General features: G+C 36.3%; 1 protein-coding gene across 1 annotated transcript; it reads left to right on the forward strand.

The window, feature by feature from the left end:
- The first annotated feature begins 1,334 nt into the window (after window positions 1–1,334).
- WDR72 (WD repeat domain 72) lies at window positions 1,335–93,988 on the forward strand. Its single transcript, XM_056500044.1, has 19 exons — window positions 1,335–1,487; window positions 2,500–2,606; window positions 5,547–5,625; window positions 8,380–8,551; window positions 9,043–9,119; window positions 10,466–10,585; window positions 11,658–11,803; window positions 12,168–12,264; window positions 14,580–14,736; window positions 15,035–15,280; window positions 15,804–16,024; window positions 17,316–17,511; window positions 28,103–28,305; window positions 44,096–44,913; window positions 47,704–47,795; window positions 49,182–49,261; window positions 53,834–53,945; window positions 87,954–88,052; window positions 93,875–93,988. The coding sequence occupies exons 1-19, from the start codon at window positions 1,335–1,337 to the stop codon at window positions 93,928–93,930; spliced, it is 3,231 nt and encodes a 1,076-aa protein (XP_056356019.1). The 3' UTR covers window positions 93,931–93,988.
- The last annotated feature ends 50,191 nt before the right edge of the window (window positions 93,989–144,179 follow it).

The raw sequence follows: 144,179 nt of genomic DNA on the forward strand, positions 1-144,179 counted from the left end.
TCACTTAAGGCTTTGCAGTTTCTTTAAGCATAACTTAAAAGGCTGGTCCTGTGCTCCATTTCTGTCCTGTGGTCTTTCCTGAATTGTCACAGGAGCTGCTCTTCATGTCACTTATCATCCCTGCATTACTTCCTTTAGACTCACTGTTGCTGGCTGTTACACATTTTGTTCTGCCCACTTCCTGTCTCCTCACAAAAGTTCAGCTTTACTGTCACGTTTTTTGCCTGAGTTCTCCCAGCTGCACTACTGTAGCGTCTTGTTTCATTTTGAATGTCTTTCCCAAGGGTGTGCAATGGGCTTTGGTGTCTCTTTTTTTTCCAGGACAAATTGGAGCACACCTTCCCTGAAAGGTGCATTTTGCTTAGTGATTGCCAAGTGGTTGTTCTGAAGTATGTCTTTAATTGTATTATTGCTGTCTGGATTAAAAGAAAGGTGACATACAATACTTTTGAAAAGATAAATAATTTTTTTTTATTTAAGTGGCCTTAGACAATGGTGAATCTGAAACATCTTAAAATGTGTTTCTTCTTTTTTACTGACACTCGAGAATAACATGTTTAAACATTTTTTACATTGTTCAATCTGTCAGCGTTGTCAATCTGTCTGTCTGTTGCCCGGCTGGTGGGAGTCAAATCTGCCCTCAGCCAGATGAACAGCTCCATTAAATCAGTTTTTTGCAGTAGGGAAAAATCTATTAGATGGTAAATTTTTTTGGACAAGGGACTCATGTCTTGAGCAGTGGATAGAGTCTGTTCATTCTCTGCTTCTCAGCTTGCAACTCTGCTGCCACCTTTATTTTGGTTCTTGTCTCTAGGAGATGCCACAGAAGAGTTGGGTATATGATGCTTTGCCATCTTGGGTCTCATTTTTCTCTTCTTCCCTGACCCACCACCAATACTCTCCTTTGGCCATGTTATCTTTCTCTTGCCTTACCCTCCTAGAAATCAGTCTTTACTGACACCCTGCTCCTGTGTCACCTCTGCTCCAGCAGTGAGCAGAACTGCTGGTCGGAGGGGACAGGGGAAGCATTGCCTTCCACCAGCCATATTTAGGGAGAACAACAAGATCCCATCAGAACTAAGCTGGGTGTGTGGGGCAGCACACAACTCTTGTTGCTGCTGTTTCAGTATTCTGATAGTACTGGTCCCTGGAATTGTTAGTGTGATGTTGGCAACAGCAGGAAAATGTTTCAATGCCGCATCAGCTTCTTACAGCAATATTTTATAGCTCCCCTTTCCAGGGAATATGTTGATTAAATTTTCCCCTCTTTAAGGTTATTTTTTTCTTATGTTTAATCATACTTAATCATCATGACTTGTTTTCAGGTGTTGACCATGAGGACATTGGTACCGGCTGTGGCCGTGTGGGGGAGAACAGCTCCCTCTCACAGCATCACTGCTGTTATGATCACAGATGACCAGCAGACCATAGTTACAGGAAGCCAAGAAGGACAGATTTGTCTCTGGGATCTTTCACCAGACTTACAGGTTTGTGTCCACTGTGCTAGAGTTTGCCAAATAGATGGACTGAAGTTTTATCTTTATTATTGGCAATAGGATTATCCAGACTTGCACTTATTCAGGTGAATGTTTAAAGATACTGTGATATTTGTTATAGGAAACACGTGAAGCAGAAAGTGAAATGTCTATATGAGCAACCTGTTATTTGCAGACTTTGGAGAATTTTTCATAGATTAGCATGACCTGTGGTTTGTGAGAGAGACTGTGTGCTCTGAGAAATGACAGCCATTAAATAATACAATTATCATTATTCCTATCCTGTGAAGTTATTTTTTTTTGTAAATCAATTGCTGAGGGTGACCTGTCATTTAAAGAAAAAGCATTGACTTAGAAAACCATATCTATATACCAAGATGGAAGTAGCAAGAGGAAACTTCTATTTTTGATGTAATAAAGATGCAAATTATTGCTTTGATTATTTCGTATTTATTTTCCTGAGAATGGAGCAGAGCAAAAGCAGTTCCTGGTTTTTTGTGTTCTGTGTTTCTAGAACTAAGGTTCTATCTTTTTTTTTTATATTTATTTGTCCCCTTTGTATTCAAACACAGCCTGAAACTTTGCACCTTTATAAGGCTACCTTTTCCAGTTAAAACGTTTGCATACAGTGATGATAATCAGAGAAGTTATTTAAACACTTGGTATGAAACACATGTTTAAGAGCTTTGGTTCATCAGTGTCTACTTCACTGTGCATGCTGTAGGGTAAAAGCCAGAGATTCTCTGCACATAGCCTGTTTTATAACATTTGATGTTCCACACATTCTTCAGAAGATTAATTCAATGAATACAAAATCTTAGCTTTATGCAAACTGCATAAAAATTCATCCACATCTTTCTGCATTCCAGAAATGTGACTGAAGAACCTAAGAATATAAAGCAGATTGACAATTATATGTATCTACAAGTAATATTCTCTGGTTTTAGATATCCTTAATTTATACAGAAATTGTTTAAGATAAATCATTATATTTTCCCCCTAGATTTCATCTAAAGAAATTCTCTTTGGCCATACTGCTTCTGTAACTTGTTTGGCAAAAGCAAGAGAGTTTGAGAAACAGCCATATGTAGTAAGTGCTACTGAAAATGGGTAGGTAACTGAATATTCAGTTTTTCGTTTCTTAAATCATGAAATGTCTGTTGAATGTAGGTCAGATTATGCATTTGGAGAAATGTTTCAATCTGCTTCCATGATATTAAAATGATAGCAGCTAGTTAGGATAGTGACTATGATATTAATATACAATAGTCCAAGTAAGAGCTTGTCCCATGAACAACAGAAAGGTTTGGCAGATTCACATATCCATTTAGTGGACAAAAAAAAAGGAATTATTCAGAGGGGTTGGCTAGATCCTATTCAAAGGGAAATTAATGGGTTATTGGAGAGCATCAGCAAGTTAAACAGCATTTGAATATCTGTGTCTTCCTGAATTCAGTATTAAGAACTGAATCAGTAAAAGAGGCTAATGTACTCTGAATTGGTTTATGGTTCTTCAGTCAGTATATATGGAAACACAGAATGGCCATGAGTTAAAGGCATATGTGCTCCTTTCCTGTCTTTAAATCCAATGTGCTGTTTTGGAGAATATCCTTTCAGAGGGCCCTGATCTTACAGCTTTTTGTTATGACATAGCCTGTCACTTGAGTCAGACTACTTCCTGCATTTCTGCTAGGTTACACTTCATATTTGATAACCTTTTCAGCTGTGGTCTGAAGACCTTCTGTTCAGGATATCATCTGTTGAAAATAGTTAGGGCTAGCAGCTTACTTTCTTAAGGGCTTTCTTAAGCAATTTTGTCTGGCTGCTTAATTGTATTCCCCTCTCTTTTTTGGGGTTCATCTTTTCTGATTAACTGGACAGCTCTGTTAAAATGGCTTTCCGTGGAGACTACTTGTCAATTGCCCTTCAAGCTGAATCTTCCAGCACCTTAAGGCTACTGGTTTCTCACTGAGTAGCTTATTTATCCTTTCCAGCCACTAGGATCCCTGTCTGATTCTCTCATTCAATCAGGAGTATGCAAGAAAGGAATAGTCTGCAAAAAAAAGAGTTCCAGGCTTCTTAATTTTGAAAGATTAGACTGCCTCACTGGACAGGTAGTGGTAAACATACTGTTTATGTGCAGAGAGAGTGAGAAATCTACACAATCAGTTTTGCATTGCCCTTCTACAGTTCTACTCAAGGATTCTGGGATAAGGCTGCTTTTCCTCCCAAGTCTGAAGATCTGTTAGTGCAACACTGCTTCCAGATAATACTGGGAGGAAAGATACTGTGTTTCCAAAAAAACTGGGGTGGAAAGTGTTAAGGAACAAATGAGTCTATTGCTATAGATATACCCTACAGAGATGTTTGCATTCTAAAGATTTTATTTCTGAAGGGATCATTAGAGTTGTTTGTAATGTATGTAGGTGGGATTGAATTGTCTTCTGTCCCATTTAAGTGTTCACTTTTACCAAATTACTGCTGACTTCTCATCTGTATTACATAAGGGCAAAGCATCCATCACTGATCCCTGAAAGGTTGCAACATGAAGTTGAGATAATTACAAATAGGAAGCCTTGTCTTCAGGAGATGGAGGGTTTGCCAAACTGTATTTTCTGGCTTGTGAATAATTCACTTTTGCCATTTTCAAGCTTCCATCTCCTTGTAGTGTGGATGGAAGAAATTGTATGGAAGATGATTCTATGATAATCTTCCCTGTTCTACTCCAGATTATTTTCAGAGTTTCTATAAATGACTAATACCAAAAGAATGAGCATTGAATTTTATTTTTTATACTTCTAATATGGAAGTATATAAATGAATCTAATGATTCTTAAGTTCTCACTGATGTCCTATAAGTGACAAACCTATCCTACAGCATATGCTGTATAGAATGTATGATATTGCTCACTCCTTATTAGTACACACAGTAAATTGAATTCATCATCTAGAAGGTGAAGTTACATTCTGACATTCTGGTCTCATTTGTGCATGCTTGTAGATATTATGTGTCACAATGTAGCTAAAACAGTAGAGTTCTGATATAAACAAGGAGAAAATCATACCTCTGAAATGTTTAACAACCAGTGTAAAGCTTTCACTTAAGTTGTGACTTTGGGTCTACTAACTTTGATGCTGATATTGCTCAACTGAAAAATATTAAGAAATCATACTTTGAGTTTAGCATAAAGGAAAGTAGGTAGGTTAAAATATGAATCACTAAGTAGTATCTCTTATATAATAAAATACTCTCCCCGGTGTATTAAGTCTTGATACAGAAAATTTCTTCCCATGTAATGTCAGAAATAATGAAATTAATGTTTCAGTTCTGGAAGGTTTTTTTTAATAAAATCTAAAAGCACCAAAGTTTAACATTCTGTTGCTGAACTATGATAATGTATTTCATACAGCCTTCTTAAATTTACATTTAATTTGATTGTCTCTTGTAATCCAGTCCCACTGCATGTTGTATAATGTGTAGATAAGGAAGATGTGCTGAAGTATCTTTCTCAAGCAACCTTAAATGTGCTCAGCTAGGGTTACACAGTTGCTCAGGTAGTTGAGTGTATTGACAGCAGATTTCGGGAACAGCCTCATGATGGCACTGTTTCTTCTTAACAAAAGTCGTTCCTCTCAGGAACCGAAGTCTGATGTGGGAGAAGATGCATAATGCTTTTCAAAACGTGTAGTTTGAGTTCAGTGAAATGAATCATTTTCAGGAGGATGTAGTTCCAGTGACAGATAGTTACAGTGACATGTTGATGAGCTGTAATGGCAGTATACCTACAATTTGTTGTAGACCAGAGTTGGTCTTAAAGTCAGGTTGGTTGCAAGGCAACAGGGTGTAATTACCAAAACAAAAAGAAACAGATACTATATGTCATCCCCTGCTAATGACTACATTTTCTTACCCAGCAATCTGTAACAAAAAGCTTTATAAATGACCAGACTGCACTTAAATACAGCACTAAAGAAAAACTTGGTGGCACAAAATTATTCAAGCCAATTGAGTGGAAATGACAGAGAATAATATGAAGTTATCTTTGGCAGGGAGATGTGTGTTTGGAATGTCACTAGTGGACAGTGCATTGAGAACACAAAGCTTCCTTATAGGCACACAGCAATCCATGTAAGTATAGCAACTTTTCATGGGGTCTCTGCTCATGACAAGAGTTTTGCTTTATTAACATGATATTTTTCAGAAACAGTTGAAAATATATAGCTTGTAACATAGGAGAAAAGACTCTGTCACAATATAAGTAGTTTTTATCTATTTTTCAGTTTTTTTTCTTCTAAGAAAAGAATTGAGATTTTTATGTTCCTCTGAATTCCTTAATCAAATCAGACTGATTACTTTTAAGCTGCAAATATTTGAAATGCACTGTTGATTAACTTACTCTTTGTGCCTCAGGTAGCTAAGTGAAATGGTCTTAATCTTTGCTCTTGTCTTGTTAAAATTGCATGGAAGCTTCAAGTTTGATGTTGGCTTTTTCATGACATTTTAAAATACAAGCACAAACATTGTGAGACAATCTGCTGAAAGACTTATTTTTAAACTTTTGAATGGTTTTGGTGCTGAGCTCCTGACCTCCAAATGGAGTGAAGTCTCCAAGAAGCTTTGCCCCATTTTCAAAAATGCACTTTCGTTCATTGCAGAACTTTAGGACAAAACCCTTATTTTCAGAGACTTTCAATATTGCTTCAGATAGTTTCATGTGTCTGGCTGAAGCTGTATCCAGGTAAAATAAGTATCTCGATTTTGGTGTGTGGGAGTGTTTGAAATACACCTGTGAGTAAGATTGAGGTGCCCAACATCTATGGGTTTGATTCTGGGATGTGGCTTATTTCTGAATATGTTAGTAGAGGAGAAGCTTAGGTATCTTGTATTGATTAAAATGCTGGTTTTCTTCAGTGAGGAAATCTAGGGAGGAACTAAGACTCCAAATAATGAATATCTAAGCCTTCATGTAACTCCAAAGCACAGCCAATTTAGAATCCAAAGTTTTTAAAGCTACCAGAAGAAAATGTTTTTCCTGACACTGCTTTGGTTGATGTGAGGAATTCAAACAGAGTTGTTAATTGTAAAGGGTAGAGGAAAAAGCTTGGATATATTGCCAACAAAAATTATGGAAGATTAACTTCTTAATTATTTTTTACTTATATGTATAAAACCATAAATTAAGACTTTTATTTGTGCATTTGCTTAAAGCGTATATATTCCTTAAATGGATGTGTATACACAAACAATACTTAGATTATAATTTGAGGTGCCATTTGACCTGCTATGTTCTAGTGCTTAATTAGATTTTAATAGATGAAGTTACAGACAAGTTCTACAGGGAGGTAGGCAAATCTGGTCTAGCTGATTAGCTGACAATCTGTGCGTTTTTTAATGAAGATCAGAGGCAGAATATTCATTCTTACCCTTGAAATAGGTGTAAATACTCATAGAAAATAGGTACTTCCTCTCTATTAGAAATGAGCTAAACCTAATTGGAGCTAATAACTATTTTTGTTTAATTACTTGGGCAAGATATCTAAAAGAAAATAGGAACATCTAAAAACTTTCTTAGGAAAAAGTAGGTGTTGCTAGGAGGGGAAACTATTCTTAAAATGCAGCCTTCACATGGTTATAATAAATTGTGTTTTTCTTTGTGTGTTTTGTTGTAGATTTTTTCTTGTTATTCCATGGGGATTGGTTGCTTGTGCTGTAGTTAATGTTTGGTTTTAATTGAACTACTAACCTATCTGCTCTAGTAGGTTCCTTTTGTTCAATGTAGATGATTTAGCTGTGAATGGCAGATGTCAAGTAGTGCAAACTGAATATTTGCCATTTGAAATTAAATTTAACACCAGGGTCAACACTTAAGCATTTGTGGATCTTAAACAGTGTGGAATTTTCTCAGAGGAATTACTGACTATAAAAATCCTCTATTTCAATGGTAATAGTAATTGTAAATTCTAAGCATTTCTGCCTGTTTATTCATAATAACTGTAATGCTATTTATCCTATTTCCCATTATTTATACTACTTTTATTTTTGCACTGAAAAACAGTTTATTTTAGTTGACCGAAAAACAAGAATTATTATAAAACCAAAACAGTAGAGAAAATTCAAAAATGAGGTGCAGTTGTTTTGGATTGTCTGATATTTTTATCTGACTACTTGATTGTTCCCTTTATTTTAAGGTCAGAATTAAATGCAATTCCACTTTCAGAGTGCTGCTTATGCATTTATAGAAATTGTTTACAATTACAGCTAGAGATGCAGTGAGGGTGTCCTTGCACATATAAAACACCTAGCAAAAAAAGAAATCCTCTTAGTCACTCGGTATTCCATCTCTGTTCCTTTGCTTTGTGTCTGTTTTTTTTTTCCCCTTTATGTGATTGCTGAAAGAGTCTGAACACTAGGACGTTTAATGTCAGAATGAAGAATATCCTATGGAGTAAAGATCCTTCCTGGAAAGTAATCATAAATTAATTATGATAAAATTTAATATGAATATTCTGAATCTTCACATGACTTTTCCTTTTCATACAATTCTTGATGATAGGAGCTTTATTAAATGTTTCGAGAGAGGCCTCTCAGAGAAACAAGTCTCAAACTCCTTAGCAATTTATAGAGGAAATTAACATCTGGCTTTCTTACTAAAATTACGGAAATCTTAGTATTTAGGAAGGAGAGATGCTGCTTTCAGTCTGAAGCACCTTTTACTAAGCTGTGTACCTTGCTAGTGTAACTAGCAGTATTGTGTACAGTTTCACATATGCCTTAGATATTTTAGTGGTGCTACAAGTGTTGATTTTGACATGTTCAATGTGAAAAATCTGCATGCCATTTGTGTATCTCTGTGTGCTGACTCTCTCCTTTCCACTTGGACAGTATTACCATTGCTCATTCCGAATGACAGGTGAAGGCTGGCTTCTTTGTTGTGGAGAATATCAAGATGTTCTTATTATTGATGCTAAAACTTTGGATGTTCTTCACACTTTATCATCTCAGTCTTCTGATTGGATAAATTGTATGTGTATTGTACACTCTGCAAGAATTCAAGGTATATGTTTTTCACATATTTACGTAGACAAGTTAAATTTTGATAAAATATTTCTGTATAGATGGCATGATCCTACTTGATTTAATACCAAATAGTTTCACAGAGCTGTTATGTAGATGATGCTAATATTTCATTGATAACACAGGAGTTGTTTTTAAGATTCCTAATATTGGTCCTCTTTTATTTAATATGGTTTTTTTAAGAGAAAACACCTTCCATACTGGCTGTAAGCAGCTCATTTCTTGGATTTCAGTATAAATAAATTTTGTATTATCAGAATTTAAAGGCACAACACTGTGATTCTGTGCCTTCTGTTAATACATTTTCCCCTGTTTGCTTACATGTTTTGTATTTCTGTATATAATTTTTTTTTTTTTGTATAAACTAGTATTTCATCTAAGCAGCATCCTCCAGAATCTTTTAGTGCTGAATAGGTAGGTGCTGTTTCAACTTGGCTGCAAGTTGACTATCTCACTGTTAACTCTTCACAGAAGACTCTTTGGTTGCAGTGTCTGTAGCTGGAGTTGTCAAAGTGTGGGACCTGTCTTCATCTCTGAATAGCATTCAGGTCAGTGTTAACATGAATGTTCTCAAGTAAAGGCTGCATTGAAGCAGAATATGAAGAAATTTAAATCTTCTAGATGTGTATTAAATAGATATTATTACTTTTGTTACAAAATTCTGAAAACAAATCTTCATAGCATTTATTAAAATGGGGGCATTTGCCTTGACAACTGTACTGCCTTTTGGCCAGGCTTCTTTTCTTTTCATATTCCAGGATGCTTAAGTTGCAATGCTTTCCTGCTATCCTGATAATGTCCTTGAACTCCTTTACTCTGTCCTTTAAACTCAAAGCTTTTCAATATTGGCCTTTGTACTCTCTCTTCACCCTTGTTACTCTTCAAAATGGTCCTTTAGATTTTGTTTTCCTCAGTCTGCTTTTCACAATGCTGTCTTCACTTGGAAAAGACTATTGCTGTGTCAAGTGTCCTATTTTTCTATCTTCAATCTCACTTACTCTTTTTTGTGTTGATATTCTCAGCAGCTGTCACCTTCCATGAACAAGTGGTAGAATTGGGATGCAATTTTTGTGTTTTAATTGTAGTCTAAAAGCAAGATTCACAAAGGGACTTTGACAGTGAGACAGAAATGGCAAAATATCCACTCTGAGCATTGGTGACTCATCACTGCCTGCCTTGACAAACTGCAGGGTGTGGGCAAGGCTCCTTGTACATGGGTAGAATCTGGCCCCTGAGGAGAGTCTGTCAAGTTTGGTACCATCTTGTTGTCTTTGATTTATCTGTGTGTTTTGAAGTGGGTGCATCTTTTCAACATTCCTTGAGCAGACCCCACTGCTGTGTTGTAAAAATTCTGAGGACTCTAACAACTGATTACAGATGTCAGAGGAACATATGGTGTGGTGCAGTCTTTTTACTGTCTGGGGCCACCTTTTGTGGAGGGACTGCTACAGAGTTCCTAACAATCTGGCTAAATTCTAAAGAGCAGTATTTTAATAAATATTGTTGGATTTACTTGGAATTAACTGAAGCTGCAAGATTTTGTAAGAAAATGGCTTTCAGTTTTATAGCCATGATTCCAAGCATGTGTATCCCTTCTCTGAGAGGTTTTGAGACTGTTAGTATCTTAAACAGAGAGCATCAATTCAAAGTGATTTAATCATTAATTAATAAATATAATTCCAATAGAATAAAAATGTGATGACAAAGTGTGAAAATACATACATTATTTTTGCTAGTACATTTAGCACTACAAAGCTAAGGAAATTAATTACTTAATTAATTAAGTATATGTTGCTTTGAATTTTGAAAGTCTCTTAACAAAGTTATTTTCAGTGGGTTATTTCTATCCTATGAAATAAATTTTATAGCTTTTTTTCCCCTCTGTGCTGTAAAGGAGAAGCAAAGTGTGCACGAGAAGGAATCAAAATCTCTGGACTGTATAAATTGTCAAGCAGTGCGATTTTGTACTTACACGGAAAGACTCCTTCTAGTTGTGTCCTCCATGTGCTGGCAGGTACATCATTGAGCATTACAGTTTGTTTTTAATGTTGTTAATTTTGGAAAGCTAATATGATTTTTACATGCAGATACTTGTTTTTCTCCTTAGGTTAAGGAAGGTGTTCACAAATTGTCAGATATAATTATGCCTGCAACACTTCTTGGCTTAACTGTGTGAAAGAGATGAAGCTTTTCTTTTTTATGAATGTAATGCTGCTTTAAAAGTTTAGCACCAAATTGGCTGGTTAGAAGGGGGATTTAAGAATTACACAGTTTTAGAGCCCTGAGTGCATTATAGTCCCCTCCACAGTGCATTTGAAAGGGAGACAAAGATTAAAAAACCCTGTTTAAGTATGACAGAAGTACTCACAGTTGGCATGTCCTCAGTAGCCAGGGACCTTTGTTTGTTGATAGAAGCAGCAAAACTAAAGACCCCAGGCTATATTGCTTTTTCTTGTAGCTATAATAAAGAAACTATATATATATTTTTTAAAGATAACAGTTTTAGAGAAAACATAGCGTATTTAAACTGAAACTTACTGTAAAAATTCTGTATTTTTCTTTTCTAGTGCTACAAAATTTCTCTTATACTGATCACTCAGGATTGTTTTAACTTGTATACCTGATTCCAACATTTCTGTGGGGACAGGAAGGGGTCAAAAAGTTTCACATACACCTGAGTCAACTTTGAGTAATGTAGTTGTACACTATCCTCGAGATGTCTCTTGGGCTACTTAAATTTTGTACAGAAGCATTCATAGAGAAAGTTCATGTGTAGAATGGACAGACTGTTCATGGAAAAATATCTGTAGCAGGCATTGTTTTCTATTAATTTCTATGAGACTCTAAGACCCTACTTTTTGGTTGTTTTTATTTTTTCACTGTCAGTTTCTTTAACTTTTAACTGTATGGTTTGACTCTGACTTTGCAGTAGTTTTTTATCAAAACATTAGGCTTTAAAAATAGTTGTTCAACTATGAAGAGTTGAACTTATGTTCTACTTACTGATCCACTGCCTGAACCCAGTTTAGGTCAAAATGAATTTGCCAATACTATTTGTTTAAATTTTGTTGTTTTTCTGAACTTAGGTCTATGACTATTGTGATTTCTCCTTGCTTTGTACTGAGTTCTGTAAGAGTGGTCAGTGCTTTGCTGGTGGGGAAGTGCTGGCAGCTTACAGACTTATCATCTGGACAGAAGATGGCCACAGTTACATCTACCAGCTGCTAAACAGGTGGGCTCAGATGGGAAATTCACACAAAAAGTTCAGGTACAAGATGAACTTTGGGAGGGTTACTATGGAAAATCTCTGCATGTTGCAAATGATCAAAAACCAGAACAAAACCACTTTGGCACTCAAAGATTTACTCTGAGTTTGACAGCCCTCAGTCTTTGTTTGACACAGCAGGGAACATAGGAATAAGATTAGCCATGTAGAACTTGGGCAGCTGGTGCTATGATTTCAAAAAGTCTCCTGTAATTACTTATTTGGTTACCTTTAATTGAACTTCTGAATCTTGGATGTTACTGTTCTGCTTTCTTAAACAAAATTACTTCCTAAAGCTTGTATGTTTAAAATTTATTTTTTAATTATGCAGTGGCCTTTCTAAAAGCATGTACCCTGCTGATGGGAAGGCACTGAAGGAAACAGTTTATCCTCATTTACTCAGCTTTACTGGTATGAAGGAAAATAAGGTAAATTCATAAGGGTTTGAAAGTTTATTTATTGTCTGTTTGCAATTACCTGAATAATCCCAAAAGAATTGATAAATTAATCAACATATTTAATTTTTCTATAAAAACAATGATTAATATTTATATCTTCATTTTAAAATTGTTACTTAGAAACTTAAAGATGCTCATAACATTTTGTCTTTGACTTTGGCTGTATTTAATTTTTTCTCACAATGGAAATAAAGCCTTTATCTTCAACTATAGATAGATAGATAGGTTGTTGTTTCTTTTCTCTGATTTTGGCAAAAAGAAAAATGTTTTTCTAACAAAGGTGTGGTCTAAAATATTTTTTAGAATCTTCTACTTTCTAATCTAGAAAATTTAATTATAATAAATCATAAAAACTCCCAACAAATAAAACCATGCCATAAAACAAAAATCAAAAAAGGCAACCCATGGGCAAAATGTGAACAAGTTACTTAGTTCTTTTGTTAAAGGAATGTGTGCATGTTTCAATGTAACTACATAAATAGGTTGTGTATTCACCTGAAATTGAAGGGGTCTGAGTCTGTGGCATTTTAACCAGAATTCTGCTGGCTTCAGCCTTCAGAGGCATAATCTCATGCAGAGCTTTCTTGTACTGGGAGCAGACTGATGTACCCAGAGTGCATAAAGTTAAACGTGTGACTCTCTTCAGAACTGTATTCTTGGCTTGAAGAAGCCTCTAATGTTAAGAAAAGAGAAAGCTGGAAAAGTGATCTCTATACTTTTGTTTGAGAATTCATATTTAGTAGAGCATGTCACACCAATTTAAAATTTGAAGCTACTGTGTAGACAGGTATCTCGAAAGGACCCAGGTGTGTTGGGAAACCTACATCTTCACTCACTTTTATGTTGTGCTTCATGTGACCACAAAGAAATAAATCAGGAAACCCAGTTCATTTGAAAATTAGAAAATTCATTATAGTAAGGAAGCTGGGGAATGGGGCAGGAAAGATATGTGGCATGCCTTCTACCTTGGGGAAAAAATGAAGGAGATTATTCTCTGTAGCTTAGGTTCTGACTTTTTTGTTAAGTCTGGGTTGCTTATGCTGTTAATGAAGATGTAATTGTTGGAAGATGTGGGTTTAATTCCTGCCTGAAGTTGTATTAGTTTGAGTGTTTGTGTGGCAGCTCAAGCAGGTTGTTAAGCAGTTTCTGAAGATTTGCAACAGAAACATATTTTTATTTGTAGCTGACTAGAAACACTGTTAAATGTATACCTGTGTGAGGTTTTCTAGTCTTCTTTCTTTCTCTTGACAAATATAGGCCCTTAGGAAGCATGTTTGTTGCATAATCCTGTGAAGCCTGACAGATTTAATTTTCGGTTGAAGGGAAATAGCATAAGCCATTCAGCTTTTCCCCAAATGCTGTGATCTAAAAATCAGATAGAATAACTGCTGAAGGATGACAAAAGGTCAGGAAAGGTGAGGGAAAAGAAATAGCCAGAACACATGGCTTAGCAAATAATAGGGTTACAGTGGTGGCAAAAAGTTCACATATGCTTCCCCCAAAATATATGCTTTTTAAAAAATAATGACCTGGTCCTTTTAAATATTTCTGCTTTAATATTTGCCTTACTGCCTAAACAGATTTTCTAGCAGATTTGTGAGAACTAAATCACCTGTGTGATGATCTGTTTTGAATTCCATTTTGAATGAATGAACCATTTTGCAGGACACTTCAATGTTGTAAAAATGTATATCCAACATATGAGGTATTTGTAGAGTGATAAGCTTTCTCCTGAGCCTCCTTTTTTTTTTTTTTTTTTTTTTTTCTTTTGAGTAAACAACTTCAACTCCAGCTTCTCTTCAGAATTGTGCTCCATACCCTTCAGCAGCTTCATTGCTCTTTGGAAAAGCTTCACCACCTCATGACTGAATGATGGTGTTATAGGCTATGACCAGTGTAAAAGCATAATTCTTACCTTTCATTATTTTGGTCATGCAAGCTGAGTTGACTGAATTTTTGATGCGAAGATGATCAGTATTTCACTGCATTGTTTTTTCAGCCTGATGTTGGTCCTTAATGCTGGTAAAACTATAAGCCTGGGGAGACCTCCCAGTCTGGTTTTCCATTTAGGATGTAGGTTTAGCCAAAGATACTTGCAAAGCAGAGGTGATCCTTAAGAGGTTTGTACCTGGCAGAGTACACTTGGTCTGAGCGGGATTTAGTGACAGATAAGGAATCAGCTGCGGTTTGTTTTGTATTTTTACAGCTTTTGATTAAAAAAACCTTTGACACTTACAATTAATTAATACATTATTTAATCAGTTTTCTTTCACTTAATTAATTAGTGTCCTTTTTCACAGAATCTTCCTATTGTCATGGGCTTCATGAATGAAAGAAAGGAGCCTTTCTACAAGGTTCTTTTTTCTGGTGAAGCTTCAGGACGGATCACTTTGTGGCACATTCCTGATGTTCCTGTGTCAACATTTGATGGTTCTCCAAAAGGTTTGACACTTTCAGCACCTTGCTGCCATTTTTTTCATTGTGTCTTGGGGTCAATTTTGATGAAAATCAAAATTCTCATAAAAATCTTTTTACACTAGAAAGTGTTGCTCCTTTATTCATTTTGTGGTGATTGCCTGTAGTTAGGAGTAGTAGCAACTGCTGACTTTCCAACCCTAGACTGCAGAAAGGATAATTTGAGGGATGTGATCAAGAGATGAAAAGATGTATTTTGTCTAGTTTGACTTTTTATATTCTGTTTTGCATAAACAAAAAAATCCTCTCTTGTCCCACCCTCTAGAGATCCCAATTATAACCATATGGACTCTTCAGGATAATTTTGATAAAAACCATTCCATGTCAGAAGGCATTATTGATCAACTTTGTGGATCTGAAGATGGATTTAGAAGTGCAGTTGTCAGTTCCTCTATGTACATACCTGGTCTTGATAAGCTTGTATGTGGATGTGAAAATGGGAAAATTTTTGTAACATTAGGTTTAAAAACTGCAAGAGCAAGACTATTAGAAAACATATCTTTTCTTAAAGGTAAGTTTTAACAATTTGTTCAGATTTATCTCAGTCAAGCACAAAAGACTCTATATTTCTGGCATCCCTTCCAGTGATCCCTGTAAAAATTCTCTGAAAAGTAGAGCTGGTGGTCAGGAATGGAATGAGGAAAATGGAAGATTGTGATGATTTTTCTCCTTCCATAGCTGATCTATTAGATCACAGCTTAGTACTACCAAGGTGCTTTCTAGTACTAGGAATCTGGAAATGGCTGTGGGGTTGGATATCCTCTAGAACTGAGATATGTGGCCTGTCACTATATTGGCAGTTTGGTTTTTTTATTTGCTCTCTAAAAGATTGTTCCACTGGAGGGAACATAAAGGGTACATCTTAGTAGTGAAGCTCAGAGTGCAGACCTTTGTTCTCCCTTTTAGGAACAAGCCCAAAAGTCTTTGATCCCGTGTGAAGGTTGGTTATACTTACCCTTTCAGGAAATGTGTTGTTAAATATGGAACTCCTATTCTTAAAGAGCAAAAATAATTTATGTACTATCTTGTTTCAGATAAACTACCTTATAAGGTTCTGAATGGTCACAGTAGCAGAGTCACTTGCTTACTTTATCCACATGAGAAATCAGTAAGATTTGATCCAAGCTGGCTGTTATCAGGGGGCCAGGACTCTGTTGTGATCTGCTGGGATATATTTACTGGAGGCATCCTACACCAGTTTAATCTGCAGTCTGGTGCAGTGACAGAGCTCTTGCAATCCCCAGAACACTACAGAGTAAGTAAAAGTGTAACAAATGATGTCTCAAAAAAAACCCCAAAAAATATCTCTATATAACCATCTCTGTGTGTGTGTATGCATTTATATACAAAAGACAATAAAAAGAAAACACTATCTGGCACTACTTTAGCCCACACCACTTTATGCTTAACTTAATTATTGTCTTTGAAAGTTGCTTTTAATTGCAGGGAGTTGAGTTCTTGAGTTTGTGACATATTAAATTGAAGCTCTTAACATTCAATTCACCATTTTTAATATCGTGATTATCAACTTAATGCGTCAATCTGATTAAAGTCTCCTCTTGAAATTTAAAAAACATACTCAGTAAGGCTAGGAGCTTGAACATAACTTTTTAATCTTCTCATGTAGTCCAAAATATATATAATTTTGGTTCCTGATATGTCTTTTTTAGTCCTTTGTGTGTATGTCTTTGAATTTTGATATTTAGAACAATTTAAAATTGTATTATAATTAACTGAGTTTTGAAGTTAAATTTAGGTGAAAATTTACTGTACTGAATGTTCTGTGTAACTTTTGAATATTTTATTCCATGAGGCTGGGATTTCCATTTTTCCTCTTAGGAACCTGCAAAGACATTTGATACTTTTGAATGACTCAGAGTTTGCTTATGTGCCATAATTAAGTAGTCAAAAAATGGTTTGAAACAACAAAGTTTTTAGTATTTGTAAGGCTCCTTTTTATCTTTATTCTGAAAACTGGGTAGGATTTAATGCCTGCCTGGCTGATGTTTCAGCCTTGTTTAAAGAGCTGAAGTGTTCTGTAGGGGAATTCCTCTGCGTATCACCAAAAATAACTTGCAGGAAGGGAAGGCTTTGCAGTATCAGATCCATACATTATGAAATAAATTTATAACTTAGTTTTTTGTTAGAAATACATTACCCTTGGCTTTTGTTTTTAGACCTGACATAATTTTATATCACATGAATGCCAGTTTGGTTTAATTTTTTTACTGCTTTCTCTCCTAGGCCAACTGCTACTGTATAGTTGGTTGTATAATGACTGCTTTGATATTCTAAGTATTGTGAATAAATGGAATTTAAATTATTTTATTTAAGATACTGAAAAACCACAGGTGAAGGTGTTTTCCTGTCAGGAAATGAGTTGTACAGCCAGCATGCTGAAAACAAGTTGAAGTTGTTGGCTGAAATAAAACATAATTTTCTAAAATGAGTATGTTCTGGGATAGAGATCACTGGAATACTTTGACTAGGCCTGTTAAAAGATGTGCTCATGAATGTGGTTGAAACTGGAGTTTTCTGTTTTGCAGTTAAAAGATGAGAGTATAGTGTGCTGTGTGTGCAGTGACCACTCAGTAGCAATTCTACACCTTCAGAAGAGACAATGTCTCTTACATGCCAGAAAGCATCTGTTTCCAGTGAAGAAGATAAAATTTGACCCTCTTGAGAATGTGCTAATTGTTGGATGTGAAGACAATTCAGTTTATATTTGGGAAATTGAAACAGGTAATAATACAAAGGGGTCATCCTATTTTTTTTGATGTTTTGTTCATTTTCTGAAGATTTGTCTGTCACATGGTGTTATAGGAGCATAATTTATGGAAGGCAAAAACATTAGTAAAAATACTAACACATTGTGAATTGGAGAGTTTGTGTTTATATAAACAATAAAAAAAGAAAATTTTTTTACTATTCAAGGTATGCCACTAGTAAAATAGAACAGCTTAAGTCCGATCCTGAGAATCAGAAGTTTAGCAGACATGGCAGTGAATTGAGTAGAATACTCCTGGGAGCTATAAATAAAAATCAAACAGACTGTTTTCAGTCTAAACTGTCCCAAGTTGGAGCACGAAGATAGGCTTTCTTCCAAAAAGTCATAATCTGAGATATTTTTTTTTTAATTGATCATCAGTTAATAGTGGAAGATAATTGCAAAGCTTACAACTCTGTAGTCAGCAAAACTAAAGCTACGTGTTTTCAGGTTAAGTTGTTGATTCCCAGGTGATGTGAGAATGTAATACTGATTCATATGGATTGTAAATGTAGTTATTTGAGCTTGGACAGAGAGAACTATTAGCAGTTGTAATGGTATTAGACACCACAGCATGAGTGTCCAGACAATTCAGGGCTGTGTGTCTTAAGAGGAGGAAGATGCATTGAGTCCAGAGCCACTGAAATGCAGAGCAGGTTAAAACTGTATCAAAACCCAGTTTTACTAACTGAGCACTGAGATCACAATTTATTTTGCAGGTTATTACAAAACACTATCTGCACTGTTTGCTTTAGACAAAAACAGGAAAAAATCAGAGTATATTTGAACACTTCCTCCTTTACTCAAAAAAACCATTATCTATTTCAAGATTAAAGAGGAAGTAAAATTGATGCCACTGCTCATGCATATTACATATTCAGACAGGGTGCAGATGGCTAAAAGTGTGTCCTTTGTTATAAGTATCATGGAAGAATGAGTGCCACAATCACCACCTCTTTAAGAGTAGCTGGTACACAGAAAAAGAATCTGTTATTTGCCATACAGTAGCAATTAACAAACCATTTGTTGTTATTGTTGTTCCTGTTATGCATTGCTGACAAAAAGGTACCATCTAGGGTCAACACCTGAGAAAGCCTAGTAGGTTATACTGTAGTTGCTTTAATGTTGAATTACATCTGTATTGCAGCAGAACACAAGAGGTCATGGCGTTGATCCTTGAAATTGGCCTGACCTAGATCAAGAGCTGTGTAGATACTTCAGTGGGACTCAGGCAGACAAAGTGTTTGTCCAACGTGAGACTGAGATATGCACTGATTCACTGAGGCACCTCTGCAGGAGCACAGCACCTTTCATTAGGGTTTCATCTGTTGGCAAATGAATGGGCAGCCACACATAATACCACTTGCCTACACAGTTACCTCTGGACATGCTCCCTAACTCAGTTAAATAGGATAAAATCTGAATGGTAGCCTTGTGCTTGAGTTCCATTATGGAAAGGGGCACAGGATAGCTTTTATTGCTTCTACAGTCAAAAAGTTTATATTTCTTCTGGCTATGCAGTTAGTTTTGTAATTTAGGCTTTGCCCTTAAGTAAGTCAGTGGAGTATTGTGTCAGACTCATATATCACTGTTTGAAGTTAAAAAGCTGAATCTGAACAATGTTCCTGTGCAAAAGGTAATGGATGGCTGGGAAAACAGCCAGTCTGTTTATAATTTCAGGCTGTGGATTAAGAAATTTCTATGAATATTTCAGTATTTACACTGTTGTAGAGTCAGCAATAATTCTGTTGAATTTGGATGCTGACTTTAGAAAAGTTTTGAGACCTAATACCACTTTGACTCTAGAATGGTTCTTCCATCAAGTAATTAATAGGGTGATCCCTAAAGCAGATGGAAGATTTCACTGTGCATAGCAGTTCATTGACCAGTTTCCTCTGACAGAGGTTGACACACGTGTACAGAAAGCATTCCAAAGGATATAAAAATGTTTGTCTCAACAGGATTTCATAATCATCACCTTACGGGGCAGAAGAAACTTTGTGTCCTAGGTTAAACTCTAAACCAGTGCTCCTTCATGTACAACTTGTACTCTTTTCATGAAATTTACAAAGATAAGGTTATTTTACATGATCACTGGGAAGTTTTCTGAGTACAATGGTCTGCATATTTTCTAAATAAATAGAATTTAATCATTGTTTATGAACTGTTACGAAATGTTGAATACCAGGAGTATAGTTGACTTCAGGTGTAATTTAAGTCTGTATTTCTTCCCCACTGACTGCAAGACAAGTCTAAAAAAAGTGAGGGGGTGGGAAAAGATAATTACTGTTGCTCTTGCAGGTCTACAATAAGATAAATTTAATGATATTCTTTTATTCACTTGATTTACAGAGCAAAGTAAAATTGTTCTAAGTTTAAATGTTGATATTTCATGTGGGTAGTGATATAAAAACAGTATAGAGGCTATGAAATAATATCTATGTAGTTAAATGTATTTTACCTAAATTTTCATATATGGATACAGCAACTTTCCATTACAGTGGAATATCTTTCCATGACAATGAATATTGATCTAATAATACATTTGGAATATTAATATAGTATGTGTACAGGATAGGCTCCAAACTTGTGTGCTAGAAGACAAATATGAAAATCAATAACAAATTTTATTCTAATTAAAGTGCAGAATATTTCTTCCAATAGCTACCACTTGAAATCCCCTTCAATAAGGAAATTAGCTGTTATCTGTATTGCTTTTACATTTTCCTAACCAGTTGGTATCTTTGCTGTTTTAGAAAAGTAAATATTACAATAAGATACAGTAATAAAAAGGATCAAAGGATTCTTGCTTGCTGTGTACAGCATATGGCAACATGTCTACAGAGCCACCTTTAGATCCTATGTATAATAAGAGTAAGAAATTAATGGGTGGACTTTAAATAGCAATCTTCTTTGCTCAGAGTTAATAATCTTCATTTATCAGTGATAAATTGTTTTTCAATTAGTATGAGTTTAAAATGAATTTATTCTTTGAAGTTCATAATACTTGCAGAATGAATCACTTGCTGATTTCCTGTTACTTTCTTTTGTGTTGCAAGCCTTGCTCTGTTTTATTGTTTTATTGCTAAATGATATATTTAGTTTGGGTTTAAAGATAGAATAACATCACTTAATAAAACTTCAATTTATTGTTATTTAGCTTTATATTAGCTATGTTATTGTTTTTTCATACTCCCTCAGGAAGTGCAAATTTTCAGAACTGTCTTACATGCTGCTAGGTCCAACATGGAAAAAAAAAATTGAAATATATTCCTGAAAAGTATTTTTATGAGGTCAGATCTCCTGAATAGTCAAAACTAACTCTGCTTACAATCCTTACTAGGAAAGGTCAAAGGTAATAAGTAAATAATAGATAACTAAATATGCAGTATTTTGTTTCATCTGCACTGTTTGTGTATTGCTTTCCCTATTTATGCTTTACCCTGAATCCTTTCCTGAATAAATACTTTTTCTTGTTTTTTGACATGTTTATTATCACAGTATCTGAGTGCTTAGTAACAATAGTTCTGCCATTTTCTTTAGAAGTGCAGAAGCATTATAGTTGTCTTGGCTTCTAGCATCTGCATCTAATCAAATCAGAAATCCTATGAATGACAGTGTTTTATATAGAATTATTCTGAGAACACTCTAGGTGGTATGTAATTATAAACCCCCCATGTTTTGATGTATGGAGTATACCAGAGATATACATCAGAGTACCTGCTACCTCAGTTCAGAGGTTTTCTTTGCTATTTCTACCTGTTTTTGCAGACATCAGTATCAGGGTGATACTGATGAGTTTTTCATGGGGCTTTCAGTAAAGGTAAATGAACGACTATCACTTCATTCACTGTAATGAGCCTGGCTCTGTTTGCCACCATTTGAAATGGTCTGCATGGACCTCTCTTGCTTGAGGAAGCGGGAAAAGCAACAGTTCTTCAAGCAAGGCTGCCACTGTGGTGGGAACAAGGCATCAACTTGGAGGTTCATTTCACAGAAGGTGAATGCTGAGCTTTGAGTTCATACTTTAAGGCATTAAGTTTTTCTGAAACACTTGTGTTTCATGACTTTAACAAGAGTGATAAATGGCTTGAAACACTTCTGCTGCGAAAGAAAAAAAAAAATCATACCACCTTAAGATAGCTGTCAAGCACAGAAAATTTTACATCAAGTATTTAAAATCTCCACAGCCTATTAATGAGTTTGTCAACCCTAATAAAATATGCAGTGTCTAACTGCCCTAATAAAATATGCAGTGCATTAGTCAAATCCATCTGTATGATCATAAAAATCTTTATGAAAAATAGAGAAGAGTTCAGAGTTCTCTGAAAGTAGTTCTTGTTGTGTTAACACCACATCGATAAATTTAAATGTTGCATAAAACCTCTGCTGTTTCAGAAGCACACCTGCCATGGAGAAAATGAAACTACTCTGCAGAGAATGATGTTATGGATCAAGCCTTTGATCATATTGATGGTCAAACATGCTGGAAGGTTTTCAAACACTGCTTAAAGATAATTTTTTATAGTTATGTATGCTCTAGTATTTTTAGAATTGGTGCCAATAATGAGACTTTGAAATGTCTAATAAACAGCAAGTATCACATGAGTTGAAGAATGTAAGGAGTGGGCTTTGGGTTGTTTGGTTGGCTTTTTTTTATGTTTGACAACTTTTCTCATCCCATGGAGAAATTAGGGATTAAACTGCTTAGAATGTTAAGGCTTAGATTTTATCAGGTGGCTGTGAGAAAATAAGTTGTATAGTTTTAATGGAACTTAGAACTCTATCAAAGTAAATTTGGTCATTACTTTACTAAGATTTATGCCTAGGTAATTGTAGAACCAAGAATACTTCCACTTTTGTGACCTTTTTGTCCTTGTAAAATTTAGTGATTTACAGTCTTTTTGATATCTTTTTCATTTTCCCTGTCTCTCCATTGTTCTCTTTTTCTCTTCAGGTCATTGGTCAGAATTAGATCTGAGTGGGTGAATGTGGCCTAACTGATAAATCCTGTGGTTGTGTTTGACCTGTTGGGGCCATGGTGTAGGGTCAAAGTCATAGCAGTCACTACCTTCTTGTTTCTTTTTAATGAGTTTTGCATAGCTTAAAGATCTGCAAATCTCCAAATAAGATTTAAAAATTAATACATATGCCTTGTGGAATGGGTTTGGGGCTTTTTTCTTTTTAATTTGTCAGCCTTAAGGTAAGACTTAACTAATGTTTTGCCCCTTTTTTTATTGCATCTTATATTTTATATGTATAAGCCTCAGGTCAGTCTGTAGCTTGTACTTGAATATTTCATAGCTCTCTAAATTTGAATCATTGTTCAGTAAATACTTATTGACATAGAATAATAAAAGGTAGTGGAGCTTGGGAAAGTCTGTCTCAGGGTAAAAAAAAAAAGGCAGTGTCATCTTTTGCCCAGTTTGCAGAAGCTGTGGATCCCTGACTAGTCAGTGTACAAAGTGTGTGTCTTTATATTCATATGTATGCATGCACACATGTACATTTATGTACTTTATGTATACTTGGTGGAACATGTATGGAATTTAGCTGATAATTGTTCTTATTAATAAGACTTTATACATGTGTGTGTATATATATAGATGTATAGGAAGTGTAACTGAAAACTGCTATGATCCAGTGCAGTCAAAGGAGTGCATGCCAGTGAGGGGTTTCATTCCAGATGCTAAGGAACAGATTCTCATTCCATCTTTCAGTTTGTGATAAAGGAGTAGATGGAATATCTTGCATATCTTCTAAGTTCAGAGCCAGTAAGTTCTTCCATTTAGCCCAGTTCAGCACAAATATTGGGTTTTAACAATTCATTCAAAGGATTATTGTCCTTTACTGTTTGGAATAGCTTAGATGGAGTCAGGGAGAGAACAGGGAAGTGTCCTTTCTTTTGAGGTCTTTTGCCTGCATCAAAAATCCTGAGGTAAGGACTGGCTGTGTTGGGGAATTGCTCTTTTTACCCACATATATAAATCACCATTATAAATTAGATTTCAGTAGGTTTTTTTGTTGCTCTTCATTGCTTTTTTTTCAACTGAAGGATATTGACAGTAGTTTGCTAATGCTCTTCTCAAAGTGTGTATTCTGAAGAATGTCAATAGCACACAGAGTTGGACATGACAGAAATCATCCAAATGCTAAAAATAAGTAAGGAGGGTCTGCAAAAGACACATCACAGGGCATCTCAAGTTTTAATCTCTTCCTATTAGTAAAATACCTTTTGAAATATTAGATTATTTTAGTAGACTGGATTTTGTGTTTGACATTTCTGTTTTCTAGATGGCATTTACTTTTGTCTTGGGATTGGTTGGAATATATATTCTTAATGTATTATTTGTTCCATCTCTTTTGGGCCAATTGATATTGCAGTGGTAGCACTAGCAATGAGGTGAAATTTTTCAAGCAAGTTGCTTGTCAACTATCTTGGAGCAAGATTGAAGAATTGTAGAATTCAAGGATTTTTGTGGCAAGGAACATAAAATTTCTGTATTCCGTACCCTACCATCATAGAACAAAGCTTGTGGGAGGCTTTTTTCAGGTGAAATAGGTATTTATAGAAAAGTGATCTTAACAGAAAATAAACCAGTTAACGTTACAGATGGTCCTTGTTCTGAAAGGTGAGTTTTCTGTTTTGACTACTAGTAAAGAAAAGGATTTTTGACCACATGCTGTTTTTAAATAAAATCAATTCTGAATAATTTCTCATTCACAGAGCACTGTTATGCTGTAAGTGTCATGAGTTACTAGGTCACAACAGCACTGCAATACTGAGGATTTTCGGTACTTTAGCTGTGACAGCAAACAGAAAGCACTGGAGCCTGATGATATGACAGGTCATGTGATGACAGTGAATCATCTTGAGGCAGGAAGATATGCGTGACCTCTCCAGTAAAAATGCATCTTTCAGCATGCAGAACCCAGAGAACTGTCTGGACAGCACTAACACCAAGAGACACAATTTGTAGTACTTGGTCCACAGAAAGAATAAGATGTTGTAGCAGTCTCTAGCCAGTCTCATCTGGTGGTCCAGAGCTGCCCAGGAGAGTGAAATACTCCACTCTTGTCTGTTCCTGAGACTTGGTTGCCATGGTCACAGCTTTAGAGAGATAAAGACTTTCTTTCCCTGTATTTTGTATGTATAGTAGGGGGTCATAGCAGTGGTGTTGCTGCTGTGTAGACACCCCTAGCTCTTCCTGTTCATCCATTGTTATTTTATGTTCCTCAATCAAAATCCTTTGGGCTTATTCATATTTAAATACTTAAGGTTTGAGAGTGAATTTTATTTCTATCCTCTTTCCTGTACTCTCATGTATAAGCTTTGTATTTTCTTACTCTTTATTTTTATTTTTCTTTAAAATCAGAGACAGCATATTCCTAACAACAGTTTCTGTTGTTAATAACCACCCTGCCCCAGTATTATTTTGACTCTTTACAGTTGTCAGACAGTCTTTGTCATATACAGATTTCTAAATTCTTTCCTCTCATTTTCCCTGTTTGTTTCTCAGATGTATTCAGTCATCATAGTATATAGGTCTCTTCCTTTATTTTCTCTGACAGCTATTTGTTCTGTAAATGAGTATTTTGGACTTTTCACAAGAGTAAAGTTAAGCATAAATACTTTGTAACACTGTCATGATCACATTTTCCAATGCACTTTCTGCCATTTTATTGCAGCTCCAGCTGTACACACAAACCTGTATATGTTCATAATAGGGAACAGGATTGGGTAATATATGCAAGAAAGGATGGGGTTTATTTAAGAAAATAGACACCTTCTGGAAGGTGCTACTTAAAAGAGATTTGAGATAGCTGCTATGAGTGATATATAAGTGATTTAAAGATGTAAAAGGAAATTTTCCAATGGATTTTAGGATGCCATAATGTTCTCTTAGTAAGAAGATAAGCTGGTTGTCCAGGGCATTTGCTATTCAATGTTCCTCTCTAAAAATGTGCGTTAAAAATTAAAAAAAAAATCCCAAACCAATTGTAACTTCTCTATGTGAGAAGCCATGCTCTGTTTCTTGCTTCTTGAACCCAGAAGGGCTTTTTTCAGTTGATCAGATGTTAATTTTCTCTTCTCCAAACTACTCAAAAAATGGCATGCTTGGATTGGCATTTTTTTGATGCACTTAGAAAAGAGTTTGTTAGTGACAGACATGTTCAGTAACCCAACAACCTGTTGGTGGTTTCTCACTTCGTATCTGGTAGGTCTGTAATATGTAGAAGCATATCTGTCACCTTCTTAAAATGTGAATTTGCTTTCATGTACATTGAAAATACCTGTATATTCCATTCAGGCAATTGCCTTCCAAGGTTAAATTCTGCTGTCCCATTTTCTATACCTTTTACCACTTCTGGTATGTTTCTTCTTCTGTCAACTAAATTTTTTTTCTTCAACCAGAATTTGAAGAAAAAAATACTTTGAAGCTGTTGCCAGAGAAAAGCTCTGATATATAGAAAATAATCAAATAATCTTAACTAAATTCTATTATATTATATATCCACTAGATTATCCCACAGAATGGTCTGACTCTGAGGGATAACTGCTGCTGAGGCACTCATATGCATCTGGAGTGACCAAGACATGTTTGGAAGTTCTGTCTAATACCAAAGACTATGCATAATCAGGTCTTTGAAATTTAATACCATGCCCCCCAAAAGTCTTGGATTTATTAAAAACTTACTGTAAATTCTCTTAAAAGGAAGATGATATCTGGTTATTTCACAGGGATATTATGATAGTCTTGAGGATTCCAGTAGTGAATTGCACTGAAAGCTGTGTTACAGAAAGCAAGTTTGATATATGTATGTATATACATGCATACAAATATTCACTGTTAGTGGACTTGCTGCAGGAGGTGATAAAGCTTCAGCCCATCCACTTAAAAGTGGGAAGAACAATGATTTCCTTGAATTTTGTTCTTTTTTTGCTCTGAATAATCCACAGTGTTCTGTAGCATGTTTTTAGCTTGAAACGCTACTTTACATATGTAAAGCCAAAATTATATTAGCTGAGTGACTGTATTATTTCCAAACTTCGCTTTCTTAAAAGTACAGCAGCATTTGCAATGTTTGCTCATGCCCAATGTAAACTGTGTAATCATTCCTTGTAGGCTTCTATAAACTTTATTTTTGTGTTCCTTAAATACTGAAATGTGTCAGTGCTGGGAGCATGTAGACAGTTGAACTGTGAAGACCTTTTGGGCTTCCTTAAGCTTCCTTGGGCATCCTCTTCTGTAATGGTCCCTGGCACTGGCTACTAGTCCTGGGGAGGAATTAAGAAAATGGCAGTTTAAAAACAGTTGGGGCTGATTCTTATTTCTTTCAGTGTAGTATTACAGTAATCTGTGGTGTTCAACTGATTTCTGTGGGGCACAAAGAATCAGGTGCCCTATTTTCTTCTGCTCTGAATTCAAAGACTTTGTTGTACAGGTAGGAGAGATGATACTGCAGTGAAGAGAAATGGATGAGTTTCAGAGAAATAATTTCAGATAAAGAGATTTTATACACACATATACACACAAACATTTATTGTATGAGATCCCTCAATCCCAGTCCAATATTTTTAGCAGGTGTTACTGATAGAACTTCAATGTTACACATTCGTTTCTTGTAGCAGTGAGAGGGAAAATTCATGTCGTATTACTTGAGGATAGAAAGAATTCAAACTTAAGGAAAAATCATTTCATGTTATAGGTGATATTTAATACTTGAAAAACCCTTCAGATGTATTTTATCTCTGATATTTATAGGAAACATGCTTTTCCAGCAATTTCTTTTAATTCCTGTAGGAAATGTGTAGTATATAATAGTAGCTCATTTCCAATACGTTTAAATTCAGTTGTAATATCTTTAATGTTAGTTATAATTAAAATAGTATTACTAAAATTACTACTAGATAAAATTTTTACTGAAGTAAATGTAACTGAGTATAACATCTAGAGGATTTAGATTCCAGAGACTCACACAAGAGATGAAAAAGCCTCTGAAACATCACATGGATATTGCTGATGACTAAGCTACATGTATATTCATGTATAAACCTTCTTTACGTACGACAATTTTTAGGAATTGAATGAAAAAAATTGAGCTTTCTCTTGCTATTTGTAATCCAGAACACTAGAGGACAGCACTTAAGTATTACATAAATGTGTTGTTTACACTATTAATGATATAGATGCTCTGGAAAGGCTTTGTGAGGAGGAAACAAATTACAGTTTTGAACAGTTAGGGCAAGTGATTTTTGTGAATGTCATTGGCTCCCTTTGTAAACTGCATCTCACTCCACATATAAAATAACTGGAGCTGCTTGTGGTCTGAAACAAAGTTATTTGCTGCAGCAATTTCTTTAGAAATTAATCTTTACTTTTAAAATAGCAATAGTATAGAATACATTTTTAATTTTAAAAAATGAGTTATTTGCCTCATCTGTAAATATTTTGTGATTTATTTGCTCACATGTAGTGTACCATATTAATACTATGTTACTTACATAGAGACGTGATACTATAGCTCATTGAAAAAGTTACAACTTCTGTTTTGTTTCTCTAGGCACACTGGAACGACATGAAACTGGTGAAACAGCAAGGGCAATTCTTACTGCAATTGAAGATTCAGAATACTTAGTGGCAGATGCTCCACTTTCTGTATCTCAGGAGACAAAACGAAACAAGAATTCTGGATACAAACACTCCAGCTTGTATAAGCATGGCATGGGCCCTTATCTTGCTCATATAGAGAAGTCTTCAGATAAGGTAAGAGTGAAGAGTAGAGCATTTCTCCAGAACAATTAGCTGTGATTCAAATTCTATACCCTTTCAGCCACTAATGTGTAAGTGGGATGGTGGCTTGGTTTTATGTTTATAAAGCTTCTTCTGGCTGGCTCAGTTTTTATGCCTTTAACCCCATTTCATAGACAAATATGGAAAATGGGCAGAGGGCCTTATGCAAGGTCATTAGTAGATAATCTCAAAAGGATTTTCTCAGGTGTTATTATCTGTAGTTAGATCCTTTTCCTCATGCCTCCAGTTTGTGACTGCACCTGTCAGTAGTACCCTGAGAACAACTGAATACACCTCACACCCATTCAAATGTGTAGGTCTTGAGAACAAGCACATTGTAAACAATGCTATTGGTCTTTCTCTTATTGCTCTTCTAATGAGACTGCAGATCCCTCTTTTCATTCAGGGATTGTTTTTATTGGGTGTGTTTTCTATTATCATCATCACAGAATAGACTGCAAGTGCCTTATTTTGTGTTAGCGTGATTAGATTTGGCACCTTACTGGTTAAAAAAAGATGGTAGTGCTGTTGTGAGGTACTGGGCTGCAAATAGGTTTGACCATCTTCAGGAGAGGATTGTATTTAGCTTTATCTAGAAATGCTTTTCTGCTGGAATCATTAAACTAACTAATTGTGACTGATGGAGAAGATGTGCTCTTTCTTTTTGTTTTGAATAAGTAATAGAAGGAAATCATATGCTTAAAGTAGTGGTAATGTGCCAATAAAATGGAGAAAATTAGTACAGAGACATCAAATCGTGAGAAGTAAGACTGAAAATGTAATAGTCACTCTATTTTCTTGTGGACTAGATATAGATATACTTTATCAGTTATTTGTAGATATTTAAAAATTTAATATAGTAAACATTTGTTAATTTAAAAACTGATTATTTTAACTGTCTCTAATTTAATACCATTTCAAATTCAATGCCTTTTCAAAGGATATTGCCTTTTTCATGTAGAAAAAAAATTGTTACAAGCTTATTTTTTTAAACCCTATTTATGCATCAAGAGGTAATATAGTCACTGAATTCTGTGTATCTTATGATTAGGAGTTTCATGTTGTTTGTTCTTCCTTACCACTGTCTAATTCATAGGGTTTGTGACTTTTGTTCTCTGCAAAAAACAGGAAGTCGTGTCTGCTATTCCTCAACCCTCAATGTACATAGAAGGTATTTTACCACAACCATTGCTAGTGAAAAATGCTTTCCCTCAATCACACATAGAAACAGTCTTCACAATGGTCTCTGGCTTTTATTCTGGCTTTGTTAATTATAGGAAATGAACTAGCAGGTATTTCAAAAATGAAAAAGTACAGCTTGGTCCAGGTCCTCAGTCTTGAATTTTAAAGTCTTTTCTTCATTCTATCTTCAAATTTACATATGCCATTGAGTTTCTAATGATTGTAGTTTAACTTTTAATATTTTTCTTTGACCTTTTACTAACCTCAGTCTGATTTCTAAAGTTCTTTTTGATCCCATTTTCTGAAAAGTCTTATTAGCGCGTAATCCTGCTGAGCATGTTGTGGGGCAGATGGTGCACTAGTTGGCCATTGACACAGAATCTGATCTCCCTGTTAGTTTGTTAAAAGGAATAGTTTCTTCTTGCCTTCTTAGATAGGAACAAAAGAAAAAAGTTTTGGTAGTTGTTTGGTAAGTCGTTTTAGGTACATCTATTAAACTGAAAATTGCATGGATTTAACAAGGTGAGAGGAAAGAAAATGAGCTGATTATGGAATATGGGAAAAGAGCTTTTTATAAACTTTGAGGCGTGGAGTTTAACATGCTTTGGGAATTATCGTGATCCTAATTTGGGAGAAATATTACAATATTAGGAAAGCATGGAAATGTAACAATTTGTAGCACTTTTTTTGGTCTAATATGCATCTTGTCTGCTCTGGTTTCTCAAAATAATATTCTATTTTCATGTTTGAATGTTGTTTATTAATTATCTTGTCTAAATGAAGTATTATTAAGATTACTATTGATATCTCTTAGACTTTTTCTGTCAAAATTTTTTTTTTAGTTTTTATTGTTCTTTGTCACTACCAACCTGTTAGGTTTGTCTAAATTCATAATAAATTAAGTTCTGTACTTGGGAAAGCACTTTTCATTCATCAAATGTGTTATCCAGTACATTCAGGGCCTCTTCCCACTTGCATCTGCATTGGAGAAGGTTCTGTAGATTGGTTTGGGAGATGCTGGAGCCTGAATGTATTTAGTGTAGCTGAACCTGGGAAAAACATAACAATGGAAGTCCCTTAATGCTATTGCAGAAGCCCAGTGCTGGCTACACAAAAGGAGAGTGGAACTGCAGCTTTTTTGCCACTGGTCTGTTATTGCTGAATTGAAGGCTTGTTATGAACTCTGCTGTTTATCTTAAGTTTTGTGCAGAAAACATTTTTTTTATATTTTTCAAAATGTGCTCTATTGAGTCTTTTGCATCATTGTATTTAAGCATCTTGAAATATTGTAGAAATTCAGATCCCATGTAGTTAGTGAGAGGACAGTGGTTATCAGACTTTAACACTCCATGCCCCATTAATTAAAGCATATTATTACACATGTAAAACTATCACAAAAGTTTCAGATTATGTGTGGGTTTTAATATAGAATGAGTGTTTCATTATCAATTTCCTTCTTTGGCAAATTGCGTGTTAGAAATTTAACAACATACTAAATTTTTAATAACTTTTCTATCAAAAAAACCATCATCAATTTTAGCATATATTAAAGAACTCAATTTTAGAAGATTTATGTGACAGGAAAAATGAGCTATTCTGTCCTGTTGGTATTGTAATGGTGAGTGATTCTTTTGTACAATGACTGATCCACATGAAGATTGCAAGTTAAATCCAGCATTTATTCTTGCTATTATTGCACTGTTTTATCATTCATGTTATATTTAAGTTGAAATAATGTTTTCAAACTAATGGTCTCTCTTTCCTTTATCCTAAGAAAGATAAATATCCTCACACAGTAGTCCAGTTTCAAAGGCTTTCTTTCAAAACTTTTACCATCATGTAAATCACATATACAAAAGCAGAATGTTTTGATTTCATGGTGTTTTGACCATTTTAATTCTTTTATTGTGCTGCACGTGCCAGTGGGAGTACCAATAACAGATGACTGTGACAAATTCAGTTAACACAAGATCCATATTAATGTTGTCAAATCCTCTTGATATATTTAAACAGATTTTAATTATTTTTAATATCAAAAGTCCCAAAATATATAGCTTAATAGTTCTCCAAGAAAGCTGTACTTAATATGTGAATGTAAAACCTCTCATAAAAATGAAACTTTTATATTGGCCTTAGTCATTGACATAGGGTATTCATCAAGTCAGCAATTTGTGTGGCAAAGTGCCATTTGAATAGTGTATTGTTAGAATACTTATGGTCCACTTGACAAGGGCTCTTGCTGTAAATAGTGCAATTTGACTCCAGCTGTTAAAGAGTGGCTTTGACAGCAGCCAAATAGAATGGAGATGCTTTACTGCACCGCAGAAAAATCAATATTGGGTTCTTGTTCATTGTAACCTGTTTTCTGTTTTTTTTTTTTTTTTTTTTTTTTTTCCGATTTATACAAGACTATCTAGAGTTCATTTGTGAAAGTTTAAATATTATTTTGAAATTGAGGCTGTTTTATTTTCAGATTAATGTTGGTGGTGAATGATGCTTGTGTTTAGTTAGAAAGAAGACACTGCTTTGTGGATATACACAATGTGATGATGCAGCATTATTGAAACTGTTTATAGGGATAAATGTTAGGATGTGGGTGCATAAGTTGTGTGACTAATGACAAAAAAATGTTCTTTCCTTCCTTTGTTTTTTTCTTTTTTCTTTTTGTAGTGCTAGTGTAGAATCCCTGTCAATTTCTAAGTATAGGGTTTTTTTAAAGCAGGTTTCTTTGTTGTTCTCTCTGTAACAACCCCCACAGATGTTGACAATCTGTAGTGCCATTGTAGATTTTCCTGAAGCATGGTCTTGCTAGTGCTGAACAGTTTTCCAGCAGTATTCAGTGACACAAGGTTGCTATGATACCTGGCCAGTAGCAATAGGTATTGAATCACTGGTCTTAATTACAATAGAATACACACTAGACTGTGCTCATAGTCTTTATATGGAACTAGCTCTCATTATACCTTTAAGTCATAGTTCTGTCTGAAAATTGGAGCTCTGTGAAAAACTGATTTAAAAAAGATTGAAATGCTTCAGTGTGTCATATGAAGATTTCATTGATGCACATAAAAATCTGGATGTGTCTGGGAATTGTTTTCCTGATGTTCCAGAAACCCTTTATTTTGGAAAGTTTCCTACCTTTTCAGCTTCAGTATTTTGGCTATAAATCTGTGTTTATAATGCATTAATATTTCTAGTGATTTCAGTAAAGTAATCAGGATGTTCTGGGTAGAAACATTAGAGGAAAAGCAGTTTTTATAAAATCTGTGCAATAGTTGCTGAAGCCTGAAGTCTTAAATTATACTACTGAAAATCTAGATCAGAAAAGGGATTTTTTTTTACTGTGTATGTAAGATAAGGCAAAGATGGGGTGAGAAACATTCATTTATACGTGGACTTTTATAAGTATATGTATTTTTTTTATATATTAACCCGGTAATTTCTTGAAATATGTTGTAATAAGTGTCCTTCAGAACTTGATGTTCACTTACATAACAGTATACATATTCTGCTCTGAACAAAAATATGTAAGGACAAGAATTTCCAGAAGTTATAAATAAAAGAAATATCTGCTTTGTTGCTGCTCAGAATAAGAGGCAAATGTAGAGTGTAGGACAATGGCAGCTATTTGTTTTAGTATAGCAGGAGGAGCAATATGAAAATAAAATTGTTATTGGAAGCCTGGAAAATCACTGCTAGTTAAATCTTACTGATGGCAAAATTGATAGAAAAATGGAAATAAGATACAAGCACAAATACAAAATAATACTTAGCAAATAGGAAATCAGGAGTGATACCATAAACAATGATGTCACAGACATGGATTCCTTTAATTTCTTTCCTTTTATAATTTTAGAGCATTATTATGGGGAATTACAGATATTGATGATTTCTGTGAAGTGGATTAATAAGGAAAATAGAAAGTAGTAGAATATTTCTTCTTAAAATTGGTAGCATCACATTACTGCTGGTAGGGTATTTTTTTTATCCCCCAGGACTAGTGTTCAGTAGCCATATTTAGTAGTTTATTAAGTCATCATGATGGGCAAATAAGTAAAGGAAAAAGGACTCAATAAATACAGATTATTTTTCTGTGTAATTCAGTTGCAAAATATTTTAGTACTACATTTCCTGTGAAATTTTACAATTAAGTATTTATGAAGGGACCAAGGTAGCAACATAACTACAGTGAAGTAATAAGATTAAATTTGGACCAGTTAGAAAGAACCGTGATCCTGAGGGATATCAATAGCTTCGACCACATGCCATCTTTGATGGAAGTTACTGTAGTTTTTGAATTGGCTCACCAAGTCAAGAATTTGTTGATTTGTGTTTTCTCCATTGATTGCCTCAAAGCAAAATGAAACCAAAAAGTTGTCATTATGATATTGTAGCACATTTTAATCTTAGCACATGTGGATAGCAATTAACACAGGATGACAGAAATCTGGTAAGCCTTAACTACTTATTTCAATGTTTCTGACACTATTTTCTAGTCTGTGACTGTACTGAAGGTGACTGACTTAAAACTTCTTTCCCTTTCTGGACAACTAATTGGACTGTGTAATAAAGCTAAAGAGGCTGCTATAGTATCCTACTAGAAATAAATCTAAAGTCAATATCAACAGTCCTTGTGAAGTATTTCATGTTGAAGGATGATTTATTGATGCTAACCTAGCTATTGTTGTCTTTGTCTTTTCCCATACCTCTACTGCTGTGCTGTGTTTTACTTCTGTCTCTTGGAATCCTTAGCAAAGTTTGCATTTTGGTTTTTTTAGGGATATGCACTTATAATTAAAGACATAGAGTTTCTATCTTATGGAAGTGGTGTTCATGATATCATATTTGCCACTTAAGACTGTTTCTTTTAAGTCTGGGTGTGAAGCTGGGCACAGCTTGAGTTTTCCTATCTTGGATTTTACCTTTACTACTTTAGTAGTCTAAATGGTTTGACTTGTTCTGTAGATCAGCCTAGCTGATTTTCCTACTAAGTGCTCTGCCTAATTCTAGAATCACATGATCTTTTTTATAACCTTTATTTTTGTGTTATTCAATGGTGTTCTTTAAGTTCTTCATCATTCATGACAGTGATATGGTGGAATCTCTACAGTTCTGATAATCATCTTTTCTACTCTAAACATCAATTCCCTGGCCTTTTATAGTTTAATTAGTATTATTTTAGTGAAGAAAAATATTAACAAGAATTCAAAGTGAATTCAGTGTGATACCTTTTCCTAGGTTTCCATTTCACACATCTATTTAAAAAAACAGTATTGACTTTTTTAGAAGCACATCATCATCTTGCAACTTTAGAAATAGGATTTGCAACAAACAAACCTTATGCTGCAAAAGAAAGACTTGTTATGTGCTAGCTTCCTTCTGATGGCTAATTGAAACACCTGTCTTGGTTATATAGCAGATATAAAATCCTTGGCTAACCTATGCTTTGATTTCAAACAAAGCAAGCAAGAGCAGTGGTTATATGTCCAGTCTCTTGATAGATTTTTGTATATTAATACTCAAACCTTAATTTGTTCTCGTGGTCAGGTTTGGTTCTTGCAGTACTTATGGGAAAGGATGAATCATCCCAGCAGACACCTGAGAATGTTTGTTTCCAAATCCTGTTCTTTTGGAAGCCTCTGCAGTAAGACTGAACAGCTTGCAAGAACAGTATCAAATTTATGTATACAGAAACTTAGCTGCCATCCTGATACATCCTAAATGCTACAGTGTCTGAAGAAATTCTTGCCTATTCTTAAAATCTATAATTCTTGCCTGTTCTTAAAATCTTAAGAATGTCACTTTATAAAATACACATGATTTTTTGTTGTTGTTGTTGTTCTTTTTCATTAGTAGAAAGTCACTTGTTTATGAATTGGTCTAGAACGTCTATGTATATAAATTTTCTGGGTGGGACTCTTATAATTCAAGATGAGAAATGCACTTAGAGCAGCCCAGGGAAAATGTGTTTCTATTGGAGTCAGCACTCAGACATGTATTGCTAACTTAATTTTTATATACATCAGTTCTTCTTAGGATAAAGCAATATTCTCAAGCTCCTGCAAAGGTCCTGTTGGCAGTATCTCTGTGTTCAGCATTGTATCCAACAGATATTTGGATGTTTGTTCATCCAGTAAATTGTTGAATATGATAATTCCTAAATCCTGAGCCAGCAGTCTGTGGCTTTGGATTGCTGTAGCATTTCTTGTCCAGTTGATAATCAAGAAAACTTTGGAGATGTTCCATCTTTTTTTCTAAAGTGCTGAGTGAGGATGGAAATTTTTCATTACCACCCACCACTGAGCTGTAAATATTTCTAAAGATATGCTTAGGAAATTTACTTTTACATTCAAAATAAGTTAATATATTAAGATGTAGGCAGAGTATTTCAATATTGAGTGTATAAATAATACTTAATTTTAAACTATATCTTATTCCTTCTTTCTGTCTAAACTTTTCTTGACTGAGACTGTCCATGTCAGAAATGGATGTTAGCTAGAGATGATTTCCAGTTCACTTTTATATTCTTTCTAGGATTATATTATTAGACAAGATTGTGTAAAATGTATTGTTTAGAATTGCCTTTCTAATAGTGTGCCCAGGCAGGCAGTGATATGAATTCTAGAGCAAAACAAAAGTTTTCTGTAAAAAATAGTCTATACATTTCTTCAAATATTTGTCTAAAAATAAAGTGTAGATTTGTTTCCTAGTGTTGAAATTTTGTGAAGGATATTAATTTTACTTGCCTGTTATTCTTTGATATCTTTTAAATATTTATCTCCAGAATCTCTTTTATATGGATACTTTTATTAAATCCAGCAGAAACCTCTAAGTTGAGTGTCATGGAGAGAGAGAGTGTGTTAACTTGAAAACAAAATGTGCAAAACATTATATTTTCATTCCAGACTTCTACACTGAGCAATAGAATAGATGTGTTAGCAATTCTTCCTGAACAATTGAAATTTTTGTGCCCAGTAGATCCATCTGGACTACAATCTGCCTGACAGTGGCCTTCCATACATGATAAAAAGAGGGTTTATTCAGTTGCTTAGACTATTCATCACACAGCTTGAGCCTGAAGACTCCTTGGCTTAATTACTTACATTGTGCCACAGATGCATCAGCAGTGATGCTACAGTTACTGTTCAAAGTGCTGTGAGGATAGTAAAGCCTTCCACTGGGATTTAACAAAAGAAAAAAGAAAGATTGCAGTGTTGTGAGGGAAGAGGGTGTCTCTGCTTATGTTGCAATTAAGTTGATAGATAAATACTGGTGCAAACTCAAAAAATACTTTAGCCTTTTCTTCATTGAAGTGGATTCGTAGGGGTATCTGGGCATCTTCAGTAATATGACTGGAGTTGTAATGAATACCATAATAAAAGTAAAGTAAGGCAAGTTCAAAACAGTTTGTTTATACTAGTTCATATGGGAAAATTCATCATGCACTGACACATTTGTTTGGGACTGCACTGTCCAAATGATGAAGCCTCAGGTCAAGCATAAATTACATGTGAAAGTAAACTGGGGCACTACTACTGACTCCAGGGTTTTTACAGATAGCTCTTCATATGTGAGTACTGAGCTATAAAAAGGGTAAATGAATAAGAAAAAAGTTCTGAATGCCTTCATCGCAGGATCCTCTGTCCTATGACTAGGTGAAGTGTCTGAAAGTAAGGAAAATGCATGACCTTGGGATAGTGACACCATAACTGTGTGATGCTCACCCTGTGCATGAGGCCAGGATTGTTTTTTTGGCAGGTAGGCCTGGCCTCTCTGTGCACTTTGGGAGACCATGGATACTCTTAGTGACAAAGTTTTCACATGCTCCCTAAATTTGAAGCATGGGAGGTGGGCAGGGTAAGGCTGGGGTGTGATATGTGGACTGCTGATAGGAGCTAATATTGGATTAGGAAGTGCATATGGTTTCTATGTGGAGATGAAAGTGTAGCCAACAATTTGCATCCTTTCTTCCTCAGCAGGTTCTTTTAGAGATGGTGTATGGTGTATGTTTAAGTGCTACTTCAGTTATATACCTGCTGCTTGTAACTGTTTTTAAATAAATGCATCTTTGCACATATCTTAGATTGCTTGTCCTTTCAGCAGAGTAAGAAAATAAGGTAGCTGTAAAAAGGTATTTGTAAAAAGATTATGAACTGAAGGAGGCAGGTTTGCTGATGGGATTTACCTGAAATAAGACACCATTCAATGTTTAGATTATTTTTAAGTTACAAATATCTAAATCGGTTTGAAAGACCATATTTCTATCTAATTATTAGCAATTCCTGAAGCATGACCTTGAGAATTTGAAGTTTCTTATAGGGAAGACTTGGACCCTCATTTCAGATTGTTCTATCTTACATTTCTTAAAGTCCTTGCTTTTTAAATTATTGCATCAAAATTCTAGTCATAAAATACATGAGTGATCTGTACTCTCTGTCTTAGTACTCTTCCACTGAATGATGTTTGATCATGTGCTATATGCTGTGCTGTCATGGGAAAAGGTTATACTAGCTTTTCTTCTTGCTTGTCTTTTAATGATCAAACTAAATTAGGCTTCCTAAATTTGGAAGTGACTTAATGCTAAGTAGATGAGTAAGTTACATCAAGTTTTTGATTTTATATGTAGAAGATATATTAAAAAAATACAATTTCTCAGTAGACAGAGGTGTTCTGTTCATGGCATAGGTTTAAGATGTGCTATTTGAAATCTGAGGTTTCTGTGGAACTTGCTAACTATATTTTATGCTCATAAACCAGTTTGAAGCCCCAAACACAATTTCATTTATCTTTATATTCTAAGCTTTATAGAGTCTGCAAAAGTGTCCATCTGTTCAGTGGAGATTGCTTCAAATAGTGAGTGGTCAGAGAGACATAGCTGATAAAGGTCAAAGGAGCCTCTTGACCCCGTGATTCTTGCCAAAGCAATTGGAGCGTAGGGACTGATATACAGTTAGATACAGCTTGCTAACGTGAGCTCCACTTTAATTGGTAATGATAGCAAGAATACACAGTAAAGTCATTGCTGAAAGAAAACAAAAAGTATCCAATATAGTAATTTATTACCAGTCAGTGGGTTTCACGCTCTGGGTTGTTTTACCCCTGCAGTGGTCAGAGAAAGCAAAAAGGTACTCTAACACTTAACTGAAAATGGATGCCCTGCTGCTATCAGAGATGCATGGTGGTCAAACGATTGCCTGTGCCATTAGCTTGGTAATGTTTTCTCTATTGTAAACTCAGCTCCCCATGTTCTTCCTGTGCATCAGCTGCAGATTGAAGGCTTTCTCGTTTGTCTTCTATTTGTGCTGCCAATCATCAAGCTGCTGTTCACCAAGCACATTTCAAGGAGGCAATTTTTTTTTTACTCCTATCGACTACCATCTCTAGCAACTGACGGCTCTGAGGATTTAGAAATAAATTTAATGCTTTAATTTACACTATGCCAGCCATTTTGTGCATTGTGTGTGTATTTGTTTTCTGTGACAATTCAAGAGACAGTTACAAGTTTCCTATTTTGCAAAACTATTCATGAGAGAGATTTATATTTTGGGGACACATTTGCAGGGGCTTTCTATGATGCTACTATTTTCATTAAAAAGGTTGAAGAGAAAAACATATTTGAAAGAAGAGATGACTTTTAACCTATTCAGTAGTTAAAAACAGCTAAAAAATGCAAACCTAAATCCAACAAAAGCTGACACAGATATCCCTTCCCACCATCATTGTGTAGAATAAAATGGAGCTATCACTGGCAATGTAGGTTAATGTATAAGACCCTTAGGTGTGGTAGCCATGCTTCAGTTAACAGTTCTTCAATTTCCACGAAGTGCAAATATAACAGGAGGGTAGGAGTACCTAAATAGCTTTTACAAGCAGATGTGTGATGTACTTATTTTTTGTGAGCCCAGAGCCAGATCAGTGATGAGATGTGATTCTGAGAAGTTATGACCTCTGAACTTCTGTTGACAATCCAGTGACTGGCCTGATCAAGATACAGAAAATTCTTACCCATCAATAAATTTTGTTTGACAAATTCTACTATCTTCCTCTTTCATTTCTGTAACAGGTTCTCCACAATTTAGTTTTCTAAAACCAAATGTTTGCTGTTAATGTTGATGATTGTTACAGAGTTAATGAAGACTGAGTCAGACATTATATATAGTCTTTAAGGTTTCTATTTTCTTTGTAGTGTAACAAAAAGTTAGACTACAATAAACACAGATGACAAAAACAATTGTTAATTTCATTGAAATAAGCATATTGATATTGTATTATCAAACATCATTGTCATGTTTCAGAAATAATGGTGTCAAAAACTTCCTAGAGCCTTTAAGATATGGTGGGTTTTGATGATTCCATTTTTTTAAAAAAATTGTTTTAAGAATCTTGTTTGAAAACAGAGTACAAGTGGATATCTTTATTGAGCAAACAGTAGGATGCTTGTATTTTAATGGTAGTTTGCATTAATTTAGTAATAGTAAGTATACTTAATAATGAAACAATTACTCTTTAAAAGTCTGTCAGATAAGACTGTTTTATCATGTACTTCAGTGGGCTGTCATGTTGTATTTGTATTAAAAGCCAATGGCCTAATTGCTGTCAAAATAGAGAAGTATATAACTTCAAAAAAAAAACCAAACCAAAACTCTCAAGCAAATCAGAAATAGAAAATCCTTGGCCTCAAGAAAAATCAGACAGCAGTGCACCATTAAAATAAGTTCTTCAATTTGTTTAATGTTTTCTTGAGCCTTTGCAAGTGACAAGCAATGGATAAAGGAGGGGATAGAACTTGTTCAGTGTTAATGAATCAAAATATGTCCCTTTAAAGGGGAAGCTCAAAGGAACAGAATTAAACTCTTTGAATATTACCAAATTAAAAAAACTAACTTAGAGTCATCATATAAGCTATCAACAGGATAGCTGCCACTTAGGTTTTGTACATCATGATTTGTTCTGCAGGCACTGGGAACTTTGAGACCAGTTTTCTGCCAGTTCTGTCCTTCTGTATTTGAGATCAAGTGGGAGTGCAGTGGATAAAGAATGCCAAAAGTCTGGAAGAAAAGCCACATTTAATACTTCTGAACTTATTTGGCATAGGAATTGATACTACTTGTTCTGTGAGAACTGAGCAACTTCTATGCAGTGCTATCAAGGCAGCCTCTAAATGTATTTTGAGTTTTGTTTGCCTTCTAAAATTTCTACCTTGTGATTCTTTGCTACTTTATTTCCTTTATGTAAAATGAATGTCAAGATTGTTCTTGTCAAGTCTGTTTTTAGTACAAAACCCACAATAGAATACTTCTGGTAAAGTAAGCAGATATGTGGAAAAAGTACATGCGTATGAGGAGCTGAAAAAGTATGGGAATCCCTGTCAGCTAATGGAAGTGTGTATTTTAATGGAATACCATTCCCAGAACAAGTTGAATCCCAGTGGAAGAAGGCCTTTAGAGATGAGAAGGCAGCTAGGTAAAATAACACTTGAATTGTGCTTCCCATGAAATTTTTATGTGAGAGGTCTGTCTTAAATCTGTTAAAGATTATGGCATATATTGATGCAGTTGGGGGCCACAGTAAGCACAGCCCCCTGCTGCCCCCTTCCCATAGTCACAGGAAAATTTCTCCTTGGGTGCTGAGAATGAGTAAAGGGGAAAAGACCTAGAGGAGCAGGGTTGTAGTGGAGCAGTGATGAATTGCATGCCAGAAAACTGGAACAGGCTCCTGAGACAGGTGCTCAATGCCCCAAGCCAGTGAGTGTTTAAGGGGCATTTGGAGAGTCTAGTTGGACTCAATGATCATTGTAGGTCCCTTCCAACTGCAATAATCTGTTCTAGCTCTTGTCTGATCCTGGCTCAAGCACCTTCAGCAGCAAACTGGAGACGTGTTAGGGGATCCTGGCCATGCATGGAAAATAGCATTGCAAAGCCTCCCTCAATCTTGCTCTTTCCTGGATATAGAAAGCTTGTTCTGCTGTGGCTCAGTGATGCACAGGTCTCAGGATATAATTTTAGTCTGTAGTCAGACTTTCTGCTTTGAAGCTAACACTAGGTTGTACATATCAAAAATAAACTTTAAAACTAGAAATGTTAAACTAGAAAAGGAAAGGTACCAATACATGATATCTGTTGATCTGTTTTTCATTATTTAAAAAATGCAGTTTCCAGCTCTCTAGTTTGTAGTAAGTTTTATGGGTGTCTTTCCATTCTCTGTAAAGAGAATAACATGTCCTAAATAGTGTTTTATGTCTAAAGTTTGTATGCCCACCTTCTTTCATTGGAATGAAATGCCTATGGCAGAGACCTAAGATAACTTGGCAGACATTTTTAGGATCAATGTCAATAAGCCATGACTGTTTATTGTGACTTCATATGTGGTAGCATCAGCAGATGTCTCAATGGATTGACATTGTCGCTGTTTTCCTTTGTTTGGATAGTGATTTCACTAAAGGTTTCTTAATGTTAGTCAAGCAAATATGAATGTACAGAAAGAGAAAATAATAGGCTAAATAATAATAGCTTCAATTAATATCAAAGCTAGTGTGTGAATTCCAGTGTCTGCATTCCATGGGGTTCTCGCTATCTATTAGGAAACAGCATAATTAAAGATTAAAATAATCCTAGTGCTTAACTGCAATGTATTATTTTTAAAAAGGAAAAAGGAAAGGGATAAAAAGAAAACCTGAACAAGCAGTTATAATCTCTTACTTATGACTCCCTATGGAGATCTTTAAATGGGATTATGTATTTAGAGTACATACTCATCTGCTTAGGAGCATCATTCTCTAAAAAACAAAAAGCCTAAATAACAAAATAACAAAAAAATTACTGCTCAAAACTAAATAGTCACATGACATAGAGTTTATGCAGTCAATTCTTTTCATGTGTTCTTTGTACTACAATATCAACAGTTTTGATATTGTACTACAATATCAAAAGTTTAAAAATAGCTAACCCTATAATATCATAGTTTTTAATGTAAAAGGAGTTAGGTAAGGTGACCATGAGAGAGATGAGGTAAATAATGTTGCATTCCAGCAAGAGCTGGTTGCTGCCCTGTTTACTAAAACTTGATGGTTTATTTTGAGATTTAACTATTTTCAACAGAAAGTTTTTTGCATTAGTGGAATGTTTCAAATTATCAAAAGAAAACCAAAACTAAGAGTGATCTGGAAAATTCTGTATTACCTGGCATGATTGTTTGAAAAACTATTACTGAGATGAAAAGTTACTTCTTGATGTGTGTGTCTCCTTGTAAAGGTGAAATAGGCTAAATATGGTGCTGAGAGCATAAGCTTGTGCAGGACAATAAGAACATACTAGTCATAAATGCTTAAAGAAAAGGGCAGAAGTGTCAGCAAGGAGTTTATATTCCCTCACTTCTGGTGTTTCCCTGAAAACATACTTCTTCAGTAGATGGAGCAGGATTATGATATAAGATGTTGTGTCACTGTATGGACTCATCAGCTCATTTTCAAAATGCCTGGAGACATCCCTTCCACTGGAGTTTGTCACAGCATAGTGCCCACCCTATGCCAAGTGCACTGGTAAAAGAAAATATGTAAAATTTTCTTCTTAATGACTATTCATCATTTAAATAATGAAAATGCAAGGAATTTTTTTTAATGAAGATTATTTTGAACATTTCCTTATATTCAGTTGACAGTTCATCATCATTAAGTTACTTCTACACTTTAACGTGTGAGTCTAAAATTGAGAGCAGCTGTAGCTCTTCTCAAATCTTCTGGTTTCAAAAACTATGTGTTTGCATTTATTATCAACTTTAATTAGCCATATGAATTTATCATGTTAGTATGTAGAATTGAAATTATGCTTTACAAATTGCCTTTACTGTGAATGGGCTTTGAAGTTGGGGAAAAGGTAAGGAGAATTCTAGAAAGATGCAGGTAGGAAATACTGTGGCACAAGATAAAGTCAGATGTTCACAAACATTGTAGTAGCCTTTTTCTCTTAACTATTTTCAGCTAAGATAATTAATTGTGAGTGTAGAGATTTATTTACCTAGGTTCCTTATTGTCATATTGATATTTGACTTACCTCAGAAGGAAGTGACTTTTAGATATCTTTGCATGTTTTGAAATAGCTGAAGGCATAGTCTTTATCCCATACAAATCCCATATATATATATAGAGAGAGAGAGATCCCATACAGCAAATTGCAAAAAGGCATACAGACACACGGGGTTTGCAAGAATTTTGCAGCATTGTACTCTATTTTGAAAAAACAAAGGTTTTATGCTTTAAAATATTCAAAAAATCCTTTTAGCTTGAGACTTCGGAAAGATACCAGCCTAGAGTTTCTGCAAAGACACATGCAATCTATAGTATGGCTGTGTAATTGAAGACATTAAGGATCCTGTTTTATAGTATTTATACATTGATGTCTCTGTGTATCTTAAGCTATTTGGAGGCAAATCTTTTTTACATAATCAAAACTGAATAAATATAATTAAATTGAACTTAGCAGAGTCAATAGCTTTTGTCTATTCCATAGGCAATTCTATATTGATATCTTGAAAATTACAAAGTACTGTTGGATTTTTGTATGGGCATTTAATATTTTTCTTTCAGTTGACTGATACAAGCTGCGTCCAACAGCCCTTTACTATTTTACCAGCTAAGACAAAATGGAACAATGCAAATTTTCATATTCTCTTATTTGACCTGGAAAAACTTGAGGAACTGCTCTCATCTCAACTCAATGGATTAAAGTCATCAAAATCATTCCACAACCAATGCACCCTAGAAAGAGTTAAAAGTACTACTGAGAAAAGGGCACTGACATTAAAAAGAAATAAAACTGCTGCCTTTGTACCTCAAGTAGATGGGCAGGCAGAGACTGTTTGTTCAGACCAAGTTCATAGGGATAATACTGCAGCTAGGCCTGTGGAAGAAAGTGGTGGCACGAAAAGACGGAAGAAAATGAAGAGTTCAAGAAAGATCAGAATGCAGCCATCAGGAAACATCGATGTGAACATTGCCACTGATACAGCTAAACTGCTTTTGTCATGTCTCCTACCATGGGGTGTAGACAAAGAAATAGACAATCTCTGTGCAGGACACTTGGATATCTTGAGGCTTCAGTGTCCTGTTTCTTTTGGACTTATGTCAGATGAAAGTCACCTCTCACTGATGTTGCCAGGATGGAGATGTACTGATTGTGGTGTGCTAGGAGAACATGAAGTTTTCAATTTGTTTTCAAAAAGAGTCCTTGATTTATCAAACAAATACCTTACTGCGACTGAAGGACAATCTGGAAAGGAGGATGGACCTGAGAATAATGATTATGGAACAAGGGACTTGGAAACAATATTTTTTTTATTTAGCAGAATAGCTTTAATCAACAGGATAATTAACACACCCTCAGCAGTTACAGATGAAATCGAAAGGTAAGAACTTCTTCATTATGAGTAGATTATATTTTCTAATGTCTCTACATCCAAATCCAATTTCTCCAAGTCACACTAATGCACTTGTTTACACCTTTCTGTCCCGAAAACACATAAAAATGAAGCATGCCTTAAAATAAAACACCAAGCTGATACCTTGATTTCAAAGAACAAGTCAGAAAAGAGCAATCTCTAAATGTAAAGTATTAAATTGGTATTATTCCTGCCCCAAATCTTACCTCTGAAGAGCTTATTAGGTAACACACAGCCAGTCATATATTTTTGGAAAGAAGATCTTCACCAAGTATGTCTCCATACTTTCAGCTTCTGAGCTCTTTCTGTAGGACTGTGAGATCAGGTCAGCTGGTTGGGGCACAGTGCTGATATCACTGGAGCTGTGGGTTCAATCCCTGTATGGGCCATTCACTTAAGAGTTGGGCTTAATGGTCCTGGTGGGTCCCTTCCAACTAAGAGTATTCTGAGTCTTCTTTTCCTTTGTAATGGTTAAAAAATGAAAAATGAAACAAACTTTTTAAAATATGTACTTCTTTAATAGAGCTTATGTTCTTTCTCTGGAGCTTTTTGACAGATGTTTTTTGAAGAAGAGGAGGGCAGAATATAATGGTCTGTACATTTATCTGTTTAGCAAATGAGAACTGATGCAAGATTTTTTTTTTTTTCATAAGAGCAAGAACTGGAATTACCCAGCTTCACACCCAGTTTTCCCAGAGGCAGTTTAAACAAAGTAGAATAACGAGTTCTCTTTAGGCACATAGTGAGATGTACATTAAGCACATTTGTGCTGTTTAGAGTTCCACTCCCTATAAGCAATATACTTCCTTTGCCATGGAACCCTTGACTTCACAGATAAATAAAACATAAGAGACAAGAATAGGCTGCCCTAGTTATACTAGCTGAAGTACAGTGCACCCAGTAATGATGGCAGCTACTGGCAATGAACGTCTCATCAGCCCTTATGTTCTGAGGACCATCCCAAATAACATTAATGCTACTCAAAGCAAATTTATTGACTAAATGCTTTTTCAGCATTAAAGGAAAAATAACGTGCTCAAGCCAAATAGAGCATGCTAATCAGGCAATGGATATTGTCCACAGATTTTTTGTTGTTTGGCAAACATAGTGTTGGTCTGTATTTAGTTTTTTAGGGACAATTAACTTCAGTGTTGGTGATGCTATGGCCCCAAGGCAAGAGGGTGGGGGTGCAGAAAATATTGATCTTGCAGCAAATATCTGCATCTCCCACAAAGCTCTAGGCACTCATTGTCTCCCAAGACATGTGCACCATCCCACAGGGCAAATGCACATTTCTCAGTTACTTCTGCTGCTAATGGTGTTGCCTATTGGTCCATGCTCAATACAAGCTCTTATATGAGTACTTGTTTCAGGTTTCCAGCTTGAACCTGAATTCCTTTCCATGCAAAACAGTACTTCATTCTTGCCTGTGCAGCACTCTTTTGGAAAGACATTGTGTAATTGAAACTAATTAGTGTACCAGAATCAAACATTTTTCCCAGATGTGCACATCCTGGCTTTGGGACATATAGCCTGTAAAATTATAAGTATTAAAGTTGCATCAAGGAAAAATATTTTCCTTTTTTTTTTTTCCCCCCCTTCTTTTTTAAGAACAATGCTATATAACTTTAATTTTTCTCTAGGATATGTGAAGACATAAACCTTACCATCTTTAACAAATGTTATTTTGGCAAGTTTTCCTTCAAAAAGTACAGTATGCAGCCAGACCTCTTTGGACAGTTGCTTTATCCAAAACTTCAGTATGCTCAAAGGAAAAGAAACCTACATCCTGAACTCTGATTCACAACAGTATTTACAGAAGTAGTTAGAACCAGTTCTCACAGGTTCTGGTGTCTGTCTGTCAGTTTTTTGCAATTTGACACAGCCTGTGAAAATAAAGGAACCTGCAGCAAAATGTATCAGATCATAAAAATGGGACAGAAGCAGGAAGAACCTGGCAAGAAAAGATGTTCAAAGAATTTTTCTCTTACTTTTTGACACTTGTGTCTGACTTAAAAATCTCAAGCTGCAAGCTTTCAGAGTTGCTTGGTATTGTAAAGTCTTTTGAAATGTTATGGCTCACTGTTCATTGTAGTGAATTTGAAAGACAAATATATTATTTTTTTAAATGACACATAAATGTAGTTTTTGCAGATCGCTATAGTGATTTATTTAAAAGAAGTTGTGCAAGGGTTTGGAGTGGTTTTTTTCACTTTCTTTCTCCACTGTCCATATCTTTGTTTTACGTTGCTGAGTTCATGACTCAGAGCAAGCATCTGTACAACACTAGTCTCTTCAATTGTAGCTGTCCACTGAAATCCCAAGTATTGTAACGATACTCTAAATTATTTAACACTGTGGAAAAAAAAAATGGAACCCATAAAAAATGCTTTTAGTTTCCCTTGAACTTTTGTTCTATGTATTAGAAAAAAATCCAGACAAATTCTTTTGTGGAAATGGTGTTTTTCAGTTCTTTACATATGAATTTGTTTCTATATTGAAGATAAAGCTTCACGTTTGGCTCAAAACTTATTAGGCTCATTTAGATGGTGCTTCTCAGTGATGTGTATTTATGAATGTTTCAATACCAAGTTTTAGGAAAAAAGAAAGCAAGTGATTTCTGAGGAGAAGCTTAAATGGGGTTGATAGTAATTGATATCAGAGTACCTACTGTAAAAAAACCCCAACCCCACTTTAATACAAAAGATTTTTCATATATATGTTCAGGTTTTGTTTAATAGTTTCATATTCTTTTAGTCCACAGAAACCAGAATCTGTACATGAGAAATGGCAAAATGTAGAAGCAGTAGCACTTTCATGCCCCAGTTTTTATGGGGACTTACCAAGCAGTAAGTATGTGCATTGGCACTACTAACTTTTAAATGTTCTGGTTTTGCATGCTTTTTGTTGCTAAAATATAGAATTTAATTTCAATAATGATAAAAAATGTTTCTCTTTATGCTGTCCAATCTGCAAACAGAGAAACTGAATTACTCTATTTCGTCTGTGAATATCACAAAAAATGTGTAAACAAAGTGTTAACCGGAATCAATGATATTTTTCCTGTTCTGACAAGACATTTCACTGAGTTTCTAAAGACACTTTCCAGCAATCAGAAAAACAGCAATGTAATAAGACAAACACTGCCCTCACCCCCTTCCCCCATCTCCCTCATCACCATGATGTGCCCACCCAATAATATATACAGCCCTCCAAGCAAACTGTTGCCTTAGTAATACAAGAGCCATCCTGACTGTTCAATAATGCCTTCAGACTTCTGGCTCAGGGCAGAATAAAGTAATCTGTTCCTGTTAATGTCCCACAGGCCATCGCTCGTCAATCTTGGCTTTGCAAGCCAGCCTTGGTTTGTTTACAGTATGTAACTAACCAAAGAACATTTAAATAAAAACCTTGACAGAATATGGACATTTGTCAGTACATGTTACCTGCCTGACAAATATAGTGTTCCTCTTACAGAATTAGCCATGTCTAGACTGAAAACACAAATTCTTTTGCATCAAATCTTGATGCTCTGCTGTGTAGGTAAACCTTAATATCCCTATCAAAAATTAGTTACTGTTCCTTCTCTAATATCCACCCCAACTGTAGAACTTGCAATGACAGCAGAGAGGTCCATTGGAAAAAAGAGATGAAACATAAAATCAAGTGACAATTGAAAAGAAGTAGGGGAAAGGCATGGAAGTGGTGACTGCAATGTTCATGAAAATAAAAATAGATTTACTGAGTAACCTAAAAAATCTAAGGTAATCTAAGTCTTATGCCGTATCTCCTAGTTCATACAGTTGTTCAGATTTACAAAATAAAATCCGATCTAAGACTTGCAGATCTTGGAGGTTCTAGGAACAACTTGTTCTTTAGCATAAAGGATACACTGGACAGCAGTATTCTTGATATATTTAGAAAATTGTAATGGAAGAGTACTCCATTGGATATCATTCCTCTGTTTAAAAAACAAACAAAACAAAGAAAAAAACCCAACAAAACACCAGAAAAAAACCACAAAAAATCCCAACTCTAATTTAGGATGAGAATAAATATTAAAGCAATAGATTGTCTGAACACTTTGTGCTTATTGTATCAGATGTTCTAAGAACATTTTTTCCCATCTTTTCAAGTATGTGGCTGAAATGAAAATTTTAAAATGCTAAAATATTTTTCTGTGTGTGTCCCTCTCTATATATTGTCAGTTCATAAATTATACATGTGTTTTTCAGGTAAGAGCAGATATTCCCCAGACTTTGGGAGCATTTCATTGCTGAAACTCATTTGCTGTTGGAATGACCAATCTGTAAAGGTAGGAAATAGCCTGTGTCATTTGTAGCAATGTAATCCTTAAGTGCCATTTTACTGTAATTTAGTAATTGGAATATTAGTGTGACTAATAGTTATAATTTCTGGGGAAACTATTACAGAAGTCATACCATTCAGGTCTTTGGAAAGCAGATTAGTATTACAGTATGAAGTATGCCACTCATTAAACTATTTAGCCTTAAATGTTTAGATGGGACAAAGTAACTTTCCTACTAATCTTTTATCTAAGTCTTCTTGTTCATAGCATTTATTTAAAAAATGAGCTATTTCTTCTCTAACAACCACATGTAACTTATATAAAAAAATGCCATCTTTGACTCCAGGAATACAAAAGGGCAAAATAAAGGCAGTGTTCTATATTAATGTATTATTATAGAAGAAACTGAAAATGCCTTAGTGATGGGCAAAAATCCCGAGTCTTTAATTATTGCAACAGTCTTTAAGAACAAATTGCAAGTCATGTAATTATGGGTTCTTCAGGTCAGATGATCCAATAGGATGCTCATCCCTATTATTAGTGAAGAATCTGAAGTCTTGAGAGATTAGTAACTTTTTGAGAGTTGACAGTCAGTGGTGAAACAATCTAAGCAGTGAAATCTAGAAACCATTTCTCATTTTGAAAATATGTATTTAAATAAAGTTGTCTAGTTGTTTGAGTGAGTTAATATTCAGGGATAAATAACTCAAAATATTATACTCTGACCACAATGGATTTTATTCCAGAAAGGGGAAATACCTGTTACAAATCTAGTTTATGATATTACTTTTGAAATTGAATGCAACTCTCTCCTACTTCAAATGCAAAGAATATTTTCCAGAGCTGAGAAAGGGTGCTGCAGTAATACTCCCCTGTTCTGTTAGACAAAAATAGTTTCTGCAAATATTTACTTTCAATTGATTCTAGCATTTCATCTTGAGCTTATCAGTTGTTTATTTTATTCCTCCTGTCTCACATCTTCCATATTATTCCTGAATTCTTTTGCTCTCCCCTTTCTCTTAAAGTAAGAGATTTTCGTCTTCTTTTGAAACCTCAATAACTGCAATTGTCATGTGGAATGCATATAACCTCTTGCTGACCTCTTTAGAGAGTAGTTAATATATTTATGGAATTTGTGTTTGTAGCATAACTGTATATGTGAGATCTAGGTATTTTTATTTCTGAGTGTATTTGGCTACTGATCAGTTAATTGCATTGATACTGGTCTCATCTAGCACAGGAGGTTAGTGTTCTGGAAGATAAGGTATGGAATAAGCTGCCTCACACTTTTTTTACCTGAAAAGCCTTTAAATTTACGACACTGAAATTGTCAAGTACTAAAAAAATCATGCTCTCAATGCTTCTCAAATTTTAACATTATTCAGGTAAAGCATTGTAGCTGCACTAAGCTTTGTTAACCCACTTAGTAGCACAGATTTTGGATTGCTTGCCACCAAAGTGCCATAAAACTTTAAAGATTAAAAAAAAAATAAATGTTGGTAGTAGGTATGATATTTAGTGACCAGTAGTTTATACACAATTATAGCTTTTTTTGACAATAACATGGTTTTGTTAATACTTTATTTATGCAATCACAATTTAATGGCCAATTTATTAATCCTGAGCAGCCTGATTAAGCACTCATGTATATTTACCAAAAAACATCACTATTTAGACTGTTTTTAAAAACTTTTTCTATTGTGATTTCCATGAAGGATACAGACTCTCAGACATGACCCAAAGGAGATACCAATTATTGGCTAGTCATCTCCTTACAGTGCTGTAACAGATTCTATGCAAACAATAAAACTGAAAAAAACTGCTGAAAAAGCCTGCTGCAAATGTTTTATCAAGGGTCTACTGACTTGTTGAACTTGAAGGCTCATTTTCTGAATCAAATTTTAAAAATATGTATGCTTTTAAAATATTTTTTTAGTATTTTCTGTTGCCCAGATGATTTGAAAGGAAATGACATCTTCACCTGTTCTGCTGCTCTTTCAGATAAAATATAACCATTCCTTGTCACACTCTTATCCCACCCAGAAATAACTTGTGTGTTCATCTTTCCAGATAGATATATGAAGAAAAAGATATAGTCCAGTAGAATTATCTAGACAACTGTTGTGACAATTACTGTACAGAATTAGAGCAAAGTAGGCTGGATCATTCAAGTTGATGTTTTGATGTGAATCTTTTGCCCTGTGATGTGACAGTGCTATGGAGGCACCTGGGAGGCAGTTTCTGCAAGGCTCAGACCTGTAGAGGTTATGGCCTGAGCAATAACCAGGAGTTATATCTATTGACTTCTCTCTTTAAACCCACTCGCCAGAAAGAGAATAGTTATCCTTGGAAGTAATTGATAAAGTGTGGAAAGGAAAGCCAGGATAACTTAGTATAGATGTAGCAGCACAACTTACCTCAACTTTTGTTCCCTTGTCTTTTTTGAATTATTCTGTATTATTGCTGCTTCAGAGTCAAACAATTACCTTTCACTTTTAATATCAGTATTTATAGGTGGACATATGCTATTTATGCTTCCTCAGTCAAAGAAGCAGCATATTTTGTCACATTTAACAATCCCAACTACAAAACACATTGTATTTTCAACAGCAATTACAATAACCAGGAAAAAATGAAAGGAAATGTAGCCAATAAGGCAGCTAATTTATATCCAGGAGGCCACTAAAGATAAAGTGGAAGTGATCAGAGAAAATGAAAGATACTCATGTTGATTTGTTATGTGTTAGAAACAGGAAAATCTACTGAAGATTTTTAAACTTGGTGATAAGGACAGATGAGGTATATGAATTTTGGGGTAATATTCCATGAGAAGACAAAACTAAGCATGAAACCACCACACCAAGCACTGTGGAAATGCAGAAACAACAGACACAGTCAAGTAACATGCAGAGACATCTACAGGCGCCTCTACAGTAGTACCACATTGTGCCATTTGTTACAGTTTTTTGCTTTAAGATGTTAGAGGAAGTTTTTGCAAATGCTGCCTGGCATGCACAGCAATGGTACAAGTAAAGAGCATCTGATCCAGATTAGTGACAGATTCTTAGCAGATTTCTTTTGTGTACCTCTGTAAGAATTTTTTGGTCAAAAATTTCCCCAGGACAATGAAAACATGTCTGTGTTTCATTCTCTTTCTTAATTATTGTAGATATATTGCAAGAGTCTGCTGCAAAGTCAGGATCTGTAATCCCCAAAGCTCAGGGCTGTATAGATGTGAGGAACTGGAAACTGCCTTTGGTTTTCCCTGTAAAATAAAGTTCTATTATAACAAGATGAAGGCTTGTGCTATGTTGAATCACATAGGGCTGAGTTCACTTGCAGTGAACTTTCACATTGTGGACCTGACTATGGTGTATTTGTCTACAATAAAGGATTTTGTCACAAAGGACACCCTCAGCCTTTGTTCCACTTAATGATTTGAATTTACAAAGGCAGTTAGAGATGTTTTTGGAGGACAGGTACTTCATTCTCTCTTCCAGGCAGTTTGGTGGATACTGCATATCAATTTCAATTAATGTGAAAATTAAAATAATTTCAAAATCGTTTTATAATATAAATAGTGTATAATCTTAAATTTTTATAATAAAATACATTAAAGTTTTTTTATTAAATTCGAATTCATATTTAAGTTGAAGTTGAAGCCTTAGATTCACTCTGTTGTACTTGAGAATTAATATATTCCCAAATGAGAAAAATGGTATTCTTTTTTCTGAAGGAAATACCAAATGAAGAGAAGATACACCATGCTGAAATTAAAACTAAGAATTACAAAGGTTTGGGGTCTTTTGTCTAAGGCCTTCATGTGCTATATAAGTTTCTTTGCATTTTTAAATGTCCTTAGTTCTTATGGCAACATTTTGCTAAAGAGAAGGAAACAGTGAGACAGTCTTCACACTGCATTGTCCTAATGCCCACATGAGGTGCATCAGCTATTGCAAGTGCCTTTTACAGGCTGCTCACAACTCCAGGAGGTGTTCCTTTTGCATAAGAGGAGTCTGAGGAATGTGTTAGACAAAAAATATGGGGATGTTATGTTTGAGCTAGAGGAATAGACCATCACCACTAATAACAAAACATTCTTTAATTTTATCAGAGATTAGATGCCAAGAATCCTAAAATGTCACCCAAGACAACAAGGTCATTATTCAGTCTACCAAGCACTTTTGCACATATCAGGGAAAAAGAATAAAGATACTTATTAGCTGTTATTACCTTGTGCTTTACTAATATATTTTGTTAGTATTTGTTTATCCTTGAAATCAAGGAGGCAGTAGGTGACTGATTCTAGATTTGACATTAAAGAAAATGAATGTTTATTGGGGAGCAGTTCCTGACTGACAACTTACACTATTTTATTGCTATCTAGTTAACCTTTTTTTTTTCAATGTGTATGTAGAGACACATAATTATCACTGTCTGAAAGACTAATAAACGTCGACTTTCTAATGACATTCACCAGGACAGTCTCCAGATTTTGTGCTAGTTGGTTAAAATTGTCAAATACTTAGATAAATAGTTGAGGTACTGATATCCAACAATAATTTGCATTTATGACAGATTGTTGAGGCAATGCAAGCAGTGCTGCTGGCAGAAGTTCAGAGGACTATTAATCCCTTGAGAAAGACAGCGATTTGCAGAGAGCCATTGGCCATAGTAGAGAATGGAAATGGTAAGTTTGGACCCTGCCAAACACTGAGAGGGATTTGCAATATGTTAAAAATAATAGAATGGTTTCGGTTGGAAAGGACCTTAAAAATCATCTAGTTCCAACTGCCTGCCATGTGCAGGGTCATTTTCACTTGGCCACGATGCTTAGGGCTTTGTGCAGCCTGGCCTTGAACACTCCCAGGGATGGGCCATCCACAACTTCAGGCAGCCTGCTCCACTGCCTCACCACCTTTACAATAAACAATTTCTTCCTTATATTTAAGCTAAAACTATCCTCTTTCAGTTTAAATACATTACTCCTTGTTCTATCACTATGACCTTGTAAAGCATTCTTCAGAAAATTTTCTTTGCCTTGTAAATGGAAAATCTGTTGGTATATTATTTTAAAAGAACTTCCTCTAGTAATCAGAACAAGCTGGGAGTATGAGTTCACAATACTTTACTTCTGTGTGAGACAGGCTAAATGACCTATATCTAACCTTATCAGGCTAGGAGTTTTCTCATATGATTGTCAAGGAATTAAAGGACTTTCATCTCTGAATACTAAAGAAGAAAAGGTAAAGTTTCTTTGATTGTTTAATAGGTCTGGTGTTTGCAAATAAAAGAAGCACTGTAGTTGAAATAGAATCAATAAATCATATTGGAAAGAAGTTTTACAAATCTGCCTTTCCAGTGACATCAGACCTTACACAGCTCTAAAAATTAATTGCTTAAATTTTATAACTTCATAATGTAATACATAATATTTTATTTTTCTTTTAGAAATAACCTCCCTGCAAGGAGATATCAAATGCCTTTTACAATTAGATAATTTCATTTTACAAGAAGCTTACTCTTTGAAACTTTACAATGGTGCTAATGTTTATGGTAAAAAAGATTGAACCTGAATTTATGTTATGAAGTTATACTCTTTTTTTTTTTTTTTTTAGCCCATTAGCTGAGTCTTAAAATTAAGTGACCTAAATTTTAGATCCAATCTTATTAGTGAGCCTTCACTTGGGAAACTAATTTATTATCTCATTGAGTGTGTGTGTCTGTCATGAAAATTTGTTACCAATATCCTTGTTCCAGCATACTAAAAATGATCAGTGATACTTGCTTCAGGCCACAATACAAAGAAGTGTCTCTATAATTTTGAAATGCAAAACACTTCCAATGATTGTCATATATGAGTTTATACTTTGCTTACATTGAAGATTGTTTCAAATCATTTAATTTATGTGGTTTGGCCCAAGGTGCATTGTAACTAAAGCAACTCCAGCTGTAAGGTTCATGTATGGACTTAATTTCCAATTTTCTGAATTTTCAGGGTGTATTTCAATGAAATATTTTGACAGAGATATACAGCTAAAATGCAACTAACTGAAAGTTTCAAATGCAGATGTCTCCAAACTCTAAATGTGTTTAGATCTTCGGGTATATTTCAAAACTTTCTATACTAGATTAAAAAAAACCCCAACATTTTTGTTACATAAAAAGTGCTGGTATGATTCTAGTAGTCAATTGATGTTTAATTCTAGCATCATGAATTCAGGGGAGTTACTTCTACTCTCTGAAAGGGGGATTTGTTTGTATGTCTATGGTTTTTACTGCCATTTTGTTCTTAACCTAATTATTTAATGTTTATTCAAAAAACAGCTAGAAAATTGCTTTACTAGGAGAACCATCTGCATAAGCTTTTCTACTGGCTATGTCATTTTCATACTCCGTGATCTGAACTACATAACTACATGCTGTAAGGAAAAGTCAATTTTTTAATATATTCAGAACTTAATGTAGTCTGAAAGAGGCTGAAGACATACAGAATGATTGGAAAAGAGATTTTGTGCTATATTTAATATTATTTTAGATTTCTTATTGTTCTCATTTCTACTCATGTTTGTTGTATTATTTATTGAGGTAAATAAATAGCAGAAGTGTTCTTGTTTTGGTTTTTATGGTTTTGTCATATGTATCATAAAACTTGATAAGTTCGTAGAGAATTGAACAAATTTTTTTGTGATTTCTAATATATGAAAGAGTATAACTAATTTTGGCTTAATGATATGCAGAAATTACTAAAAACCCATGCAGGAGTTAGTCCACAACCAGTGTAATTGTTAAGATGAGTGATTATATCTGGATTTAGTAATTTATCTGACAGGTATGTAATATTTTATTAAATACTCTGTATTTATGGGTTGTACAGTAGTTGGCATCTTGTGCGATATCAAGGTAAAGGTTAAATATTGTTTTGGGTTTTAAAGCTACAATTCAGGACTGGCTTTGTGCCCTCTGATCCAAAGTAAAATAATCTGAATCTTGGCAGCCATCATTATTGCACTATATTGCATTTTTCTTTAATTGGAAATAATAGATTAGATCTAGAGATGTTTAATCTTTTTTACCTCAAAAAATTTCCACTGAAGTGAATAGAAGTTGGTTTGGTGGTTTTTAAAGCCAAACTTTCAGAATTTGTCATTCAGTTTTAATCTTTAAAGTTGATAGTATATTATATAATTTCTTATTTTTTGGTCAGAAAGGTCCTTACTCCTTTGAAGCTCCTGCATCCTTACTTCATGGTTAAGGGTGAACAGATGTAGACAATAGCTTCACTTGATGAATAATTTAAAATGCCATATTTTTCTGTGGTTCCATACAGACAGAATTGCTGATTTGAATAAAAACCCCAAACAAACAAAAACCACAACAAAACCAAAAGAAAAAACCCAAGTTACCAAACTCATATTTTTTCCAGAAACCAAAATAAAGAATTAAAAAAACCCAAATTGTGCATTTAACGCATGCCAGAGAAAGGGTTAACTCTGGTCTGTCCTAGTTCGTTCTTCCATTGTTGCTAAAAGGAAATATAAATGCAAACAGCTGCAATTTCTTTATGTTAATGTCAGAGATAATAATTCTGGACCTGTTCCAAACATATTGATAGCAATCTTACTATTGATTTCTGCAGGATTTTCTTCAGTTCTTCAAAGAAGCTTAGGTTTTCACTAATTTTTTTGACATTAATCATAATTCTGAAAATGTATATTGGACTGTATCCTTCTTGCATTCTTCTACACACCAATAATCTCAGGTTAATAACCATTTAGCAGGTTGTCAGTGTGGTCTTGTTTTCCACTCTCATGTGAGTCAGAGGCAGTGATTTTTGGAAATTTATTTATCCACTTTTATATCTACTTAGCATAAAGCTAAGAGGAGCTATGCTGGTATTCATTTTTCATTTGTAGTGTTTGATCTTATGACATACATTCTTAATCCATACCCAGTCACGTGCAGAACTTCTTTGATCAGAAGAAGTGTGTGGATAATACCACTGTTGTCATTCCCTAGCCCACTGATTGGACACAAAGAAATTGGATATTCCCTCCTGGAGTAGATCTGAACCTGTATCATTCTCAGTGGTAACTCATTGCTTATCCTCAGGGCATTCTGCAATGAGCCATCTACAGAATTTTTTTCCTTTTTCATGGAAATATCAAAATATTTGCATGGGTAAGACCTAGAAATGAGACTCTCTCACCTCCAGGTGCATTCTGTCTCTAGGACTGCAATCTCCCAATAGCTACTACACTGAAGCAGCTTCCCATGTGCCAACCTTTGATGCTTGTTTTTTCTAATGCATAGGGAGCCAAAAATTTGTTATCTGGAACAGCATCACAGCATTCCAGTTCTTCTGGAATTGCACCCCTCAGTTTTTTGTAAAATGTGAGGAACTGAATTTATTTACCTTTTAAAAAATTTTTGGAGATAAATGTGTTTAAGAACTTAATACTCAGATAATAAATTGAAGAAATTATGCATGTGATATTCTAGGAATGTCAAAAACTGGAATTAGTAGAAGGACAGCAAAGTACAGGCTATATTTCTAAATATAGCATATTTTAACTGCCTCCTGTATTTGTGAAAAAATGAAATGTGAAAAATCACACCACTAAGACTAGTTTGCAATAAATTCTGGCTTGCACTTAAAAATTTCTAGTTAAAGCATCTGCTAATGATTCAAGCTTTTAAGTATATTTGAAAGCTATTAGCTATAACCTCATCTTTTGTATGTGGTTTTGGAGCCCTTTAAACTATTCAATTAAATAAATTGGTTCTTGCAGGAAAAAAGCTTCTGCTGATAAATACCAGACTGAAATTAATGGTGGCAATTGAATTCCATAGGTTAGTGTAAAGAATTGTCAAAGACTTATCTAGAATATAACAATATGTTTTGTTAAAATGAGGAATCCGTTCAGTAATGGTAAATCAATGAAAGGAGGGATATAACCACTCCTGTTCACTAGAGAGGAATAGTGACCTGCAGCACAGGGCTTTGAGCACTTCCATTGTCAGGGTTTCACAATCTGTCCAGCCACAGATGACTTTTTTATGTCAGCTCTTAGGAAGTAATTCTGTGTCTGTCCTTCTGTATAGCAAATGAAACTCCTTGCCTGCTTGCTAAGTCTGAAGGTTTTGTCTAGAAAGTGCAGCCAAAGAGAAGAGTTGTTCTGTCTCTGATATATTCTTTCACAGTGTCATCTTGTTACAACCTACTGCCTTTTCATATTAGTCCAGATATACATTCTGACCCTGTATTTAAACAAAGACCCAAAAGATAATCCTGGCATGGAGCATTAGCATGTTTGGATCACTGGTACCAGCAAAGGTTACGCAAGATTTTAATGAAAAATTCTGTTGCCTGACTACTGGAGGAAGTAACTTTTTGGGGTGTAAATGCATTGACACTTTTTCACTATAAATACGTTCATGTAATTTATATTATTTGTGTTCTGGTGAGATACTAAATGCCCAGAAAACTCCAACAGAATCCGAGGAATCAGTTTGTGGTCTAACACTTTGAATTCAGATAAAAGTACATCTGTCCTCATGTCCTTACATCACCCTTACTATGTTTCCAGTTTGGATTTGGGCTGGTGATTTATGTAATGTATTCAGGCTTTGAACTGCTTGCCTTGCTGGGGCTGGGTTCCATATCCAGTCATCAATTATGAATCCAGTAATCAAACACAATCTGCAAAATGGTGTCCAGGCAAAATACGTTGGAGTCCTAGAAATGCACATAACCAGAAAATGAAAGCTACCAGTGCAGCTCTTGGGAAATTCCTCTTCTCCTGTGAATTGACTGCTTATACGATCAGGAATTGTTGGGGAGGGGTGAGGAGGTAATGGGATGCACAACAAACTCATGGGAGCATTTCTAAAAAACAAAAGGCTAAAGAGAAGAGGAGAATGCAACACAAAGGAACCAGGGTTAAAAAGAAAAGGTAGGAATGTGGAGAAGAAGATTATAATAGATGCATGGCAATCTATCTGTGATCAGGTACAAAACAGTGCCAGTTTTCCAGTGTAAATCATGTCTGGTTGCTGATTTAAAAAATGAAAGAATAGAAGTTGATCCCATTTCTGGTGTGACAGAGGTTATTGAGATTAACTGAAATAAGGAAATTTTCACAGTGTGCATTATTTTGAATCAAAAGAATTTGAGAAAACAGACCATTAAATGCACAAGCAGTTATGAATCCATGTACCCCATCTGAACCCAACACTATGTCTGTATTTTCTTGCAGCTTTTCGGCTGTTTTGACTTTGGCTCCAGATATCTTCCTGTCTGATATCTCTCATATTTTTCCAGTGTAACTCTCTTCTAGCATGTTACATCTTCCACCTGGATTTCTTCCAGCCTGTTTTATTCCTTTACATTCCCATCTTTGACTTTCTCTACTTACCAAGAAAGAAGAATGTTAAAAATTACCTCTACAATGAAATTTCTTTTCTTTATCTTATCTGATCTTCTTATTAGCACAAACATTTCATCCAATAAAACAAAGTTTTCAGGTGGAACTGATACTTTTGCTCTTGGGCAAGTTGCTATACATAACAATTCATTAAATTATTAGACATCAGGCTATTTTAAAAAATGATGTGGCAGGCCATTTTTGTGTGTGTGCATTAGCAATAAGCAATGTAAGAAATGTATAATCAACATTTCATCACTATTAATGAGAATTAGATTAATCTGTAATCTCATTTTAGACTGAGAAACAGCAAACCAATTAATCTAACATTTATTTGATGAATGGACTTTGAGCATAACCTGGTGACAGCAGTAGCTTTTCTTTGTACGGAATATGCATTAAAAATGAGTGTATTGTATCCTAGTTTCCTATTACAGATATTTCCAGTAAAAGAATACAAATCAATGCTTTTTTTTAGCATCTAACTTGCAGTTTAACTATACCACTGTATCATGTCCTATATATCCAATTAAAACTGTAGTTTGATCCAGTAGTCTTTAATATTAGTGGTCAAGTACTAAAGGAAGTAATCTTAAGGACTCATTCTAGAACTATAGTTTATTTCATTTCATGCTTCATGTATTTTACCAGAGGACTCCTTAATGTAGCAGAAATCAGATTTGGTGTGTATTTTTACACAAAATCAAATTCTAAAGGCGCCATCTCAGACTCCTACAAAACATTAGGAAAGATAGCATTCACTGGTCAAGGAGGCAAAAGGATAACATATATTCTAAATTCAAATGCACAATAAACTTTAGACAGTTTTGGTTTCCATGTGCTTTTTTCAGTGTTTACTGAATGCAAAGAATATGTAATTCTCTATTTAAATCTTTAAAAGTAAATACTTTGGGAGAAGGGGAGCTGTTAATACAGACATATAAAATTATCATTGGTTCAATTTTACTCTCTTCTGTTTATTTAGAAGTTCATTTGGTGAGGCAAAGTGCAATGCTAATCTTAGAAAGATTTCATTGCTGGTTCTGATTTAGGGCTTCAAAATAATAAGTGGGGGAACTGCAAATACTCCCTGTTACTTTGTCTCCTCTAAGACTGTCTTCTACTGTTTTGGTTTTTTTGTTGTTGTTGTTTGTTTGTTTGTTTTTGTTATTTAGTTGGGTTTAGGGTTTGTTTAGTTTGGGGTTTCTTTTGAGGAGCCACTCCTTGTCACATCTTGTTTACTTAGTCTAAATGTCTCCTTACCTGTATCATTGCTCTTAGTTAAACACAGTGTTCAGACTTGCTGATAGTATATTATCTGTAATCCTTATAGTTTAATTGGAACCCTGGATTTCTTGTGACTAATTTAGCAAACAGAGCCATGGGTCAAATAAACCCTTAGAACTGGAAGACATGAGAACATACCATAAGAAATAAGTGTATAAGTTGCAAAGTATTGTTTTAATTTCTTGTGTGTCATACTCACCTTTTTAATCAATCTGTGTCTGTATAACAGCATTAATTTTGTTTTGTTAATTAATTTTCTATTCACAAAGGTAGAACAAAACCTGATGGTTTTCACCTTGGTATGGTTATATTTTGAAGTTTGTCCTACTACTTTAACTTGGTAATAATCAATCTCTAATTGCTCAGACTCTGCCCTCTTTATTGTCTACACTGTTAAGGAACACATAGGCCTTAACGATGCTTAATGATGCTTCCCTATTTCTCTGTCACTCAGCTTCTGTAAAATCTTGTGAATAAAATAGCAAAAATAGAGTACTTAAATTCTAGCATTTCCCCTAGGATTTTTTTGTGTAAATAGTTCTTACAAAGCTGGAGATTTTCTACATGGGTCTATTATGAGAAGCAGGCTGAGGTGGGGGAAAAAGTACTCCTGTGTATAGTATGTACTGAAACTGAACTCAGTGTTAGCAGCCATAGATAACACAGGATCAGAATACCTTGTTCATATTTATAAGACACCATCTCGAGTTTTTCTGTGCTATATTGATGTTTTGTAATCTCCCCCCTCAGGATACTATTTTTATTAATTTCTTTGCTGATCAATATTCATGCACGACACTATGGGTACCAAAGGACAGAAAATATCTAAATAGGTTCTACCCTAGAAAGATTGTAGAGCTGGATGCCTTTCTGAGAAAGGAGTGGTTCAGAACAGCATGGAAAAAGGGATGATTCCCCAGACAGAAGTTCTCTTCTCCATGTTACATGGTTATATTGCTGCCATGCTTGAAAAAGGCTTGCAAGGGTTCGGCAATATTTTCTTCAGGCTCTGTTGCCTGAATTTTCCTTATCATGGGGAATAAAATCTTGCTGAGACATTTTGACTGCAGTTACCTATGGCTTGTACTGGGCTGTAGGGAAGGCAGGGCAATCTGCAGTGTGCAGTTAACAATTTTTGTCATGCTTTGGTTAGTTTTCTGTTATGTAATTGGATTTATTGCAGAAGATTCTTTTTAATGAATTTTGCATCTTACCTTTTTTTAACCTTTTAGGAGATACAGAATGGGTTCCTGAACCTGGTCTATAACTATATATATTGGAAATGTTTCTGTCCTTGAATTACAGAATAACAGACTGACCTACCTTATTTGGAAAGAAATTATAAAATTAAGATCACGCAAATATTGAACCAACAGTTTTACTAATATTATCTGGCAGTAAAACAAGTTAAATGTTTTAAAAGTTTTGTTTGTTTAAAAAATCCTTGCAGAAAGAGAAATTACTTCCAGCTTCTCATAATAGTTTTCAGTAAGATGGAAATTTTTCATTATGTGTTTTGTGAAAAACATGCTGAAAGGTAAAACGACTTTATTTATACAAGTCATTATTAGTATGGAAGTAGAGAGTCCCAGCTAACACACGGCAGATTAGCACAACTGAGCAGTGCTTGCCTGTAATAATGAGATCAAGGCATCTGTCTCAGCAAACAAAAAATGGAAATTGCTCAAAAGAAGCCTTTCCTGCCTACCAAGCTTAGCAAGAAAATATTGAACCAGTTGGAAGTACATATATATCCATCACTACTAGAATGTATCTCAACAGAACTGTTAAATTTCAGGAGGGACAGAGAGTTTCTCTCTGGGCACACTTCTGCACCTGTACACATTTTAGACGGCGTAATGCATCTATTTGTATTTCATTTTTCATGTGTACAAAATCTGTTTCTCTTTGTTATATACAAGTAAACTCAGTGTAGTTTCAAAGCAAATAAGCATCATTAAATAGAAATAGTATTTCATATTTGCATGATGCACAGAACCAATCAGCACTTGATGACTCCCAGATTCTGAAACTTAAGTTGTTCTGTATTCTCTCATGACTGGTTCATATTTAATGTTTCACTATATTCTTTAGTTTAAGGATTAAAATTATGTCCACCAAGTGTCCTGCCTTGCTTCAGATCATGTCTGTTTTTCATTTGCATTGCTAGTAAAGATGACTGTTTAAAAGTGAAAGAATATAGAAACCTTTTTGGTGTATCCGAGGAAGTTTTTTGTCAAATTCCAAGTGTTTCAGCAAAGGCATTTTTTCTTCCTACTCTTGGAAAAATCCAACTTATATCACACTTAAGATATGCATCACTAATTCCCTAAAGAACAGGTGCCTGTATTGTTCTCATATGATGGATGTTAGTCACATCACCTGCTGCTCTACTAGGAGATGCTCAGATAGCCGAGTGAAGAGGGTGAAGTAGGAGCCTTAAGTATTTCCTGTAGGCTGTTTAGTAGCTTGTCTGTGTATTCTTTTCTCTCTACCACCCTTTTATCTGAATAGGTTTTATATTTCCTTTTTGCTTTCCATTTTTATTCAGAAGAGAGAGAAGCAGAACCTATCTGACATAATTAAAGCATGCAAGCTCAATTTAATGTATTAATAATATGCTAATGCTAAAATTTTTCTGTTTCTTTAAGACATGAAGTACTGTCAGGGTTTTGCATCTCACCAAACTGTCAAGTTTAATTCTGGCAATGAATATAAGTCTGTCTTGGAACAAAAAACAATCTGTTTTTTTTGTATAAGTTAAGCAGACACTGGTCCTAGGTTGTGTTTTCATTGAAAAGTAGCATTTTAATATGTTAAGCTGATTGTTCTATTAGGTATGTCTCAGATATTTTTAGCAGATTAAGGCTATTCTCATGGCACAGGAAAGAATTTATTAATTAATAAGTCCCCTTGAAAGGTTCAATAGGAGCCTCTTTCACAAGTGACCATTGTTATCTGTGTCAAGGTGTGATATATAGTATATTATATGAATTACACTTCTGCCAGCAGATTATATTGGGGAATAGTGTTAAAAAAAAAAAAAAAGTCCATGATTTTAAACCTGTGCTTTTATGTAATGAAATTTCTTGGTTTAGTTGCCTGGTTAGGAATGTTCAAAAATAGGACTTGTATGTGGTTCAGGACTCATGCTAGTGACAAACACACTAGAAATAAAGTTAAAGCACCAGCAGAAGGTCTGAGCTAACAGGCACAGCAGGCATATCTGCCTCAGTTGTTCTGGGAAAAGCAAAGCAAGTCACCAAAAAAAAAAATAGACTGGCAGATAGGGCAGAGTAGACCATTGTTTCCAGGCTTCTCATGATAATTTTATATAGCAGACATATTTGTGAAACAATTTCTTTAAAGTTCCATGCCTTATAAGGGAGTAATTTCCCTCAGCCTGGAGTGAGGAGGTTTTTGAATGGTCTTGGGTATGTATGTATGCTGGTTTTTAGTTATGTTCTAATGCAGCTCATAGCTATTATAAGGTAATGCTCTTTTTTCACTCTTTGCCTGTGCTTCCTAAATGTGCTTTTCACTATTTGTTTTGCTACCTAAAGAGGATTTAAGGGAAAGAGCTACTCTGAAGTAATAACTTCCCCTTTCCTTGCTTCCCCCTGCCTTGAGTCACACCAAAGTTGATATTGCAGTTGAAGCCTTAGCTCTGTGATGTGGGTGATTTTTTCCTAAATTGATGAATGAATAATATGACAAGCATAATCTAATTTATGGAGAGACAAAACTTATAATTTTCGGATCAGTGGTCAGATATGTATGTTTTTAATCTTAAAAATAGATACATACAATTCCAATATATTTATATATCCATTACATAGTTGTACTTTAATACAAAATGAAAATTTTCAGTCTTTTTCTTGCTGCCTTTTTGTAATACTTACAATTCTTTATGAGATTTTTAGAATAGCATTTGAAGGGGAGCTGCCCCCCTTATAAAAGAGGTTGTAGAACTCAGTGGTTTTAAGAGTAGCAGAAAAAACCTTGCAACAAAACAAAAACCTTTAAGAACATTGTTTATTGAATTCTGTTGGCTAAAACTGCCAAAAATAAATTAATAGCTGTTACCACTGCAGTGCTTTTTTTGTTCACAAGAAAAATACCTTGACATATTTTTTCATTCTGTGATTGGTGCACATTTCAAGGGTATAAATTAATCTTCAAAGGATCCTAGGGAATATCTTTCCTGGACACTTCACTTATACATCAAGTTGGCCATGTTAGCAATCTAATCACAATCCTGTAATTCAGTGGACAACAATTCCTTATTGTGAACAGCATAGCAGCTTTTACTATCATTTAGGTCAGGGTAAGATTGCTGATGCACCATATGTTTCAGGCCATGGATGATGGATGGTATCCTCTGGTGCCCATCCCTAAGTGATTGGAAAGATTGAAGACACACAGTTCACTTAAGCTTGCTTACTATTACATCAAGTAATCAGTGTGATAGGCAAACCTGTGCTCTCTGTGTCACACTGCCCAACTTTCTGCAGGGACATTGTGTCAAAAAAACAATCTAAGAACATTTCCAGATGACAGGCCAGTTACTAGAACAACCATTTAACAACTGGATTCACCTAAAAAGCTTAATAACATGGAAAAGTCAATACATGTTTTTAAAACACCTTTATTTATATCAACCAGACATGGTGTTTTGTTTTTAAACGTTTTTTTTATTTCAAGATTGAACTTATGCAATCAAGGTATAATAAAGCAATCCTTTTTGTAGTTCAGCCTCTACTGTGTCAAAACATAGTGTTCCTAATGTTAATCAGAGATGAAGACTACTTTGAGATAATATTAAATGCTTTAGAACTTGTTTACAGATTTGTGCTTAGAAACACATAACATCAGTGTAAAGTTTAAGACTGAAATTTTTTTTTTTATTATTTCCCAGTGCTTGTCTCTATTGACAGCACTCAGTGTTTTTTTTATTTTCATCAATTTTGTTGGACCAGTATCAAACCCAGGAAACTGAGAGCATCTTCCTTTTTATGAGGTAGTACTGTTCTGAGGAGTTTTTTGTATGATACAGGAGGAAAAGCCTAGATAATACTCTAAATTCTGTTTTGCATAAGACTTGCAGAATTCCTACCAGCAGTCAAAAGAGATCCAACCAAACAATATCAAGTGAGGTTGTTTAAAATGTTGCAATTTAAAAATACTACTGGTGTATGTTATTTTCAAAATGGTAAAATAACTGATTTGAAAGCTGACTACATAGGTCATAATATCTGTATGCTACTCCAACCATGAAAAAGGAGCTAGGCAGTTCTGTGAATTCAAACCCTGAAAAATACTCACACAGACTTCAATTAATGATCATATTTTTGTGTATGCATGTTTTAATTAAAAAGCATAGGTACTGCATGCACTTTGATTGTATACCTCAGAGAACTACATGTTTTCCTGAAGTAAGCCATTCTTTATTTTGAACACTGAATTCTGGCATCTATTCTGCTGTTATTTAATTTTGTCTCAGCTTCTTTTCTTTACTTCATCAGTTACTGGTTTCACAGTTGTTATGTTGGCCTAGTTAGGTAGCTGTTGTGGTGTAATAAAACAAAATAAAACACTTTTCATATTGAAGTGTGCAGCCAATGATAAGTGCTAGAATTGTAGTTCTAAATGCATTTGAAAACTTGCCTCTCAAAAGTCAGAATTTCAGGGCAAGCTTCCTCTTGTCAGTCCTTTGATAGATGACACATTGAATTCCATAACCAGACAATTTAGGCAGCAGCCTCTAAAGTAAATATTAAACTAAGGTAATGGAAAGAAAAAGCTATTCTGAGGAAAAGAGTTTGGGGAGTAGTGATTAACAGAGTTTAAAACCAAAGCTGTGGAAGACAGGGGGAATAGATGTGTTGGTATTAGCAAGACTCATCACTGCAGAACAGAAAATGTTAGAAAACTGAATAATTCTTGTAGACAGTGACTGAATACATGAACCTGTCCTTGTTAGAACTGAGGTTTTTGCTGTCAATGCCACTTTGGTTGCTTACTGAGACACTTCATGGGGAGAGATGCTTACTGCTTTACTGTAACTTGTTCTGCTCTGAGGATGCTCACAGTGGAGCACTGAAGCTGAGAGAGTAACCCAGAGTGAGGTCTACAAATGAATGTGAGGATGAATTGAAGCATTTCAAATATAAAATTCATTAGACTGGAATAGTTCATCTGGTAGGAGCCTGCAACAGCTGTTTAGTCCAGGACACTACTTTGGCCTTGTCAGTGAGGGAGAGAGACCTACAATTAAGGAAAAAGGACTTTAAATGTCTGAAAACATATTTTTCTTCAAAGGACAGTTGAAGAGAGTGAATGAGAGTAACTTCTGGAAAGTTGCTTTAGCCAATTATGCTAAGAGGAACTTTAACTAAAATATGGCCCAGAATCAAACTCATATACTCTGAAAAATTCTTTGTGGAATTTTTCGCTTTTCTAGAATCTGAAGTGTCAGTCAATGTGGGAAGTACAGAAGTGACTGGGTCACAGTATTTGGTTCTAAGTTGGACTTCCAAGTGAAAGAGGCAGTACAGCCTTAGCCAGTGTGAATCACAAACAATGAGAACCCCAAACAAAATATCTTCAACTATGGAAAGAAGTCACTACTCATATCTGAGTTGTGCCCCACAAGTCAGGATTGTTTAGGTGGCTGTAAGTACTTCATATTGGTGAGGTAGTATCTATTCCTAAAAAATAATGTTTGTTAAATATCACGAGCATGGAGATTAAGTATTCAATTTCTGCTAAAAGTAAATGTGCTATAATCATCCTCAGTCTTTGCAAAGGTGTATTCTATGATAGGTAAACATAGATGATTCTATGTGTTCTCTAGCATCATATCAGTGAAAAATGGAACCACCCCCAAGTCATTAGGAAGATAGGATTTACATTTTGGAAAAAGTAAATCAGTCCGTTTCTGAGGAAGGCAGCACAAGCAGATTTTGGCTCTTATGCATAGCAGGGATTTTGCTGTATCTTTTAAATGAAGCACTTTTCCCTGAACAATCAGCCCTATCACTGCAATAAGAACCCTGTGATAAAACTGATTATATTTTTTCAATCACCACAGTTAAGCTTTTAACTACTGCAATCTGCTGTCCTTTTAAAACCGTATAAAGATGGCAGACACTTATGTTAAACACAGTGGATTGTTGGTGAAGTTAACCGTGTGCATCCAAAAGTGGCAGAATATGGACTAAGGTGCAACCTCAATCTGCACTGTAATAAAGTAGCTGTTCATCTGTGGTCAGAGATCGTCATGAAAGACCTTGAGTTCCTTCACTTTATTTTGCAGAAAGGCCATCAGACAGCTTTGCATCATCTAACTCTATCAATCAAGGACCTCAACCACTGCTTTCTGCTGAAAGCTTTCCTGTTTGGCTCTGTTTTTCACAGACAGCTCAATAACTTGTCTGTGGAGCTGTGATAAATGTACCATGTGCTTCTAAACTGTCTCTTTAACACTGAACTGAATTTCAACTCGTAGTGCTTATAACTAATTGTTTTCATCAGAAACATTTTTTTTTGCCAATTATTATTCCAGAGGCTCTGATTATCTCTCTTTTTTTTTTTTTTTCTATTATCCTTTGGCAGTGGTAACCTTTGAAAGCTGCCCTGCATTCAATGGACTGCTAGAAAACTAGATTTTACTTGGTGAATAAGCTGCCTAGTATAAATAATATAATTAAAAGGAATCTGTATGAACAAGAAATATAAATCTTTAATACTTTTTAAGACAAGTATGTATGAAGACCATTGTTTCCTTGCTTCTGATTTGTGAGCCAGTCCTAAGTGAAATTCAAAAAAGAAGACTGAAATTAAGTGCAGTTTAAGGATTGAGAAAATATGATTACTTATGACAAAATGCTTGTAAAATCTGTCATAGTAATTGAGGTTCTAAACAAGAACACAAGTAAAAGCTTTATGTTTTCAGTTGTTAGAGGTCTTGGAGCTTATATGCAGAGAAACTGTTTCTTTGAAATTAAAAAAAAATATTGCAGTATGTTTATTACTCTGGTAATGTTCAAATTCTACTTAGAAAATTCACAGCTGATTAGTTCATTCAAGTTGCAAAACTGTAGTACATATTCAGAATCAGAACAAAGCAATCTTTTCAAGGAAAAGTGGCATATTTAATTTCTTAAAAGAAAACAAAAACCACAGATAGCAGAAACTGCTGGAATATATGAATGTGGCTTTTACCTAGTATACTTTTATCAAGTATAATTTTGCTAGAAAGCTGGCAACTAGGGCATTGGCATTTGGATAAAACATACCAAGACGAAGATCTAATTTCTAGTTTTCGTTGTGGTGATTTTAGGAGGAGAGGAGGAAAGAGCATAAGGCATGTTAATTGCTTTTGGGAATAGGCTATTCCAGGTTAAGAAGAATAAATATTGTACACTCTGAAAAGCATGTTGATTTTTAGTGAACAGTACTAATTTACACATTCTTCATTTAGAGTACAGAGGTAAAATGGATCCTTTGGTGGATGTAGTCACAGCATAAATGTGCAGAATAAAAAATGAAATGGGATGGTGGTGTTGTATTGCATGAAAACCAGGGCAAACAATGGAAAAGAGCAGCCCACCATGTATTAGCTGTCATTACAATGGTGCAAGGGCAGAGGGTACATCAAAACACAGCTAGATTTGTTTAACAATTTCAGTGTATAGTACCTATCTAGGACAATTTTCTGCAAGAGAATTTTTTCCTGTTATTACAGTACCAGCTGGGTACAGTAATTTTTCTGTTTCTCCTTTCCATACATATAACCTTGCAAGCCTGTAGTGAGATCCACTCTGTCATTTGCATTTGTTTTCTCCTGCTGAGCAAAGCTAAATGGGATTTCTGCTCATAGGTGATCCCACTGGGTGGATCTCTTGAGTCCTCCTCTCTCTCTTCTATTAAAGCATTTACAGGTGTTCATTAAGAGATGTATCTCTTAATTCCAGATTGTACTGTTCTGTTTCACACTGTTTCACCAGTAAATAATTAACATAAGTCCAGCTGATTTATGTAATGGAAGATTTAGTCTGCTAGACAGAAGCTTCTGCTGGTGCATAGCTTTGTAGGGTCTTGTTGGGGGAAAATGGGCGTGAAGCTACTGTAAACAACTCTTGGTTTCCAAAATTTCTTATACTCTCTTAGCTAAGAAATGGAGAAGTCATTTTAAGGCAGATTAAATGTAATGCTTTTTAGGAAATCTAGCAGACTTACAACAATACACATAATTGTCTAGTGGCAAGACAGAAATCAAAGCAGCAAGACTGAGTACATTTTACTGATGTACTGGATGCAGTAAGAAAATCTTTCTTGGTAGTGGAAGCTACTGCTGTTTTAAATACATGAGGCAAAATTACAGGCAGATTTTTTGAGCAACTTTTATAATTTAATTTATTTATAATCAAATTCTATTTCAATTGCATGCAGGCTGAGAGTGCAGGAGCTGGTTTCTGTTACTGGTTCCCTAAATGAATGCACTAAGATTTAGAAGCTGGGTTCACTAACAATGAGTTTAATTGGTATCTACACACAGTACTGAAGTTCCAAAATTGTATTCTGGGCACACACTTGACTCAGTGAAAAATTGGGATAGATTATGTAGAGACAGTGTGTAATTCCCCTTGCAAAGTCCTCACAAGTGCAGAGGGAAGGCGAGTGGCCAAGACAATCCCTTGCATGAGCTGCCCAAGCTACTGGCAGCTACAAGGTCTTTAGAGGCAGTGATAAATTTGAGGGTAGTCATCTGACTTGCCTTAATCAGGACTGATTAAAAAGATCTAAATGGCTCCTGGCAGCCCCTGGATCAGAAGGATACAGATGCTCTCTCCCTAGTGGTATGCCAGTCACCACTGGGTAGGTAAATTCCATCTATAAATGTCAGGGGTAACATTTCAGTCAAAAGTTGTACAGTGGCATTCAGAAGAGCTGATGTACTGTGAAGATATAAGAATGTAAATAACACTGCAAATATTACAAATTTATTATGTACATTGATTGGGAGACCTTTTGGAGAGGTCATGTTCTTTTTTACTAACTCAGAAAAGCTATGGTTTAAGTAGAGGACACTTTAGAGACAGGCAAAAAAATTAGCAATATAAATGTAATTTTAAAAGCTGATTAGCTTAAAGAGGAGATAAATGGGAAATAATATTGTAGAAGTATACATATTGTTTGACAAAATTAAATCAATTCTTTATCCTTTTTCACAATTCAAGAACATGCAGGAATGCAATTAAATTGAAAGGCTGAAACTTTAGGAAGTTTAAAAGAAAATATTTCTTCATGCAACCTAGTGTCTCTTTCAATGAAATGGGACAGTATATTTTTTTTCTCTATCTCCAGCAAATATTTGAGTTTTTCTGAATTCCTAAACACCAGTTGTTGTATAAGTTAAAATTAGTCATGCAAAGGAAGAGAGAATTGAATAGAGCACAATAACTTTTCTGTAGCATTTTTAGTGTAGTCTCTAGACTTCAGTAAGTGGCTAAAAGACATCTTCCATAGAATTAATAATAGTGCCTTTAAAAGGACAGAAAAGCTAGTGTTTGTGGTTCCTGTAGTTAATTGTATTAATGGTGAATTATTTGCATATGAAGAGAACCTAATCAATTATCCTTCCTTACAAATAAGATCTCAAAAATGATATTTAGAAATTCAGCCTTACACTGCTAATTCCTGCAGAACATAAATATATAATTATATTCCTACTAATTCAAACAAGCAGCAATATACCTGAGGAATGAGATGACAGTTTGTGGAGCTCAGACCCAGCACCCAGGGTGAAGTTGAAAATCAGGGATTCTAAGTTCTGAAATGGAGTAAGATGTTTGCAAAGTGCAATGTAAGGTAGGTGAGAGAATGAATTCTAGCACATTCCCTCTCTTCTTCACAGATGAGCTGTGTACTGTGTAACTCATCTCTGTGGAAGTGTTCATGAAGCAATGAGAAGAAAATAGTTCTTAGTCTTGCATACCCTGAGCTTGTCTTTTACTCACTAGGAAGAAATATGTTGGTTTGAATTTAAATAAAATAAATTCAAACTTGTCTTAAAAGTAATTTTTGTTGACTTTTATTAAATGAGGTGCCTAGAAAATGCACTATCAAAGTCTGTCTTTTTTAAGTACATCCACTGAATGGGAACCATATAAGCGTGAAAAGACCTTAGAGGAAATGTTAGTCAGGTATTATATTTTCTGGTTAATGGCCACCTAGGAGAAGCAGTAAAATAATCATTGTAGTGACAATTACAAAGTGTGTCGAATTGCACCTCACTGTAAATATCACTTTAATTTTTTATAGCACAGATTATTTGTAAGTTTGTTTTATATACTGCATAGCACTTAAATGTCACTGGATCTAAAACCTTTATCCGGGAAGCTCATTAGTTGAGCTGTCTGCATTTGTATATCTGCCATCAGCATCTGGTGAGAGGGCTGCTGCTGACCCTGCCAGACTTGGGTCATGAGGTCAGCAGGTCTCATTTATTATTCAAAATTGCTTTCTGACCTTTTATCAGCTAGGTCAAAGAATGCTGCATTCTCCTTGGTCGAATTTTATAGTGAAATCAGTATCACGCACAGATAATAAAATTCCCAATACACGTGTATCTCAACCCTCTCTCTCCAAAATGTACTCACTTTGAGGTTGATGAAGTTGGAAGAGTTGCCTGTAAAAACATGTCTGCTTCAAGATCATGGAGGCACCTTGTCATCCTTGTGAAATAACACACATAACTTCAAATCTAGCTCATGATTTGATTGTGCATCTGCTTTCCCCTGGTACAGAGGCAGCTGAAGGCAGAGCTCTGCAGTTAACAGATGACCTCTCATTTTTATCACTCCTATACATTTTACACTGTTACCTATTAACTGTTTCTGGTTTTGATGTATTTTCGCTGGTAACTGTATCTTCTACCTTCCATTGCACACCTGTATCAGTTGAATATAGGAGAACTTAAAGCATGGTAAAGCAAGAAAAGTCAATAAATATGGAGACTTTTTCTTGGTGATTATAACAGAATCTGGAAAGAAAATACATGGAGTCCAAAACATTTTTTGTTTCAAGATGTGATCTAGATCTAGGAAGTCACTGGCCAGCATGGTTTTAGTTCAAACACAATCCAGAAGCATCCTGGCAAAATTAAAAAGAACTGATGATCTGGAATTTTAATTCTGTGATTATTAAAATAGGAAGCATAAGTGACATTGCAGTAAGGAATATATTTGGGGAATTCTAGAAAACTAAACTTTGAAGAGAAAATTACCCATGAGACCTTAACAAGCCATACTACAGTATGGAAAATTGGAAACCATAAATGGCAGATTGATTCTTAAAGGGAGCTGTGCAGTTCAGCATTATCCCTCTGGAATGATTTCATCCTTTTTAAAAGAAGGAGCCAAAGGTCACATTGGTCTTGCCCTTGAAGCAGACAATATGAGATGTCAGCTTGTGCTTTCTGACACTGCATATGATGAATAACCTTGGTGTAGTAATAAACAAATAACCTATATTAACGTTTAGAAGCACAGGGAAGTATTAATGCAATATATACTTCAACAAGGTATTGCAAATATACAGCTTTCATAGAAGTAGATTTCCTCTAGTAATACTGTCATAAATTTATGGTTTCTTAAATGCTGCTGTAAAATAAATCCTTTTAAGTAACAGAATTTGTACCTATCTAAAATATGACCAATCATATGTACATAAATGAAGAAAATTGCTATGAACAAGTAGTAATAAATTTAAATTATATTTAAAAACCCCAAACATCTGTATTCATGTAGATACTGGAATTGTTGTAAATATTGTGTTTCTAGTGTTTCAAATACCTGTAGTTAATCGCCTTTGTAAATGCAGCTCTTCACTAATTAGTATTCAGTAAGGTTATCAGCTCTTCTCTTTCGGTATTTCTAGTAGGAGAGAAAAAATGTATACTAGTGAGTTGTCAAGGTGTACATAACATTTGGTTGGAATGAAGTGCTTTCTTCTAACTGTGGTGGGCTGAAAGTGTGCTTGTTGTAGGGAGAGTTTTAACATGGTGCAGTAGTCCTTTTAACAAATTCCTTAGCTTTAAAAACAGTCTTGTACTCATTACAGTCTTGATGGCACATTAAGGGTTTTGTGGTTGGGTTTTTTTAAACTGAAAGTTAAAGCCTTTTGGTATTAATGAAATTCAGGATTTATCCCTGTGAGTGTTTGAAGTGCAGAGTTTTTCTTGTTTATAAGTTATGTATCTGCAGGTATTTTGTAATTTTATATATCATACTTGTTTGCTTCTACCTACACACTGTGCTCCCAAATAAGTAAGCTATTTTTAGTACACATGAGCCTTGTAGAGAGTTCTCAGTGCTCCCTCTGAATCTTCTAGAGACATGGCCATGTGCTGCCATATGCAAGTTAACCCCAGGTCCTTCTCCAGCCTTTAAATTGAAAAAAGGCATTTATAATTCTTCCTTATACACCTTATGAATGCTATATGTCCATGAAAGATAATTTGCAGGAGATGTGTGTACAGAAGGCACCAAATTTAGATTTCATAGTGTCATAAAAACACTCCAAAAGTTCTAAAATTTAGGTTTAAGAAATGTGTAGAATGCTATCCAATTGCTGGATGAAAGAAAGTAATACTGCTAGTTAAAGTGAAAAACAAATAATACTTGCAGACATATAATGAGCAGAAAAATACATAGAAAACATTATTTAACATATTAATGAAAAAATAAATTTCATCTTCTTTTTTAAACAAACATTTAACTGAGCAAAGATTGACTTGTCTTTACACATACCAACCAAATGAACAAAGAGAAAGAAGAACCCCTCTACTGTCTTTACATTGAGTGGTAAGTGAAGCTCCCTGAGAAGTCAAAAGTAAAGAAAATAAATATGTATTCAAAAGAGGGTGCAATCTCAAATAAACCAATAAAATATCTCCTCTTTAGAAGGTGACATTGTTAAATTAAAAAATAAGACAAGGAAAGTGATCCCTGCCTATTCATTTGCACCCTGTAGCTGTTTTCATGAGCTAAAAGAAATCAAGGAATTTGTTCTTCTAAACCACATTTTCACTTTCCTTTAGCTCAGAATCAGTAATTCCCTGGGAATGGAACCTGAAGTAGCAGCTGTGCATGCAACTGTAAAAGTATCAGGTAGATAGAGGTAATGCTTTTTATAATACAGTATGGTAAATACTGTTGTGATCCCAGTTTTTTAATACTGAATTTAATATTTCCCATTGTAAAAACTATTTAAATCAGTTCTTTAGCCTTTCATATTTTCTAGGAAAAATAATGCCTCTAACTAAGTTAATACCCCTAGGTACTAATGTTTTACACAATTGTGGATCTGTTTGCACCCTATTAAAGTCCAACAGGCCACATGCATTGTAGGTATTTTTTTCACATACTTCCCCAAAAATTCTGGCAATTCTGCAGCAATGTAAAGATGTGGAGCTCTCTTGCCAGAGTTAGGCTATTCTCTTCTCTTCTGGAAAAGTCTTTGGGTTATGGGAGCAGTTTATGGCTAGAGGTTCACCTGTGTTTGTCATTTGTGATAAAGGACATGCAAAGATGGGGGTGGGAGCTTCAGTGGGCTCGGTGCATTTAATTAACAATTGAAAGCAGTTGCAGTGTAGTGCTACAGCTGTGCTGTCTCAAATCATTGGAATAGGAAATCTGAAGCTCTGTTTTGAATCTCACAGTTTACTTGGGTTATTTTGGAAAAGATTACACAGATTCCTGAGAGCCAGTTATAAGTGAACTTGTATTCTATTCTTCAGAACATAATTATGGAAAGTCATCTTACTTTTACAATATCTGTTCTAATCCTTTTCACATATCCATTAGAATTTCTGCTTGCTTCATCTCGGTCACCTTGGCCGAACTCAGATTGTGCTAAATCAAGAGCAGCTCTATTGCTTTTTATAAAAATGCACCTAGTCAACACAGAGGTGAAGAAGGGAGTGAACATTCTGTGATTTATTTTACAAGACTGCTGTGTTTTCTGTTAATTATGCTACAGCCATTGCACATTGCTTTTGAAACTGCAGTCAAAGTCCTGCTGCACATTTTTACCTTTTTTGTGCAGGAGGCCTTTTGGCATTTCCACTTCACTCATCATACAAGCTGGAGTGCAACCTTCAATGATCTCCTGAACTGGCAGTTTTGTGTCCTGGAACATTAAATTTGTTTTTATCCTTCCATATGAACAAGGATATACATGACTGTCCCTAGATTCACCTCTGAATGTGCAGACAAGTTGGTAGTTGAAAGGAAATAGGAACAGAAACAAGTCAACCAGTAAAAGAGAACACCAGCAATACAGTTTGAAGTATCTGCAGCAGACTGGTAAGACACTTCCATATGGAATTCCATGTGGAGGCCTGGATAATTTCCCAATAGTCAGTGTATACCTACCTTTTCTATGTGTGAATTGGAATATAGGTGTGCACAAATGAACAACACCCTAGTAGACTTAAGTTTCAGAACACCTAAATAAAGATATTCCAGATACTTTTGACAAGGTATAATACAAAAAGTAATAGAAATGCTTGCTTTCAGAATTAACAAGAAACTAATGATCAGTCATTAATGAAAAATCAAATTCTAATCAGTGATTTAGCTACTATGGTAATACAAATGCTAATACAAATGCTGCCAGTGAATGTAATGCTTCACCAACACTCATAATTTTATGGTAAATGTTACGGTCTCTTGTTTTTCTTTCCCAAAAGTCCCAGTTCATATGGAAAGTGGTAGTATGCAATTATTGCTCTAGCAAATTATTCTTCCTGAGGAATAAAGGCTCAACACCCCAGAATGCTAGCATTTGAAAAAAAACAAAAGTGGGAAAAAGAACCTAAAGGAACCTTTTTTTTTTTTTTTTTTTTTTTTTTTTTTTTTTTGAGGGGGGGCGTTGTTTGTTTTTTTTTTAACCTCATACCTCTGTAGGCTTGAGTCCTACACTGAAAGTGAGCAATAACAAAATTGATTACAGACTTTTACATTTGGCAGCATGGAGCAGCATCTTCCTGTTACATTTGACCAAACTTATTTAAGCAAAGTGCAGTGAACTTGACATTTTTAAAATATCTTGCCACTTCTCCATCTAGATAATTTCTGCCTCGCACATACATGGCCCTTGAATGCATTAAGGAGATTGTGAAGAAGCTCACATTCCTTGTCTTTATTCCACCATGATCCCTAACTCTCTGGTAAGAATGTGTCTGACCTGGCGAGGCTTTTCAGTTCCTCACACATGTGGTCTCACACAGCCTCTGGAGCACTGAGACATTTGTCAGTCACCTCCTTAGATGTCCAGGTTCTTGGAAGTGCCTGTGGTGTCTGTCTTGCCTCTTTATTACCTGTCTCAAAGGGGAGGCTTCAGCCTCTTCTGTCCACTTACAGACGGCTCTTGCTGATGACCTGAAGAATAGGCTGTGTGTAGGTGAAGGTGCAGTATTTGGCTGTGGTCATCTTCTACCCACTAAGTACTTCACAGATTTTTGCTTATCTGTTCATTTGAGGGAGTGCCATATTCATTTACTGGAGATACATCCAGTGGTGCTTAAAGTGGACAGCCTGTTTCCCAAACCTTTGTCTGTTTCGTGGTAACTGAAACAGATGTTCCACATTTATTACCAATATAAGTATGTATCATCCAACAGTTCAACAAGCACCTTTCTGATATTTACACATAGCAAAGGATATTGCTTATTAATTCAGATAATAGTGAAATCCGAATTTTGTTCTAAGTTGCATCAGAAGAATAACTGCCTTGAAATTTATCTAAACTCATGCTTCTGTAACAGAGCCCAGAATTATTGTCCATACATACAAAACTGATTTCCTGCTACAAAATAACAAAGGGGACAGCAACCCCTACTAACTGGTGTTAGGGAAAAAATACGAAATTGTGGTCTGAGATGTTAGTTTGCTGCCCTAAACACCAATTCACTACAAATCTTCACCATGTAACTGGAAATCATTAATTAAATCCTGTGCAGCCAAGAATCATGCATAATGTAACACGACTACTGCAAACACTCCACTCCTGATCATTTAAATTTCCTTCTTGCTCTTACCGACATGAGGAGCTTGTATTTGAAGTAGTCCCTGATGAGATTTTTCCTTTTCATCCTTGGAGAATGTCCTTGTACATATTTATAGGACAAAGTAGAAGGATTACTGATGTGTGTTTTTTGCTTTCAGGGTATTAAATGTATTAATGTAAAAAATACATACCTTGGTACAATATGATCACCTCAAAAATCTTTTGATTCTGTGGAAAATAAAAGGTCTAATGCTCTAAGCCTTTAAGCAATCATAGTCTGATTGGGTCATATTCATAAGATAGCCACTTTTAAATTGAATATTCAATTCCCTGTGAAAAATACAATTTCCATATCTTCCATTAATTTTTATGAAGAGGATTTTAGTAAGCAGCCCACTCTAAATGGCAGTGTTATTTCTAATCCAATGTCACGTTAGGGGTGAGAATAGATAGGCTACTCCAGCAATACTGCTAATGTTCAAAAAGGCAATTTGTTTAAAGGATGGGCACAGAAGGAGAAGGAAGTGGAGTTCACAAATTAAAAACTGCACAGCAGTTTCACTGCAAACCATCTACTAGTCATACAGTGCTATCCAATTAATCCATTACTCTTAGAAGAGGAATCCCTGTATATCCAGGTACAATCCTTGCCAAATATCTGGACACAATCATAGGCTTTTAGGATTACAAGTAACATAATAAAGGATAATGATCAAAAATTAAGCACACCAATACAGAGTACTTGGGTTAACTGGACTTGCCATGTGCACTGTAAGGCAGCAGTCTGTTAGGTTTAAAGTGAGATTAAAGAGTTGTGTAACCTGCAATTATGCTGGTTTTCATTAAAAAATAAGATGATTTGGCTCAGTAGGGTCCTTCCTTATATTTACCTCTGTTTAATTGGATTTGGAACTGCTTAAACATCTTTGAGTTGGAGCTTATAAGAAGATGATCCCAGCTGTTTTTCAAAGCTTAAGACAGCAGGCAGACAACATGATCATGTCAAGACTCATACTAAAGCCTTAATCCTACTTTTTCATCAACTAGCACTACAGCTGAGTCTTTAACCTTCTAAGTACTAAATGTGCTTTGGCTCTCTCACAATACATTTGCTGTCGAATGTTATTTTCTGATAATATTAATTTTTGCTTCCTTTCTAAAAAATACTTTTTAGAATTGGCTCTATCTGAGTTTGGAGAGCTAGAGTGTAAGACTGTATTTTCAGTCCTTTTACTTTCAGACCTTTTAAAAATACTTCTTACAGACTTGCATGTATTGAAGTCTGTTGTTCTCCATGGGGGCAGGGCAATGCATTGACATGTAGCTCACATTGCTGTAATGGATAGTCAGCTATAGTGGTAACTATTTTTAGTTGTACATGAATTGCTAGATTTGAATATATATTTTTTTAATAAGGAAGAAATGAGAACAACTTTAGTTTCATTCAGGTCTTTTTCCTAGGAACTGTCACCATGACCAAAAGAAAATTTTCCAAATTTCCAACGTCAAAACTTGCATTATTTTGTAACAGTGCATTATTTACTTTAGTAATCCTAGGGCTGAAAAGAGATAAAATCCTTTAATGAGTTATTCCTGCATCTGTAAATAGTAGCCATGCAATGCAATAACCTTTCCTTTCCTTTCCTTTCCTTTCCTTTCCTTTCCTTTCCTTTCCTTTCCTTTCCTTTCCTTTCCTTTCCTTTCCTTTCCTTTCCTTTCCTTTCCTTTCCTTTCCTTTCCTTTCCTTTCCTTTCCTTTCCTTTCCTTTCCTTTCCTTTCCTTTCCTTTCCTTTCCTTTCCTTTCCTTTCCTTTCCTTTCCTTTCCTTTCCTTTCCTTTCCTTTCCTTTCCTTTCCTTTCCTTTCCTTTCCTTTCCTTTCCTTTTTTCCTTTTCTTTTTCTCCTCCTCTGTCGGGTATTGCTCCGATTTGTCCTAGTGACACAGGGCTGCCAGCAGGAAAGCAAGCGTAGTTAATGCTCAGCTGCTCAAACCAGTCAAGCAAGCTAGCAAGTCCCAGCTGTGCTACTTGATGTTTTTTGATTGCACCTAGTCCTCAATCTGTGAACTGTTTTCTGGACTTAGATTCATCAAGCTCTGCCGCTTTAAAAACTCATGCAGGCAGGCATCCTAGGATATGCCATTATAAGCTGCTGCCAGGGGATCTTCTAGGAGATAAATGGAATCTGTGTGAAGTAAATTAGTGTGAACCAGTCAATCTGTGTGTCAGCCTTGAGCCACATCCATGGGTAACTAGCTTGCTGACTGAAAAGTCCACTGTCTTTTGCCAATCAGAGGTCTCAGCCACCAGGAAGCAGTCCTATACAACATTAGTTTCTTGGAATAATGCCTGTCTGACCAGCTAGTGAAACTCTTCAGTATACAGTTCTGTACTGCTTGAGTTTACTTATTGCTTACAATTGAACTGAAAATCTTTTAAAGTCAGATAACATTTTAACAGTAGGGAGCATCACAGAAATGTCTTGGAAATAAGTACTTCCACTTTCCTACAGCAGCCATTCAGCAGAGTCATGCTGTGCTGCAGTTGGCTTTACCTCCCTATCAGTAATACATCTCCAAGGCCATAATGCAAAAGAATAACAATAATCTGGCCAGAAGAGGTTAATAAAGAGGCTCTGTGTATTTTTTTTTCCATGGATTAAGCTATTTGGACAGCTTTGATCGAGAGATGGGAAGACTATGAAAGCTGTAACACTCATATTATGCACAGAGATGTGTCAGTATCATAACCATGCTGCACACTTTCATTTAGTTTTGGTTTTAAAAGTAAATTGATGCAATCTACAGCAAGAATATCTCTGTAGAAAGGAACTGAACCAGAATCCTCTGCAAACTTCCTGATTAATGATTTTATATTTGAATACCAAATCAATCTGCTCTCAAGAAAATAATAATAATGTCAATGCTGTCAATTATGCAGCTTTAAAATAGGAAGTATTTCTTTGTTGGTTTTGTAGGTGCTACTGACACAGTGATAGGATGCACATCTGCACTGTGTGCTCTGCAGCTCCATTGGTCTAATGTACAGAAACCGGGGGGAATTTTGCTGTATTTCTTTAGAAAAAGATTCTTCTTTAGAAAAAGGTTCTTCATTCTTGGTGGTTGGTGGCCAGGCACTGAAACAGGCTCCCCAGGGAAGTGGGGAGCACCAAACAGCTCAAGAAGAATTTGGGTAATGCTCTCAGGCACAGGGATGTTGCAGGGCCAGGAGCTGGAGTTGATGATCCTTGTGGGTCCTTTCCATCTCAGCGTATTCCATGAGAAAATGCTATATCCTTTAATTTTAAAAGAGACTGGTTATCTAGTAACTAACAGTTTTTGGCTTTCTTTACTAATTCTGTAACCATTTTCTCTTCCCTATTGTCTCCCAATCACTGGCTGGAAAAAAATGAGAGAGGGATAAATAATGTTGATCAAATAATTCAATCTTAGGTCATGTTTGATTAAAAGACACACTTAGGGAAATTGGAAAAGAGAAATTTAGGCTTTCTAGCCATAGAGGACATTGAGAAGAACAAACGATATGTAACAATAGAAGAATTAATAAAAGACACTTTGGGGTTGCATTTTCCTTTTTTAAATCCTCCTAAGTTTTACAGAAGCTTGTGCTTCAGAGATGTGCAGTAGATGCTGTGTGGAATTTTATGGGAAAGTATTTTATTTCTTGCAGCAGAACCCACAGAGACAAATTTAACTAGTTAGGTGTTTTATAATATATACTACCAGAATACATGGACAGAATCTGCTATAAATCACAACTAAGATCAAGACAACTGCTTTAAAATTGAGTGAATGTTTCATTGCACTAATGAAACAAAAATGGGATGTCCTTTGAGAGCATAATTTGTTACATGCCATTACATTTTAGTTGAGAGAAGTAGGGAAGTCCCTCTGGGTGAATAAAACTTCAGGGTATATTGGGAAAAGAGTCAGTGAAAATTTCAGTTTTTCTGTCTGTAGAAATTCTGCCCTTGTAGATATAGGGAGAGAGGAAAATGGACTTCTGAGAGGTTTTTTGATATATTAAAACCCTTCTCACATACAGAAGGAAAAATGTTTAGTTGCAGTTCTCTTGGTGAGTGGCATGAGTTCTGTTTGCAGGTGCCTTTGAAGTGCCAGACCCAGCTCAGGCTTCCCAGGCACACAGGTTGGTTGTTCTGCAAACTGAGCTCTGCCACGTCACAGCAGGTTCTACTTCTGCACTCATTGTAATGGATTCAAGTTACAGAATCTTCCAGTTTGACTGGTTCCATATTGGCTTATTTCAGCTTCCATATACTGCAGCATTCACTGCAGAATAATAATGTGTTTCTCTAGGTTAGTATCTTTATCTTTCTTTTTTAAATTAAAATGTAATGAAAAGTTGGCCAGTGTGATATTTAATAATCAGAAAATAACCAGCTATTCTCAATTAAATGATAACTACATACATCTGTGCAGATTTTTTCAAATGACACTAAAATTTATGAAATAACTGGCATGTGATGTCTTCTGTCAGTGAAATGAATTTTTGGTTTGTAGAGCCTGAGAAATGGTCTAGGAAAAAACTAGGGTCCCATTCAATAAGGATGAGGACAGGGCTCTAGATTGAGGTAGGATTAATCTTCTGCAAAGAGACAGGATGGGGAAGAAAAAGCAAGATAACAGTTTCTCAGGAAAGAGTCTGGATTGCAAGCTGAGCATAGTTGACAGCATTCCTGGTGTGCCAACAAAGGCAAGCACCATACCAGGGGGTATCACCCCAAAAACCTGTGAGTGATCCTTGAGCACATCCCCATCCAGGGTGGGAGCTCCGTCTGCGCGATGTCACCTCCACCCTTCCTCTGTCTCCAGGATTGTGGAGTGATTGTGGAGTTTCTGCTGATATTTCTCTTGGCAGCTCAGTAATATGTTCTGCATTTCTTGTAATATTTGTGAAATAATCTTACCCTTTTAGTTTGGCTGGAAATACATGGAAAAAGCAAAGTAGATTAGGAACTATCAGTCTGGAAAAGAGACAAAAAAAGGAATTTCAGCCACAGGGGTTATGGAGAGAGTGTGCTGGTCTCATACCTGTGCCTTTTCTCAAACAAGGAGTTGCACATTAAGCCAACAAGGAATGGCAGACAAACAAAGGCAGACAAACAAAATTAGGTGCCTTCCTGTGTGATAAAACTATGGAGTTTGCCATGACAAAGTGAGTTAGGGTGTTAGGCTGTTAAGGATGCAAAAATTCCACATTTAAGGAAAAACTGAAGAAATTAGTGAAACAGAAATCTGCTGTGAGTTATTACAGGTAGGAGAAAAAAAATCTTTGTAATTCCTTGAGTTTCAAATTGGACATTAGGAGAAATTTCTGGTAAAGTATTATTTTATGGTTGTTGGACTCTTGTTGGACTCTTAGACTGACATTTTTTAGTCTCAGCAAATATGGCTGTTCTTATAATTTTCATTATATTTTTATGATATCTATGAAATGCACTTTTAAAATAGTACTCAAAGCATTTATTGCTCCATCAAACTTCTTAGGTATAATACAGTAAGTGCCTGTAGAAGCCAAACAGCTCAGAAGTGACATTGCAGCACAATTGTTTTATCCATTTACAAGAATAAAAAACACCACCATTTTGTTTCCCTTTACAGCTTCTTTTTTAAATGCAGTTTTATTTAGATTCAGGTTGCTTTGTATTCCATATTGAACTGTAAATATATTTGTCACCTTTATCCTGTCTTGCCTAACGTCTTAGAATGAAAAATAATTTTTGTTGCCCTATCCAGTTGTTTTGAATAAGTTCTTGTTTTCCCTGCAGACAGACTGTCACTAATCCACCTTATCCATAACACAGGTGTCTTATCAGAAAATGTTAAATGTTTTATTTGCCTGAATTATGCAAACTTATTTCTCCAGTGTGTCTGCCCTCTAAAAATGAGTATGCAGAGCATGTTATTTAGACTTTAGTGTAGGCTATTTCCAGAGTGGAACAAGGCTTTTCAGAGTTTCAACCAAACATGTAGAAATAATTGACCATGATGAGTTGTTGCTGTATTTCATGATTAGGCTTTATTCAGAAAGAACAGCTCCTACAGTCTGTTCAAAGATTGTTCTGTAAAAATTGATCACAAGTCTGTGGTACCTTTTTGGAAATTATTTGTTTTTATTGTGTGGAATTGTTTGAAATATTTTGAAACTAGATACATAAATGTTTCATTAAATACTATGATCTTATGACATTCCTTTACTATTCTGAATCCATATCTATTTTAATGACTTTTTCTGTTTCAATAATGTAAGAGAATGGGTATCAAGTTCAGTAAACAAGTCCTAAGAGCTCATTAGGATGCATCAGAAAAAAATACTACAATTCTCAAGATTGATCCTGTGCAATGAAGATTTATGTCATCTTTATAATGCTAAGTTTCAAGGTCATTTGCTTCAATGAAATATGTCCTTTTACCTTATTTCCATGTCAACAAAGGTAATCTCTTCTGTCCATGTAACAATGGAAATGACACTGCACTGAAGAGAAAGAAAATGTTATTGGAGTTATAATATCATAAATGTTTTTAACTTGCTTATGACTCACAGATTTGGGGCTCATTTATACTCTTTTTATGTCACTTTGACTGCAGAGATTACCTTTCAAAGGGAAGCAAAAGTAATTTTAAGGTCCATTTAAACACAAAGTGGGACAGAGTATCTTCTGAATAAAGATGACACTGTTTATGTTTAAATAACTTAAATTCCATCAGCATCCTCAGAATAAGCAATTCATAACACTCTCTCTCCTATTGATATTTGTGCATAAAATCCTATTCCCCTAAGAGAACATGCAGTAAAGTAGGTGTTAGTGCTGAGATTTTTTTTTTCTATTTTTCCTTGATTACATAATGCCATTTTTACCTTCACTCTTTATTTGGGCCAGACTGTACTTTCCTTATTTTTAACTTTTCAATTCCCTTTGTTCTATGATATTTTTAAGAAACCTTTCTTTTCCAGTTGAGCATATAATGTGATGTTTCAGAAAAGAAAGATCTGAAGGTCTCTGCCTTGGTCCCTTTCTTGCTCACTGCATGCACTCATTATGTAACCTCATAAACCTTGTGAAGTTTATTTGCCTAGTTTTGTCTAGGGAGGTGTGTGTACCTCTGAACAGGTGACAGGGCTGAGGGACACTTGACTTGCTTGCACCAGGGACCCAATCCCAGCCTGTCCCAGCCTGTCTCCTGGTTTTCTGAAACAACCACTTCCCTCTGACACTTGCTGAACTGCCTCCTTTGACAGCTGTTTTTGCACAAGTTGTCCAGAGGTCTTTCTATCCTCATGAAAACCTTTTCCACCACTGCTTTCCACTTCCTTTAAACTGTTCCTAATGGCCAGCTATTACTGCAAGTGTTTCATGCTTTTTTGGCATTTTTCAGCTCTATCAGCTCTGCCTGTCATTCCTTCTCATTTTTTGTCTTTCTTGGCTTTTAATGACTTCATCCTCTCCCAGATTTCCCCAAATCTCTGCAGTATCTACTCAGATACTTTGACTGGAAATCCTCCTGCTTTGTCCAAGCATCTTGCTGTCCTCTCTTGGTTTCTTTCTTGCTCATTTCACAGCTTCCTTCTGAGGTACCTCATCTGTGTAGGGATCTGTTTCTAGTTGGGTTTTATTTGTTATGCTCTGAGTTACCTCTCAGCTGAATCTGGTACTGCACTGAGAACACTGTTCAGTACTGTGTTGTAAAACCCAGCTGGTTAGTTGAAATTATCTGACTTGTATTGACATGGCCTGGGAAGGAGCAGAGCACTTGAGCAGGTTTGTCTGTCCCATGCAAGGCAGTTCCAGCACAGACTTGCGGTGCGGCAAGTCTGGAACTGAATCTGGTGCTATGGAAGTGTCTTCCCTCTTGGGTTCACTATGAGAGCTCTTGACTGAGTCAAAATACACAATTCATACTGAAAGGCTGATTCTGAATTTTTGGTGACTCCTATTAGACCAAAACAGACAGGCCTTGTGATTTTTTGCTTTCTCTCCAAAGGCACAGCTGTACTTTTTGTTTTCTCTCTTTCATCACAGGGCACTCTGTTGGAAATTTTCCTATTGTTCTACTTCAGAATAGTTCTGACTTTTAAATTCATGCAGTTGTAATGACTCAATCTGTCACTCAGAACAGTGCAGCTGACTCCACTCTATGAAGAACTGTTTTAGAAAACAGTGCTCTAAAATTTTGGCATAAGGTTATTCTGTTTTTAAATATGAGTACTTGTATATTCCAATTTTTCTTTTAAAGGAGAAATCTTCACTTAGTGTATTTGAAAATTATCAAAATTTTGTAAAAAGAGAAAAGCACAGATATCTTTCAAGACATTTCTTCCTTTACATATCATAGCTTTTTTAAGTGTGAACAAGAACATTTGTTATTTGTTACTGTCATTGTTCTTCAATGTCAGCACACCACGTGGAGATTATCATGTCAATGCTTCCTGCTTTACCTGGACAGGGTTTTACATACTGATTTGTTGCTATCCAAGGCAAACCTCTTCAGCAAAATGTACTGGTTTTTTGTTTTCTTCAGGTGAAATGCATGGTGTCACTGTCATAGGTTTTATTATTTATTATGTTTTAATGTTACATTTTCAAGGTTCTAATTCCACAATAGTATTGAAACCCTGATGGCTTCAAACAGACTCTGTGTAGGTGCAGGAGTCAAGAATGATGGAACCTTTTGGTGACCTGGGATCAATAGCTGCAAACCCATGGAAAGCACAGAGCACTGAAGTGGAATATGTGTCTTTTGAGCTCCTCATGTCTGCATACTGCCCTGAGGCCTTGCTGATTCACTCATAATCTAGGAAAATTTAAATAGGTGTTTAAATTGCATAATCCTTCAGCAAATATTAATTTCATTTAAAAAAAATCCATCAAAATTGATAAGGGAAAGAATTTCCTTTTTTGGAAAGAAGACAGAAGAACACAAAGATTATGCATAACCATTGGTATCCCCAGGGTTTTAACTTTGCTTATTTTTCTAGATATTACAAAAAAAGAGAAATGTTTTCTACCCACTGCTATTATCTTAGGAAATAGGATCAGCTAAGAGTTTTAACAGGACAGAAAAATCGAGATCTAGTCTTTACTGTGCTGTGCTATAATGTACTGCTTAATAATGGTACTTCATCTTCAAGCTGTATTTGTGGCTCCATGTAGAGATATGAAGCAGAAGAGAGGGAAATGGTCTTTGACAAAGGAAATACCTCTCTTCTGCTTGGGGAAAGTTATGTGGGATTTGTTCCAAAGCCAAGTGAATTAAAAAGTCATTTATATACAGGTAAATGTTTACCTGAAAATATTTCTATGCTCTGAAATGAAAATTATTTTAGCAATTAATAAAATGTGTAATTAAATTTGGTAATCTTTAATTTGAAGCTCAGTCTGGGTTTCACTGCACTTTGGAATTATCAGTAATTCTCTTGCATTCCAGCTTGTTTTATACTACATATTTTCTTCTTAAAACATACACTGTTTCTCTCCCTGCTGAATGACTCCAGTAATTACAAAACCATCAAATTGATCTTTTATGTTGTTCACTGCCTTCTTTGGTAAAACAGACAAACATTTTTTATGACTTCTAAACAATTTTATTATTTTAGAATTCTGTGAGGAAAAACTGGTTTTCTACTTCAAAGAGACCTCATTTAAGCTGATGCCTCAAACTTCACCCTGCATACATTCTTGTCTATAAATTTTTCAACTGACCTGTGGTTGCATATAAGTCATTTGTATTTCTGGGTTTTTTTAATCTATTATTTGTGTTTACAAATTATGTCTTCAGCATTGAAAGCTCTGCAGAAAACCAGGGAGTGTTGATTTCTGCATACATTACTTTTCTCCCTCCCTGTGTTTTTATTCTTTCTTGCTCCAGTCAGTGTGCTGAAGCATGACAAGAGCTCCAACTCGGCAAACTTCCAAGATGTGGAGGATGTGCCTGACAGATGTGTCTTGGAAGAGTCTGAGAGTCCAGGTGAGAGGCATTTAAAGACAGCCACCAAGTATCAAGTGATAAATCTGACTTAGCTTTTGGGTCTGTAAAAAAAAAAGCACATTGTAATGCTGTTTCCTTTTTAGCAGCTGCAATGTCAAATTAATGGTCACCTCCAGGGGTCACAGTGTGGAGCTGTTATCCTTTCCTCTTTCATCAGGAATGCAGGTCTTAGAAAGGATAAAGGCTTTATGACCAAAAAGAAAGCTGACACTACTAGTTCATTATAATTACTTTTGGACTACACTGCTTACTTAATATATGTACAAAGTCTGACCCTTTGAAGGTAGAGTGAGATTATGAAAAATTAGAAGTACTGTATATACTGCAGCTGAATGCAGCAGTGGACACTCAAACACTGTATCTCTGGAGGAAAGCAAATTGGTGGCATTAAAAATAGCTTGATTCTTTCCTTTAAATCAGCTCACAATCATTATTTCATTTTAATGACTCTTAACATTGATTCAGCTAAATACAGGAACATCCATAAAGTGCATCCTTTTTGGTAACCGAAAGATTTATCTTCATGTAGTTTCATTATCTTTCTCGTTATGGAACATCTACGAAATTTATTAAATGAATCCCAAAAGGAAACAATTAAATATAAATTGTATCAAGTCACAGCTGATTAAAAACATTCTGTGCGACTAAATACCAAGATCTTTTAAGCAAACTGTGAGCTTGACCCATATTCACAATACATATAACCTGCACATAGTTTTCATTAGTGAAAGAGTTAAACATCTTTTTTCACTTGGTATTTTCCTTCCTGCTTTATCTGGTTTCTCTGTACCCTCCTGCATCTTTGTGTGCTGATCCGTGTATCATATTTTTGATTCATCGTCTCTGCGGCCTGTCAGCTTAGTTAAGAGATTTCCAAATCTTGCAGCCTGTGCTGACAGGGGGCAGCTGCCAACAGTCCCCTGATCCTTCCCCAAGGAACACTGCTGAGATTTAATTTTCAGTCAAAGGGTGCAGTCTGAAATCCATGTCAGGTCCCCTAAGTCATCTCAGAACCCGGATAGGACCCATGTCTGGGGGATTATATTTCAGCACTCTCCACTCTTCCAAGATTCCTTGGGAGTTCAACTACTGTCATATACCTGATTTGAACTACATTCCCTTTTCATCTTTTCCAGAGAAATGAACACCAGTATATGTTACAATAATTGAAACCAATGAATTGTAAATATCTATCCATTTTAAAGCCACATAGACATGGACTCAATGTTGTTCAGCAGAAACCAGCATGAGATTTAGAAAGAAATAGATAATCTACTCAGAAAGGAGCCAGGTTTGACAATCTGTGGTGTTTAGTATCTCCTTCAGAAACCGTCTGTAGTCCCTTCAACTACAATTATGGGCCAAAATATGGATTGTCCAAGATTTGATCAGGTTTGAAGGGAGAAAGGATTAAAGCAAGGTGACACTACAGTGTTCAGGGGATAATTAATGTACCTTAAAAATAAAACTAATTTTAACCTTAAATTAATTCTCTCTGGCAAAGTGTACCTGTTTGGATAGGAACTTATGTATCCAATTCTACACTCTGCATATCTATATGAACTAACGGGAAGAATAAGGAGGTGAATATTGACTGGCAAAAATACATGTTGATAAAGCATCCAAACTTAAAAACTGAGTTCCAATCGGTCCATCTGACATCATTAAACTAGTAATAAACAATGAATTACTCTGGCTTTTGTTTCTGTCCATTCCTGCATTTTAAGACATCTTGTCTTATAGGTCTGAAAACCTCAGGAGATTTCACTACTGGTCTCACTGCTTTCCACTGAGAATTTGTGGCTTGGTTGTCATGGAGACATCGTATTTCTCCAAGAATTGCTCATATTGATCCGTGGACAGGCGTAAATGGCCAGGCGAATGTGAGGAGTAAAGGGGGTTGGGCAGGACTAGAAAATGACCAGAGGTTATGGGTCGGAAATAAGCTCATAGCAAACACTTAGGTAAAGAGAAAGAAACAGTTTCATTTTGTTTCAGGATTTCGTTTTTGCACTTTATGCCATTGTCTTCTTTCACTATAGACTGAAAGAAACTTGTTAGTCACTTGTCATGTCAGATCTTTGGTGCTTGTCCTGACACAGCTGTCAGCCTTCCAGCTCTGTGCAGTTCAGGGACACACAACAAAGAGCCAGGAACATGAATTATTTATTGCTCCTTGTGCGGATGAAATTCTGTGATAAGAAATTAAGACACTTCTGACAGAAGTGCTTGTTTGAAAGGAAAGATTTGGTAACACAATACATTTACTTAAAGCTTACCATTTACTTTTAGTAGCAAACATTGAAACAATAATATGACATTCAGTTGGCTGTGATTTTCTCAGGTGCTTTAACTGCAAATCATGGAACCTGAGAATGCTTGGGATGTCAGCGTTTGGTTTGATGAAACCTGTGACTAAAGAATCTTTCTCACACATATTTGAAGTCTGGGCAAACTTACAAACTTAATTTATAAGATTTTATTAATGAATCTATAAAGAGTCTCATGCTTCACTTACAAGATATTGTCATAGATGTGAAAGTGATGTCAAGAAATATATTTATTATATTATCTCTTCTGATGGGGAAAAGGTGAAAATATTACAATATACCTGGAAGGAATTCCAGCTATTCCTAGAAAGGGTTCTTTATTGCAACTTCTGCCAGATTCAGGAAGGCTGTAGAGCAGCCATTAACACATCTATCTGTATTTTGTGGTTTTTGGTGGTGAAAGGCACAGTCTCTTTCCTTGACATTAGAATGAGCTTTATTTTCAAAGTGATCTTTGTTTTCAAAAACCACATGAAGCTTACTCTGTTTTACTTTCACATTTTCTGTGTCTGCACATGTTCTCACTGCTCTGCACGTGGGCCTCCAGCAAGCGTAGGAGGCAGATACTCAGATGAATAGCAGGAATCCGTTTGACTACCCAAGACACCAATCCAAGATTTACCTGTGATTTCTTGTGTTTAATGTGTGATCTGAACTACTCTCAGATAGGTAATGAAACCCCTCAACCTGCACTTTTCTCTTGGATAATTCACAGTAAACACTTTTCACTAGTGATGGACACAGGTAAATATCAGACTGCAGTTTCTTGTCTAAGTGAAATAGATTTTAGTTTCTCCCTTCATGTGGCTACAGGCTGCCATTATCTGTGATAGTGGCTCATGTCTATTTTAGGCCCCACACAGAGGAGATGCTGGGCTTCTCTCCCAGATGCCTAATAGTAGGTTTATCACTGCCATTTTCCCCCACATGCTGAGGACTACTCCTGTTTGATATGCAAAGCCTTGGCTCTTCAAATTTGTCTCTGCTCTGGCCTTGAACATAATAATCAGATAAGAATCACAACAGTTTTCTGTAGAACTTGACTTTTAATCATATCAGTCTCCCATAAAGAGTGTACTATCCCTTAAAGTGCTTCTTTCTTTAAATAAATATTCCCAGCAGTTTTCCATTTTGTCAGACAAATTTTCCACATTTAAGGAAACTGAAAAAGAAGCTGAAAGCCAGTGTCCATGGAGTGTTAGTTAGACTTCTAGGTCTGATCTATTCACCTGAGTTTTCTTGTACAAACAGTGGTGGAAAATTTACACCCCCAGATGCAGATATCTTGTCCAAAGGGAGTTGCTTAAAATGGTTCCTGAGGGGATTGAAAAAGCTCTGAATTTTGTAAGTCAAAATCTAAGAGGATTGTAGTGGGTCTAAACACAGCTTGAAACATCTTAGCTTTCATTTGTGGGGCAGTTCCACTAAGGATGGTTCTGCAAGTGCAGGTCCTGTGGGAAATAGATTTGAGCTGAAGTCACAAGAAACCATGTAGACACAGATGCCTCTTCCCTCTTATTTTCCCCAAAAGACACATTGCAGCAGAATAGGAAATAGACTATTACTTCACTTGGTAATAGAGGGAAACTGAGCCTCACTAATGGAAGATGGAATTGGAAGCTGTAGATGGAAAGTATAGTGTTTTCCATCTTTGGACAGAAACCATGTAAGTGGTAAAACCCCTGTTTGCTTATGGCCTTAAGGATCAGAGTCTGCCTGAGTCTCAGCCTGGTCCCTCCTGCAGCTCACGACCTCTCCCATCCCTTCATTCCTAAACCATTCCACATACTAACAATTCTTTCTCTTCAATTTTTCATTTTTCAGGACAGATTGTAATTCTGGGTGCATAACAGTTAATAGGAAAAATCTGAGCAGTTTTTGCAATCTTGCTTAATTGCTTGTCCTATTTAGAGACCTTGGCACAGAGATGGGAAAGGTCTCTGACTGTCCCTGAAATAAAGTGAGAGACAGAACTGCAGCAAATAGAAATAAAAATGAATTAAGAACAGCAGATTCCTATTAGCCACACTGTGCTTAAAAATACACCACTAAAAGTGTGACTGTCACGTTATCAGGCAAGTTATAATTGCAGCATCAAATATTCACTTACCTGCTCCAAGTTCCATCCACTGAAGTGTGTTTTTAAAATCAGCATTGTGTTAGCTCTATGGCTGTTCATCAGAGCACAGGCAGAATGTAAAATTAAATATTCAGTATGAATATTTACTTCAGTATGAAGCACCCTAGAAAGTAATGATTTTCTGTGTTTGCATCCTCATGAAAAGCAGGAGGCAGTAAATGAGGACTGACCAGGGAAAGGGGTGCTGGAGGCTGTTGCTGGTGAGGATGCATGAAGCAGGAAGAAGATGCAGTGTAGGGGCAGCCCATGGTCACAGGCTCTGATGGGCCTGGGGACTGTATACAAACTGTCAGTGCCCAGGAATTATTCCAGAAAGAAGTTCTGGAATTTCCAGCATAGGCATGGATGAATTCATCATAATTTCACTGCAGTAGATGTAGTGTCATATCCTATCAGTGGTCTGGGTTACTGGAATCTTGACTCATGTTTTGGTTTGATTTGTGATTTTGTTGTTTGCTTTCGGTTTTGTTTTTTTTAATAGCAAATTAAACTGTAAACTCAGAAGACTGCCTGATAGTCCTCAAGAAAATGCATATGTCTCTGTGTCTATGATACAGATAGGCAGAAAGATCATAGATAATATGATAAATTTACAAAATATTCATTAGACTGGAGTAAAATAATGTCTGCTGCTTTCTCAGTGTTCATATACTCGTGAAAGGTGTGGTGGTACCAGTTTGAGCAGAGTTTCTAATGCAAGTAATAAAAATTCAGGTGGTAAAATTAAAATTAATTTTACAATTAAAATTCGGGTTGTAAATATTACTGTACATCAAATTAAAAGAAATCTTGAAGGTAAAAATTGGTATTTGAAAGTTTTTCTGTGGAATTCTAAAATGCCTTGACAAGATTAAAATATAATATAACATTACTTCTTTTTACAGCTATTGTAGGATTATTTCTGCTAAGAGAAAATTTTTGTAGAGGAAGCATAAAATCCTATGAGTTTAAGATAGAAATTGTCTTTCTGCTGATCCACTGGAAGGGTTTCCTTTAAAACAAAAGAAAGGAAAAGCAGAAGTCTGTGCAGGAGAAGAGTTTAGAGGAATCCATACATCTCTTGGGATGTTTCAGGTTCTGTATTGCTTCCTGTGATGTATCAGTTATAATGTGAACACTCTTCTGGAGGTAGATTTCTGGACCTTTTAACATTAATATGAAGGTGCTGAAAAGTTTTTATTCCATTACAAAAATAACAGAGTTTGTTACTCTATAAAAAGACTGTAAAATAACATATATTTTAGTAACAAAATCTCAGTTGTTACCTCATACTGTAAAATTATTAAGCCTCAAATTGCAAATCCTTAAGAAATCATGCATTTCTTTTCCAGATGACATGAAGCCACATCCCTGGATATCTAAGGTGTGCTCCTGTAAGGTGTGTTAGAAAAAAACCTGCTGAGATGAAGGAATTAGAAGATGTAGAAGACAGCCAAGAAATAGGACATATGTGGTGTGGTGGACATGAAATGGTTTTTGTATTTATTATGGTACCTTTAACAATTTATTTTCAGAAGAAATACCTTCCATAAGAACAGCTTCTTTATTGGCTTCAATTCATGTTTCCATTGATAATACATTTACATGTATTCAACTAAATTTGAATAGTTTTGATATAGAAAATACCAAATCTTCATTTTTAGAAGTCATTCACTTGTTTATGTAGTGATCTTTCCAAAACTTTGCCATCAAAAAATTATGTAAATTTTAGTCCTTTTTTACACACATCAAATTTTAATTTTTCTCTCTCTTTCCTTCTGACTTTTCTTACCAATAACATTTTAACACTGAGCAAAACCAAATGCATTTCAAATAATTAGAAAATTGGTTTTCACTGAGAAAAGTGAAAATAATTCACAATTTGAATGAAACATGGAATATTTAGAAATAACTAAAATACAAAGAGTGTTCTGTGCACAGGAGAGAATGGGAAATTGAGAACAAATCTGGTCATGTCTAGGATGCAAATTTTCCTTTCCCCAAAGACTGCCATTACAATCATCTGTAGAAATGCAGTACTAGTATGGAACTGGAGAAGCCCATAGGGGTCCTCTTCTGAAATTATATAATTCATTGAATATCAATTTGTGCTCATTGGCAAAAGCTGCTATACCTTTTTTACTTTTTTTTCCTAAAAATATTATGTTGTTATATTTGTAGAATATATGCAGCTGATTCAACCCATTTATCACCTGATATTCTGTGGGACTTAAGCTTATTTGACAAATAATGGCTGCTCAGAGCAGTAAGCTCACTTTCTTTGTTGCCAGTAGTTGGAGTGCTACTGAAGGCAAAGGGTCTTGAGAATGTGCCTGATGGATCTGTACCAGGGTGGAAATCCTGGTCTGATTTATCCCTTCTAATTGTCACATTAGCCATAAGATCCCTTAACTAGGAGAGTAGAGATTTCTCGGTGTGGAAAGATTCTCTGGCAATGAATCTCTTTTTTGTCTTGGCTACAGGAGTGATAAAATCTGGTTTCTGTTGCCACAATATGGTTTGAATGAAGCAGATATGAAAATTTCTTCCTTCTGTTCTTTTATATCCCTTAAGTCCATGTCCCTTAGTGCAGTGTATGGTCTTCCAACACATTGGGTGGAGGAAGGGCTTTGTGAGAAATATCCCAGTTTTTATTCAACTAAAGAATATCTAATTCAAATTCACTGCAATCCAGAGAAGATAAAGATAATTAATGCTTGCTTTTCTTTGACTGTGAATACCATGCAGAAAAATGGCATCTTTAGACAGAAAAGTCAATGGTTTTAACACATTTTGTATTTTTCAGAAACACTTTCCTTGTAGGAGGTGTTTTCCTCTCTAAAATGTATCTTTTGTTCATGTGTGGTTTTATTTGAATTATGGTGACTGAATATTGAGTGCTACAGCTTCATTCTTGCATTTCTTGTGCTGGATGTGTGGAATAACACCACTGATGTATTTATACTTGCACAACATAACTGAGAGCAGAACATGTGTTTAGCTGACATATATCCTCCTGCTAACTTTCGTGGTTGAATGAGAGTTGCAAACATCAAGAAGGTAAAAATAAAATTGTAACTATATCTACAGGAACTTAGTAGCCCTACAGGAACCTTGCAGACAGTAGAACAAATTGCAAACAAAGGGTTGACTCCCTCCTTTGCTCCTCTTCCATATAAACAGCCACATCCAGTTGTTGCAGGAGTTTCTTCCATGGACTTTAAAAAGTCCATTCACAACAAGCATCACTGCTTTGATTCAGCATCTGCTCACTTGGGCCAGGATAACAAATCTTTTGAAAATTCTTTCATCTAGAAATTTCAGAAGTGGATTTGTTCCACGAGGTTCATAGCTCAAGGAATTGGCATTGTCCATAACACCCAGTACTGCTGTAGTAGCAATTACATTTGTGCAACATGATATTTGATTGCTTGTCTTTAATTCTGCAAAGCAGTGCACATCAGCAGCCTGCCAATAGAGCCAGCCCTCTGGAATGGTTTGTGCAGTGCTGGTCGGTGTTTGGCACATGCTTGTGCGTACTTTGTGCTAATTATCATTGCAGGATCAGTAAGGTAAGGCAGGAACTTTTTATTAGGTACATTTATTTCCCAGTAAAGCAAATGTATTCTCCTTGTCTTCTGGATGTCTTTCAAACAACCAACTTTATAATATGTGCTTACAATGAACCCACTCAGAAAAATCTTTTTGCAACAAAGTACAATTTCAGAGCTGAATACACAAATACAGAAGAACTCCCTGCAATAGTTCCTTGTGTGCCAAGCTGAAGAAGCATTTCATGAGTGTGGTCTGATGTACACTGCATTCATGCTTATGGAGATGGAGTTTACAACAAAGTCCCAAGGCAATTAAGATTATATTTTTCTATTGTGTTACTCTGAAAGAATCCTGTCAAAAGGAATGGTAATATTTTTGAGTAGTTGTTTAAATTTTAAAAATGGGGAGAAAATTAATGAATACATGAACTGCTTAAGGAATGTGGTGTTTTTGGTTTGGCTTGGGTTTTTTCCCATACAGAAGTCATGTGGTCCAGTGGCCTGTACAGCTCAAGGTGTGGTTTCACAGTCAAGGGGGATTTCTTCCCATTCCAGCCTCAGGCTTCTGTGTCTCCTCACTTGTGTTTGCACTACTGCTTGTGTGCCCAGGCCGTGCCAAGGCAAGCATTGGCCCCAGTGCAAAGACCAGAGGCATAGCAAGCAAACCAGAGTGGAAATGTGGGACAGTTCACAAAAAATGAGCATGAAAGTGATGTTTAGGGTGCTATGTGCAGGGGTCTTGCTTAAACATATACTTCAGGCTTTCAAATCCTATAAGCATTCTTTACATTACATGCATAATTCATAATATTATTTTTAAAAAAATTAAAAGTCACTTCTTTAGTATAAGATGAAACTCTTCAGCATTTCTTTTATTTGAGGGATTTTGAGTTTTCCAGATAATTCATACTTGGTCTCACTGGCCATACTGAGTGGTCACTGACATAGATTCCTGTCTGGAAAACTCCCTAAACTTTCAACTGTTCTTTTGTGTCTCCAAATCCAAACATTATATTTTGAAATCTCTTGTGCCATTTACATATTTTAAATTTTAAATTGCAATAAAATGCTTCCATTTTGGAGTTGTATTTTGTGGAGTAATGCACTTCCCAATCCAATGAAAGGTGCTCTCAAAGTACATTGGCATGGGACTTGGTGAGATTCTGTGTTTGAAACAGGGACACTTTAACAAAACCAGGATGCCATGGGGCTACAAGCTCCAAACAGCAGCAGTTTAGCAAAGGAAGTGGTTTTGCAAGTCTGAATGAGCTGAAGTGTTGAAAATTTAAAAAAGAAGGGGACAGTTCAGTAAGCAGCATTACCTCTGCCCAGGATTTTATTCCTTTTGAAAGACCAAGTTCTCTGAAGGCAGACAGAACACTGAGCTCCATCACAAATGCCAATGCTGAATGACATTGCACCCACATCCGTGATGGGGATCTGTCAAGACAAAGTCCTGCTTCTTGTAATGGATATTTCTGCTGGATTTTGCAGGCCATACTTCTTGGATGAGACAAGGATGCAGAGGCATTTCAAGGACTGGTCTTCCCCTTTTCCCCTCCTCATTGAATATGTAGTCTGAACTGCTAGTCAAAGATCTTAACATTATTGTTAGCATTTGAGTTGAGACATCATTTGAATTCATCAATCTCCAAACTGAAAATTCATCAATTTTACTTTTGGAGAAATAGTTCTGAACTCAGATGCAACATAAAATTCACATAATAACCCGAGATTGTCTTATTGGGGCTCATGGGAAGTTTCTTGAATGACACCTGCTGGAAAGTTTAAAGTGTGTCTGAGAGCTGTGCTGTGGGACAGAGGCACATCTCAGCAAGAACACCTTCCCTGTCTTCTGATGGTTGTGCCTGTGATGGGTGAGTACAAACAGAGCTGCCAAGGTGAAGCAGTGTGAGTTGTTAAACAATGTGAAAGATTATGAAACTTAGCAAACACCTGCAGTTTTTTAGAGCAGACTGTGCGCTGGACAAAATTTCTTAGCAGTACAAATTTAATTACTTCTAGTTTTTATTTCATATATTTCAAGGTTTAACTTCAAAATACAGAGTTGTGCTGCCTGAATTTACATTGTATGTATATTGCAAATATAGCAATAAAAACTGTTTTTTCTTCCTCTGCAATACTCTCAATAACACAGTTGTGAAAAATAGTCTCAGTGGAGTAAGGAGTATATGTAAGTAATATATGTTGTTTCATTAAGCACCTTAGTCCCTCTGGCTTTACATCAACTGGCAGATTTTCTTTCTTTCTTTCTTTCTTTCTTTCTTGGCATTTGAAAACATACTCGTCAGAAAAATATTAACAATATCCAAAACTCATAAAATAGTGATATTTTCCTTCTTTATTCTTAAATTTTATCTAAATAATTTGTGATCTTCTTGATAATATGGATGTGAGGAAATCGTAACCTAAATCATCATTAGTTTTCCACACAGAAACTCGGGGTAGTAAAAGATTTTGTTCAGTTTCAGAACTGTATTTTCTATCATCACACTGATTTGCAGACTTACAGCTCTGACCAGTAAATGTAACACAGATTTTTGTTGTTTGTTTTGGTTTGTAGTCTTCCTGCCATGTAGATGGCAGCAGCACTCAAGCCTTGAAATTCACTCCAGCTTTTTCTTGAGTTTGTTTGAAAAAAACATGCTTAAGAATATTATTTGCTGAGACTGAACTGAAAGCCTGATTACTTTAAAGATGGATATCAGTTTAGTACCATGTGCCTCTAAAGAAGCTTTTAACTTTGTAATATCGGTGTTTAAAAGACAGTAAGTCATATCTGTCTGAATTAACATAATTGCCACTATTAATTTTTTCTCCATTTTGACTTTTTTCCATGTACATTAAATTTCTAGAATTCTTCCTACTGCACTAGGTTGCAAGATCACAGGATGATTTTTGAAACTTCTAAATTGCATTTCCTTGCAGAATGAGCACAGCCTGGGCAGGAAAGCTGTTGACTGGACATCCTTGTCAATGATACAAAGAGGAAGGACTGATAAAGGTAGTGGGATACACTGTGTAAGATTTTGTGCTACAGGTTCTACTAATTGCAGTGGTTTATAGAAAGTATCATGAGTTATCTGGAAAAAAAGCATTTTGAAGGTCCAAATATCTTTATTTTTGCATAGTGTAGAACTGTCTGCACTGACATTTACTTTGGCTAAGAAGTAGAGAGATTGTGAAAGAAAAGCAACAAAACTGAAACCCAGAATCAAAGCTGTCTAGCAATCTTAGTCTCTGCAGCATCAGCTGAAACCTCAGGGAGACTTTGTGGGATCATCTCCAGGCCCTCAGAGATAAAAGCAAGTTTACATGTGTAACTGTGCACAGAGGGAAAACTAGCACAAAAAAGTGACTTGAACTAGAAAATAATTGTTTAAATGCTGGGGACAAAGAGTAGTGTTATAGTGAGCTGTCATACAAAGATCCCTCAATACTTTAAACCAGCAGCTGAAGAAGATGAAATATCCAGTGGGCAGCATATCTCATTCCTTAGGATCCTGTCTGAGGATGCATTGTGGAGGTTTAATCCTCACTGACTATAGGATCAGTAAAGGAGCTGGGAAAGTGGGCAGACTGTGGCACTGAGCCACCCTCAGCCAGCTGCCTCAGCTGCAGATTTGGGCAGGTCTCTTCTAACCCTCTGCAGAAGCTGGGAGAGAAACAGGAGCTGGTATCCCTAAGATGCCCTTGCTGTGTGGTGTGAAATAGAAACCCTTGGCACAGGGGATCATCCAGCTGTTTCTCAGGCATTCTGCAGAGGCCAGGGAGGGCTATGGGAGGGTCTGTCACAGCTTCACGCTGCAATCAGTGGATGGGCTCTGACCTAACCATCCTCCAATGTCTAATGGGGCTACAACCAAAAACATGGTGCAGATGTCATGATACATGTCTGGAGTGACAGCACTCCATAACTGCTGCTTCAGACAAAGGGTTTACAAAGGGAAAGCAGAAATTCTTGGCTGATAAAATGTCTGACAACAGTAAAAGTAGATGAGTGATGAGAAAAGAGCAGCAAGTGGACACGTGTTGCATCCAAGCACTGGAGTAGCCAGCTTTTGTCTCTCCTAACTTGCTGAGTACGATGCCTTGGACATGGGTAATGGGAAAAGCACTTCTCTTCTTAAATGTCTTCCAGACTAATGCATGCTGAGAGCAAATATATTATTGCTGCTTTTAGGTTATAGTTTGAAGATTTGATGCGTTTTATTTCTCACTTCATAGCATCCATTAAATCAATGGATTTCATTCCTTTGAGCAGATATTTGTCAAAAAGCTGCTTCAAGGTCTCCCAAATCCACTTTTTTTTTCCTTTTTTCCTTTTTTTTCCAAAATTATGCCACTATTTAAGTAATAAAAAAATATCTTTTCACCTTCCCTCTACCTCACTGGTAGTATACCCAGTGTAGTTATGGGAGATTTCTATGCATTGCAAACAAGCATACATTTAGAATTTATATTAGTGCTGATTATTCATGAACTATAATGAAAATATATTTTAAAAGCTTCTAGGGATTTAAAATCACCATCACTCTGTTAGTGTTATCTCTGTGTAGTACATTGGAGCAGTTTTGTAAAGACATATAAAAGGATGGTCATGACATTTTGTAAGTTAATACAAAAGCAAAATTCCATAGTAAATGTTGGTAGATTTGTGTTATCCCTGCCCAAACTCACTGGGCTTAAGCAGCAAAACCACATCAGTAGTACAATATAGAAGCTCTTAGAACTACCAAACTGGCTTTCCTTAGAGATATTCTTGCCGAATCACTTTGGAGTATAATGCTCCTCAGGAACTTGAGATTTGCAGCAATAACATTTCAAGCTTTTTAAAGAAGGTGATAAACAATTTTAATGGATTGGATACTGAGAAAATATCAGAGAAGACATCACAAGCAAAGACTCATTTCAGGCACTCTTTCTTATATTTGTTGTTTTGGTTATATGAAGTGACAGCCCAATGAATCACTGGGTGGTCTTTTGGTCTGACAATTTGGGTATTGTCCAAGCAATTAACAGGCAGGCAGCCAGTTGCAGCAGCCAGTGATTAAATTACAGAGGTTCTTTGGTGGTTTCCATACAGAAATCTCTGGAAAGAGTTAGATGGCTCTACCACCTATCATATGATGAGCATGTGTCCTACTCTGTGTACATTTTTATTTGACTAAATGTTTAAGAGTATTACTTCACATGGAAAGAGTCGATACTTGAAAGACACTCCATGGTTTTGGTTTCTCCTGTACTAACCTTGTGGGAGGACAATTTATGATATTGTTGGAGTAAGCCTTAAGCTTTGTGTGGTTGTTTTGTATGAGATTTTAGAAATGTCTTTCCTCATATCTTAAGTCACATGTCACTAACTGCATAAGTACTTCACAGGTTTCATTCTAGATTTTTCATTTAAAAATGCCTTCTCTTATGTAAGTCCTTTAAGCACATATAATTGGTGTTAAATTTTTCTTAGCCCATGTAGCATCCTGTGTTACCCCTCTTAATCTATGTGTTCTAATCTCTGTTCCTGCTATTTTGCTGGTTTTCCTTCATGTGGGGGAAAAATCTATCACACTTTTTCCAGAATTTTGAGCTTTTCTGCCTCCCATGGTAGTCAGTGGTTAAACTTCCACAGAGAGAGACCAAGGTAAAAGCAGCAAAAAGGAAAAATAAGAAATAAACTCTATTATCTAGAGTAAATATACCAGCATGGTCAATTATGATTACACTGGCCTCCAAGCTGCACTCTGATCTTTTATGATAATTCTGAACAGTGCTCTGAAGGTGGGTGTAAATGTCAATACTCTAGGAAGACTGGGAATTTCTGGGAATTTGCATAGGCTACATAGAGCCATAACTACAATCCTGCAAGTGTTGGGTGCAGTATCCATGCTCATTTGGACACTGAGCTCTCTTGTGGCATTTTTGATAGGATATGGGACTGTCAAAGGAATTTCAGCAATAGCATTTAGCATTTAGCCTTTCTCCAGGGGGTAATTTTTCTGGATTAGCTGGGAAAGTGCCTGTGCTGGCTAGCAGGAAGGAGAGGAGGCAGTTCTGTACATTTTAATGCTTTTACAGCTTCTGTACTAAAAGACATTGGGAATAGCAGAGAAGTTTCTCGCCTTCCTCAGAGATAGACTCAGCTCCCTTCCACACAAAGGTTTTCCAAGGTTTTAATAAAAGGAATCCCCACTGTAGATTACTCCTATACTTATCCATTAGTCAGTCCTGGACCACATCCTCCAGCAGCTTTTATTCAGGCAAAGCTGCTTCCAAAAGGGCTCAGGGGCATCACTCGGTCAGCAGCAATCAGTGGGTTAATACAGCCTCACTCCTGCCTCCCTCAGATGTTCAGGAGAAGATAATGAGGCAGGGATAGAGCCTGCAGGTTAATGAGATACCCCAACTGGAAGACAGAAATCTGAGAGGAGAGACTGGGAAGCAGAAGAGGAAGGGGAAATGTGAGTTTCTTTATATTCAGGTGTTACTCAGTTGAGAGAATTGCTGGGGCAGGATTGTTTTCCAGTACTATAAAGACCATTTGATCTGTTAGTGCATTGCTGAAATTACTCATCTACCTGGCAAACCCCATCTGCCTTTTACATTCCTGTTAGAATCAGTACTGAACTACAATTGGAACTCTATTATGCCAAAAAGAAGTGCCCCCCCAACCCTAAATGAAACACCAAAACCAAAGGTGCTCATGTTAGGATAAATGCTGGAATCCCTCTAACAAATTCTAATCAGTGCGTAGGTAAGCATTGTTAGAAACATTCATCATGCATTTAAATAAAATCTTTTAATAAAAAGAATGAGTAGAACTTAGACAAGTATAGAGAGGCAATACAGTAAAACAAATGGCCCTACTACAGGGAGCTGTTGTACTATGCTGTTCTGAATATCATCATGAAAGCAGCTTACCTTTCAGCTGACTCCTTTCAATAATCCTGGGCTGTAAATGATGCAGCCATGTAAATAACTCTGACAGTGGCACTTTGACCATATAATATGAAAAATAGCTTGTTCTCTATAATCACATTGTCAAAAAATTCCTCCTCCTTATCAGTATGCGACCTCCTGCTACAGACAAGGAGAATACAGAACAATCTGCACAGTCTGCAGCGTTCAAGATACGATTCTTACTGTTATTATCAGCAATGACGATTATCTCTAAATGCTGAACAGTAAATCCAGAGGAATAAATGGCAACGTTTTTCCTAAGTGGTGTATAACAATACCTGACATTTATATAGCACCTTTCATCTGTAAGAATCCCAAAGTGCTTTACAAAGTCTGCTGGGATCACTTCAGCCACCACTGAAATGTAGCTATCTCTACAGTGAAATTCAACTTCTATTCCACACCACTGCCATTGCACAAGGGTGTTTTTGAAAAAAGTGACAACCAAGTGAGATGCATTGAACTGTTCTTGTGAAAACTATCCTAAGGTCCTCTGTGGCAGTCCTTGGCTAAAACTTTGCAGTGGCATCCAGAAAAAAAAGCAGCAGATACTCATCCTCCTCTGCCCTCAGACACTTCCTTCCCAGCAAGAACTCTTCTAGTCTGTTTCTGTTCTCAGAGCTATCAGTTGAAATGTTACCAATGAATGAAATTCTACTAATGAAATCACAATAGTAAATCTGAGTGTCTGGAGTTATCCTTAGAAAGCAATAATGAAAATAAAATGCTTAAAATTTTATAGGAAAAAAATGGGCGTAACTAATCTATAACTGTGCTTCTCTGACAACCTTGGTCTATTGAGCCCAACACTGTGAAATTAAGTACTGATCTATTTTTTCCTTATGAGTTATTTCTATTCTCTTTCATGGTTTTAGTACCATAGCTGTATATTTATATGAGCAGGTATGACTCACTGTATGTTGACTGTAGAAACAGATGCTGCATCTGTACTGGCAAATTAGAGTGAAGTAAAATTCTCATGTGTGGAAAATTACATAAATTGATAAAATGATGGAAAAATCTCCATGCTCTTGGCCTACAACAACTAATACACTCCTGATGACCATGCCTGATAGGAAGTATTTGAACATGCCCATTCTTTTCTGGAGGTTAAAATAATTTTTCACTCAAGCTTGCTTTCAGTTCTACTGGCAGTTGGCTTTATTGCCAGGAAACTGTCTGAGAAACATTGCTATTATAGATATATATACAAAGGGTATGCAGAGGATGATGGAATGTATGTAAAGCATAGTATTTGTGCATTCCTGAATGTGATAAAAGTCAGTATAAAAGTGGATTGAATCCTCTTCAAGAGAAATGCGTGCTATGCAATATGAGTAATCTTGAAAGTGCTCTACCAATATTAATCAAATCATGGAGCTGAAAATGCATGTTCTTGCTAGAGTTTCCTATTACATTTTCATCTCACAGAAGGATGGGAGCAAGCCCAGCCAGGAGATCTGAGCCCTGCTAAATTTTGAAGAGCTTAGTTTTTGCTGCTGATATAGATTTGATCTCTCCAACTTGGGTTTATGTCTGTAATACGTCACTTTAAAAAAAATCAAGGTCCCATTTGGGTTCACTTCACTGCAGTGTTACTACTTTATCTTATATTTCATCTCCTCTGTGGTCTTGGCTCTTCTTTGGCAAAATGTGAGTTCCTTTTCTTTTAAACCTGGGGAAACATTGGACATATGTCACCAGTGAACTACAGAGTGTGTGGGGAAATTAGCTAAGTAGACAGAACCACTTTACTGCTGAGAAGAGTGGTCTCTGCTCTTTCTCAGCTACAGACAAGAAAGAGAATCAAGAGTGTTTCAGAAGTTACTGACCTTTTGAAACTAAGCTGTTATATTTCTTTAATGGCACAAATGCAGGTAAACTGATTCATATATTAAGAGATTAAATGTAATTTTCCTTCTCCTAAGAAGTTTCATTGTACTTTTGAAATAAACTGTAGAATGAAGCCTAAAGAAACAGCAATAACTGTGAATCCACGATGAGATATTCTGAGTGACATCTTAAGAATTTAGGGTGTGAATAGATTGTCAGAGTGTATCCTGTACATAAATCCAGAAAATCCTGTGGCCCAAGAGACAAAATTATACATGCTTATGATGAATGTCTGGTTTATGAAAGTAATATGTGAAGTTGTAAAATATCTCCTATTAGAGATGCTAAATTAAAATGTTTACTAGGTTTTTTAAATGCATTAAAATTTAAAGTTGCAAATTTACATTAACAACATCACATTTATTTGCTGTGGTCCACTAGAACAGGCTTACTGATTCCAAAGTATTTTGAGTCAAGCCTTGTATCCATGTATATCATGTGTATGTGTAGGCATTTATTTGTATCCACTACTGAATATTCCCTACTGAGTCCTATTTTAATAGTGAACATGAAGATTGCAGTTGATTAGGGAATGTCAGCTCTAGGACTGCAGAAAGAATGGTTGTGGCAATGCTTAACTCTTCCCTCTGCACATACATATTGCACACCAATCTTTATGTGTATTAGCCCATGTCCATTCATAATCAATACTATTGCCTCATCAAACTCTTCTATATTTTTATATACACACATATGTTTAGCAGTCTTAGAGGTATTTTAAAGATAAATGTGTCTCATTTTGGTCCTGACAATCAGACCACAACAATACAATTGGTAGACTTGGCTTCACATTTGAAATGTTAACCCATTATGAGGCAGGTCTTAGCAAACATGCCAACAAACAAAAGATAGAAGAATCTTACCACTTATTTTTCCTGTCTTCAAAGACTTCATCTTTCAAGCTGAAATTTATCATGATCCTTTTTATATTTCATTATTATTTGATTACTGCATCTTCAGTAAAAGCCATATCCTCCTTAAATTTCCCAAGTTTTTTTCCTTTAGTTGACAGGCAGTTGCTAATCACATGTATAATACCCTGAGCAAATTTCAGGCCATAGGGGGATAGGATAGCTTCCTGCATATTTTACCCTCTTCCATCCTTATTTTTTCCAGTTTCTATGACAGTCTGCTTGCATTTATCAATGAATGCTACAATGTGTATTGGCTGTGTTAAGAAGAGGCATTGTGTGAATGTTTAGCCTTTAAACATAAATGGTGAATGTTAACTGGGGCTTTCAAATTCACACATTTATTCACACTTGCTCTCTCTGCCTGCTTTGGAGCTCTCAGCAAAGAATCTGCTGAGCACACACACTCAAATATTATTTAAACCAATCCTAAGCAGGTATTTTGCATTTGCCTGGCAGACAGGATAGGGCAGCATTTCTTCTCTGAATGCTGTGCTGCGTTTTGTTGGTGACATCTCTGCTGGTGAGCACAGGGGTATCAGAGTCTTTAGCTAATATATAGCAGTGACAAGAGAGTTCTAGGGAGATTCTTTTGAGAAGAATCATCCCTTCCTGTAGCTGGATTCTAAGTTTCCAAGTTTTGGCATATGAATTTTAATCTCTGAGTGGACTTAACAGAAAGCAAATTCCATAACTTCCTCTGCAAGGTCTGTTTGACTTTGCTGGAGGAAGAGGGCTTGTTCAAAGCAAGCCCAGCAATCATCATTCATCACCCTGTCAGTCACACACAGATACCAGGGTGCCTTCAACAAACGTTCTGTAGTGTAACCCCAGGTTGCTTATTAGTGTTTCCCACAAAGTTCCAGTACTCGCAGGACATTTTTGAACTTTATGGGATTTATATTAACTCGTAGCAATCTTTGCAAGGTTGCCAGAAGGTGTAAAGAAACTAATGATTAACTAGATTCTTCTTAGTAATTTAGAAATATTGATGAATGCTGGTTCAAGTTGTTGCTACAGTGTATTGCCTGCAATGCTTGACTCCTGATAAGAAGGAAGTCTTCTAAACTCAACACAAAATCTTACATTTCCTTTTTTCATATTTTAATGTGCAAAATACTTTTGATGTTGTATCTCTGATAAAATTCATTTTCAGCAGCTGCTGAAATATTTAAATCCTGCCAAAGGCAGTAGTCAACTGTGGAGTCCTATGTCTAAAGCAGATGCAGTAGTGTCCTCAAAACTTGTAAAAAAACCAGTAATTCTCTCTAATAATGAAAAAGTCTTTTACTTCATATCTGGGACTATATTAATTAACTTCAGGACCAGTTAATAGAATGTCATACTGGGTATATAAGTTACCTTAAACTAGATTTAGTCTTATTCTGGACTATGAAGAGAAGTTGAAAAATATTTAGACTTTGTTCAAACACTGTCTTGTGTACAATTCAGGAAAAAGTGCCTATGTGATAACGACAGTACCACGTGCAGCTTTCCCAGAGAAGGCTGTTTACTTAAGGCCTGAAGCAAGGGTCAGTTTTGAAGAAAACTTTGACAACAACAATTTCTTTCTTACCTTAACTAGCAGGCAAAGCACAGTAATAATAATGATGGGTGGTTGCATTCCAAGCATTTCACTCACTTGAAACACCACAGAGCAATTTATATTTATTTATTTTTTGCTCTCATCACAGTATTACACAGCTAGCTGGAGTTTCAAAAGAAACCCAAGAAATAAAACATCCAGCTCTCAGAAAGAACTATTGAACTGCCTGAACTCTGCTCATTCATCCACAGCAATGTTTTTTTTTTTTCTGAGGCCCTGTGCTTAGGAATGGGAGGACACACTCCTGACACTTCCTTGCATCACTCCTCTCTCTCCAATATTGTCCCATGCATGGGGCACTTTATGGAACCATAAATGAGATTCCTTTCTTTTTCCTACCTAGAAAGGCTCTGCCAATACTTTAGAGCAATCTTGCTTTTTAATCCATCCCACTTCTCCTCTTTTCCCAAGATCTAAACCCCTGTGTTCCTCTGCCTTTTGCAGCTTTCATTTAGCTCTCTGGATGTCTGAGGGATGTGCAAGATTTTTTCCCCTCTGCTGACAGAGATACCAACACAGAACTGACTGCTCCAGTGAAGCCTCACCACTGGTCAGAGAGATTTTCCTCTGATACCTTGTCCTGATCAGTACATGGTATTGGAAGCAAATGCTTTGTCCTTACCCACTCGCTCTCTTTGTACCCTGTTAGTTCTGAGCTACACATCAGTGTTTCCTAACCAGCCTTTTCATGGATAATCAAAATAGCTAACAAATAAAAGAGACATTTACTTAGCTCTAGAAAATCTTTTCATAAGCATTTTGGGTTGAAGCAAAGTATTTTTCCTTTGCTTGTAGAGCTCTCTAATCAGGATCACATACTCATCCAAATCACTGAAGTACCATCATTGCAAGATCTGGCATTACTGCATTTTTCTGCCATATGTTCTAAAGAAGAAGTTCTGCATCATAAGTTTAGACTTTTATCCTGTAGCTTGACAAGTAGCATTGGAGGGAATTTATCTGCTTTTGGGAAGGAACAAAGATTCTCTGAGCTCCCTAACCTATCTCTTGTCCCATTAAGGCAAAAAGGTGCAGCATTTCAATGTGATTTGCTTTTCAGTATGGCTTTTTCCCATGTCAAATGTGAAAATCTTTCCATGGATGTTAGACATTTTTATATGGAAAGTTCGTGTGTCCATCTGACTCACCCTCTGGTTTTGAGCTGTGGGTCAGTTTTTTCATGATGCCTTTTGAAAGATGGAGGTATCAGTTGAGCAAACCAGAGCAGGCAGTTTCCTGTAATCATCTATGCCATCATCTGTGCTGGATCATGGCAGTAGCTGATCAATAGAGGAGTATTTAAATATGTTAGAGCCTGAATCTGATATTCTACATGTTTAACTGCATAAACAGATCAATGGGACGGGATTGATCTCCATTGATATTTGGCAGTTTTCAAATACAATTAAACCACATTTGGAGTACTGAAAGCACTTGAAATAAACAACTAGGCACTATTTATAATTTAAAGAGCTACTCAAAAAATTTAATAGATCAAGTGGTTGTTTCAACAATGCCAGTGTCAAGGGAAAAGTTGAAATCCATATGCTGTATATAAATAGCAAACTGAAATTGATGGCAAACTGAAATTCAATGTGTTCTTTAGCACATATTACAATAAACAAATATTTCCGTATTTATGAGATAAGGATATGCAATTAAATTGTCATTAACAGATACAGATGAATGATTATGTCTGAGCAGAATCTGGGACTGGAATTATTGGACATGCTGTTGATAAAATGGCAACCTTACCTTTGTCACATCCCTAGACCAGTGGAATTCAAGAGTTACCCAGCCAGTTTTTGGTTTTGCTGATCTCTGTTGGCTGTATTCTCCCTGTGTCTGACAAGTTTCCAGCAATTCCCTGGATTCCCTGGATTCCCTGTGTGCTGACACCTGGCATCTCCATTGCTCCTTCTGAGAGCCTGGCACCATCATGTGTTTAGGCTACCATCAAAACTTGTTTGCTCGAGTAGTGACAATCTGGGAATGTCCTTGGGTTGCCTTTGAGGGTAATGTCATTGTCACCAAAAAGGCACATGAGATAGCTAAAGGCTGCTCAGAGTGTTTGACTCATTGACATGCACAATACTGGTGGTCATAAAAAGAACCAGTGTCCATGAGTTCAAGACTGGCCAGCTCAAGAGAACCACACCAAAGCTGACCAGAGCAGTTATTTGGGGAGATGAGATTTATTTGACATTCTGGTCTCCCTCTGGGCAGTTTCACACAGAAACACAGGTGCAATTGTAATAAAACCTGTTGAGGAAGCTGAAGTCCTAGTCCAGAATATACAAGGTGATTAGGACAGTAACTTTCTAGAGAATTCTTTGCAAAGAAAGGCTTATGGTTCAAATCAATTTGAAATACATAAAAGAAACATGGATCATTAAGACTACCCTCTGCTATAAACTCAGAGCACTGCTGTAAACCCCAGGTTCTGTAATGACATAGACTTGATTCATTCCAAGGACACAGAATGTCAGCTCAGCAGTGCACCTCCTGTGTGGGCATGGGGAAATGTAATTTTGCATGTCTTCTGACAACATTCTGAAACACAGCTAAACAGTATCAATGTGATTTTCTTTCACAGGCATTTTGAAAACAATCCCCTGCGTTTTTTACTGTACATGTGTACCATTTGCTTGATCCAGCGTCAGTGTAAAAAATCAAGGACTTACTGGTGATATGGATTGTGAAGAGGGAAATACAAGTTCTTTTTGCATAGGACGACTGGTTTAAACAGTGTGAAGACAGTAGGGCTTCCCAATATAACCCTGTCAGAGTGGAGACACTGCAATCCTTGACTCTACAAACTTTCCCAAACCCCTCCCAGCTTCAGGAGGGCTCTGAATGTGCTTCTCCTGAAAGAACACATATACACACACTCAAGGGAGCTGCTTTTTCTGTTAATGATATCAGCAGTGTCTTCAGCTGATCAGCTGTTACAGGGTGAGATTCAGAGCTTATATTCAGTATTCAACTCTGCAATGTTCCTATGGCCATGGTACATTCTGGCACCAATCTGTGCTGCATGGAGCAACACAGTGAAAACTGTACAGCAGAAATACTTTGCCATTTTACCTGAAGAGACATGGTGATGACTTATAGTACACCCTGAACAATTTTTCTTCTCTGTGCTTTATCTGGACCAATAAATGTTTATGCTTCTGGATGCAGGAAGAGCTGTTTGTTCTCCTCAGCTGACAACCCATTAAAAAGAAAATAAAGTAAACATATCAGAATTAGTCCCCTAAAGCTTCCATCAAGGCTTCTGCCATGAGCACTTTGCTGCTGTTTTTGTTTTTTTCCATTGCCAGCTTTTGGCACTCAGGGGCAATCTATCTTTGGGAGAGAGAGTAGAATCACTCTCCTTCTCCAGGATGTATGGTCCAAGAGCTAAAAATAGAGGCTATCCAGAACAATATCAGAGAGCTGCATAACAAATAAGTAGCCAAAATTGTTGAAAAAGTCTTCTTTGGGTGTCAAGCAGTACAATACCCTTAAGAAAAATTACAAAGCCTTACAGGACGAAATTATGAGATAACTAATCAAAAGTTATTTCCTTACCCCTTCCAGTAGTGGTCAGTTTAAATGCTGAACCTGTGGCAGCTTTTCAGAGGAAATACCTCAATTTTGATGATGTGTCCTAAAAACAGCATTCAAGTTTCCCTGTTCACCATCAGAAGGTAAAGAAGAAAGAATCATCACCAGGACAAAAAAAAAAAAATCCACAAGGTGCCATTTCACCTGAATTTTTCTATAAGGACTGTCAAGCACTGGGCTTTAGGACCTACTGGAAATGCAAAGTCTAACAGCTTTCAGGCAAGCCCTTGTTTTCAGCTGATCATTACAGTTCTGACCTTTTAAATCTTCTGCTGCTAAGGGAGAATCTGGTCTTTACAGAAAAGCTGTTCTGTATTCTGTTCATAGACAATGGAGAACTTAACTATATTTACCAGTATTTAACATATGGAGCATATTTGCCTGGAAGGTAGATGAAATCTCTTGCATTTAAGATCAAATCAATTTGAATTTAAGGTCACATTTGCAGAAGTCAATGTTCTGTAAAATCAAAGAAGAGCTTAATTCAACTATTTTTTTCTGTCAATCAACTGCCTAGTTTCACACAGTGGAGTTGTGCAAGCCTTCCTCCTGCAAGGAGTCTTTGCACACACAAACATTCAGACACTAAGCTTCAGCAGCACTTGGATCTTCCTTACCTGTGTGGAGCTGTGAGCACTCAGGTCCAAGACAAGCTTCCTGCTCTTAATTCTTATTCCCATGAAAGTGTCAGTGATACTGCTAAGACTCCTCACACAAGGATCTTACCTGCTTAAAGGGAGGCTCTCAGGACCAAACCTCTTTTCTTCTGATGAGATGTATCCAATTTGGCACATCTAATTCATGTGCTTCCAGGACTAAATGGAGAAAATAGGCTGATGTGATTTCAAGGTGAAAGTGTGTGTATCTTCATTCATAAGCAAGTGCTGCTACTTCAAAGGGGAAGAGATTTGCAGGAATCAATGATCTGCAATATCTTTTTGCTTAAAGTGTAATTGCCATCTAAAAGCAATGAGGGATTTTGCTGCTGCAGAGGTCTGGGAAACACAAGCCCAAAATACAACTTTCTGGTTGGGAGATTTCTAATATTGGAACATTGTCTTTGAATGCTACTAACCCACAGCCTTTTCCCCTGGAAATTTAAACAGCAGAGGAGAGAATAGGAGCTGCCATTAATTTCTCCTGCTTTCCCTGAGAATATCTGATACAGCAGGTCTGAAAATGGCATTTAAGTTCTTAATAAAAAGATTTTTGTCTTTATTTTTAAATGAAAATATTGATTACTTAGCCTTGATGAAATAATGAATAGTCATAGTCAAAGTGCAGTAAAAAAAAAAAAAAAAACAGTATTAATTGCTCCCTCATGGTATAAAAGAAGATTTTATTTAATTTTTTAACATAATGGAAACTGTGGCAGAAAAATAGTACAGAAAAGTGGTGGATATTCAGAAATGCTTATTTAATGGGTTTTTAATTGACATTATTCACAATCCAGCTGAGATGGTCAATTGAAATACATCTAGCAGCATTTTCTGTTCTGATGAAAATTTGTCAGCTATTTAGCAAATGAGTTTGAATGATAAAATAGAACAGGAAAAATTACTATTATCACAAGCCCATTACTAACAGATTTCAGGGAAAGTTAACAGAAGTATCTTTCTGGTTGCTGTTATTTAGACTTAGGTAAACACATGGCAGACTGTAAATGTCTCTTTATATTTCATGTTGCTTTAGTTGTTGAAGTTTTTTTACTAGATAAAATAACTTTTTATACAAGAGAAATCACTGTTAGAATACATTTAGGTAAGATGTCTTGATAAACATTTTTGAAAGTTAATGATACCTTCAAATAATATTTGGAGGAAATAAAGAAATGAGAAATTTTGAAAGAAAAGGGGGAAGAAATTTTTTTCTATATGAGATGTCATGTTAACATTTCCAAACCAAGCCTTCTTCATTCCTGAGAGTTCCATGTCTGTCACAAAAGGATTCCACTTCTATTCACTGTAGCCATTCCTAAGATAGCATTCATAAGAAATCTTCTCTCATATTGCTGAGTTGACAATCCACTCCTCACTCATCTGTGGCTGCTGCCATGCAAACTCTCAGGACAAATGCAGCTCTGATGCAAATGTGCTCAGTTCCATTGAAGTCAGATGAGATGCTTTCTCTTGCACCAGGACTTAATTTGATCCTCGATGTTCAGATCACTAAGCTATCCCCTCTGGCCTAGCAATTCTCCTGTTGAAAGATTACCTTCTGACTGGAAATGCCAATAGTCTTTTTACTCTGGAAGCTGAAGAAGTAGTAAGTGCATGTAAGGGTTTTGTGAAGTGCTTCACATGGGAAGAGACAGCCCATTGCATCCTGGAAGGGTCTCTTACCCTTCAAATGAGGAAAAGGAAGTCTGGGGGAATGAAATATTACTGTATTTTTGTGACTGCTACATCAAAACCAAAAGAGTTTGGGCTTTTAGAGATGAGGAGAATCATTGTAACTCATTTCCCTACAGGACTCATTCAGCTCTGAATCAACAGAGCTTGTAGCCCTCTGACATACAGATTGACCTGAGGGGGAAGAGAGAAAGAAGGATGTAATTGTGTCAATTAATCTGGAAAGGCATCTGAGAGAACAATATCTTTAAAGAAAGTCTGGTAATGATCTTGGTTAGATTAGAGTAAATCTAGAGCAATGTCACTGAGATCAAAATATCATCCTGTACTTGCTCATTATAACCTGGATCAGAATTTGGCCTGGAATTGATTGCTCATCCTGGACTAGCACCTCTCAAAGGAGAATATAAATAATTATAATTAAACCCAAATATTAAATAAAATTGAATATTTTAAATTCCATAATTGGAAAACCCAATAAATTTACAATGTTGTTCTACTCCTTTTGCATTTTGCTACAAAACCCACAATGTATTTTGAGCAGAGATTTTGTGTCATGCCTATCAGGAACAAAACCAGAATTGGTAATGTCTCCAGGTCCAAGTAATAGGTTTATTCCAAAACTTGTTATATTCCACAGAGGAGTCAGACATCAGAAAGCCTTAGTAACATCTGGCCAAAGCAGAAAGAAGACACTGAGTCACCTATAATTTTGATGTATTTTACATTAAAATATTAGCAAATCTGGGAAATAAGAAAAACGTAGAGCAGAAGTATGTTCTCCTTCCTGAGAAATGGGGGCATTTGTGGATCCTAGGGATTTCTATAGCTAGAAGTAGCAGGAGCTGTCCTATGCTGCTCTGTTTGTCTGTGTCCCAGTCCTACTGAGGCAGAAGCAGAGCCAATCTGTTTGCTGGCTCCTGCCAGAGGGGCTGCCAGCCAAGAAGAATTCAGCCTCTGTGTGTACCTACACACCAAGGAGCACCAGCAGGTGCCTCTCATCCTTCTAGTCCCACTTTCTGATGCAGGATTTATTGGACATATTGAAAGACACACTGACAGAAAAGCCACTGTTAGCACACAGTTCAAATAATCCCTGATTAACTAGTGAAATTATAATTTTAGGAAGTGTTGAGTGAATTGGAAAGTGTGGAGTTTCACTGAAACATAATATTGATTTGATGCCTTTTAATTTGTTAGAGATTGTAACTAGCAATTCTATTCACCTATTTACTCTTCCCAAGTTATTTATTATTGACCAGAAATAGGTCTGGATGAGAGCTGTTAATACAGAAGTGCCAGGATCCACCCAGACCTGACAGGGGAATGAATGGTTGGAGGTGAACCTAAAACAGATCTGAGTTGTCGTAAAGGCTGTTTAGTTCCATGTTTTTCAAGCCAAGTTTTCCATTCCCTAACTTGCATGTTGCTGTTTCTTGGAATAGCCTCTACATGTATAATTGTTAATATAAAATGTAAATCAGCACACAATATCTTAGCCTGAGCCCCAGCACTCTGACAGCACTGATAGCCATTGATGGAAATGTTAGAAAAAGAAGGCAGAACAAGTAGCTTTTTCTCTTTTTATCCCCCACTTATTTTGAAATGACAGTAAGCTTTTCAATCAGAGATTATGCTCTTTGCTGTGGTGAAAAGGTTTGTGAGTCCTAGCTTTTTGGCATGATCACTTGCATGGGTTCAATTTCTTCGTTGGTAAGGGTTTTAACACAAAGTGTTGTAATCAAAATTTTCCCTTCTCAGTGTTGAGGATTAGTCCTAACTGTCCAAATCAAAGTCTGCTGGAATGGTACAAGTCTTTTAGACTCCATGGCTGGTGCCGTTGTTTCTCTGATACTGCCAGACACAATGAGACATTAGGTCTGGATTTTAATCCACCTTTTTTCTTAGGAAGATGCAGTAGGGAGATTTAAGATCTGGTCCTGTAACTTCTGTTTCACATGAGCAATCTCACTGCAGATTAAAGACTAATCATAGAAGGATTTGGAGGATTGGGCCCTTTGATTTCTCTTCATGTTAAGGCTCCTTTATCTGGATCATCCTGTTGATTATCCTTCTCCATCTTTTGCATATGGCTTTAGAAGTAATTAGAAGGAAATAAGATTTTCTGACTAACTTAATCAGTAACATGTGTACTCTGAAAAGTTACATTTTTACATGACAGAGAATGCATCATCCAAAAGCAAATATCTCCAAGGTATTTGGACTCTCTTCTAACTGACAGCCTGACGTTATCACTACTGTGTGGCTGCTCTTTGTTCTGACTCACAGACACTGTGAATGTTTGATAAATGTTACCTTTTTAATTCTTGATAACATTATGAAAATGTTAAGAAATGTTACAGCAGATAACCTTCCTAGACCAAACAGCAGCGCTAACCATGTGAAGTTAATAACTGACTACGAGACATTTACTTAATTTACCTTTAAAAAAAGTTTTGCTCACACTGCTCAAACTTTCCCTTCATTTTTATCTCTCTTTCTCCAAGGCCACAGATAAGATTTTTCTCTTACTTACTTGCAGATCAGCTTTCCATGACACTCATGTCTGTCTACAACCAAAACCAAATATTTATGTGTATGTGGGTATGAAACACCGTAATGATAAATGTATGATAATACACCAGAATGAAAGATTTCAAGACAATAATGTTTGCTGTCTGAGCTGGACATTTACTTAGTCTGTGTAGACAGGAGCAGGTACTTTGATATAAATCAAATGAAGTGTTTTTGAATGAATAAGTCCATACTCTGAAGTATGACTTCAGGGATCAGGACATACAGGCACACAGGTGTCATTTTGCAATGAAAGCTGCTAATGCTTTCTGTGCATGTCTAAAAACACTTTGTTTCAAGGTTGTGCTTGTGAGGATATGGCTCTGCAGGTTTCTTTTAAAGAATGAAGTGCTAAATAATGGATTAAAGGCTAAGAAAGGATTTGAAAGGTCTTCACCGTATTTTTAGCACATTTCAGTTATACTTTTTATTCCTTAGACACACACTTCCAGACTGTATTTAAATTTGAAGCATGTCATGACATTGCATATTCTTAGAATGATCAGATAGACTTGGAAGATTTAATGTTTAACCTTCATCAATTATTACACAGAGCTCCTCACCTAAGTAAGCAGATGCTTGATTTTAAGTATTTAGGAGTTTTATTCTTAAACATTTTGCCAAATCAAGGACATAGTGAACTTTCAAGAAATTCACAATAAGTCCTTCAAAAAATATAAATATATGCTTTGTTTTATGCAGTTTAGTGAAGAATGTAACTACCAAAGTGTTTAAATAAGATGTTTTTGCTGCATGAAAACCCAAGTAGAAAGTCTCTTCCTCACTTTTTTCAGGTCCTTTCTCTGACTACCTCTCACAGGAATTCTCCTGGGAATCTGGCAGCCAAAGCACGAGTTTCACTTGTGTTGAGTGGAAATGGAGACTTCTCTAAGAGAAACTATTGGCAGAGGTATGACAGGCAAAGCTATACTTCAAAGCAACCACAATCTGATGCTGTCATTTCTTTTTCATATCCTGATGTATAATCATCCCAATTTACACCACCCCACATAATGATACTAGTTCAGACATATTTGGAGGGGGTAGTTTGAGGGCATGGGTCAAGCACAGCCAAGGAAAATCACTCCTTATTATTCACCTGTGCACTCTACCAAACAGTGGTTAGCTGGTGCTAAAATACTAGCTCACAGTTTGCTGATACCTTTCTTTAAGGACCTCAACTCAGTTGATGATCTGATGTCACTCTTTTTGCTCTTGGATCCCACATAAGTTCCTAGGAATGCATTAGCTACTCGATTTTCAAACGTAAAAACCAGTTACATCCAGCTGTGGATGTTAAGGTAACTGGTGAATAGGAATGATCTTTCAAGATTTAGCAGTAGGAACAGTAGCAAAGTCAAGAATCATCAACAAAAACTATGGGAGATGGATTAGCTCCACTTTTCTTTTTTGTTCCCTTTCTTTCTTAAGACAAACCTTATTACACTAATTTTTCAGCTTGTTCTGTAAGCCCACTGTCATTCTTGAAGCATTATACGAATCTCCTCTAAATTTTGTAAAGTTCAAAGCACAGCAGAGATGGAAGAGCAGAGATGATTATTATTTTATGTCCTAGAAATTATTTATTCTCAGTTACCACCAGGGTTTGAAAGGTTCTGTCACATTTACATTTCTTCAATGAATTAAAATTAGTGTTGGTATGTATTCTCATTTACAGTGTTGCAGTCCTTCACCTCGGCAACTGTAGTTTCTTAATTTTTACTTGACAACATTGAAAATTCAACCTGAAACATGAAACTATTTCCTTTTGTTTACAGAGTTCTGATTTACCTTGTATATACTATAATGGCATCACTGAAGATGTGCTTAACTGTGGTGACCTGTTACATCTGTTGAAGTGAACATCAAAAGACCATTTAATCACTTGTAATGTTTTTTCCTTGCCTGGGCCAGTGTTTTGTAAGGGTAGAGTTCTGCTAATGCACACTTCTGCCGGGAAGCTTCCCAAGGTGGGGCACAAGAGATGCTAAGTGGCAGAAGGAGGATGAGCAGAAGCCATTAACATTTCCCCAGCAAGGTCAAATCTGATGTTTCCTTTGTTTGTAGTATCCAAATTAAGAAGATGCTTCTCTGCTCTGAGTGTTGCCTCTACATAAACATACTCCTGGGTAATCTCAGGCTGGTCACTTCTCCTCACCATTAGCCACCCATTAACAAGCTGATTGAAACGGGCTCAGCACAGCTTACACAAAACGCTGACTATTTTCCAGGAAGACCAAATTTCTCATCAGATTCATCAACACTTCAGGCTATCAATAAACAAAATAAAACATTCTCCTTCTGAAAGGCTATGATCATGGGAGAAACCTTTGCGGTCTTTCTTCTTCTTTTTTTTTTTTTATTGAAAACATGTTGAGGGAAAAAAAAGGTGTTATCTTGCTTTTTTTTTTTTTTTTTTTTTTTTTTTTCTGAAGCCAGTATTACCAGCCATTTTACTTGTACTTTACTATTATTATCTAGGTGATGGCTGTGACATGTTGATCATATATGGCAGTGAGAAAATTGATTTCCTTCAACAGAAATGCTTCCAATTTTCCCTGAGCCATAATTTTATGTCCACAACAAAATAAAAGGGTCATTTTCCTTAAGATGAGGGAATTGAAATCTTTGATAAAAGCCATAGTAAATGTTGTACTTTTGATTGTGGAAACTGCAGTTTTCACAAACATCTCCCTGTCTGTTCTGTGTGTATCTGTGTTTCTGGGTGAGAAGAGGAGAGAGAAAGGAGGCAAAAAGCAGATTTTGGAAAGACTAAAGTGGCTTTAAGAAGTTCTGCAAATCTCTAAATTCTTCCTGGACACAACTGTTTGTTTTCTCAGGGAAAATTTAGGACTCTATTTTTAACTTTCAGTCAAGCTTCTCCTTTTCAAAAATTACTCTAGGTAGAGCCACACTTCACCTGTTTTTATGTATGACTGCCTAATTTTCTTGTGTGATTTTGAAAAATAGGTTTGGGAATTATTTATATAACTAAAAATGCAAAAATTTACATTTCTTAGGAGACTATAATCACAGTACACTCCCCCAAAAAAGTAAATAATCTTTTTTTCTACCATTTGTTTTTTTTTGTGGTTTTGTTTTTTTGTTTTTTGGGGGCTTTTTTTGGTGGGGGGGAGTGGGTGGGTTTTGTTTTTGTTTTTGGGGTTTTTTTTTTTATTTGTTCAGGTTTTGTTTGTTTGTTTTTTTGTTTGTTTTGAAAGATGATCTCTTTTATCATTAAACAATCCTGTAGCTATGTTTATTAAATTGCCACTTCAGGGAAAATTGGCTGATGAGATGAAAATCTACTTAGGAATCATTCTTCTGTTTGAAAATTATTTAAGTATATAACAGACATTTAAAAAATGTTTTATTTTGACTCTCTACAGTAGCAAGTATGGAAGGTCTGGGAAGTTGACCAGGCAATACACAAGCAGGGTTTTTCATTTAAATTGGTTTTGTTCAATAGTCAGAAAGAAATCTATGCTGAATCCTTGAATATTCAGGAAATCTTGAAAAGTGACCTTTTGGTACTTTTCTGCATTGATCTTTTATGTCCACAGTCCCATGTGTGAGTGTAATGCATGTGATAATGTCTCACTAGAAGTTTTTGCCTCTATCAAACTACACTCTTTGATATCTCACTTCTGCAAGATGAAAGACTCCCATAATTGGCCTCATCTCAGTTTGGTTTGTGGAGTGGCAAGGGAATAGTGCCCAGCCAAAGTCATGTTTCCAGAATTTACAGTGAAGGAGACAAGGAGCTAGAGACAAAGCATGAACAGTCTTTTCCCTATGAGTCTGATCTAAGTCTGGTACCTGAAGACAGACATTAAGACTAGCTGTTATTTTGGCAGAAATACAGTATCAGGTAAATAAGAAATTTTCTCTTACTTTCATAGAAATGAGACAGAGTTTGCTCAGTTTGATGGCTTGGTGGTTTTTTTTTGGCTGCATTTCTTCATACATGGCTTTTTTCCTGACTTTCCTTTGCATATAAATAGGGAAATCAGCACTTAAGGAATACGGGAGTGCAAAGTTTAAGATGCTGAGATGATGTTGATAGCAAAAGAGAGTAGTGATTTGGAAGTGCTTTGCATGTTATATATTTATTGTTCACAACATCCAGAAGATGTGCATTTGACAGAAGAGTTAATCTTCTGATTTCTTTGCTTATTTCATCTGTACTCGAGAGAGGAGAGAGATGGAGGTCAGTTCAGATGCATGGGTTCTGATTGTTTCACCAGGGACATAAACAGGAGGCAGTAAGTCATGAAACAAGGATAATGTTGAAAAAAAATTACAACTGCTTTTTCTGAGAGAGTAATTTTCCCCAAGCCGAGAAAAGTAGTTTTTCCCTTTTTATTTGGAAGGTATTTTTTTATTAATACCATATTTATAAAACCATAATTTTAATATTTATTTTTAACCTCAGTGGATTAAATTGCAGCAAAAAGAAGGCCATGCCTTTTGCACAGCTGGTGTTGGAAGGGCTTCGTTATAAGAGGAAATTTGCATTTTGTGCTCTCTGCATGATATATGAGAACAAATTTTCTGAGGTTGCTGCTGATTTTTCATTTTTTTTATTGAGGTACAGCACAGAAGTTCCCCTGTGCATGATATTCACAGGCAGAACTAGTGTCAGGGGAAGAACAAAAGGACTTCTGCACTTCGCTTAGAAGTGTTGGAAAAAAAGTCACTGACAAAAGTGGAAAGAAAATATACAATAAAAAGCAAGATCTACTTTCTGGTGGAGTGAGTGAGAGGTAGACAGATGTATTATGACATTATGTCTCATCAGATAGAACCAGCTCTGTAGCGTAAAAAGAACTTGAGAGACAGAAACAGATGCTGGAATAGGGCTTTCCTTTTTCTTCCTTGAATAGATATACTTTTGTGCTCTGCTCTTTAATATTAATTCAGGAGATAGTATAAGAATGAGAAAGTTTGGCTCTGAGGTGACATTGATACCAGGAGTGACATTTTTGGTGCCTTTCGCTGTCCTCTCTCAGTGAAAGGAAGAACTCAAAGACACTGAAATTCCTGGACAGCCAATACTTGATTTGATCTTGAAGACTAACAACCATGTTTTATATGCACTGTGTTTTGCAAACATTTGTTAAGTGTTTGGAATTGGGGTCTATGGAACACTGGGAGCAATCATCCATTACAGTTGAGAGTGGATGGTGAGAAATAGGGTAGCAAAGAGAATGTGTCTGCTGGGATGCTGAAATTCTGAGAAAAATTCAAGAGACAAGTCTGATTGCTTACTCCTCAACATATTAGAAGAGAAATTCCTAAATTCACAGTTGGAGGTTGGAACCAAAGAGACAATTCCAAATCTCAAGCAGAGTCCTCTACCTTTCCCTTTTAATGGGTAGCAGGCCTCACTGACTATTATTAGAAGTGATTTGGCACTTCAACATGCAATAGGCATAGAGAGAGATTTTTCAAAACCATTTCACATCTAATTTACATTGACTGAAAATCCCATGAGACACCTAAATACCTCTGGACAACCTTACTGTGGCAATTCATAAAGCTCACTTATTTTCCTCTTTCTCACATTGAGCAAACTCCTGATTTTTACCATGTGAATCATTATAAATTCCTGTTCCCTTGATTAGGATGCCAAATTCACATGTAAACTATTTTCAGCTATTATGGGAAACCTTTGTAAGGAATGCCTTTTTTTTTTTTTTTTTTTTTTTTTTTTTTTTTTTAATATTTGTTGCAGTCTCTGCAGTTGCCCTGCTGCTGAGCATGCAGATCAGATTTAGACCAGGGCAGTGTGATGCAACAAGCTGAATTTCTTGACTGACCTTCAGCCTTCCCCTCCATGGCAATCTACAGCTTTCTGTTCTGCTAAGTGAAAGTCAGAAACAAGGGCCAACTGAAAAGTAATTCTTTTCACTCTTTTGCAGAAACAACAAAAAAGGTTGCTTCTGTAGATGAGAAATTCTTTTGCTCATCTCTACTGGAGACTGAATTGTTTATTGTATTGACTGCCCATCATTGTGGGCTGGGTTTTAACAGATATGACAATTTATCTGTATCAAGGATGGGGGGCAGTGCTGTTGTGATACATTAAATACCTTTGCAATTTTTTTTTTTTCTTTCTATCTTTCTCTTTCTCTCTCTCTTTTTTCTTAAGCACTAAATCTCAGCATGACTATATCCTGCAGTGGAAAATTACTACCATTCAGAAATGTGCCTTACTGCATTATGGTTGTATATTTGAAGACTCAAAGCTCTATCTGCAGCACAAAGGCAGGCTCAACAAATGACTTAGCATCTTTAGTCCTTTATCACAACACTTTATGGCAGCATTTTCTACTTGGTAAAAGTCAAAGTATACTTTTGATATAATTATTTTTTGCTCTTTATTTTATATAACAATTATGCATCTTTATTGAAATGTCATATTATCATTAATATCCATCTGAAATTGGTTTTAGTAGGAGCAGAATCACTCCATGAATGAATGTATTTACAGCACCAGATGACAAAATTTGCAATGACCTATCTCTTTATCAAAATGATTGTATGGGAAGATATTTAAAATGAGACATTGCTTTTAGACCAAATTCAGAGAGACACACTTCTTGTCAGCTCTGTGTCTAAGATACAGAAGGTAAGAGGATCCTGCTACACCTACCCTTTTGGAGGGTTGATTTTTAAGAATTTCTTTTTCAATATGCACTTGGATCCACATTAGAAGCAGTCAGAGGCTTTTAAGGGGAGAAAATCTCAGGACAGTGTACAGAATCAGAGCCAGGGTCGTGACCTTGACTATTGATCCAGCCTCTCTTATTTCCACAGCTTGCTGAGGCTTGTTCTTCCAACCTGCTGGTGTACATTAGAGCAGAAATCCATAACATGGCCATGTTCATCCAAGCACAGGAAGAAACTAAATTAAATGTTAAAAAACAATCTGAGGCTGGAGTTGGAGACAATTCATCATGATCCTAGACGTCAGGCAGGTAGGATGACCAAGAGTTCCTCAGCCAATAGACCCCAAACAGAATATGGAGGGTCCTCACTGCCTCATTTGTCAGGTACAGAGCAGATAGTCGGAAAAACACTGAGGGAAAAAAAGTGTATCGAAGGTCAGCGTTTTAATTCTCCACCATGCACAAATATTCATCTTTTGGAATGCAACCTGTAATTGAGGTTCAGGGGAGAAAGGGAAGGCGATAAAAAAATATCTGACATTAATAAATTAGCAGTAAAAACTAGAAGAAAATAAAATTTAGCAAGGAAGTAATGTAGTAAAAATTTAGGTCCAACTGAGTTCTTACAACTCTGGAACAAGGTTTAGGAGAAGGATTTGACTACAGACCTCAGTGACCTATTAAAATCAGCAGTCTGTCTCACTTTCAAAGGTTATGTCTGAGGACTGCTAATCATCCTTCTTGATGAAAAGGGTTTATAGCTGTATGATCTGTGATGCATAGAATGGAGAATTAAAGAGAGATGTGTAGGCTGTTTGAAGTGTTTAGAAACTTCTCTTGCATTTTTCTCAAACTGTTATTTGTACTGGATGCAGAACACATCCCTTCTGTACTCACCCAAAACATGTAACCTAAAGAATCCACCTCAGGTGGCAGTATGCACACCTTGACAATATTGTACAAATACTGTGGTGACTGAAAATATTCACAAACCCCAATATAGTCTGTATGGGTGCTGCTCAAAATTAGCTGGCTGGTGAGAAAAAACTTGCCAGTTTTGTGAACATGAATTAAATTTCCTATTGTGGTTGAATTGTGTTCTCTCTTGAAACATTGATAAGCAGGTATCTGAGCTGAAAATAGTCTTCTGCCCTTAATTTTATTCCTAAGTTATGTTACACTGTTTGTGTGTTATCAGCATGTGCTGTTAAACCTCATCATGCTGAATGCCAATCTGATGAAACATAATAAGACATAACACAGTTAGACAGCTAATATTTAAAGAAGAAATCTTATCTCTCACTATCTAAATAGCAAAGGGCTCCCATTCAGACACTTAGAGATTCTTAGTGGATATCTTGAGAGAACAGTTAACCTGAGCTTTCTCAGAATGGTTCCCCAATATAGACAGCAGCTTTGTGTGTGAGCTTAAAACACAATGCACTCTCACTGATTGATAAATTCCCACTGAACAATTCCTGAATTTCCTTTTTAATCTGTACTGCTCTAAGCAAGAACACGTAGGAAATAGGGGTGAACTGGTGGAATTTTGTTCCTTAGATCTCTCTTACCAAACACTCTGCAATATCCAAATGAGACAATGTATTTTAACTAGCCAATGAATTAGGTAATCGGGTAATTTAGGAAATTAGGTACTTTTAAGTTAAAAAATGTGGGAAAGATGTGGGATATCAGGTATAGGAATTTGCTGAACATAAACTACTGCATGCTGTACATCACAAATTGCTCTGTTTTCTTGTCTGGCTCTTTTCAGTTAGCCCAGGGTGATTAGAATTTCATTTTCCTGCATTATTATTGTTTTCCATCCACACAGACTTAACAGAGTACTTCAAGGTCTGCAGATTGGTAGAAGATCTGTACTCTACTTTAAGGAGTACTCTACTTTGCCATCTTTTTTAAGTGTCTGGATTCTTGCATCCATCATTAACCTGATTTTTACCACCAAAAACTAACTTACAGTTAATACTGGTAATTTTCAGTAGTATCCAAACAAAGGAAAAATATGGATACTTATGAATAAATATTGGGGCAAGAATAGCATCTGCTGAGCCCTTGATATAAAAGCATCTCAGCTTTACTTCTTTGGAAAATTCAACTTGAATATATCTGAGTTGCATGATAACTTTCTAAATTGTAAAACCCTTTGACATTATTCAGGTTGAAAGGAATTTCACTACTAGTGAAAAGATCCATCTGCTTCCCAAAACACTTTTTTTTTCTTTTCTGAAAATTTAGAATCAAATTTATATCTGGCAAAATCAAGCTGATTTTGTTGTGTGTATATGTGCTGCCACAGAATTGCAGAAGTACCTGTGATCCAGACTGCCAAGCCTCTGTGATAATCTGTGTCCAGATGGTGAGTTGTGTGCATCCAGAACAAGGATGGAATATTCTTTCAGGGAAATTTAGGCAAATTTTGTCAGATTCAGCAACACTGAAATATTAATTTTCCAAAGCATATAGCAGCTTGACTCTACATACATGTTGGTGTTGTGTTAATGATTTCGTGTGTTTGAATGAGCAGAAAGAGACAAAATAAGGGAGAAATGTGTCAGAAGTTATGGCTCTGAGAAGCCACTGAATAGCATGACCTAACAAACTGATTTTTTTTAAAATCAGAAACACATGCTTCTGAGAAACTTAATGTTATATGGCAGCCCTGGATGGTCTAGGGAGACAAAACCACCAATGGTGCATAGGCAGCCATTTTGCACTGATTTTGTAATTACTGTTAAATTATATAAATCTACATTTTAGTGCCTCAATCTAGTTTTTATTACACCTTAATCCAAAACGTTTTACAAAGTTATCTACACAGTTTTAGGGTACCTTAATCTGTGTGTGCTTTCCATAGACTGAAAGTGATCCTGCATATTGTTTCACCCTGAAATAAGCAAATAATACATGAATGAAATAGGCATTGTTTAGCTAAATGTAAGAGGAACTAGACTGTATCTTTTACTGCATCACATAAAGACTCTTGAACACTGTTATTTGTTCGTATAGATTTCTAAAATGCCATTAAAAAATCTTTCCCTTTCATTTGGAATTTGTATTCTTAACTTTTATACCCAGTTAACATCTTAAAAAATAGATTTGAAAACAGTTTTGTGATACAGCAGTTAGAATGAGAATCTCTGAGGATATGTAATTTTAATTGTTTGCTTAACTTAGCTGTGAAATTTGACCCACCTTTTTATTGCACTTGAACCCACACTTCCTCTTCAAAATACATCAGTGCAGCTCCCCACTGCTTAGGTAATAGGCAAGAGTGTGGCTGATAATTTGCTTCACTGGAGTCCTTGTTTTTTATTTCCTGCATGAAGGAAAGTGGCATCAGTATTTAGATGTGGAGCAATAGAAACAGAACAGGGTTTAAAAGTAAGAACTTAATTTGTTGTGGTGTCTTTATGGACTGTAATCCAGTAGAACTCAATAATGTTCTGCAGTGAAAAAAGTACCATCAAAAGTAATGTTTGAATCTTTTTTAGTAGCACTGCACAGTTACAATTGTCTTTTTTTAAGACATCACAGAGGACTTAAAGGACTATGACAGATAAATGCAGTCTTTAAAGCTACTCATGCATTCTTAATGGACAGCCTGTTAATTTGAGGTCTAGGTCAAGAATTTGAATGCCATTCACTAAACACCTCTTTGTCAACAAAAGCTAGTTTTCCCTTAGGGTAAATTGTAACTCATTAATTGTAATTAAATTAAACATATGCGACAACTAGAAAACCCAGGGTGCATTCTGTGAGGAACATCATCCCAGCAGTCCATGGCTGAGTGCTGGGATGTTCAGGGCTTCTACAAGTCAGTAGATAATGTGTCTTTAGCTAAATGACACATTGAATAAATAGGCCAAGTAGTAAACAACTTACCCAATTAATATTTTTTCCATTATATAGTGAATATTAAAAAATGTTAACATTATATATCATTTGGGAGTTTTGCAAATTTAAGCCAATAGACGAGATATTCAAGATATTTTTCATCCTCTATATCAACCATAAGAAAATATAATTTTAAGTCTGTATTTATGATTATGGCAGCAATTAAACTGTGTTAACAGCAGAGACCTTTGTATTTGGAAGGTCTATATAATCCATCCTCAGACTGTAAGTTAAATCAGTTTGGTTGTCAAAGATGAGTCCCTAATGGGCAATGGTCCATCACAAAGCCATCAGGTAATTGCCACTGTTTGGCACATTTGGCAGCTCCCATTAGGCGAGGCCCAGGCCTGAGCTGGTACATGAAGTGTTACATGGCTGCAGATTGGAGACAACAAAACAAGGATTGGGACATGGTGTTTTTCTTTCAAAATGTGGAAGCAGTTTTTATTCAGGACATTTAGAGGCTTTTGTCACTTTTCTGCATGGTGAAGATTTCTATTTTGATCTTAACTGAAGTAATTGGCTTTGAGGGGTTTTACCATTTTCATTTTACACTGCTATTTTTTTCCCGATTCATTTGCCATCATTATTAGAAATTTGTTAAATGCTTCTCATGTTTTGAGGATAAAGAATGTTTTTATTAGAATGTTTAGTCTGCTTTCATGGGAAAAAATATAGTTGGCTGAGAAACTGTGCTGAAGCCTGATCCATGAGGAGAGAGAGAGAGCTCTCCTGCATACAGATGCTGCCACTGCATTTGTGATCTGAACAGTAAGTGGCTAACTTGAAGACTGAGGACATTCAGAAACAGTAGATAACTGACCTTGTATTTTTGTTCAGCTGAGATATGTGCTTATAAAAATTCAGTTAACATGCTCTCTGCAGTTTCCTAGCTGCAACTCTGTTGGGAGCACATCTCTATTTAAAACACATGTGTTGTTTAGCATCACTATTTGTATCAAAATCCCCACTGTGAATAGTAAAGTGACAAATATTAAAGTGGGGAACCGTGTATAAACAGGAGTGCCAGGCCCCTTTGAATGTGTTTGGAAAATGTTAAATGGAGTGTAGGTGGAAGATATACCTCATGGAGGGGAAGGTATATCTCATCTCTCTCCTATGTTATTTACTCAGGAGAAACATAACAACATGGTATTATTAAACACCATGGTATTGCAGATGTATGAGCTCTGCATGAAGAACTAATCTACATAAAAACTAATCCATGAACTCCTGCATCTAAGGCTTCTTTCACATTACTGACTATACAATCCAAGAATCTCTCATCTTAGTCATGGATCTAGTAATGAGAAAAGCATCTCATCAGCAGCAGACATCCCATGGTCAGGGGCTCTGACTCAGAGAGGCAGTTTCACTAACAGATGGCCAGCACTGTAAAAAATCTGAATCTCTCCCTCCTGTACAAAATGCAAGCTACTGTGCAACTGATATGATTACATGTGAAATCAAACTCCCAAAGAAGGCTGCAAAGCAGAGGGAAACAGGAAGTTAAGTATCAGGTTTGCTTCTTTCTCTAGCCCTAGAAACACAATCTTGAGAAGAAGCCATAGCCTGGGAGCTCAGCCAGCCTTGATGTGAATGCAGGCTGTGTCACAACTTACCCTGAGTACTGGGAGTCAATAAACCTACACAGCACAGGGAGTTCCTCTTTCCTACTTCAAGTTACAATGGAGCAATGCTTAGATAATACAGGAGGAATGAAAGGTAGGAATTATTGTTTTAGTTAACAAAACGTTGTCCAGCTTTCATTCAGCTCATTTAATAGAGCTCAGCATGAACCTTTGTCTTTCCATGTCTTCTCTTTTCTGTTTACTTCCTTTGGAGAGTTTGCCCTACCAAAAACTTTCTGAGAAATGGCTGTTTAAAAGCTGAGAACACCTCTGTTTTACAAATAGCTGAATGAGAGCTGGGTGGGGTTATATACATACTGGTCTCAAGCACAACCTGTGAAGTTCTTTGCTGTGCCCTCCCTTTCTCTATTAGTGATCACTGAGCTGTTGGCTCAAGTCTCTCACCTGTCTGACAGTATTTGTGTGACTGTGTGATGTTCAGGAGGTGGCACACCTGTTTTGCTTTCCAAGGTGTTGTTGACTTCTCATCACTCAATGGGTGGAGAACACTCCTGCTTGCTTTGTCCCCTGCTGGGTTTTCCTACCTGGTTTACTGCATGTGAAAAGAAATTGCTGAGTCCTGACATTCAGTCACCTCTTGTGGTACCAAAACCTGAGAGAGGACAACCTCTCCCCCACTCGTCTTGTTGAATTTTCTGTCTAAATCCATAATTGGAAACTGTTGCTGGGAATTTGTTCGGTGCAATATGTAGTGTGAGACTTTGCCATGACACTTGGCCTTGTCTGGAAGTCAGAAATGTGTAGAAGATGCTGCTCATATCTCAGCTGGTACCACTCCTCAGTAGGCTGGCTGAACTGAGCAGGTGAGCAGGTGATGGCATTTTCTGACCATGGATGGACACAGTCTTGAAACTGCCCATCCACTTTCCCAAACCTTAAGGTTTACACTCATGTTTAGCACTGAGGCCATGATCCTTGACCACAGCTCCTTATCTACCCAGCAGCCATAGGCCACTCAATCACATTGACCTGTGTTACTGAAAATGACCTTCATTCATTCAGTTAGGACACATTACAAAATTTAGATTTTGAATCCCATTGGCTCTGTTTTAATTGAAGTTGCAAGGAAAGAAAAAAATACCTGACTGGTTTTAGTCTATCTGGTCATCTCAAAAAATCCCCTTATTTTTTACCTCTGCAAATACTAGGCATCCCATAGTAAGTATCATGTCATTTGTAATTATACCATGATGACAGTGATCATGGCTTTATCACTGTGGTCACAAGAAAATAATGGAGGTTCAGTAAGTGCAAGCAAAATACCCCTTGCTGGCACCCTTGAGGGGCTGCTTGTGACCAGAATCTCAAGTCAGGAAGGACTGCAGTGAAGGAGTGGCCACAGCCTCCTCCCATCATCCAGGGTCATCAAAACCTCCCTCCCCACCCAGACTAAGTGTGGGCATGGGACAGCAGTTCCACTGCTTCTGGTTTCATGAAATACTCTGTAAAATCTTCCACACATGTGAAGAACAGGAATTCACAGCTAAAGCTAGTAAAAGAAAATGGTTCACACTGAGAGAAAGCACTGATGTAAGTAATACATCTTACTCATGGGTTGGTGTTAGCTTGCTTGGGGTGTTGAATTCCTGGCTGTCTGGCTGTCTGATTGCCATTGTCAGCTATTTGTGATTTGATGAACTGAGGGCTCTATTTCTCCATAAAATGAAAGTTTTATGCAGATACATCAGTGCCATGGGACATCATTGCTAGGTTTTTTCCCCAGTGCAAGCATCTACTGTCCAAAATATTAGATCAGATGTTACTGAAAACACTTTTCAGTTGGAAAAAAAAAGTTAGTAGGTCACTTCTATGTCTGTAATAACTCTCAGAAGCTATTTTTAACTAAGAGTTTTAATATTTCCTTTACTGTGTCAGGAATTAATGATATTTTTCTATGGGAATGTGTGTGTATGTCTCTATTAGACTACTTCTCATGTCAAGAATCTTCACGTTTCTTGACAATTTCAGACAAAACTAATATTCTTTTCTACTTGCTTGGTTTACTATTGAGTGATCCCAGCTTAGAGAGAAGAGTATAGAAAAGGAAATTCTGAATGTGCCAAGAGAATATTAACAGCCATCTTCAGCCATTTTTATAACACTTTTGCAACAGCTGCTCATATTGTCCCACAATGATGACAAACAGTGCCTTAGCATGAACTTTAGTGCCTGTGATTCACCTTTTGAGACTGGTGTGCTTCTGCAGTTAACAACTTTATAACAGCTATTAGCTGCTTGGCTCATTAAAGAAGACAACCTGACAAGCTGGTGCCTAAAGCACCAGAGACTTAACCCTGCACACCTGCTGTGCCCTGCCATGGGAAAGCCAAAGGTTTTGCTAAGGAGGGCTGCACAAGCCCAGCTTTTCCTGGCTGTTTCTGCCAGGCTTGGGGCTGCATGATGGCTGAGGCTCTTCATCTGACTCCAAGGCCATGATGACTGAAGTGAACAGCAGCCTCTTGTCTCCTCCACTCTCCAGACTGGGCTCTCTGTGTAGCTTATGAGCTTAGTGACCATAATGACTCTGGGACAGAAAAAGAAATACTTCAAGGAGCTGTACTGACAAAGGAGGATGGATAAAAGGCATCATGTGCCTTTCCATGGCAGGCTGCATAAGGACACTTGAAAGCCAGAGTGGTGAGTGGTGCCTGCTGGGCTGGCTGAGGAGAGAGGCTGAGACACAGCTGGGAGACCTGCTGGGTGCTCTGGGTGCTCACCCCTCATTTGGTTCATATAATTGAGTCCTCCTGGACTGAAGGAGTGTGCAGCTCCATGATGAAAAAGAGTGAGGCAATTGATGACAGAAAATATTTAAGAATACAGAGAATGTAGTGGAAATATAGGGAGCAGGACTGTGTTGCTGCATCCCTGGCTGAAGTACCCTTCTTGTGCTTTGGTTTCTTCATTTTATATTCTTGGATGTTTCTTATGAATAGTAAAGGCTCAGGAATTCAGAAGCAATGGAGTCTATTTAAAATAAGGCATTTCACCTGTTGCTAGAGGTTCTTGTTTGCTGTAAAGTCAGGAGACAAATATTAAAAAACCTGATCTTCTTAGGGGTTGATGCTGTAGTACAGATTAAGGGATAAGATATTAAACAGCAAGTTATTAACTGTTTTGCATCTGGTTTTACAAATGAAGATGGCACAGATTTACTTAAACTGCATCAAATATTTAAGGCCAACAGATGAAGAATTAGGAAGTGTGCAGATTAAAAGAGTGATGATTAAGAAAAGCTTACAGGCTCTAAATCCTATTAATGTTTTTGACAAATGACAAGTGATACAAGAAGGATATGCGTAAATGTGGTTTGAAGGGGTGAGGAAGACCTTGGAAACAGGCAAAGCTCTGCTTCTGGAAACAGGTAGAGCAAGGACTACTTGCTTTGATTTTGGGCTCTGAAAATCATTGCAAGGATAAAATTAACTTAGGCAAACTCCCAGCTCTTTAGGTACCTCTAATTTATCCTCTTTTTTTGACCTATTCATTCTGAATTCGTTTGGCACTTGTCTAGCACTGGTTGACAGTACTGAGAAGCACTCTGTGGCCTGCAGGCTGTTCTTTTGGCTAAGACTGCATAAGTCAGACTTGAAAGGCAAACCTGGGTCATCTGGTTTGTACATAAGAAATAGACCTTATCCTGGAATTCAGTTATTACTTCAGCTGCAAGAAAAAAGGCTTTTACTGTGGGCATATGGGGTTTTGAGGAAATGGTTATTGTCAGTGTAAAATATAAAACTATGGCAGAAGTTTTATAGAATTTGCAGAAATATAAAGATTTCTGTGTTTGAAATTTATATTTTACCTCTTGAGCTAAAAGCATCTTAGTACCTGAGAACTCTTACAATTAATATGTGGTAACAATCACCTTGTCTTTTTTTGGGATATGCTCTATCACTTCTGGGAGAAAAACAAAAGAGGAAGACTGACTCATACAGATGGCTTCAAGGATGGGGAGATGCTAAGAGGACTGTGTTTGAAACTCAACAAAAATAGAAGGGCTGAAAGAAAAAGATTTTTGGAAGTTTTGGGGGAGGAAGAAGGGCAATATGTGCTTGGAGATAAAAAGGCTGAAATAAAGGAGAAGAGAGAAACAGAAGGTATGTGGTAGGAGAAATTTTATCTACTCCCCACCAAGCCTGGAGTTAAAAGACTAAAGGGAAGAGAGGCAAGTAGAGATCTGGCAAGCATTGTGAAGGAAGTGGGATGAAGTTGTTGCCAGTATAGTGCTGGCTGGCACTGGTTGGGAAATCTTGCTGAGAAGAGGGAAAAGGGGAAGTCCCACGGCATGGCTGGAGATGCAGTAAATTCTGGATTATTGGATGCTATTTTGGTGAAAGAATAAACACCACCAAGGCAAGGTGAAATGCTGAGGGAAGAGGAGAGGTTGTGGCCACCCTCTCCTATCTTATGGGAGGGAAAGTGGAGTAAAATGGCAAATCTGGTTTTCATGATGGTTTCTCTCTCATTTCAAGTCTGGATAGTCTGCCGTTCTTGGTAAGGGTGCAGGGGTTGCATTGGCTTCTTTCTTTTCTTTCCTTAGTCAAACGTGTCTTTTTTGCTTAGTGCCTCCAAAATCCCTGAAGAGTCTTTTCGTATCTGTGAAAATGCAAGGTGAATCAAGTTTGTGTGAGCCATCAAAGGTGGCTCTTGTAGCTTTCATGTGGAAACTTCTGCCTACTCTTCTTCTTTTTTGCACTCAAAATACTACTACAGAGCTATAGTGTACTGTAGAAAATATTATACAGTCTTATGCACCCTTTGATTACAACAAGTAAAAGTTGAAAACCAAAGTGATTGTTACTACTGAGTTCTCAAAACTTTTTGAGGTAATGTTAAGCAGTGCTGCTATCAATGTATTTTAACAGTTAGAGCTGGAAAAATAAAGGACTCTTTTCCTAACTCAACCTAACTTAACCTAACTCAAAGGGCCAGAGCAAAGTCTGCCCAGGGAATCCTGGCTCACAGCTCTGATTAGAGGGGTTTTTCTCCTGAGACACCAATGGAATGGTTGCTTCACTTTTGAAGATGATCAGATATGCTTCAGATGCTTTTCTGAAATTGTATTTTTGGTAAATCTTTCCTCTTTCTACTGAAATGGTATTTTATATTCTATTAATCCAGCCTCTTCAGATACTGCCTCTTCTCATGTCTTTGTGATGCATTAACTGGGAAGCAGAATTACTGTATCTGGGGTTCTTACACAATCTTATGCTGCATACTCTGAAAAGTGACACTGATGGTTTTGTTAATTTGCAGAGATAATAACTTCAAGAGAACTTTTTGCTGAAATGGTGACTGAATTCTTTGTTGATACAAAGAGTTGGACTCTCTTTTTAGATCTGATCCAAGAGCTAACACTCTGCTTTTTTTCCTAGGTATAGGTGACACTTTGTCTTACTGCACTACACTTAAGTTACTCAATCTGATGGAATGTTTTAAAATTACCATTTTATCAGAAAATGTGGTTTACCAGAAAACTACACAACAGTGAAGTGTTATCACCCTAGGCCACATGTGTATTTGCAGACCATCAGTGTATTCAATGATTGAGCACAGGCTCTCAGTACTGCCTTTTATACTTCAATAACCTTGATATTTGAATTTTGACCATGCTAAGGCTTTTCTTCCCAAATAAGCAATACTTTGCCAAATATGCTGAGTAAGAGAGGACTGAAGGAAATGGAATTGTGCTCCCTGGATGCTAGATGTATAAACATGAGAAGCTTTCCCCATCTGCAAGGAGCACCCCAGCACTCCTGTCTGGGGGCTAGAGCAGGCAGAGGCTTCCAGGCTGAGCAGCAGGAGGTGGAGGAGGTGTCCCGGGGGTATCAGGGTTCACATTTTAACATGAGGTAGGTACAGAATCTCTCTGCCTCCTGCTCAGAGTTGCAGCACAGAGATCCTGCCAGTTCTCAGAACATGAAGATGATCTGGGAATGTGAACCTGAGGTTGTTCCTGTGGCAAAGTGAGTGTTACCTCATGGCAGTGAACTGCTGACTTGCACCACGCTGTCTTAAGGGTTATAAATGATTTTTTAGCCTCTGAGATTGAAGGGGAAGTTCAGCTGCTGGGCCAAGCTTTCAAAGTACAGCATTAGGGAAAGATGTACAGTGAATGGCAAAAACATTTCAAGAAAAAAAATGTTTCCAACAATTTTTTTTCCATAAAAACTGATTTGAAGAGTGAAAATTAAGTTTAAAAAGAAATTGTAAATAAGTTTGACTGTGTCATGGCTCAGGCTTGTATCTAGAACTCTTGGAGGAACTGGAATGTGTTAAAAAGCTGAGCAAAAATTCTAGAAGCTCCTCTGAAAAGGGCAATTAACACTTAAAAGCAATGTGCAGTACAAATAAGTTTGTTTTTTAAGTTCACTACAACGAAACAGTAGAGATACAACTTCAGAACAGGTTTTTAGTGTACTGGAACAGATAACACATGGAGGAGCATCCCTGCTTGAATTCTGAGCCGTGTTCCCTGTGTGGTGTGGTGGTGATGGCAGCGTCACCAGGCTGGTGACCAGTAATGAATGTGTCGCACTCAAAGATCCCTCCAGGGTTCTGATTCAATCTTTTGAGTTATAGGATCAGGACAAAATGAACTATTTTTCAGGCTTGTAAATATGTGACAAATGACAGTGCAGGAACTATTGATTCCAATCACACTGATACAATGTTTCATAGTCAGGACAGACCCGCTTTACAAATGACTTGCAAGTTGAAGAGCAAAGCCATACATAACATGCTTCAAACCGTATCAATCTTCTAGGCTGTTTCTGTCACTAGTTGCCTTCAGATTTGAATAAAGTGCCCAAAATTGAAATGTGTATTTTAAATATTTTTCTGGATTAAGTCAGTGCTTTGACTTGAAGCAGAGTCAAGAGTGAAGCTTGGGCCCTTGACACAGGATTGGGGCTCATGTACAGCAGCGAGCACATGCTGTCATTTATCTAATGCTGACAATGTTTAAATAGCCTGTAAATGTGAATAATGGGCTCTCCTCTCTGCAGAGATTGTTACTGCAATTATTGCAGTGCAAGAAGCATCTGACTCTGAGGAGCAAGTTAAATTTTGAGGGAATTTCTTTAAACAGTGGGCATGATCAGAAAATGTGATTGAATTTTCTTTCTGTTTCTAAAGCTAAGATCATAACGGAATATAATTGTGATAAAACACTTGATTATGAATATTTAAGATTGCAGGCTGATAGATGATTGTTACCATCTTGGTTAAGAGAGTCAATAATGAACAAAGAAAAACTCATGTTGCATGCACATGTTGAGTGCACAATTGTCTCCTGGGAGATGCTCAGAGGAGCCAACTGCATGTGGCAAGTTAGTAGTGTTAGTTCATGTATTAATGAAAACTGCCTGGATGCTGTGGTAATGAAGGAAATATATAACCTGTACCAAATGGAAAAAACACCTCTAGTCCAGTGCCTGCTGTAAAAAAATAGCTTTCTTGGTGGTAGCTCTTTATTAGAGCTAGGGACCTACACTATTGATAATGCTTGAAATCTCCCTCTGCTGTTCAGCAAAGTCAAATGAAAGCTTAAAATAGAACATTTATTTTAGGTGGGGATAAAATTACTGGAAGTTTATGAAAGTTCATTTGATTAACTGGTAATAAATTGCTTACAATATTTCTTACTGGGACATGAATAAATAGCTTCACTTGAGGACAGCCCTTGATCAATAGTAGTCATCTTCATAGGTTCAGCAGGAAAGAAATTAAAGGAAATATCCATGTTTCTAATGAGTTATCGTAGGTATTTTTGGTTACAGAAAGGGATACATTAATGTGAGCTATGTAACCATTACTTTTGTTTCCTGGCTCACCACTGTTATCCAGAATTCAGTCCTAGTTCACCATACTTATCACATACCTTAAAGGAGCCCTGTGTGATGATTTATTATGGACCTTTCTCCCTGCTGCTTCAAGGAATAAGCCATCTGTGTACCATAAAGGTATTATAAAAAGCTTTACAGTGTTGTCTGTGAGGCAGATCTGGGCAGTCAGTACAAAGAGCAGCTCTTGGTTTAGAAGGTACTTCTACCACTGTGAGCTCTCTGGAGCAGCTGGGATTCAGTTCCATCCTTTGCTTCATTTGCTTTCCCCTCCTTCATTCTAATCTATTTTTCTTCTCCATTAAAGTGTGATAAACCAAAAAGCAAGAGAGATTAGGGAAACAGTAATGCTACAACCAACCTCTCATTAGAAAGTCAAGCTTCTGGCAGGGCTGTAATTAATTAGTGTTTTGTCTGACCACATAACTGTATCAAACCTTATTATTGGCTCAGTCCACTCAGGCCGGGTCAAGCTTCAACTACTGACCTCACTAAGTGCAATCTTGGTCAGGAAGCTATTTTAACTACAGCATGCTTCTAAATCTAGGCTCTAGTTGTCTGCATTTGGCTGTGCAGACTAAGTTATAACCCAGTCAATGCACAAAGAATTCAGTTTTGCCAAGCCAGGTCAAACCAGGCTTGCAGTTTCCCTAGTGAATTTTTCCTAAAGCTGGAATCCATTTTTATGCTGCTTCACTTGGTTTATCAATGGGTCTCATTCAATGATAATATTGACTTAAACTATCTCAGAATGTCAGATGAAAGTCATATCTCTCTGCCTTAAAGAAGGCGATGGTAATCATCAGTGCCTCATAGACCAACAGCACAAAATGAATGGAGATTTTATTTACTCCTTTCCCAAATTTACAGGAGAATGCTGCTTCAGTGCTTTGTCAAGGCTTTGGGGAAATATTTAATTCTTTCACTAGCTTCTGTTACTCCTGGAACCCTGTGCTTGCTTTTCCCTAAGTGTCTAGGATCGCAGTTTCTGTCTCAGTATTGAAAAATAAATATGTTTAATGTTATATACAGCAATTGGTTTTTAATCTGTTGCAGTGTGAAATTTTGTGTGGACATCCACACTTTGAAAAGGGACATTCACTTATGTCTTTTTATTTCAAGCAGCAAGTGAAAATGCAGCAAGATATTCCAAATCCTCTTTACAGAACACCAGTGAGGCTTGGAGCAAACCTTAGAAAAACTCAAGTTCAAATATCACAGGTTCTTATGTTACCTCTGTGAATTCAGATTCAAATTCTGCATTCTAATGGTAATCTTTATTTGATGTTAGCTAGTAAAAAGAATGAAGAATGAGAGTAACCTTTTTACTTCCTTTTCCTATGAGTTGTCCCTGGAATTTTAATATTCCTGAGCTTCTTTGCCTTTGAATGACACAGTACACAGGGTCATTTGTACTGATGCAAATAAAAAAAACAATACATTTCTTATTTCTCCTTTAGCATCCCCAGTAGTGTTGCTGCTGATGAAAAAATAGCTGCTGTGGCAGCTCCATAAGAAAACGAATAGACTTGGCATCTGTTTTTCATACTGTGCTGGTCATTTAGCTGATGCTCTGGCAGAGTTTGCACTATGTGTAAACCTGAAGAAAAAGATGTTTCCAGTATTTCTCTGGGAAATCTGTGGGAAGGGGAAATAAACTAGCACTGTGACCCTCTGCTTAATGTTCTCAGAAACATATACTGACTCCAGCAGAGAACTTTCAGGAAAAAAGAATTTCCACCTCTTTCTGTGGTCTACAAAGATCTCTTTGCTGAAAATACTGGTACCAAAAATCTCTGGGAGGCTGTAAACATGCAAAGCCTCCTTGGGTAAAGCACTTTCTGAAACAGTCATCCAGTGTGTAGGACTCTGTTCTTGAGAAATGAGTTCCCAATGAATATAAATTTATATCAAATTTTTAAGCAAGCTTTATTAACCTTGGAGTCATAGGATGGTTCAGGTTGAAAGGGACCTCTGGAGATGGTCTTGTCCAGTCACCCTGCTCAGGCATGGCCATTAGGGCCAGTTTCCCAGGACAGTGTCCAGGTGGCTTTGGAATATCTCCATGAAGGGAGATCCTGTGACCTCCCTGGGCAACCTGTGCCAGTGTTTGGTCACCTTCACAGTAAGAAAGTATTTTCTGATGTTCATACAGAACCTCCTGTGTTTCTGTTTTTGTCCATTGCCTCATGTCCTGTCACTGGGCACCACTGGAAAGGGTCTGGCTCAGTCCTGCTTGCACAGTCCCTTCTGATATTTCTATGCATTGATAAGGGTCCCCCAACCCTCCTCTTCTCTAGGCTAAACAGCCCTGATCTCTGTCCTTCCTTAGAGGAGAGATCCTGCCCTCTCTATCCCTCAATCACCTTTGTGGCTTTGTTGGACTATCTCCAATGTATCCAGATCTCTTTGCACTGTAAACTTGTCAATTCCTCAACCCTTGGCCAAGATCTGGGTCTATACCCCAAGTCTGGCTTTCCAGCCTGCCACCTCCTCTCTGTGTAACAACCAGTAAAATTGTAGGAAAGCTGGAACATTTGTCTCCTACAACATTCCATTCCCAGCTGTCATGCTCTGTGTCATGTGGACTGTTACTTGCTAAACTTAAGAAGGCAATAAGAACCTTTAATCTGTTAACTTTGCTTTAAACTCATGGCATTAAGATGAGAATCCAACTTATTCTGTCCCTTAGAATGTGGGATTACAGCCTTGCTGCAGCTGTATTAGTGCAGGGGAGATTAGGGGTTCACAGCAGCACACCCAGAGCCCCAGCACTCCCTGAGCCCAGACTGCTGGTGAGAAGGGATTACATCCTGGCAGGGTTTTTCACAGCCCTGGAAGGATATCTGCTCTCTCTGAGCTGACACAATTGCAAGGCTGCTCCATCTGCATGCAAACCTTGGGAGTAGCAGATGGCTGACTGCTGTTATTAAACTCTGCATCTTTCCCTGAAGATTTAAGGTTGTCCAAGTGTAATAACCTTTCATTTTTATCTCAGAATTCTTCTTAAACAACAGTTAAGAGGGTGAAAGCTGCTGATAAAACATTATCCCTTCATTTTGGCTACTTATTTAGATAATTTGTGACATTTTTATGACGTAGACTAAAATTTATATATTTACTTAACATCAAAATTTGAGGAAAAGCAAGGAAAAAAATCTGTTCAGTTTAAATGGAGATCAAGTGAACTGCATCAATAAAGCTCTGGTGTGTAGTCTTTCTACAATTATTAAGAAGGGAACATGTAATACTTATTACCACTTTGGTGCTGCCAGGATTTTACAACATCACTAAATGATCCTCCTGTAACCTCTGGCTCCTTAGCATTTTCCCCACTCAGAGAGAATGTTCTTTATTATCCATGAAAACATAAAAAATTATTTCATTTAAAATTAAATATGTACATCCTCAAGTGTTCTGCTGTATTTCATTAATACTGAGTAATGTCACCTTTCTAACTGATAAAATCCATCTCTAATGGAGCAATATTTTTGAAAGACATAATAAAGTGGCCTTTGAAGTGTCCACTACTTGTAAATTCATTGGATATTACTTTAATTTTAATGGCATGAAGTCCAGTAATACTTTGTTACCCATTCACTTGAGATTTTTCTACAGAGAAAGAAAATAGTTTAATCTAACTCATATTCTCAAAATTCATATCTGTTTTTCAATTTAGTGTTTCCAGAGTCTTGTACATAATGCTATTTTATTCAGTGCTTAATGCAAGCTTATGTGCATGGTTTTGCACAGATAGGTAATGTGCTGTTACTAATAGTCCAGTTTTTAAACCGTATCAAGCCACTTCTCCCAGCATGAAACAAATTAACTATTGGGGATCTAAACCAGAAATCATTGATAGATCATAGTCAGGTCTTCAGGGTTAGCTTGAATCATAGTGCTGGGGGTGAAAGGTCAGAACTTCAAATACTTCCCAATTCATTATTTCCTTTCTTAATAACATTCGCTTAGGTACAGCTGTTACTAGTTCCAGGTCCAAATGTGTGGCCTTGTCTGATAAAGATAAGACTTCATTCAGGAATACCTAAGTGCAATGTCTCCTTAACTTGGAGGCTGAAGCACTTAAATGATCAAACCATTGCCAGGTCACTTGTACTCACCATTCACACACAGCCCCCCAGTGCACCATCGCATGCATCCAATCCTGAGCGGGGCAGGGTGGAACAGGAAAAACTCCTTTTGGTTATGAGCTATTTTGTGTCTATTGAAAAAAAATATAACTGAAAATTGAGGAAGTTAAAATGGATCCTTGGCTGAAGGGAATTTTCTCATCCCATTCATGGGGACTTCCATGAACTTCTCTCCACAAAGGAATAGGACCCACATGAGACCTTGTAGAGGTTTTCTCTTCGAAAGCAAGTCCAGGAGGAGAAGGGATATAAGCAAAGTCCAATAATCCCTTCCTGGCAGAATGGGTCCCCACAGGGCCAGTCCAGTTGGTGTGTATTGGCCCAGCTCCCTGGTTCATCTGGTGCTTTATGTGGTTGCAGAGCCCAGCAGCCTGGTGGGGGTGTGCTGGGGGCTGCCTCCCCTGGTCTGCATGGAGATGATCTCTTAAAGATCTGCCCTTGGCAGCACCTTGTCTTGGGGTACAGACCCTGTGTGTGGCTTTTTGCCCCAGCACAGCTTGTGCAGTTTGCCAGAAGCAAAGTGTTAAAACACTTTTATATTAAGGACAAGTGTAATTTTTAGGGTATTCTCCCAAGAGAAGGTAGGTGCTAAGAGTTGCCTTCAGGAAGCAAGGCTGGTTGTATGACTAGTCATCTCTTACAGTAGTATTGTGTCATTTGCCTTTGTCAATGTTTTTAGAATGTTAATTTAATCAAAAGTTTACAAATTGCTGGAATTAAATGTCAAGTGAAATTTCAAAATCTGAGTAAATGCATTAACTTTAAACAGAAGCTCTCTTTTCCTATTTCAGGTAAACAATTAGTGTCTGGCCTTCTCTGATTTTGTTTTTCTCTCAAGTGTTTTTATTTCCCCTTAACATTTTTTGTTTGTTTTTTTTTTTTATTTTTTTGTCTTCTGACTGATAGGAAATATATCATGGTGGATTTTTTTGGTGGTTTTGTTGTTTTTTGGGGTTTTTTTAAAGCTGTGGTAACTTTTGTGTTTTATTTCATCTTGCTCATTTCACCCCCAATCCACCACTGCCCAAAGCAGTAAGTCACTCCCCTGTGGCTCAGTGCACCCCCTGAGTGCAGGTCTATTGCTTCCTCCTTATGGAACTTTTAGGGTTAGCTCCACTTGGGTAACAGATGAAAGCACACCTGGGTCCTGGCTGCAGCTTCCACCTGGAAATGTACTGATGCCAACAAAACATTGCTTTCCCCAGAGATAAAACACTTCTTTTGCTTTCCCAAAAAGGACTTGCAGTTCTGTCATTGAGTTTGTCTACTTAAAAAATATAGTTTGCTGTTAATCATGGCCACCTCTTTGCTTCATCTATTTAAAGTCCAGATGTGTTTCTAACACCTAAGAACAGTGTTAATAATCAGCTTAATGAGCTGTATGTATTCATTCTCATTTTTCAGCACACTGAAAGAACAAAATATGTACACAAGTGAAAGCAACTACTAGCATGCATTGCAAATGAATTCTCAGAGGCAAGTTGTAAATTTTTTCCTCTTTATTGAAGACTTCATTCATTAAGTGTTGTCTTTTTCTTTATTTGTCAGATACACTTACATGTGATCAGCTGAAAGGATAATTCCATCTCTCTTTCTACGTCTGATTTTTTTTTCCTAGCATGGCACCCAGACTACTGTTGCTTTACAGTTCAACATTAATTCCAGGGAGCAGATAACATTGTTTACTTGTCACAGTGCTATAATACTTCCATTGTTTCTTCTCTTGTTTAATATATGACTCTAGAGAGACAGTGATTGTAATTTGCTTCTAGCTTTTCTAAGCAGAAACATATGAAGTGTCATTGGTCAGTGGCAGTAATAGAAATGCTCACAGCTTCATAACTAAAAGTTGTGTAATTTGAAAGAGAGCAGAAGGCTATTGAAACATATGGCAGGGCATTGTGATTGACCTTACAAGCATCCAAAGTGATTTCAGGGCCAAAACTTAATCAATAAATTCAGTTTCTCTCTAGAATAAGTTTATTTCTGTCATTGTCAGGAGGTAATCTGTGTGCATCTGAATTCTTATTAGTGCTTCCAGGTTTGAAACTTTGGATGCACATTGTGCTCTCAAGCTGAAACTTGGGATGCGACATTGCATTGCACGCAAGCAGAGCTGAGGTCAATAGAGAAACAGCAATGCCCATGTGCACACCATCAGTGTAAACTGAAGCACAAACATGCTTGATTTATGTATAGACTGTTCACACTTTCACTATGAGGAAAAATCCTATTCATAGTATTAAAGCAAATGTTAATATAAGTACAGCCAACACATTCAAGATTTGTCCTACGACATTCATTGGTTGTTAGTCTCTTCGATTCTGAGCTCTGCAGTTTGCAGTGTTCTGTTTGATTCAGCTTCAGAGGGAGAATGGGGTAGAACAATATTAGGAATGAAGTCTAATTTGTGTCAAGTAGAAATTAGGAATTTAATTTGCTTAAATTGTTTAAAATTGAGGCTAAAAAAATGTGTAGGTTGTAGCTGCTGTCACCACAAATCCTCCTTCTGTGTAACAGCAAAAGGTCTGAGATACTGGGGCAGAAATATCTGATTTGAAAAATTAGTGGAGAAGGTAAAGCTACATAATATTTCCATAAATTCTGATTTGTCCCTAAGTACACTAGTGCAAAGACTCTAAAGGAGTCTTTCCATTCATTCATTTATAATGGGATTATTCTAGTATATACTATAGAAGGGATTTTCCATGCATCAGCTGCTATTGTATGACCATACATAATTGGGTCTAAATGCTTACATCAGCTACCTCTTATGTGAAATTAATTTTTGGAACATATGCTGTTGTATTTATACCATTGTTGTTTCATGGTAGATTAATTCTTCAAGGGTTATAATCACATGACACTTATCATTTTAATTATGCCTCTTTAGTTGCAACATATGACAGCTTTTGACTTCTCACCCTCTCCTTCTACATGTGTGACAGATAAAATTATTAATAAATGCCTGTTTATTATGTAGTTATGCTGTACATGTCCACAGGGTGTAGGTTGGCCTCATGTATTTTACTGAGAGTACAGTGTCAGCAGAGCCTTTGTGGTTTGCTAATGAGCTAAATCCTGCTAACACCACACACACTCTAAACTGCCAAAAGCCCTTTACATATTCAAACACGTACAAAGACTCAGCTGGGTCCTTTGTATAAAAGATTAGCTCTTTATTCCAATTAAAGATGAGCTGGCCTGACTTGGTCCAAACAATTAAGAACTGGAAGTAATGAACAAAATGATGAGCAAGGTGGAGAGCAACCTTCAACCTTAGGATAGTAAACAGATCTTTTTGCAGATTTTTGAACTTGGTGGGGAGAAAAAGTTGTTCTCTTGTGAACACTTCCTCATGTTGATCCTAGATGTTATTTGTCAGACATTCTGGTTTTGGCAAGTCACATTTCTAGCAAGGAGGTAGATTTGGCTGATGGAAAGGGAAAAGCTCTGGGATGATTTAGTGCATTTAAACCTTAATAATCTCTGTACCATAACTTCCTCCTGAAATCTGAGTTGGGCTTTACTTGACTACATCTTCAATTAAGGGAAACTTCTGTTAGTAATTTCAAAACATTTTGGCTTTAAAGAAAAGTTTGAAACTGTTGCATTTGGAACTTTCTGGCCAAATTTTCTTGTGCTATTTTGTCTTTTAATTTTCTGTGTCTCATTGCACTAAAATAATCAAAACTCGTAAAGTGAGTGTTTTGTGGAACCATTGTCAGCTAAGACTGGCCAAGTCACAGTCAGGGGCACTTGACAATATGTACAGAAACTAAAAGGCCTTTTCAGCAAGAGTGTCTGATCAGTGATTGGTGATACCTTTCCACACAAAAGTATAATTTACATATTATAGATGAGTAGTGCTGCTTTCAAACATTGTTTGATTTCTGCTTGGTCCCACAGAACCTTTATAAACTCTTGTGCCTGAACTTCATT

The sequence above is a fragment of the Oenanthe melanoleuca genome, chromosome 10, assembly GCF_029582105.1.
Source record: "Oenanthe melanoleuca isolate GR-GAL-2019-014 chromosome 10, OMel1.0, whole genome shotgun sequence".
NCBI lineage: Eukaryota > Metazoa > Chordata > Aves > Passeriformes > Muscicapidae > Oenanthe > Oenanthe melanoleuca.

What these genes read in the sequence shown, in the direction of transcription:
- WDR72 (XM_056500044.1), top strand. Translation starts at nt 1,335, where the DNA reads ATGAGGACATTGGTACCGGCTGTGGCCGTGTGGGGGAGAACAGCTCCC. An exon ending in TATTTGGGAAATTGAAACAG is followed by an intron (nt 17,512 to 28,102) that starts GTAATAATACAA and finishes TTGTTTCTCTAG; the next exon opens with GCACACTGGAACGACATGAA. An exon ending in GGAATGACCAATCTGTAAAG is followed by an intron (nt 49,262 to 53,833) that starts GTAGGAAATAGC and finishes CATTTATGACAG; the next exon opens with ATTGTTGAGGCAATGCAAGC.